Source organism: Cygnus olor, chromosome 13, assembly GCF_009769625.2.
Source record: "Cygnus olor isolate bCygOlo1 chromosome 13, bCygOlo1.pri.v2, whole genome shotgun sequence".
Taxonomy (NCBI): Eukaryota; Metazoa; Chordata; class Aves; order Anseriformes; family Anatidae; genus Cygnus; species Cygnus olor.
This window is the reverse complement of record NC_049181.1, coordinates 698,469-837,120: the sequence shown is the minus strand read 5'-3', so window position 1 is coordinate 837,120 and position 138,652 is coordinate 698,469. Positions and strand designations below refer to the sequence as shown.

Sequence of the window (138,652 nt, the reverse complement as noted above, 5' to 3'; positions counted from 1 at the left end):
GCGCACACGAGGCTCCTGCCCGGCTCGCTGGTGGCACCGGGCAGTGCTGGCACACAGGGCTCCAGGCACCGCGGCCCCACACCCACTGGTGTCCGTGCTGGTGTGGCCGTGGGCAGGGAGCTGCCCTCCCAGCCACCCTAACAGAAGGGAACCAAAGCCACCCCTTCACCCAGAAGCCCGTCAGGGTAAGGCGTCGCGCTCTTGCTCTTCTGCAGCGTGCCAGTCACCTCCGCAGTGCTGGAGAAGCCAGGACGGACTGGATGCAGCCTTTCTTCCCCAAGTCTATTTTTGTCTAAATACAGTATTTCATCAGAAGAGAACTCTTGTGGAGATGCATCGATTTCAATGCCATTTTCAGCAGGTTAGGTCAAGGACTCTGCGGTCACTTCAGCACGGAGAGAGAGGCAGATGCTCACAAATCAAAACCCCAATTCTTCTGATTTGGAAATGGATGTTTCAACACCATCCCATTTTGCAAGGCCTTACAGGAGGTCAGATTTTGTTCTCAGCAGAAAAACAATCAATTTCAAGCTCTTGAAATTGTTGAGCAGCAGAATTGCCATCGCCTGCCAGTTTGATCATAAGACAATAATTCCTTTCCACGTAGTTTTGGGGTTAGAGAGATGAAGTCTCTTCTGCTGCTGCTGCTGCTGCTGCTGCTGCTCTTTGAAATATTTCCATGGGGCAGCATCCCAGCTGGGCAGCGTGAAGCAGTTACTCAAGGAGCCCGAGGTTGCTGCAGAGGCCAGAAGCTGGGGAGCAGCAGTTCCCTCCTCCCTGAGCCACCAAGGTTCAGGTACCCCCACGAGACCACCGCAGGCTGGGAGCTCTCCTGGTGGAAGCCGGAGCAGTGTTCGGAGACCTGGGGGACTTCTCCTTCAAGCCACACTGTGTATATCTCTAGCAGGCCCAAAAGTAGGGCTTATCGAGATCAGCCCTACTACTGCCCTCTAAACACCTACCAAAGCAAGCAGCTGGTTTTCAAAAGTGCTCCCATTGTTTAGAGAGAGGTTTTTGTGTTTGTCTTTTTGGGATGTTTTTCTTTTTGCAAACAAGGTTGCTGAAATCCCCCTCCCTTCATTGCTGGGACTGCGCGGTGAGGTCTCCATGGAATTAGCAATAAATCACATCGAGCACTGACAAATGGATGTGCCAGCATGGAACGGGCCCGGGCTGGGACCTGCCAGCTGCCGGCACAGCGACCGCTCCCTAGCACAGGGCCAGCGGAGCCATGGGCGCCCCACAGACATTATTTGAGCTCTGCATTTGCAGGCCCAGCTGAGGGAGACCAGAAGAGGAGGAAGAAGTGCTTCCTCGCTTACGAGGTCCTCTGCAAACCTTCGGTGTGGCTGCTGCAGCCAGGCACGTGCACACTGAGCGCATGCGGCTGTCTTCAGCTGTGCAGCCACCAGCTCACCCACAGCCCATCCATCAGCTCACCCACAGCATCCTCCATCAGCTCACCCGCAGCTCATTCATCTTTTGAGGGGGTTAGGGAGAAGGAGGTCCCACTTCTGAGGAAATCGATGCCACGAGCACACTTTAAGCCACGTTTCCTGCAGACATTGCTCTGGGCTGGTGCCTGGGTGTTTCTGGGGGGCCCACAGACCTCAGCAACCCTCCCTGACCTGTGAGCTCTATGGGGATGAACTACATGGGGATGAACCCACGGGGTTTGCCTGCCCTCGCCTCCACGCTGCTCCGTGCCGCACTGCTTCCAGCTGCAGTCATGGGGACACCAGGGCTGGCACTTGGCTCAGCACAGATGGGCCCAAAGAGGCGTCTTGGTGGCTGCATCCAGAGAAACCTGGGGTCTCCAGGCATAGGGAAGGAAAACTCATCTGGAGGTGCTTTGCCACGCAGGGAGGAGCATGCGCCAGTGACACGGCACATGTGTCCCTGACATCCATCTCCCAGACCTCCAGTGCTCCACCAGACGGAGCGATGGCGTGTGTCTGACCCAGCTGTGCTTCCTCATGCACCACAACACACCCCACCCGCACGAGGCCCATCGTAGGCATCGATGACGAACAAAACTCTGCTTAGACTGTAATTCATCTCAGAACCTAAACCCTGTCCGTGCCTATTGCAGACTCTCTGCTGCTGAATCAGGCTGATTCCTGCGTCCTACAGGACTCCTGCTCAGGAGTGTGCCTCACTGCCCAGCCCGCGGAGCTGCAGTTCACAGCCGTGGAGGTGCAGTGGGGAGCCCTGCCCGCGCGGTGCGAGCAGCCCCGTCCCTGCCCAGCTGAGCACCAGCCATGACTCGCTCCTGGACTACATTCTCCAGACTTCTGAGCAGGAAGTTGGATTTTTTTTTCCAATCATTCATGCATGGTGAATTGTTCGCAGCAAACCTTAAATTCTCTGCCTTCCCTTACAATAGCTAAATAAATGCCACATGCAGGCAGTTCCCCACAGCTGGGCATTAAATGTGTATTTGTTATAGATTATCCAGTGCTTCGAAGTCACTGAAAGATGGGGAGAGTCGAGGAAACCGACGATGTTTCACCGAACGTGAGGAATTTGTTCTGTTACGTGAAAAGCAGAGCACTTTTCACGGAAAAGGCTTTCCATTTGGGGGAGCTGTGGCCGAGCGCTGCTGCAGGGGAAGTTTGCTGCTGCTCGCCCACGAGCCCCCTGTGCTCCCCAGATGCAGGGCTCCTCTCAGCTCCTCTTGCACCCCACGCTCTCTGCCTCGCAGGCTGTGCTGCCTTTCATCCCACGGACGATTTTCCAGGCTGAATTCCGCCCCCTGCACGCCTTCCCCTTCTCGGTGCACCCTGCACCCAGCCTGCGGGAGGCAGGATGGAAGGGGAGGTGGATGCACTGCTGGGAGCGGGGCTGCGGGCAGGGGGAACGGGCTGGGTGCTGGGGGACAGGGCAGCACGGCCCTGACACAGCCCAGCCCCACTGCTCCACTCCTCTCCATTCAAGCAGTTGTGCTCCCCCCAAGGCCCCCCATGGGACGCCCACCCTGGCGCCCAGCAGCCAGAGGGCAGTGGGGCACCAAACCCCTCTACACCATGCTGCCGCCTTCCTGCCTTTCCTCCACCGGCCTCCGTCCATCCCCAGCACCGTCAGCACCCCAAGCACTTAGTCACGCAATGCCAAAGCTTCCCCAGCAGCCAATACATCGCTGTCGCTGCTCTCCATGTGCTCCTTCCCCTCCCAGAGCCCATCGGCAGCACGGGGCTTTCACACCTGCACACCTAGCTTTCCCACCCAATGCCTCACTGCCTTGGCAGGCAAGGGAGCACTTAAGGGAAGCTGCAGGACCCATCCATGAAGCTTCACGCAGAAGCCACAGCCCACAGGATTTACCTGCCCAGCTCCCGGTCCCTCCCTGTGCCTTGGCTCAGCCCGGCCGGGCCACCACGGAGCCGCACGCGGGGCAGGGTCCCCGTCCCTGGCCAGCCCCGGTGCCACACGGGTGTGCAGAGCTGCCCCTTGCGACGCCCTGTCCTGCACCAGCTCCTGCCCTTCTCCCTCCGTAATTAACTCCACGTAACACACAACCTGCTCACTTACTCTTACATCCTTCACACTTACGTCTCCCTGCCTGAAAGGCTCGCTTAGCCGCGTGATTGACGTGTAACAAGACAACTGTGGAAACAAAGCCATCAATTGACACACACAGTTTTTAACTGCAGATTGGTATTTGCAGCACTAAAGTGACGTCTCATTACTTTGCTGTAGTGATATTGTTAAATGCCAATTTAAACCCTGATCGCAAAAGCGTGGAGCTCAAGATTCCAGCCCGAGGAGCAATATATTGCAGGAAAGAGAAATGTGAAGCCTGCCCTGTAGTTCCTCACTGCAATGCCACAGAGAGAAATGAAAAAGGCTTTTTTATCTTCTCCCCTATCCTCCGTGGACCAATACAGGCCTCTGCATTAACCCCCAGGGCTTCTCTCAGTCTAAATTTAAATGGCTCAGGGTTTCCATCGCTCCCTTAGGATACTGCTCTGCAGCCTGTGGAGCTGCTCTGCTCTGTGAAGTTTCCCTGGGAGTCAGCCTAAATACTTAATTTCTTCCCCCTTTGTCCTAATTAGAGCTAGCAAAATAAGGAGGAAATTATTTACAAGTTATTCAAAGCTAAGATTTGTGCACAAAATTCGTGTTTAGAGGGAGCACGTTTGTGGGGTGCACGTGCCTGCCATGCACAATGCTCACGGCACACATCTATGCCATCCTCAGCCGGCCCTGTTCAAGTTCTCTCCCCCAGAACCAGGGCAGAGACCGGGCTTCTTCCCCACGCACAGAGCAGAGGTTTTGTTCGGAGCCGGTCATTCTGCCTGGTGAGCGCATCATCTCCTGCCACCCCTCCGAGGGGCTGCAGGACATGGGGACATCCGAGGATGGCCAGTGCCTGGGGACAGGCTGCTGTGGGGCAGCACCCTCTCACCACCCACCCGTGTTCCCGTCCCCTTCTGCAGGGCCGGGGAGGTGGCAGGAGTGCGTCCCAAATACATAAAATGCCCTTCGGGCCAGGGCAGGGCTGAGCACCGCGCGGAGCAGCACGTGTCAGCAGCGGGGAGCCTGTCCCTGCCACAGGCAAATGCCTTCTGGAGAGCGCCGAGCAGGATATGAAGGCCCTGCAGTCCCCCTGCACATAGCAGCACCACGTGCTGCCCCTGAGTGGAGAGGGTCTGTGGAGACTTTTGTAAGCCCCCCTTTCAAAGGGTTTTATTGCATACTTAGTCATAAAACTTTGCCTGGGGCTGACTTGGCAAACGGGGCCTCGGCCCGGAAGCCAAACCCTTTTCATTTTTTAATAACATTTCATGAAAATCCATTTGGCCCTTTGTAACTCGGACAGGTGGGAAAACAATAGAGCTCTCTGTGCACAGCCCAGGCCGGCTGGGCAGGGGGCGCGGGGCACCTCTGGCGGCACGAGGGGCTCCCTCTGCCCCCCCACGGTCTGATGGCTGCGGGTGGTGGTCTGCCAGGCTGGTCCAAGGCCAGTGCCCCTTCGGCAAAGCCCCACGGCATTCAGTGTGTGAGAAGCGAGTGGGACACCCCAGCCCCCAGGGCAGCCTCAGTTTTTCCATCGCAGGACCTGACTGCAGGCACATTTCCCACCTGAGCCCTGTCCTACAAGCCGTGGGTCTGGAAATCTGTATTTGCTGGCATCCCAGTGTCACTGTCAGCACGGCCACGGCCTTGCTCCAGGGCTGGAGGGTGGCAGAGAGGTAGAAGGAAAGAGGTGAAGCCCAGCCCTCCCCAGAGCTGCCATCAGCCCCTGCCTACTGCACCGTCCCCTCCCCGGACAGGAGTCGCCATCTGCAATGGGGTCAGCGGCCAGGAATGTGCCACCATGCCGAGGGGCTCTCGTAGCATGGGGAAAGCCAAGCCGTTTGCTGGAGCATCCCTGTAGGCAGCTTTCTGGTTTCTCCCAGAGCTCTTCCTACCCCTCCCTGCACCCCAAGCCCCTCGGCAGCTCCGGGGCCTGGGCAGGGACTCCCGGGCTCTGCTCCCCTCCACCCTGCCCCTGCCTGGGGTGCTCTCCCTGTGCCACCTCGGAGGCTTAGCGGCTGGCTCCAAGTCCCAACACCCCCCACCTGCACACAGGGCCTCCCCCCAGCCCCAGCTCGGTCACCCGAGGATTAAACCGTCCCGGGGAGGCGATGGAGCGGAGTCCTGCAGCTGCCAGGAGGCGGACATAAAGTTCAAAGACGTGTTAGATGGGTCTCTTGGCATCAGGCTCTATTTTTACAGCTTGTACATTAATGCTACCAAAGTTTAAACAATTGCAAGGGACCAGAAGCTCCGAAGGGAAGGAACATGTCGGGTTTTGTGCCGCCAGCCTGCTGCAGCCCCGCTCCGGGCATCTCCCGAAAGCCCCAGCACACCCGGTCGTGGCAGGGCTTGGGGGCAGCTGGTGGGACCTTTGGGGTGCCCTGCACGGCACTGGGGACATTGCCTGCTCTGTGTGCCCCGGGGAAAAGAGATGCAGCAGGCGTGTGAGCGGGGCCACAAAGGTGCCACCGGGTGTCACCGGCTGCCACCCCGTCCTGCTCCTCCTGCCTTAGGGCTGGTGAAATGATGTCGCCTGAGCCCCGCTCCTCAGGGTGTGTTAGGAGCAGTTTAATAGCAGATCTGTGTTTGAAAGGTTGGAGTTATGAGCCTGTCAGCATTTCCATTATGGGGCCTGATTAATTTGGGGGGTACGGGGAAGGGTTAGGAGTTGTCATTCCAGATGTGAATTTTTGTTTTAATTCCTCTAAAAAAAAAGAAAAAGAGAGAGAGAGAGAGAAGATTTAAATCCTTTTACTTTGTGTTTTCCCTTTCAAAACAAAGAAAATATGTGCCGTCTGGGTCTGTTTTGTTTTCGCTGCAGAGCTCCAAATGCTGTTTGCCAGGTTCATGGCCAAAAGTGCTTTCGCTTGAACCGGGTCCGCTCTCTATCCTTGCACACGCTCACCCCACCTTCAGCCAGCGATCCCGACCGGCATACCTGAGGATCTGCCTGAAAATGCCCCGGGCTCCTGCAGAGGAGCTCCGTGAGGCCTCTGCTGCCGCCTGCAGCAGAGCCCGGCAGATCCCACGGCCACGCCGGGACCTCGCGGAGCGGCATCTCGCCCGGCTCTCACGGGGCTGCGGGGCTGCGCGGAGGGGCTGCGGCCACAGCAAAACTGAGGTTACACCTGTCATCGTTCCAAATGCTCCCCAGACGTCTCTCCCTTGCTTTTACATCACGAGAAAAGATAGGGACTGGCACACCTCATCTAAACATTTATATGCCCTAAGCCCCACGTGATGTGGCCGTCATGTCCCCTTCAGGGAGCACACCGCAGCGGTGTGCAGACAGCCATCGAGGAACGCGTCTTGTTAGGGAGAAACGAAGCTGGGGAGGGCAGCTCGGCTCACACCTGAGTGCATTTTACAGGGATAGGGGTGTTGCTCAAATATTCAATATCTTTGCATAGCGATGCTTGGCTTGCCCACAAACGGATGTACCTATGCTGACCATCCTGGCCCAGCTGAAGCAATACAAACCTGCACTGTGGGCACATTTAACAGCAGGTCCCACCCAGCGTGCCCTCAGAAGGGACACCAGTGTCTCCGTCCCTGCTGCACCAGGCCACCCCTCACTGGGACAAGGGGGCTGAACTGCAGCGGGGGAGCTTGCTGCTGAGCAGCTCCATCCCCTGCGGCTCCGTGCACGTCCGATCCCGCTTCCCGGCCACGTGCTGGAGCAAAACATGGAGAAAAGACCCCAGCTGCCACCCCTCCCCGCTGCTGGGGCGGTGAAAGATAATTAAGAGGTGATGGACTCAGGATACAAGAAACGGGCACAGAGCTCTGCAAAGATAAAAACAAAAGCACCAGGATTTGCTGCAGCTGCTTGGTGAGATTTGGAGGGGGCTGCGCAATGGCGAATTTCCTTTTATTGCCATCTTTTCACTTCAAAATCCGCCTGGCAGCTTTTCAGCTCGTTGCGGAGACTGTTGTTGTTGCTTCTGCTGCCGCCGGTGTTGTTGCCGGGAAAAGAGTTGCGAATAATCTCCCCCTCAGAGCTGACTTGGTATCAAACTTGGTATCAGCGCTTTTCAGCAGGGACTCGTGCGGGGGCTGGAGGACGGCGGCGTCAGGCATCGAGTGGCTGCATCTGTGCCTCGCAGGCTGGCACCGACGCCAGACACCAGCGTCCTTCAGTGCTCGCTTTCCTCCTTTCGTCCTCCTGCTGCTCGAGCCCTTCCCCAGGCCCTGGGAATGCAGATTTTCCCCTTCGGGGCAGAGCCAGGGAAGGGGTTGGGTGGCCCCTGCAGAAGATGCGAGCCCTGTGCAGCAGCCCCTTTGTGAGGACTGGGGGGCTGTTATTTTTCTGGGGATGTCTTAAGCAGAGGCTGAGCTCTGAGTGCTGTAGTCCCTGTGTCACTGAGCTCATTTTCTCAGATGGAGCTTTTTGTCCTCCATGGCCCTTGTGCCAGGGAGTGTGGTGGACAAGAGCTCGCCCCAGGTTTGGCTCTCTGGGCTTCACTGGATGAGTTCACCTCTCCGAGAGCTGTCACGATGGGCAGGGGATGTCCTTCCCTGTCTAGAGCTCTGCCAAGAAGCCAGAGCTTTGCCTCCTCTGCTGCGGGGTGGATGGAGGAGCCCATGGGCACCTAAAGAAGAAAATCAAGACCATGGAAATTTAGGGGCTGCAGAGCAAGAGTAGATCTGCAACAAAGCTGTGGCACTTAAAAGCCCTCAAAAGGAACAGAAAATGACAAGGAAAGATTGCTGTTCTCTTTGCTGCACTCTGATCTCCCTGACCTACAATGCCGTGCGGATTTTTTTGGTGCCTAAAACTGTTCTACCTACTGGGGGCCTGTTTAATAGACAGCTAAAATACATATTAACATAAGGGCACCAGTAGGTGTGCAGCTATTTGGATAGTTATCTCCATTCCTAAAAACCTGCTGCACGATACCAAGTCATAACCTGCACGGCTGCATCCATCCCACCGGCGGTTTCAGTGCTCGCAGGGATCCCAGGGGATGTTCCCTGCGTGCCCAGCCAGCCCCTCGCGTCCACGTGTGCCTCAGCCCCGTTAGCGTTGGACACAGCAGGCTGACCTGCTTCCCAGGGAAACGCTGGCTTCCTTATCAGAACTGCAGGAAAAATGCAGTTAAAAATCAAAGCGTAATCAAGGGGAAGGAAGCCGTTTCCAAACACAGGGTATCTTTGGCAGGGATCTGACACTGCCCCTCATCTTGAAGGCTGCGGCATCGCCTCTGTTTGCTGAAAGTCCCAGGAGATGCCGGCCTCGGGGCAGGCACTGTCCAGAAGCGAGGGGTGACGGATCTCTGGAGCAGCAGGGAGCAGGGAGAGGCCCCGCTCCTGCTCCCCAGCCCTGGCCCCCTTGCAGAGCTCTGCTCTGAGCCGCCCCCGTGCTCAATCCTGCTCTTTCCAAGTGCAAAAGGAATTCATGGGGTGATTTTCACAACTTTTTTAAAATTATTCTTGAGTCTCCTTTACATTACACAACCCAGGAGGCCAGCCCTGGGAGCGGCACAGCCCTTCCTGCTCCCAGCACGGACCCACGGGGGTTTCCAACCACAGTCTGGAAAACCCATGCGCCAGGCAGGGCAGAGAGGGCTCAAGCCCGTTCCCAGGCTGCGTTATGTTTTACGGCCCTTCTTTCCAGGAAAATGCCCTGGGGAACCGGAGGGACACCCCATGCATGAGCACAGCCCTGGGCGAGCAGCGGCAGAGCTGTGAAGGTGCAGATGAAGTCATCTGGGGAGGGAGGCACGGGCGGCAGGGACGGAGCACGCACCAGGTGCCCCCATCGGGCTCGGGGATGGCTCCGGCACGCCGGGCTGTTAATCCCGGCTTCGCAGAGGTGAGCCTGCACACCGAGGTGACAGACCCCTAGACAGAAAGTGAAATTTCCAATTCCTGCCACGCTTTTTTTTTTTTCCACAGCTTTTGTGTGTTTTCCCATCTCCCTTTTTTTTTTTTTTCAGATTTTCCCTGCTATTGGTGGCTCGGCGCAGAGTATGGGGAACAGATGTAGGTGGGGAGGGGGAGAGGGGAGGGGGCTTCTGTGTGCAGATGAAATCAGTCATGGAAACGCAGACAGCATGTGTGTTTGCACGTCAGGCTGAAACAAGCGTGCGTTTTTATGTTTCCCAAATGAGGTTGGGAAGTGGACAAATGATTGTTTCGACGCTTGGATGTAGTTAATTGATCTTTTTTTTTTCCTCTGGCAAATTCTTGCCGCACGGGAAGCGGGCGCAGCCAGGTGAGGGGAGACAGCGGAGCCCAGAGCGCAGCCACCATGGGGGAAACCCCACAGCCGCCAGCCAGCCCCTTCCTTCTGCCTGGGGGGAGTGGGCGCAGGCTGCGAGGGGGACACCCTGGGCCACGGTGTCCCCCGGGACATGGCCTTGGGAGCCCCATCGGCACCGGGAGCCCTCGCTGTCAGCGATGTCAGCTGCAGTGGCCGTGGGCAGCGTGGGGATGAGGAGGAGGGCACCCAGTGCGGGAGGGAAAGCGGGTCATTTTTCAAAGTGATGAATGGGAGGAAAAGAAAGTGGAAAGGCGGACAAGGGAAAGAGAAGGGAGCTGATTTCCAGATAAAGTTTTCAGGGCACTTAAATAAACATCTCAGCTCACGGAGTGATGGAGGGAGGGTTGTGTGTGATCCGGGCAATGCTGGGAGCGTTTCAACAGGACACTTCAAATAAACAGCATTTAAAAAAATGCGTGCCAGCCGCGCAGGGGTTTTTCCTCCAAGATTCCCCCTCTGCAGTTCCCACCGCGTGCGCAGCTGGGCCCAAACCTCGCACACATCGCCAGTCCTGCTTTGTCCAGGGGGTGCTCGCGGTGTCTCCCAGCAGGACAGGGGTGCTGGGTGCTCCTCCGGAGGGGTCCTGGGGCCCCGTCCCCACGGGAGGAGCGGGGGAGGCAGCCCCATCCCGCCCCGTCACACACCGGCGCATCCCGCGCCTCGTCTTCTCCCTTTTAAGAACAAAGGAGCAAAAGGGGGGAGCAGAAATTGCCGAGCCATTAAAAACAAAAATGAAAGCCCATCAATGAATTAATACAGCATTAAATGTTAATAATTAGGGGATTGTAAACATTTATGGGAACAGATTAAAGCCAAGTTCTGCTCCATTAAATTGCTCACGTGGCCTCCCCTTTACACCCACCTCTAGGGAGGGAGGAAGAAAACAGGAGAGGAGGTTTGTTCCCAAGGGGCTTCCGCTCCCCAGGCCACATCCCCGGCCCCCGCAGCAGGGACGGCCGTTCCCACCGTGTGCGGTGCTCGGCGGCGGTGCCCACTGTGCAAATGGGCAAAAAAAGAGAAAATGGTTCAAGATGCAGAAAACTAATCCCCGCTCACACGAGGCTTTCCGTGCTGCTGGTTTTATAAGCAGTGCGAGCAGCACTTTGCCGTTTGCAGGAAGCCTTTGGCAGAGGCCAGCCGCAGAGCTGGAGGCACGGAGGTGTGCATGGGGCACTGCAGGCGATGGAGGGCTGGTGGATGTGTCCCTTCCCCTGCAGGAGCGGGGCTCTGCTCAGCACCGTGCTGTGCCCCAGCTCAGGCAGGAGGAGCAGCCAGGAGCCGTGGCCCCGAGCCCTGCCTGACCCTTGCATTGTCATCCCTCTTCCTTCTGTCCACGGCAGGAGAAACACCAGAGAGCTGCCTCTCCTGCCATTAATCTCCGTGCTAGTTCACCCTCACTTCCCTCTCATTTGAAGAAATAAGCCGATTCTGGAGTTATTTGGTCATCACCAAGTGCTGCTGCAGTGCCCCGTGTCGAGCACGAGCCGTGGGCAGCGCGGTGTGTGCCAGCTCCACGGGGGGTTGTGCCCAGCCAGGGACATGTTGGGATGTGCCCGTCACCCCCCTCCGGGACAGCAGGGACAGCGCTGATGGGAAACGTCGTATTTCCAGCCTCTGAGCAGTGATAGTGCCACAATTCCTCACCCACGCGGAGCCTGGTGATCCTTTCTGTTTATTTGTGCTGTTTAGGAAGTACTTGAAGTCAGGCGGCCTGAGAGCATGGGTTTACGTGTGCCAGGAGCAGTCGGAGGATTTCCTGAGCATCTAAACTGTGTTTTTCATCTGTGCCCATCTATTGTTGCTCCGGGTCTGGGGTTAATCAGCTGGCCGGTAAAACTTTATTGGAAAGACACAGTGAACGCATTGTAAAAGGTTGCCCTGCGAGAACAGCACCTTGCTCTTCTGCGGCAATAGTCACAAAAGCCTCCTTTTTACATGAATTAAGCCTCTAGTGGGGCCAGGGGCGCTGAAGAACTTGACATTTCCAGAGGAAGAGAAGGCAACCTGTCTGGGGGGACCTTGCCCATGTTTTTTCCCTCCTGTTTTTGCAGCATCCTCATCCCCACTTTGCAGAAGGGGAGCCAGCACCGACATACACCCAGCATGATCCAAGGTGCTCATGTTTTTTGTGAGACACGGGAGGACGAGCGGGGACACCCCTCGCAGAGCCGCTGAGTGTCACCTGCTTGGCAGCTGGCCCCGCACGCCCCGGCACCTGCCGCGAGCAGCCAGGACGAGCTGCTGCATGGCGCACGTGGAAAGGACGGGGGTTAGTTGTTTCTGCTGCACAGAGAATAAAAATGTTTTGGTTTTGTCATTTACACCAATGTTTTTGGAAAAAAGTCTCTACGTTTTAAGTGGAATTTAATAAGTCTCTATATTTTAAGTGTTATATAAGTCTCTATATTTTCTATATTATATTTTATATTATATATATATATTTATTATATATTTATATATCTTATATAAGTCCCTATATTTTAAGTGGAGTTTACTATTTTAATTCAGAAACATATTTTTCCCTTACCAGAAAAGCTGTTTTTTTTCATGCCAAGCCTTTTCTCAAAATATGCTTTCCAAGCACTTTTCTTCATTTACCAAAAAACACTGAAATTTACGTAACAACAACAAAATCTCTTTTTTCCATAAATTACTTTGTGAATAAAGACATGTAGGTAGCCCTTAGGCCTCTGCCTGGGCTCTGCCCAGCCCTGAGCCTGCCTGCTCCAAGCAGCGCTGATTTCCGTCCTCGCTGCCCACCACTTCCACCAGGAGCAGAACCATTTCTCCCAAGCCTGCAATCAGGCCAGGGAGGAATGTGGGGCATGTGCCAGGGATCCACGCACTGCCCTGAGCACACCGGAACAATTCGTGCTGCCAGCCCAGGGCTGGGGAGCAGGGCAGCAGGGTTGCACCGGTGCCAGCACCCAAGCCCAGCAGCTGATCCACCGGCTGCGTGCACGTGGGCACTGCTCACACCCGCTTCTCCTCCTCTGGCAGGGAACAGAAATATGCTTGTGGTCATTACCTGTTTGTGTGCTCTGTGCATTAGTGCTGCTTTTCCTCGTCCCTTGCATTTCCCTACCCATTGCATTTCCCTGCCTATTGCATTTCCCTGCCTACTGCATTTCCCTGCCTACTGCATTTCTCTGCTACTGCATTTCCCTGCCCATTCCTCCAGCCTGATTTAAAGTTTCCCTCCCCTACAAACACAGCCTTTCTCCCACCACTGAAGAACATCCCCATTTCCACGCCGCGGCCACGCCGCAGACGAGCAGGGCTCATCTCGGGGCACCGACGGGAGCTGGCAGAGCCCCGCATGCCCTGGCGTTATCTGAGGGAAGCCCAACCTCGCCTGCATCTCGGGGAACAATGCGGCTCTGTGCGAGCCTCGGGGGGCAGCCCGCAGCCTCGCTCGCCGGCCGTGTTGTTCTTGGCCGCCCCGCTCGGCTCCGGCCGCGCTGCGCGCTGGGGCTCGGGGTCCTCGGCGGCGGGGGCCCTTCGCAATCGAAAGCTTCCTGCTGAGGACCGTTGAAGGGCAGCCCTTGTAGCAGATCTAATTATACAAACAATTTTGTTCTGCTTCTCCAAATAAACACAGCGAGGTCTGCGGGACACGGCACGATGGGAAATTAGAAACGAGAACGCTCGCTAATGGGCTCCTTAGCTGCAGGGGTAAACAGATTATTTGAAAAGGCCCCGGCCGCCCCTCCAAGGTACCCACCCGCTCCTCTCCCCTCTCTCCTCCCCACCTCCTTTCTCTCCCCCCTGTCGCACCAAATATTAACAAAGCTTGCAATTTAATCAAATCTCTGAACTGTGAAAGGAGACTTCTGTAGATTTGATTTCAAGGTTTCTCCCCGTTAAGATTTGCATTGAGAAATTAGATTAAAATCCTGCATGTAGAAGGAAGGGGTCAGTGGGGCACTGGCATGGAGGGGAACTGGGGGAGGAGGTGAGGGGCAGAGAGGAGCCTGATGTCAGGCTGTCGGTGGGATGAGTCAAGGGGGCCTGGCTGGGAGCGAGATGGGGACCCCGTCCTGCCACACTCCCAAAAGAGTGCTCACCTCTTGCAGACAAGGGGCTTATTTTAAGCTAGGGCTAGCTAACACCATGGCATCTGGTGCTTTGGGTTTAAGGAACTGGCCGAGCTTCCCTCTTGGAGAGGCAACCCAGTTACACGGGACCCTGGATTGCCCCCAGCTTGGGCAGGGCAGAGGGCTGGGGACGATCCCTCTGTTCTGGCCGGGCAGCCCACTCTGCAGCACCTGCAGCACACGTTTTGGGACAGCCGCTATTCCACGAAGCTCGGAGGCCGGGCAGGGCTCCGGACGGGAGCGGAGCTGGGCTGCTGGCGAGATGGGAGAACTTCCCCGGGCAGTGCCTGAGGGCGTCCCCAGGCAGCTGCTGCTGGTGGCAGCCGTGCTCCAGGCGATCTCTCTGGCACAAATTCACTCCCTGGGAATTGCCAGCGCTACTGAAAGCTCGTGCCTGGGATGTTGTGGCTGAGCTCAGAGACCCCGGCGCAATCCCACGCCCAGCCCCGCTCATGCACGTCGTGCGCAGCCCTCCCATCGCATACACATACAAATGGGGTCTATCAACACCCCGTCACAAAAGGAAATCTAATTCAAGGCAGAGTCCCTCGATGGTGGCTTGGCAGGAGCACACTGTTGGCCGGGGCTTTGTTTTCATTACTACTCCATATGATTTATAATTGTATCAAAACGAAGGCAGTAATTGCAGCGGCCGTCCCACCGCCCATCGCAGCCCATGCATGAGGGGCCAGCAGCGGCAGGGTGCTCAGGGCTCGTCCCGTGCCCAGGAGAGGAGTCTGAATCTGTGACTGCAAGACGGAGCAGCTCTGCTGGCTGCTGTGCCGGGATCTGGGGGTGGCAAGGATGGGGACAGCTAATCCTGCCTCTCAGCCCTGCTGGGACAGGGACAGGGACAGAGATGGGGTCACATCAGCATGCAAGTCCCAGCACACGTGGAGCTGCACAAGGATAAGGACAGAAATGTTAAGCTTGGTTACCTGTAATGGAGCGCTCATGCCCAGGTGTAAAGAATCACAGTAAGTAACCATTGGGGCAGTTACCTAACAGCTGGGAAGTTACTGGGGTTGTGGGAAGTTATTGGGGTTGTGGGAAGTTATTCGAATTGACTTGAACTTTTTCTCAGACAACTACACCAGGTCTGCACATTCTGCATTCATTTCCATCATACTGAGATCTTTAAATTAGATTTTCCTTTTCCTAGATTAAGAACCTCCCTCTGACATTTCAACAATGAAATGTGTTGATTTTTTCTGTTCAAAATCATTTGCTTTTAAAGCATCCTGCAATCCTACTTTTTAAAAACTAATGCTCCAGAACAAAACAAATATTTCGCTGCAAGTCAAATGTAACATTTCATTAAACCCAGATCAATTCCTTTTTACTTTTGGATTCCCTAAGACTGGGTCTCCTCCAGCTGTTGCTCTCACTGAGGCCCGTCCATCTGCCCCGAGGCATCGCAGCGTGGGGAGGCTCCAGGGAGCAAGAAGAATTTGGCCTCTCTGGAAATGTGGCTTCCCGTGTGAGAGCCTACAGCCACACTGGGAAGCCAAACCTCGAGGAGATGGGTTGGCCAGTTTAGGATGCAATTGCACGCTGAAATCACAGATTCGGTCTCATATCCCTGGAGCAGGACCCCAGCCCGGGGGCTCTGATGAGCCACCTGCGGTGGCAGCATCTCCACCAGGCGCTGTCCTGCTGCACGGCGATGGGACCCCAGGGTGGGCGCAGGTCTGGGGGGAGCTGGGAGGCGCATAGGCAGCCAGTGTTTAAAGTTTTAAATGTCTCGTCGCGTTACTTCACTTCTTGCCTCGCTTCTGTGCCTTTATTGCAGCTAATGCACCGTCTCTCATCAGTCCTGCAGAGCCCGGGCTGCTCTCGTGCCTGCTGGCTGCCGTGCCAGCCTTGTGCCCCATCAGCTCCCCGCCGACCTCGCCGCTGCCCGGCACGGCTGCTGCTGCCTCGGGCACCTCCAGAGCCTCCGGCCCACGGCCTCCCCAGTGGGAGCTGAGATGCTCCAGGGGGAAAGAGAGGTCAAAGGAATGACACCCCCAAAAACCTGCAAAGCAAACCACGACGGCAGCCAGGAGAAGGCTGAGGGTGGGCACCGCTCTCCCTTGGTGAGCTTGAGGTGTCACAGCGCAGGTCCCCACTCAAAGCAGCTGGGGGAGCGCGGGGCTTTCTGCACACACACGCCAGCAACATCCAGCACAGAAAAGAGGAAAAAAAAATACTGACAGAGGGAAAGAGCAGCTCTTAAAGGAAATCCAATCTGCCGATCGCGCTGCGCCGGGCGGCTGGACCCGTCTGTGTCTGGGGCTATTGAATCACAGAGCTAAGTGGTTTCCTCTCCACCTCACAGGGGAGCTGCTTTTATGTTCCACTGAAAAGGTATCTTGCTCAAACAAGCGGAGACATAATGGGGAGAGCATCCATTAAACAGAAGGAAACGAGGGCATGTTATACATGAAATATTCATGGGGGCTCTTGCCAGCTTGTTAATGCATTTGTGTTTGCAAAATACCTCTCACTCAAGAGGCAGGCACGGGAGGGGCGTGCGGCAGGTGGGGGGGTCCTGGCTGTGCTGTGGGGACCGGACCCTGCGGGAGGGAGGGACGGCACGGGAAAAGGTGGTTTTGGCCTGGTGTGGGGGTGATTTGCTCACGAGAGACCTGATTAATATTTCCGAGGTAAGTAAAGGCAGCTAGCGGCTTGTGCTCAGCCCCATCGGCAGGGTCCCTGGCACTGAGTGCCACGCTCCCAGCACACCTGGCTCCGGGAGGCTCGGGCTCTGCCCGCGTTTTAGCAGCATTTCAAAATCCTTGCCAGGAGAGCTGGATTTGCCCTGGAAGCACAGCTGGCTCCCACGACAGAGGGGAGCCCAGGGACCAGGCCAGGCAGGTGGCAGAGGACCCCAGCTCCTGGTGCCGTGGGATCCATCCTCACGCTGCGAAACAGCCGTTCTGGGCACCCGGAGCCATCACTGCTGCACACAGATGCAGCACCCCACGGAACCCCACCACCCTGGTACCCGGCATGGGAAGCACCAGCAGAGCCCCCTGCACCAGGGCCATCAGAGCACTGCGACTGCTTCCTATGGCAAAGACCTCGTTGAGTTTACAAAATGCACCACCATATATTTACTGAGACGTTACGAGATAGCATCAATAATTAAAAATAAACTACAATTGTCAAAACAGGTGAGCGAAGTGCATCTGGTGATGAATTACCCTGGCTATGCAAAATGGTATTTGCTCTGTCGTTTGCTAAGCCGGAGATTTCATTACCTCGCAATGGGTCTCCCAGTCATTTAGTGCAAATTAGGGAAGCACTCTTGTATTATTGTTGTTATTATTATTATTGTTTTGGAGCACAGTCTCACGGGTGTCTGTCACTAACAAGAGCTATGTTCATTCATCTCAAATTCAGAATTAGCCAGCCCAATGTGGCTGTTATGGTTGTGGCTGGGATGGAGTTAATTTTCTTCGTGGAGGCTCAGGAAGAGTTAGGCCTTTCCTAACTCTTCTTGGGACAGAGAGGAAGATGAAACAGTCTTTCCCAGGGTTTTTAAGAGAATTGATGAATTTTCTTCCACTTGAAATGGCAGTGCATTTTGCTCTGCCCCCCGTTTTATTTTTCCCTTCAAATTACAACAATAATACTAAAATTCATAGGGAACTTCCTGCTTGCTGCAGAAATGAAGTTCCACTTGTGCCCAGAAGAGGCAAGACACAAACCCCGACACAGACAGTACAGACACCCGCCCCTGCCCCTGCCGGCAGAGCAGGCTGGGGAGCTCCAGCAGCACCGAGGGGTCAGGGGAGCCGGTCACGGCGGGGTTTGAGCGGTCCCCTTCCTTCTTTTCCCTCTTTTTTCCCTTCCACTCGTATCAAGTCTAAAAATAGCCATGCTTCCCAGCTCCGCCGCTAATGTAAAACCAGGTTAACATCGCTGCACAGAGAGCGGCAGCCATCGCGTTTGCACTGAAATCAGATTTATTAAAGCGTTTCTCTCTCTCTCTCTTTCCCCCTCTCTCCCCATCACAGCAAACGCAGGTTTTCGTGCAGCCATCGCCGTGCGCTGCTGTGAGCAGGGGCAGGGAGCTGGCAGGACGGCCTGCTCTGCGTGGCGGCACATCCCCAAACGTGGCCGGCTGAAGCCACCTCCAGGGGTCCACGGGCAGGGACGGGGTGGGGAAGGGGGGTCTGAAGCCTTGGCGGCAGCAGCGCTCACTGCAGCGCAGCCAAGGCTCCTTGCTGGAAGGCCGGGTCAGCCCGGCTGTGCTAACCTGCAGCGTGGTGACAGGGACCCGCCTGTGGGGAGGGGAAAGGAGGAAATCGGTGGTTAGGGAGGCGAGAGACACGGTCAGGGCAAAGCCTAGTACATTATCGGGGCTTGCAGGGGGTGCTGGGAGCCTTGGCATGGATGCTGCAGGAGGGATTTCTTGGGAAAGTCGGGGAGCGCTGCGGAGAACACAGCTGGCAGCTCACATTTTGGCTCTAACTTTGAACTTGCTTTAAATTTAAAGTAGGGAGGAGAATGCAGAGCAATTTGCAGAAAGCTTGTGTTGGTTAACAGGTGAAAGAGGAAGAGAGGGGACTGTGTCTGCTGGTAGCAGGGGAAAGAGCCATAAAGGGAAAAACACCACCACCCCAGAGTGAGGATGCGCAGGCAGAAACGAGAGCAGAAATGCCCGGGAGAGCTCCCAGGGGAGCAGGCACCAAACCAGAGCCGGCACAGGGCTGGAGCCGTGCGGCTGCCAAGGATGTGCCTCGATGCCCAGGAGGGTAAGAGGACAAACTCCAGCCCCACGGCACACACGTTGCAGGGGAAGCTCTGGGGCAGGACTGACAGCGGGCAGGGGCAGCTCAGGCGGGCAGAGGAGGCTGCTTTGGAAACGCGCTGTGTGCTCCAACCGCGGGTCGTTACAGACCGGTGGGATCCTTTATAAATAATGAACCAGTATTGATTGCCTTTGCCAGTAAACACAGAGTGACCTTTATTAAAAATACACGAAAAACGCACTTAAGGAAACTTGCTGACTTCTAGCTGCAGACAGATTTATGCAAAAAGCTGATTTGTCCCGCGACAGCCCAAAAAGTGGAAAACGAGGCAGGTGGGAAGCAGGCACCGGCACAGCAGGTGCTGCACCCAACTGCCACATGCTCAGGGGCTGCTGCCACCCAGGGACCTTGTCACTGTCACATCAGCACCCCAGACCCCACAGGGAAGCGACAGGGCACCAGGTACCCGACCCCGTGCAGTTATGGGGACAGGAGAGACCTTAACGGAGGAGGAGAAAGAGGAGACACTAAGCTCCACTTCCAGCCTATTTCACAATAAGCTATTCAGGCACTTTTGATTTAGTGATTTGGAGCTCGCCCTTGGATTCTGCAATTTGCTTTAAATTGCCCATTCAGCACCCACCGTTGTGCTTACTGAACGCTGGGGGCTGGACACCTCTTCCTCTGCCCAGGGTGGTGGACGAGGCTCGAGGAGCCGCATAAATCTGGGAATTTGCCTCATCGCTGCCCTCCATTTGTCTGATCTCTTGGGAGTTTTGCAACAATTAATTATCTGCTATACAATAGAAAGATCATTCCTTCTGGCCAAGGTTAAACATCCCCGTGCTGCAAACTAGCACTCATGTTAGCTGAAAATAAATCTCACTTATTCCCTAGGCAATGCCTCTGCTTGTGATTTTTTGTCCGCATATTGGAGAAGTGGGCAACGGAGCGGCTCCAGAGCCTGCGAGGGAGAGGCAGAGCCCCTCACCCCCGGTCACCACTTGAGCTATGAGTTACTGCCGGGGCCCTTCCGGGCTGCAAACTGCTCACACCCCAAGGCAGGTTTGCAGCAGCACCCGGCTCGGTCTGTGCTGTGCGACAAATGCTGGGGCCGGGAAGCTTTGCTGCTGGTGGCCTGCTGGCAGCTGGTGTGGAGGGCAGGGCGGCCAGCCCGGGGAGCCGGGGGGTGCTGCAGACGCGTGCCCAGGTGGGCGCCGGCTGCAGGAAGGAGCTGGCAGAGCCCCGCGCCTCGCGGAGCAATGCTGGCACTGAGCTCAAATCGGTCTCTGAGGTCTAGAGGCTGCTCAAAGCAAAACAAGTACAAATGCCACGAGATGCTCCCAGCCCAGACTTGGAAGCAGCTGGTTCCCTTCCTGGAGTAGGGGGGTCAGGCGCGCACGCTGTCTCCTAGGCTGCACATCCAGCTTTCTCTCTCAGGCAGTAATTGCCTGCGCACGCAGAGCGACTGGGAGATATTTCACTCTGAGAGGCATTTACACACAGCACTTTCTCACACGGGAATGTGCCTGCGTGTGCACAAACACAGGCATTTCTATGAATAAAAGCGTTTTCCTGAACTCTGAGCAGAACGCCTTTCTCAAGGCATGCGTGTGGCAATCTGCACGAGGGCAGGGAAAGCAGTCCTGGGGCTGCAGCCCCGGGGTCCCACCGGCTGCAGCAGGGACACCGACCCTGCCCGGCCTGCCCCAGTGTGGCACCTGGGCACCGCAGCATCCACAGCCCCCAAGGACAAGAGCCTGGAGGGGTTCAGGGGATGCAGAAACACCCAGGGCTCTTCCCCCAGCTGGGGCACTGCATTAAACCCTCCAGGCTTGGCCAGGAGCCTGTCCGTGTGTTTTTCCCTGCAGGTCTGAGGGATGTGAGCAAGGCCCGTGAGGAGTGCAGGCCCACGGGTGGCTGGGGAGCAGCCCGGGCTGCCCCAGAGGATGCGTGATGCAGAAAAGCCAGCGTGGACCGGGGCCAAGTGAACAAAGGTTTTATTAATTGGAGTGCATGTGGGTAAGTAGCATTGATCACTGAAGTCAAGGGAAGTACATTACTTATGGCTTTTGTGCAAATGCTCCTGGAGCAAGTGTGTCTGGATGCTTAATTGATTTTGGATTTTTTTTTTTTTTACCTCCACTGTTTTTAGAGAGGCGTGGCTAGGTACTCAGCACCAGGCCCCTGCACCGTGCACCTCACAGGTATTTCAGCCTTCAAGTAGCTCTTCCTCTTAATCTCACCACCGAAAGGTGTATTAAAGGACAGTGTTGCCTCAAGCTCTAAGCCAGGTTTCTCTCTACACACATCCCCGCGGTGATGAAGGTAAGAAGCGGGCAGGTTTCCAACCAGCCGATGAGTGGTGCCTTGGGACAGCTTCCTCAGAGAGGCAGCGAGCGCAGAAAGTCCTCGAGTGGATCTAATATGAAATTTAATTGATTTTATAAATGGGAACGCATGACACAGCTGCCTGAGGTAGCTGAGGTCTGCAGCAGAGCGAGGCTCGTGGCTGGGAGATGCCAGTCCCCGCCAGGGACGGGACGGGGCTGCCAGGACCGGCCCCTCTGATGGGCCTGCAAGGCTCCCTCCTCTGTTGTTTATCTTTTAAATCTTTTCTAGACTCCAGAGAGAAGATGATTGTAAGGGCTTGTAGCTTGTTTTTATATATACAAATGCAAAATGAAAGGTAAACGGGCACAAGGCTTTAATGATCAATAATTCATTCAATTTGCATTTGTTTTTCTACCCAACACTCTTAGGAGAGATGATGTTAATAAATATGTAACAAAATGATAAGTCTGTTCTCAGAGCAGTTCAGGTGCTTGGGAACACTTGGCTACATGGGGTCATGTTTGCCTCCTCACCTCTGTGACCTGCACTGCATTGCTATTTAAACTAGGGATGCCAGACAGACGCTATTTGCATTTTGAGAAAATTTCCCAACTTCACAGATTTTCCTCACCTTCCTGCAGAAGTCTCTTTACAGAATGGCACTGATGGGAAAAAATAAATAAAAAGAAAAAAACAGGCAGCCTTTTTGTCTAGAACCCTTGAAGTATTCCATTTTGGAGCAGCCGAAGCACATTATGAAACGAACCCCTCTCCAATCACAGCTCAGGCAGGAAAGCTGGAAACAAACGGATGTGAGCATGAAATGTGATGTGCAATGAGATGAGATAAACTCCCTATCTTATTTTGGCCCATTATGGCAAATTATTCATCAAAACACTTTGTTGAAATCAGCTAGCTCCATTTTTTGTTAATTTTCTCTGTTTCAGAAAATCAGACTTTGGGGGAAAAGGTGCCAAAAATAGATGTTTCGCTAGCTCTAGCCAAATGGTCCTTGAGTTCAGCCTGTCATCTCGGTTATTGCTTCACTTGTATCCCCATGACAATTGGGGAACAGAGGGAAGGGGGAAGCACGCTGCCATGTTAAAGCACTGGGGATGTGTTCCTGGGTGGCGAGCAGCAGCCGGGGTTACGTGCTGGCCCTGCGGAGCAGCGCTCCGTGCCATGCCTGGGGTCCTGCTGCCACCCCCCCAGCTGCCAGAAAAGGGAGAAATAAACAACAGCAAATGGGCAAGCCTCGGTTCTCTGTGCATGCTGAGCTCCCAAAGCGCAGACTGGCTTTCAGGTGAAGGCTGCCGGCGGCCACGCGAGGTGAGGGGCGCGGGGACCCCGGCCCTGGAGCCCCCCCCGCCTGTCCCAGCAGTGCCCCCAGAGCCCCTCCAAAACCTTTCCATGAGCAATCAGGGGGCAGAGAAACGAGAGCTGTGTTTGAAGATGCCGTTGATTTTCAAGTATCAGTCTGAGGCTTGTTTTGTTTGACTAAGTTGGGTGCTCACTCTTGTTTCTTAGCAACCCTAATAGGCTAATGCTTTTCATTTCCCCGGGAATTGCACAAGACAAATTAAACCCGAGCATTTCTGTCTGACTGTCCTTTGCACATCTGTCTGGGTAGGCGAGGCGGCAGCAGCTCCTGCTCTGAATGGTGCTGGTGCCCTCCAGCACGGCACAGGACCCCCTGCTCCTCCCCAGCTGGCCCCGCAGTCCCGGAGCACAGCGAGGGCCCTGTGCTCCTCTGCAGCGGCTCGTGTGGTCCCACCCAGTCCATGCCTCCCACATCTCCTGCTTCATCCACGCCTGGCCTCCCGAGGGCAGGGACAAGCAGGCAGGCAGCTCTGTGGGGCAGGGAAGTGCTTGAATTCCACGCTGCAGGGAGCTCCTGGAAGGCTGCTCTCATTCTGCTTCCACACCTCCATCTGCACATCTGCCAGGTAGATGCTGGGGTTTTGCTCTTCTGCCCTTTAGCACAGTGACTCCAGCTGATGGTTTCGCACTCATTTTTATTATTTATGTTGTCCACTTCTTCCCTCTACTAAGGTCAGCCAAAGCTCTGCAAACGAGCACCAAGAGACACCTTTAGAGCAAGGGGACACTCGCTCTCCAGCAAAGAGTTGTGATGGAGAAGGGCTCACTGTCTGCCAGAGCTGGTGGACACTGCTGCCCCTGCCGCTAGGATTTGAGGAGATTTGGGGGAATGGGTCTGGGGTAGCACCGGGGAATACATGCTGATGATGTTGGCCCTTTTCTGTGATCCCCAGCCACTCCTGATTAAGAAACCACAGCTGTGAGCAGAGGCCGGACTCGCTGCAGGGGAACGAGGCTAAGCACATGCTGGCGTGCATGTGGCAGGTTCGGGCTGTGCTCTGTGCACGTTTGCACTTTCCTGGGTATCACCAGAGCAGAAGGAGATGCTGGCCCCATTCACTGCAAATAAAGCAGCTGGAGAGGTACAACAGGAAAAGACCAACTGGAATATCACAGGGAGAAGGACAAGCCAAAGGGTAAATTGTGGCAGGCAGGGCTATGGGGAAGCCATGCAGACGCTAAATCAGATCTTCCAGATCTTGGCAATGCCTCAATCCACCTTCTTTGAAAACATATGTGTACGTGTTGTGAGCATGGGCAACGCCACGGCGGGGGGATTCAGCCAGCCTGCGTCGTTTCTCTCATCTTCCTCTGCTCCCCGCGCAGCGCCGGGCCAGCTCCCGAGGGCCGCTGGACGTGCCGAATCAGCCCGAGCCCCGCGTGCGAGACCAGGCTGGCGATCTGGTTTCAATAAAATTAGGGAATAGTTTCATGGCTGGGTGGGAATGCTGCGAGGCTCCGGGATTTGCTCCTCCCGCAGCTGGATCGCGTTTGTCCACTGCCACCCCTGGGCTGCCGCTCGCCCACCTGTGCCCGTGCCCGCAGCCGAGAGCCGCGTGCCCCCCGCATGCACGCCGGGCGCTGGGCCTGAGACAAGCGCCGCTCAGAGCAGGTGCCCCAGGGTGCTTGGGGGTGCAGGAGCTGGGGAAATGGAGGCATCGCCTGGCTTTGACTCTGCGGAGCATTTGGTGCACAGCCGGGGTGGGGGGCTCAGCCTGCGCCCCTGCGCGCCCCTCGCCGGGTCGCTGCCTGGAGCCTGGAGCTGCTGGGCTGAGGTCTGCGCTCAGCCTGCCTCTGTACCTTTAAATCCTCAAAACGATGCAACTTCTCAGGAAAAAAGCAAACCTTTAAAGCAGTAAACAGCTGTTTTCCCTCTTTCTATATAAGAGCAATTTTAAAAAACACTAAAAAATTTAACAACCTTATTTTTTTCGAAGTTTTTTAGTGAAGCAGGACCATTTCAGGGGTCTGTCAAGCGTAGTTGGTAACAACGTGACATATCCAGTAACTACATCGCCAATAACCATCTTGGCCTTCCTCTCTGGCTTGGCTTTATTGCACTCCCTGAACTAGCCCAATAGGAATTTCTGCTCTGTATTTAAATGAACTCGTAGGCAGTAAAGGAGCATGTATAAAGAAAGGGGTGAGCATTATGTCAGTTTTGTGTATTGTAACCCTTTTACTTACAGCCCCTATATCTTCTATGTTCTGGCAGGGGCAAAAGCACTAACTTATTCACTCCCACTGTCTCCATCCCCTAAGTGTGCAGTTAATCCCAAATCCGAGGCTGCAATATCAGCTTTCTGTTCTAACCAGGACAGAAAAAAAACAGAGCAGGACAGACCAGCTGCATTTAGCGCCCCATCAGCTAAATTTCAATGAAATCATTTTGATGAATTGTTTAGGAAGGGAAAAAAGCCCCATTAACTGTACATTCACTGTTAATTAATAGTCTGCTTTTTTTCTCCTCTTTGGCGCAGCACTTCCGAGCTGTTACAGGCTCCTCAAGCTCATTCCCACAGCTCCTTGATCAGCACCAAGTGAAGGGAATGGGGCATCTGTATGGGCATGAGTCACAGAAAAGGAGAGGGCTGCACCGGTAAGATCCTGGAAACAACGGCTCCTACAAGCCACCAGAGCTGCCGTGAAGGAGCAGCTCCCTGCTCTGCTCCTGAAAGTAGCATGGAGCTGCTCCTGCCCCTGCCCCTGCCCCTGCCCCTGCCCCTGATCCTGATCCTAATCCTGATCCTGATGCAGATCCTGATCCTGATCCCAATCCTGATCCTGATCCTGATCCTCTCCAGGCCAGTGTTTGCCCACAAGCAGCGCCCGCAGGTGGCTGTGCAGCATCACGAGTGGCATTCCTCAGCTCCTCAGTTTTATTATTTTTAATAACTTCTCCTTCTTGTATTTGTTTTCTGTGCACTTCTTGTAAATATCCCTGGAATGCTGCTCCAGAGGAGTGCTGGCCAGCATCCCCCAGGAGCACAGCCGGTGCTCCCATCGCGCCCCGGCCGGAGGCGGCTGCTCCCCGGGCTGCCCTGCTCCTGCCAGCGCTGCCAAATACCCGCCCTGGGAGGCTGCCAGGAAGGGAAAGTTTTGGTAAATCATTTCCATTCCTAATTAGCACAGCAACGTGCCTGCAGGCCACATCAAGGCCCAGGACAGGGGCAAGAGGGAGCGGGTGCCCGGCAGTGCCCGGCTGTGCCAGTGGGGAGCGATGCCAGGGCTGCGCGCTTCACCAAGGGGAGCTCTGCTTTCCCCGTGGAGACCTGCCAGGAGAGGCAAGCCCCTTGTAGAAATATGTAAAACACACAGATGGTGCTGAGGCTGGCCATTCGGTCCTGCCCAGCCTGGGCAGCCCTGTCTGAAACTCCTCACATCATTCTTTCCTCTGCATTTATAGGTCAAGCACCAGGTAATTAATCCTGAAACCTTCGTTCAAGTTCAGTTTGAATTTAGGAGAAACCAAAGGCTGTAAACATGGCTTTTGTTTTGTTTTGTGTTATTTTGCAAACCCACCTGTACCACCTTAACTCTGCCATTTGAAAATGTCAGGAGCCTGGTTCATGCTTTACCTGCTTGTCAGAGCGAGCATTGCCAGCTCCAGCACCTACTGGGCTGGGCACCTAGTGACAGCAAAGGGACAGACACCAAATGTCACCGGCAGAAGGCCTGCTTGGTGTTGACCTACCTAGATACTGATGCACGAGACCTGAGGAAAGGCTCCTGCTCTTCCTTCCTCATGCCAAAAGCTGCCACCATGCTCCCCCTGCTTGGTGCCTGCACCCCGCCAGCCGCAGCCCCCTGGCTCTCGGTGCACCATCACTTCTCAGCCCTGCTCAGGGCTCACCCCAGCCCAGGACTGGGGGCTGCAGGGGGTTGCTGTGTGTGGGACATCGCAGGGGGGGCTCTGCCAAGCCAGAAAGACAGCCAGGATGGGGCTGGGGTCTGTGCCCCCCAGCAGGGCAGGCAGGAGTGCAGCCAGAGCTCTGCATCTCCCATCCTCCAGGTTCGGTGGAAGGGGGGGAGCAGAGGCAGGGGGATTGGATCAGTTTGCTCACCTTCCGCGGTGAATTTCCATTCTTTCAAGTGTTCGGGTTTCCTGCAAATAAGCTCTGATTTCCTAGGGCTTTTTTATTCTTCTCAAACTCCCGTGGCCTCCAGCTTGTGCTGGCAGATCCCTGTGCCTGCACAAAATACCACTGATGTCAGCCAGATCTCCAAGCCTGTGCAGGAATCATTACAGGCCTGGGTCTGAAAGCTTCCTGGGGGGATTTACTGCCCTTATTTGCCATGAGTACATCAGTCTGTGCTTCACCTTCGGGAATTGTTTTCTCTGGGTACCCGTCACACCAGTACGCCTTTGTGCTGGGGGCGAGAGGCCGGGCACCTCCCCGTCACGGGTGCCTGGGCCACAAGGTGCCAGGGCAATGGGCTGCTATAAAATCCAGGCTCTGTCCCTCGGAGTCACCACCTCAGCCCAGAGAAAGAAGCTCATCGGGGGCTCTGTGAGAAGAAGGAGCCACTCACTGCTGTGCCACATGCTTAATTATCCTGCCTAGAAAGAAGAGCCCCGGTAACATTTGGTCCAAATTAATGATGGTTTGTTTTGAAATGCAAATAGTTTTTAATCAGAGGGGGAAAGGTGGAAATAGACACTACCTAGGTTCTACATTTAAATATTTTTAATGAAGCCATGCATCTGTGTTTTTTTTTAATATATATTTCTTTTAATATGGAGAATAACTTTTGTGTGGGCTGAATTAGCTCTAAATGAAAGCAAACAAGGCATAATTAGAAACTGGTCTACTTTTTTCTTCCGTTTCTTCTCCTCCGTAAGGGCAGCATTATAATAAGGTGTGCATCTGGGAGGGGAGGGAGATTGCCCCAGCCGGGAGCGTGCGGGGCTGCCTGTGCGCGATGCTCCCGGAGGAGGGTGCAGAGGTGCTGCAGGGGCACAGGGGGGAGCAGGGCACAGCCAGGACATGTCCCAGCAGCCTGGAGGGGCCGGGGGCCGGGCACAGCCCCTCTCCCCACTGCATCGCTGCGTGCTGGCCCTGCAGAAGGAGAGGGTCTGGTTCACAGAGGCAGCTCCGCTTGTGAACCCGGGAAGCTCCCATTTCGAAACTGCAGGAGTTTCTCATTTAATATGGTGCCACGCTGCATTCCTTCTCTATAAAGAGACCTCATTTAACTTTAGGCGTGTTTATACATCTAATTAAAAATTGGTCATATTTAATTGATTGCACATATCACCGCTGCTGCCTCGTTGCGCAGGCGAGCACAGCAGAAGGGCCGCAGCTCGCCGTGATGGAGCGGCTCCCCAGGGCTGGGGCATGGGCACGGCGATGCCATCTCGCCCCTCTCCGCTCTGTCCTGGCCATGCCAGCAATGTCCAGGGGCCACCTGCTGTCACCTCCTTCCCTGCACTATGTGAAACACAACCCTGAGCCTTTGGGTCCCAAATCCCTTGAGGCTGAGGAGGAGAAAGCTCTTTTCAAGACAAAGCAGAAGCTGGTGAGCCCCATTCTGTGTCCCCACTGCTGGTGCTCCTTGCTTTGTGTGGAACAGGGCGCTGGGATGGGGACAGGGATGGGGACAGCAGTTGGGAACATTGCACGTGCAGAGCACCCCCTCGCCAGCCTGGCTGTCCCCTTTTCCCCCAGCTGCCCCAGCCCCCTGCCCCAGCCCCTTCGCCCTGCCCCATCGCCCTGCCCCAGCACAGGCAGCCCCACAGCCATGGGGTGCTCCCTCCTCCCCCTCCTCTTCCTCTGTGTCACACCTCTCCCAGGTAATTGAATCAGATTGTCAGCAAAGAGGGGATGATGATTCAGCTCCCACCAAAGGCTAGACTATTACCTAGAAGCTTAATAATGAAAACTGTCATCATTCCTGCAATAAGGAAAGATAAATAAGTTATTAAATGCAAGAGCCTGCCACCCTCCCCGGGCAGGGCACCACGCCAGAGGAATATTAACTCCTGGCCACAGCCTATCTGTTGGGGGTACGGAGAGGAGTACCCTGAGTGCTCAGAAAAAGAGCTCTTTCTCCTCCAGTCAGCTTTTAAAGGTCTTCTGCTCGCTGTGTGCTGCTGCTGCCTGCTTAGCCAGCAGAGCGCCGCCCTTCTGCTGTTTGTTCTCAGAGGGGCACGGGGCTGCTGCTCAACTTCAGTGCCTGTCGGAGTGCTATGAGGTGGAAGGCACTTCTGATGTGGAGAGAAAAAGGTGAGAAGCAGGGAAGAAAGGAGGGGAGGAGAAGTGACCTTTTCTGCCCAGCTGTATTTTGCTGGGAGGAAATCCACGAGCTGTTACGTGCCCCGCCAGGAGTTAGATGGAGAGCGCCCTGGTACTGCTCAGGCAGCAGCTGTGCGCTGCGGAGACCTGAAGGTGCTGTTCTGCACAGCCAGCCAGAATAAATGACCTTCGTAACACCTTCCCTCTAAAATCCCCTGACTTTCCCACCAATAAACAATCTGGTTGTCTAGGCAGTCCTATTGCTTCATCCAAAAACTGCTCCCTTCCTTCCCTGCCGAGCAGTCACAGCATCTTCCACTGAGCCTGCAGCTTCGAGCTCGCCTCCCCAGCCTTGTTCAGGAGGTCAGTTCCTCTCTGTGGCCTCCACCCTCTCCCACTTCCTGAGATCTGACCTTTTCCCCATTGCTGTTAGCTCCTCAGGGATTGAAAGGAAAATTATCTGCCGATGTGGGACCTCTCTCTCTCTCTCTGGCCTACCTCAGTGCCATTTTTAGCCTCGGCACAGCCCCTGGAACCATCTTTTTTAATCACCGTGTTTACACGCACCTTGCGGAGGCTGCTCAGGTGCCCCGACAAGCCTCTGAAATCAAAGGCTGGGAGCTGCCCCAGGGGCAGGGACCAAAGAGGAGCCCTTCCCCGAGCTGCTGGCGGCACGGCGGGGCAGGTCTGCAGGAACAGGCTCGTGCAGGCGGGTGGGCGCCGCTCCATGCGACCTGCAGCCCCCCCGCACCCCGCCACCCACCGCGCCGCAGGTCCCGGCACGCCGCGCTCCGCTCCCACCCCGGGGCCCAAGCCCCGAGACGCCATCGGAGACCACAAGCGAATTTCCATGCACGGCCATAAAAGAATCCCTAAAGCCAGTGAACATCTCAGAAATTAAACGTCTAATGAGCACCGTCCTGAAGCCAAGGGCTGGGTGCCAGTTTGGCACTGGCTCCGTACCCTGCCCTTCCCATAACGGTAGATGGGTCTGCTCGGCTTGTCTGCTGAATCCCACAAAACCCTCCCGGTTTCCTCACCGGGGCAGCGGGGCTGTGAGTGCTGAGCAGGCCCTGAGGCGCTGCCACCGGTCAGATGGAGAATGGAGGCCATGGAAATGAGGGAAAGAAAGGAAGGTGTGAGCTGCGTCCTTGTGCTCTGGGTCATCTCGGCAGAGACCTTTACTCGCTGCAGCCCAGGAACATTTTACTCCCAGAATATCCATTTTCAGACCTTGTGCTGATCAGTGGCTCCGTGTTCCTCCACCCCACCAGCTGCAGGAAGGGGCAGCTCTCTGGGTCTAAAATGAAGGATTCATCCACGTTGCAATACCTTCGTGCCAGGCACCACCGCTGCCGCGCAGAGCCAGCCGGCCCCTTGCAGAACCGCAGCACCGAGCCCTGCTGACAGCGAGGAGGGGAGCTGAAGGCCAGGCCGAAGGCGCTTTGTTAAAACACTTCGTACCTCCATGCTTTTCCTGCTATCAATGACGCAGCATCCAGCGAGTGGACAGAACAGGCCTGCTGTGCGCTCAGCATGGCAGCAGGAGGGGACAGTCCCATCCCAACCTGCCGTGCGGGGCTTGCCCTCACAGCCCAGTCCCAGCACCTCCCAGTCCCAGCACAGCCCCCCAGTACAGCCCAGTCCCAACCGATCCCAGTCCCAGCCCAGTCCATCCGTTCACAGCCCGCCTGCGCAGCTCCTCAGGAGGCCCCTGCCCTACGGCCCTCCTCCTGCTGGCCAGACCCCCGCCGCTCGCTGCCCTCTACTGCTCTCCTGGCTGCCATAAAAATATATAGAATATAGAACATTATTTTATGATGTACTATAAAAAAAAAAAAAAAAAAGTCCTGGAACTACAAGACACGTGCCAAACCTCAGCAGCACACGCAGGAATGCCTTTGTTCCAGCTGTTGCTGCATTGCCTGGGCTCTTCCCAGCACCGTTTGAAGGCTTTTAGGGACAGGAACCTTGTTTTCTTTATTTTATTTCTTTCTGGCACGGGGCAGCAGCATTGTTTTGGCTATACAGAGTGGGTCATACTGTCTGTCCTTTACTTGCAGGCCATCCATGACCCATCTCTGAGTTGTTGCCCAGGACTCCCCAGATCATCATTACAGGTAGAGTTTTGCTGTATACTGAGCTTGGAATTGTGAGCAGGGACATGGGTAAAGGGGCAGAGGTCTCCAGCTCTCACCGAGGATGCTCTGCCTGTGCTTTGCTCCTCAGCTCTTGTCCCCCTCCTGTTCAGCCCCCTCCCTTCTTGCCCAGCACCCCAAGCAGGCAGCACAGGCCTGGCGATCTCCTGTCTCCTCTGTCTCCACCCCGAGCACAGCCTCTTTTTACCCCTCAACAGGAAGTTTCTGTCCTAGTCCCGCAGCCCCAAATCCCGAGGTGCCAGCCGCTGGTCCTCCTTTCCCTTCCTCTCCTGGGCCGGTGAAACTTTCATATAAAACCTGCAAACCAAGCTCCATAAACCTCCCGATTCATTCTGCAGATATTTCCTGCGCTGGGGCTTTCAGCAGCATCTGCTGGTTTGAAGTAGGCTTTTTATTCGTCCTGGGGGCACCATTACTTTCAGCTTTAGCAGTTTTGCCTGCTCTGTAGTCCCTGCCAGGCTCCATCCACGGAAGAGAAAATTGGTGAAAGAATAATAATTATGATTGTTATAAATATATATTTCATTGTGGTGGCCCTCTGCGCATGTGTTCGTCGCTGATGAGGAGATCAGAGGAGCGGGCGGGTGCTGCGCAGCTCCTGGCAGCAGCGGCTGTGCCCCTGCCCTTCCTCGCCCAGACCAGAGGCTTTCTTCTCCTCCTCCTCCCAAGGTGCCTGCCAGGGCAGCCTGGCTTCCCATCCCAGAGGGTGTCTGGTGGGCACGGGGGGCCAGAAGAGCTGGGCATCCCTCCTGGGCTGGAGCCTCCTCCACCCATTTCTGCCCACGCCTGAGGGACCCCCGGTGTCCCCAGGGCAGCTGCAGCACGCACAAAGCAGATTCTCTTGGTTACAAGGAAATATTTTCCCCTCTTTCGCCAGCTGCGGGTGAGCACCTTCTCTTCATATCCTCAACAATGCAGCCCCTGCAGGCTGAGGATGCTCCCCGGGTGAGTGTCCCAGCCCCGCTCAGCCACTCAACCTTCTCCACTTTCATTTCCTGCTGTAGAAAGTTTCCGAGGCATTTCCTGTATCCACTTCAAAGGTCCATGGGGGTTTCTTCATTTCACCCTCGATGGGATGGCCTGAAAGCAGGACAGTAGGAGTCATGCAGGATGGGCTACAAGGGACGACTTTGCATTAATCAGCAGATCTTGGCTCATTTTTCCACTGACCTGTCCACCCCGCTAGCCCTCCCTCCTTGAAGCTCGGACTAGATAATTATATATGGTCCCTCCCGGCTTTGAAAATCAGTGTGTGCAATTCCATCCGTGAGTGAGTAATATTGCTGCCCTCAGATCTTCCCCACGTGCCGACCGCAGCTCCTGCCAGGCCGTCCACGCCGCGGCAGCTGCCACTGGGACTTCATCTGGACACGGGGAGGGAACGAGCCCGGGGTGCAGACTTTCAGCTAGGGATGAAAATTCATCTCTGAGGCACTTGCTCTGCAATCAACTCACTTGCCATAACTCCTCCAGAGGACCTGGAGCAGGTTGCTGGGGTTTGTCTTTGCTGCAAAGCAGAGAAGAGGTGGGAGGAAAATTCCTCTCGTGCATTTTACCCTGACTCGGCTCCCACCCCCCAGAGCCCACACTGCTCCCTGTCCCCCAGGCCCCATGCCAGAGCTGCGGGACAGCCAGCTCAATGCCACCGGCTGCGGCCATCTCAGCACCACGCCTGCCAAAACGGCCTCCCCAGCACCCCGATACCTATCTCCAAATGCAAACACACATTTCCACGGACAACCCGCAGCGCGAATCAAGCCGCGGGTGAGGGATGTTTGCTGAAAGCCTGGTGTCTGAGCCCAGGGGGGACCCGCGCGGCCCAAAGGGTCTCAGTTTTCCTTGTTTGCACACAAGGAAGCTATTTCTTATGGTAATTTGTGCTTCAATAAACATGAAATAAAATTCATTCTGCCCTTCCCCAGCTGGCGTCATCACCATTTCCCTCTGTTTATCGCTTCGTAAGCATCACCCCAGCAACCACAGCGTGGCCCAGGCGGGGATGCCGGCTGCAAGTGGGCACCGTGCCTCGGAAACAAAGATCCTGCTTCCACCCTGACATCTCCAGTGCCACTAACGGGAGAAGGGGACGTGGGGAAATGCAGGTGAGGAGGGAGCCAAGCCCCTTCTAAAGAGGATGCTCTGGCAGTGGCAGGCGCTTGAGCTTTCACAGCCCCTGTCTCTTGGAGGCGTTTCCCTGCCTGCCTGCGGACATGGGCAGCCCCACAGACAGCTCCAGCTCCGGGAAGGAACCGGGTAGAAAACCCTGCTCAGGACCGAGGGGCTGGGCGCAGCTCGGTGTGCTGGTCCTGGTGCTACCTCTGCACCCGCTTCTGCTGCCCTTTGGCTCTTCCCTTCGAAACTGCAGGCAGTAGTTCATTTTCAGTAGGTTTGATTGTTTGGTGGTGGGATTATTTTTTTTTCCCCTTTCCAAGCCCGTGTCGGTCTGATTTCAGAGCTCCCTTCACAAATGAGGCCATCGCGCTCCGGTGAGCCCCCCGAACGTCCCGCTGCGGAGCAGCGCAGCCTGCAGCTCGCTCTCCCCTTCAGCAGCGCGCCCCAGCCCCGGCAGCCCCCCCTTTCCCCCCGGGAGCCGCAGGGAGCCCCGGGCGCTGCGTGCCGCGGTGTCCGCCTGCCCCCCCGCGGCAGCGCCCGGCTCCGCGCCCGGGACCGCGGCTGGCGAGGGGAGGCGAGCACCCCGGGGGGCTGGGGCTTCGTGCTTCGGCTGCTTTCGGGGAAATAAGCCCTCTGCTTGCAGCCTGAGGCAGCCTCCCCAGCCATCCCCGGGGGCTTTCAGGTGCTAAAGGAGAGCTTAAAGCCGTGAGGTGGCCCGAAGTGGTGCCAGCCTCCCGCAGCGGTGGGCTCCGAGGGCAGGTAGGCACCGGGCAGCTTAGCGCCCGTCACTGGAAAAACACCGGGACGACTTCTCCAAACAGCTCCAAAACAGCTCCAAACAGCTTGTAAGCAGCGAGAGCAGCCAACGCGGGTTGCTCAGGAACAAGTCATGTCAGAGCAGCCTAGCATTGCTCTGATGACAGAGCAACGGCCTTCTGGATAGAGGGAGCAGTTGTTGTCCTATATTTTGTCTTTAGTGCCTTGTGATGTTGTCTCTCATGACACACTCATAAGCTAGCAGGAGAAAAATGGAAACGATTAGGAACTGGGTGCTCTTCCCTGCCTGAAACCTGCGCTAATGGCGAAGCCACCGGCGCTCGCTGCCAGGCTGCAGGCGCGCACGGAGCAGGATTTTGGGGGGCGGGCTCTGGGCTCATGCATTCATTAATGGCCTGGTTGATGGAATGAGAGCCTGCCTATTTATTTTGCATATATGATCGAGCAAGAAGGACACGGGAATAGGATTAGAATTTGAAATGATCTTGAGGAGTAGGAGAAATGGTCTTGGGGGAAAAGCGAAGCACAGTCCAACAGAAATAGATGCAATGTTCTGCCCTTAGGGATCATCAAGAGCACCAGAACAGGAGGGGGAAGGACTGGCAAGGCAAGGTGAGAGCATTGCAGTGGACTGCAGCATGAGACCACCAAGCCACCCTGAGACACAAAGTCAGATGTTGCCTGGGGTGCCTGAGCAGCAGCAGCGTCTTTCAGACACGTGGAGGATGGGCTCTGAAGCCCTGAAGGCGTCAGGAAGAGCAGTTTGGCGCACAGCAACTCAAGAAAGATACAGGTAAAGGCCAGAGAAAAATGGTGAGGAGGCTCAGAAGGAAATGCTGAACCACTGGAAGGCTTTTATTAAAGAGAAGAGGGACTGGAGAGGGAACACAGCCGCCTTCAAAGGCAAAAACTTTGGGGCTCATACCAGACTGACATCAGTTTGGCTCCTTTAACTTCTGCTCCTCATGCCAGTGTGGGTGAGATGGGTCCTACCTGCACTGAGAACAGGACCTGGAGGCCTCCAGAGCTGGCCCTGCAGACCGTTGTCGTCCCCTCTGCCCCACACTGAGAAGCCTGTGGGCACCAGAGCCCCACTGCCACGTCCCCAGGATAGCTGCAAACACTGGCCCAGCGGCCAAGGGTGAGGTCTGAATGCTGGGACCCCCAGGAGACTCTTGTGCAAGGCTCTCAGCTGGCACAGCCCGGGAATGAAGATTAAATAGCAGTGTAAAGTTGCCTTGCCTCTTATCAAAGAGCTGTTGCTCTCCCCTCTGCTTGCAATGACTCATGCTCTGCTCGAGCACTTTCCCCAGCCTCATCTGGGATGTATTACTGCCTTGGATCCCACTCTGTCTCCTTACAGATGTGGAGTCTCCTGGAATGTCTGCCTCCTCCTCCTCCTCCTCCTCTCTCCAGCATTTCTGCTTCTCAAGTGTCCCCCTCCCCAGCTAACGAAGTGCAGTCCCCGACCAGGCCCCCCCAGAAGCCCCCAGCTCCCAGGGACTCCTCTCTCCATGGGCGTCATCCTCTCCGGGCCGGTTTAATTCTGACCTACAGAGGGGAGGGAGGAAAACATTCAAATTCAGGGCAGTGAGCGAGGATCCATCGGATCTTCATTACCACCTGACAGCTGACATTCGGGGAGGGGTGGCCGCACACCCTTCTGCTTAGTGCCGTTTAATTTAAGCGTCTCGGAAGCCTATACATCCTTCAGTGCCCGGGACAGTGGTGACTCGAGGAGGCAGCAGAGCTAAATCAGATGCCAAATACTGATTCCTCTGCACATCCCCAGGGACTGACAAGTACGGTTACTCTCACCATCTGTCTTCCCACTTGCAGCCCCTGGAGAAGACGCACGTTCCTTCAGCTCACGGTGAAGACAGCAAAAGGACAAATGCTTTCATTTCCAAGCGTATGGATTTTCTGTTCAGGTATTTCTGGAATGCGTTCCGTTAGGGGAATGTGTTTTGTTGTCTCCGTAGCGGGACGTGGCTGCTGCACTCTGTTGCTGTAACAGGTGTTGCACGACGCCCGTGGCTTACTGCAGGTCACGGACGGACACGGACGGACAGACTGCTCCATGTTCCCTGCCCAGAGCATCTGTCAAGGAGCTGTGCTTGTGCTCGAGATCCTTGGAGGAGAAATGTGCAAAAGATTGTGTTTATTGTTCCTTGTGCTCTTGCACTTATGTTGGACAAGCTTAGACATGAACGGGCTGGCCAGAGACTTGGGACACATGATAAAAGCATTTTCCTTCTAGGTAGGATACATCTTCATGGGAATGAGTCCGGTACTAATAAACCATCAGCTAGCAGCCAAGTTTGTTGTGTTAACTCAAAAGCAATGAGATCGTGGTGAATCACTGGGAGTGTGGGACCCAGGGGTAGAAAACAGCTTGGAAAAATGCTAGATTAGACCAAAACCTGGAGTTGAACCCTTTTTTTTTTTTTTCCTTTATGGTTGAAACTATTTAACAGTTTATATTCTACACATTCGTTTTTCATTTCACACTTTCAAGGAAACAGGAGGGGAAACCCCGGTACCGCAGAAACCATCCTGGTGCCGCAGAAACCGTTGTGGCACTGCACCAACCACCCGGCGGTGGCCTGGGTGGGAGCCCCGGGACAGGGCTGGAGGTGCAGAGCTGGTGGGGGGGGGCTCGGCCGCAGCGGGTGGCACCGTCCCGTCCCTGCCGGGTGATGGCCAGGTCGGAGGAGTTCTCACGGAGGGGGCGGGCTGTGGTGGGAAACCGTTCTCCCCCGCTTTGCATATTCATTTATGATGATGAAGAAGCTAATCCAGTGCCCCTTCCTCCACTTTGACAACCTCAATACCCATCTGCGTTACCTTTTTTCCCTGATAAATCTGGCTCTCCAGACCACCCACAGTACTGCCCAGAACTGCCTCGCATCCCCCTGCTCCTCCTCTCCCCCTGCCCTCACCCATTAACCTGGGCCACCACATTCTGCTGGGGGCAAATCCCCAGCTCCAAACACTCCTGTGCTCTGGGGGACCCCATATCCGAAGGCAGGCAAGCTGGCCTGAGCATCTCCCTGCATTTTTGTCTCCACAAAGTTCTGCCCCTGCCTGCACCTTTCAGCTTTTCTTCCCAAGCTCCATCCCCGACTCACTTTCTGGCAGCTTGTCCCTGTCCAGCCACCCCGGGCGTCTCTTCCTCGGCACCCTCAGGTGTGCGAGAGCCTCCCCGCACACACTTGTGAGCATGGCCCCGGCTGACAGCCCCTGGCAGAACCCCACACCCGCAGGGGGCCAGGAGCACCCCGAGGGGCCGGGTGGAAGCTCAGGCTTCAGGAAGCCCCCGCCTGTGCTGCAGGGGTGCTTGCCGGGAGCTGGTAATTCCCAAGCAGCAGAGGGTAATCCATCTTCTTGTGGGTGAAAACCGAATCAGGAGAAGGAATGTATAAGCCCTTCCACACTGTGAGACAGCAAACCCACCGGATCAAGCCTCTGAGTGTCCCACTCTGAGCAGCAATGTTTTATTCAGCAGCCATTTGCAAGCCTTTGCATTCAGGATGATGCTGAAATTACTCCGCTTTCCAGCAATGACAAAACCAGGGTTTTCACAGACCTCAGGAAGCTCATCTGGTTCCCTGCCAGCTCGCTCCCGTGGCATTTCCCTAGCAGAGAACAATTCTGCAAGGATGAGCCAAGAAGCGACACACTCCCCTCCTTTGTTTTCACTTCCATGGGTTGAAACCTTCCTCTTCTCTAACTCCTGCGAGGCTCCCACTGTAATTAACATGGCAGGAACACGAGCGGCACGGCGCTGGGTGTTCCTCGGCAGCAGCAGCAGCCAAGCAGACGCACACACGGGGTGCTGAGGGTCTGGCAGCAGCCGTCCTGGTGGCCCTCACCTGCCTGGGGCCTCCCGGGGTGCTGCAGCTGCAAGGAGAGACGCTCTGCACAGCGCCGGGGCCTGGCAGCAGGATGCGGCCAGGGCCGGCGGGCAGAGGGCAGGGGCAGGCACGCGTGGCACCGAGGCACCCGGCAGCCCCGGGGACCGAAGGGTCGGGAGCCTCGGCTGTGCCCCTGCTCCTGCAGCTCCGCTCCCCCTGTCCTCCAGGGCACCGCACTTTGCAGGGCCGCTTCCTGCCGGGTTTGGTTAAATTAAACATATGATCCCCTATTAGCTGACCTAAGCTCCGAAATCTCCCAGGCATGAGTGAGCGCTGCTGTCTCAGCTTTTCATTTACATGTTTATTTACTGCCTTTCAGATCACCGGGTTTGCACTGTGCAGCCTCTGATGAATAAATAACCAATGCCCTTGTAGGCCAGATTGATTAAATGTATTTAATTAATGAGCTCAGCTCCCCCTGAGGACTCTCCCAACTAAAATACTGAAACCAGCCTTTTGTATATGACACCGCCAGGACCCATTGATTTGAAACAATATGAAAGAGGAATAATTCAGTAACTTCATCGACTCCGTAACGGGGATATCCCGGGAAGACGGGGACAGGCTGCAGTTGGGCTGGCTCACGGGCTGCCTACACGTGGCTTGCTCCCACTTATCCCGTGCCCCCGTGCACACACACTGGGGAGGAATACGTCCCCAAGGGGGAAAGCCCAGCCCGGTGCAGACCTACACCCTTCCCTGGTACCTGCCATCGGAGCTCAGAGGACGCCCACTTCCCAGGCACTGGATGATGCCCCAGATGTTGGATATGAGCAGAGCAGCTCGACCTACAGGGTGCCCAGACAGGGGACGAGCGTTTGGATGAAGACAGCAGGAGCTGAAGGACAGGGGGGTGCCGGGGCAGCCTGCGTGCCCAGACCCACGGGTGGGCAGGGGCAGGCTGCGGGGCAGCAGCAGGACGAGGCAGCGGGCGCAGGGAGCTCTCTGGCCCTGCACTTCCCTGCTGGCAGACGGCTGAGCCGCACGGCTCACGAGCAGCTTTTCCGAAAGCAGCCCCCAGCCTTCCACCCCAATTCTCCATCAGCAAACGCGGTGACGGGCAGATGTTAAGAGCTCCCCGTGGCCACTCCTTACCGTGCAGGTTGCTGAGCCATCGCAATCCAGGGCTCAAAACCTGCTCCGAGCAGCTCTGGGCACAGACCTGCAGGGGTTCGTACCCAGGCACGGGGCTCGCTCCCGTGGGAGGCTGCTCCCAGCTGGCGGGCGGGAGCCGCGCGGGGACGGTGGGCTTGTCCTGTGCCATGGTCAGCCCTGGGGGTCTGCAGGAGAGGGGAAGGAGCCCAGGAGCTCCTCATGGAGCTGGGAGGGAGCCCAGGGCCGGCCCGATGGCCTCGTGCTGAGGGCCAGGGAGCCGGAGGGGACAGCATGCTGCAGGTCATGGGCACGCAAGGGGGCTGCTCCTGCACCCCGTGCCCAGCTGTCCGCCTGGAAAGCAGCCGGCAGGGCCACCGGCGCCTTGCCCAGCCGCAGACCTCGTCCTGCCAGGCTGAGCACCGTCCTAGAGAAGTTGCCGTGCGGGTTTATTAATTAATCCATTAAATTATTGCTGAAGCTAATTGAGAGCCGCACGCCCCCCGCTCCAGCCCCCTCCCCACCGGCCGCGGCTCGGCGGAAGGCGCAGCCTTACGAAGGCTCCGAGGCGTGCAGCTCATTAGCGGCGTCGGGGCCGCGGGGAGCAGCCAGCGCCAGGCCTGCCGCGGGGCCCCGCGCACGCACGGGCGGCCGCCAGCCTCGTCCCGGTGACGAGCATCAGGTTTTAATTAGTCTCAGCCACGACTCCTGTCACAAACGCTCTGCTGGGGGTTGTTTGTTTTAATTTGATCAGGGACGGCCGAGGAGAGGGGGAAGAAGGAAGGTAATTAAATCCGACTGAAAATCCGGGAGTGCCACCGGAGCCCGTGCCCCACCTGCACCCCGCGCCCCGCGCGGCCGCCCCCGGCCCCTAGGTGGCGGTGCGCGCACGGGGAAGCGCCGCGGGGACGCGCGGGGCTGCTCGGGGACGTTCTCGGGAGGAGGCTGCCGGGGACGCCCGATCCAGGAGCTGGCAGCAGCTCCCAGCTCCCTGCGGCGGGCGCAGCAGCAGCAGCAGCAGCAGCAGCAGCAGCAGCAGCAGCAGCAGCAGCAGGACGAGGCGCGTCGCCTCCCCAGCCAGCCCCCTGCAGCTGGCTGCAAATCCAGGCCCCCAGCCCCGGGCAAGGCCGAGGCTCCTGGAGCTGGCTCCCCGTCCCCAGCACAAGGACGGCGGAGTAGCACGGTGGTACAGGATGTGCCCTCAGCCCTTCCTTTGCGCGGCCTGAAATCAGCCCTTTTGTCTCCCGGTGCTTCTGTTTCCCTGTTCGTGTTCGGCCGTTTAGCATGGAGAAAATACTGCTCCTAATTTCCCTGCTTGGCTGTCCATAAAGCAATTATCTGATAATTATTTCTGCTCATTGGCAAGTTAGTTCTAATGATGTTTGCTAAATATTTGATTACTATTGCAAACACTGCTCTTGGATTTGGACTCTGGGCTGCGATTGATAAAGGCAGTTTCTGGAACCTCTTTATAGAGATGTCACAGCGAGAGCTAGAATTTGCGATGCTCCTGGGCCTTTTGGCTGTAGAGATAAAGTAATGAAGGTGATAAGATTGCACCAGCTGATGACTGACGGAATCAGGCAGCAGAAATCCGGGCAGTTTGGGAAGAATGAGAAGGAGACAGGCGAGGGGGTGGCAGTGCTGGGGAAAGGGAGGCACCACAAGGCTGCTCTCTGCCTGGGGACACGCTGGCAGCCAAACAAAACCCTCATGCCTGCAGTCCCCCAGGCCCCCCAGCTCTGGAGCCCCCCAAGTCTGCCACCCCACAGAGCAAGCCCTGGCACAGGCAGAGGTGACAATGGCAATGCCCACGGGGGCGGCGGTGGCTGGGAGCCAGCTCATCGGGACTCTGGCTCACCCAGCCCTGGCACAAGGGTCTCAAAGGAAGCAGCTCTGAGCTGCCCCTGCTGCCTGCATCTGCAGTTTTGGACATTTCTTGGAACCGATTGATTCCCCTTGACCACAGAGATCCTTTTTCAAGCCCTGGTTTTGCCTGAAGAGCATCGTGCAGCACTTGAGAAATTCTGTTACAGGCCTTTCTGGATGATTTTCTGTAATCAGCGCCTTACACTAAGAGCCACGCGGCATCAGAGGAGAGGGATCATCCCTGTGCCACGCAGGGCTGTCCTCCAGGGGATTTGCCTGCTGCCAGCAGCTGTCAGAAGGAACATGAGCTTTTCTCACATCGCTCCTCTTACTGCAGCAGCCGTGGCGGCAAGAAGAGCCCAGGAGAAATAGCAGTGGTTAGAGTGCGAATCGTCCAGGCATTCACTGGGAACAACACAGAGAGAAGTGAAGAAATGCTTCATTTCAGCCTCTGTGTGGGCTCTAGGGGGGGAGAAAACACTGGATAGAGGCACGCAGCTACCAAACGGCACCGGCTCTTTGTGGCTGGGAGGCAGAGTCCGGCCCGGCATCGCTTGGCCTTGCACCTTCCCGAAAGCTGGCTGGGGATAAAGCCCTGGAATGATGAAAGCAGAGAAACAGTGCGGGCTGGAGCTCCCCACACACCTGGAAAGCCGGGGGTTATCGGTGCCGGATCAGGCCAGAGCAGAACAGGCTTCTGCTGAACAAATACACTGCAAAAGGGAAGGCCACGGAGACACGGGGAGGTTGAACTATCACAGGAGCAATGGAGGGGAGAACAGTGATATAGGCAATACGCAGGAGGCTTTTATCAGCAGGGGACAGCCTGGATGTGCCTGCACTGAGCGCAGAGGCTGCAGAGGGAAGCTCTGGCCGGGCATCACGGCAGCGCTTTGTGGCACATACAGGAGTGTAAGGAAGCTGAAATCAGCCCTGCTCTGAGCCGGCCTCCATGGGCAGCACACAAGGAGGAATGGCCTCTTCTAGTGGTGCTGTGGAAGCTGGGCCTCGTCCTCCAGCACGATAAAGCTGCCAGTGCCAGAGCTGGAAAAGCGGGCTCCTGCAGGCACACATGAGGAACTCCTCGCCTGGCAGTCTGCACAGCCGCACACCTCACCTTCACGGGGAGAGGCGGCCGTGTTCCTTTCTTTGAAATAATAATGGATTGCATTTATCACGGGCTTCAGCAAAAATGGCATGTCATAAAAATGAATTGCATTTGCGGGCAGGGCAGCATCTGTCAGGAGTGTCGGCGTGCCCGTGGCAGGCCCTCAGCAGTGTCCCGGCCGTGCCTGCAGCAGTCACACACTGAGGATGGCCCAGCCCAGGGGACCGGCAGAATGTGACCCGCTTCTGTGCCTTCCGCACAGACAGCACAAGATCTGCAGGATTTTGTCCTCCTGCTTCAAAAAACATGGCATTACTGGCACCTGGTCTGTCACTAAAAGGAGAGCTGGAACACCTCTGAGCACCTTTCCCCGGCTTTTGCTTTCTCTGCTGCCGTGTGGCTGAAGCATGAAATATTTGCCGAATGGCTGGAGAAAAGTTTGCTTCATCCAAAAGTGGTTGCAGATCCTCTTTCCCCTTTTCCCTCAATATTGAGCTTATATTTGGGATTGTTTAGCTTTTCTTGTGCATCTTGCAGCATCCTTTTGATCGCACAGGTATGAGGGCTCCACAGAGCCGTGTTCCCTGCCCTACTGCCGTGGCATTTCCCTATGGCGGGCCGATGTTCACATTTTATGATCTGTCCTTACGCATTCAAAGTTCAAGAGTCCCTGGGCATCTGAGGGCTGGAATGTCTTAATTCTAGTCCAGACCTGGTGGCTTTCAAAGAACAAAGTCTCCTAGACCCAAAAATCTGGATCTCTCTGCTGCTGTGGCTCCCAAACATCCTCCTGCAAGGTACTTAGCAGGCTGTGTCTTTCAAGAAGCGTAAAGAAATAGAGGGATTAAACCCTAAAAGGCAACACAGCTCAGTATTTGTGTCTAAAATTCAGCACCACAACATGGTGTTCTGATCAAACTTGTCTGCTCTAAGGCTGGCAATTTCACACGATTTCAGCATGACAGCTTGAAAGCAAAGACTTTGATGGCCCAAATATTTTCCTGTGATTTATTCTGCAAGGATCTGCAGAAGTAAGAAGCATGTAAGTTTGCAGAATCTGGAAGAAAGTGCAGAGTGTGCCAGCTGAGGCAGCTTTAGAGATTCGTTCCCCTTCCTCCCAGGCGTGGTGCAGCCCGAGGCGCTTCAGGCAGCTCCCCCGTCCCACTGCCCCCGGTGAAGCTCATGCAGACAGTTTGAGTCTTAAACGAGTGGGGTAATTGTTTCAGTATTTATTGCTTTGTTGCCTGCAGCCATATTTCTGCCCAGCTTTGAGAGCCGTGACAGCGGGGCTGGCGGTGGCTCTTTAGTGTGCCTCCTCCCCATCCCTCGAGGCCGAGCTCTGCTGGGTGGCGGCGCTGGGATGCTCAGGGCTCAGAGCTGCTCTGCAATGCAAATGCTAGCTCAAGTAAAGCTAATGTTTCTCTTTAGCTTCAACCACGCATTTCCCTTTATGAATTCTTATTTCTTTTGGGGAAGTGCTGCAGGACCCCTGTCCCTGTATGGGGAGCTGTGTGCTGGCACCACGAGCATGGGGGGGGGTCACCGAGGCTGGCCCTCATTGTCTGAATGTGCACACACTGGAAAAGACTAACCCTGTAGGTACACACACATCAGTCCTTCCTCTCTGTTAGACTGGAGGCTGTGCTTGTAGAGAGGCAGCCTTGCCTGGAACAGAAACCCTCATCAGGGATGTGTGAGCAGCGTGGTACAGAGAGGGGCTGCAGCAGGCGCATCCACAGCAGTGAAAAAATAATTGCAGAAAACACCTGCAATTTTTGCCCGGCTGTAGCACAGCAAACTTTCTTTGTACCTTAAACTACCACGATGCAGGATGGCGAGCCCAGAGCATCCCTCTGTTGCTGGGCTAAGCAGTGACACTATTTCTGAAGGCAGCTCTAGGGGGAGCTCAGGGAATCGTGCTGCCTTTCCTGCATTTGCAGGCAGTGGGAGCGGGCCCTTGTGCTCTGTTTCCAGGAGTTCAGGGGTGGCTGCTCCTCACCCTGCACCCATCCGCCCCTGCCCCTTGCCGCAGGCCCTACACAAGTGAGCCCAGTGGGGTCAGGCCGGTCCCTGACTGGCACCAGTGCAGCTGCTGGGAATGGGGACCCTCCCCGGAGGTTTTCGTTTTCTGGACTAGGCAAGGAGCTGGCAGATGCTGCCCAGCCCAGGGTGCCTGCTTGGTGTGCCAGCACTCTTTACCATGAGGCACAAGGCTCATCGGCTCAGCGCAGGGCCGCCACACGATAACATTTACCATGTTTCACAGAGCGTATGGAGAACGCAGCCCTCGTGCCCCAAGGAAATGCTCTGTGGTCCTGCTTTGTCCTGGCAATAGCTAAAACCCCCAACCCTGACGGCAATTTTCAACCTCAGGCTGCTCTGCAGCCCGGAGAAGGACAGCAGAGGCACGAGGCCACGGAGGGCAGGGGCATGGCTGAGGATGCGGAGGGAGCCGGGCGGGCAGAGCGCGCCTCCCAGCTGGAGCTGACACCACAGCTCGCCTCCTCACTCCTGCGAGGTTGGGGGGTTATTAAAAACCATGAGTCAGCCGAGCCCCGAGTCCGACTCCCGTTAAGCAGTACAGCATTAACGTGCCCGTGTTCCCAGGAAGGCAGCTTCCTCCCCCTTCCATTTCCCGGGTCCTTCCCCTTCCAGCAGGGACCTGTCTGACCTCGCTTACCGCCGGGTTTCCGGCAGAGTTGTGCCGTCCTTTTCTAGCAGGATAAAAAGCGATAATGTGCAGGAGAAGTGCAAAACAGTGCAAAACTCCGTGGGGATTTACACGTAGGGGCGACAGCTTCCTGCTGCATCCCCGGCCGTGCCGGGACCTGGCTCTGCTGCGGCAGCAGGGGAACATCAGCAAAGTGAGGTCCAGCTCCTGCTGTGGCTCCGGGCATGTGACTTCAGCACAGGTTAATTCTCTGCAAGCACCGGGGCTTTGGAACAGCCCTCGTGGTGTTATATGATGTCCCTTACCCACGAAAGAGGCTGGCAGGGAAAAGTGCTACGGCTGCAGAGCAGCTTCCCAGGGCGGAGCCCAGCCCGGCGCTGCCAGCGAGCAGTGCCCGAGGTCCGGGTGCTGTTCTCCTGCCCACTGGAGCTGTGCAGGTCGGGACCAGGCGCCCACCTCTGCAGCCATGGAGAGGAAACCCCACGGTCACACACTCATTGATTTCCCCCTACCAGTACAAAGTTGTTACCGGGAGCTGCCGACTGGTCCGTGTCAGGGAGGCGGACACGGCAACGGGAGCATTAGATGGACGGTCCAAGGAGAGGGCAAGCATGCAGATGTGTGTTTCATTAATTATTGCTGTGTTTTTCTTACAGCTCAGCAGGGAACGGCTTCTCCTGCCCATTCACTTGTTACTTGGCAGGCTCTCAAGCCTGTGACCTTCTCCCCTGTCCTCTCCTGCTACCTAATAAATGAATTTTCTGGAGGCAAGTGTTTTTAAGTTTACTGCTTCAGATTCCTTTTTGCTGCTAATACAGCTGATAATGGGATTCAACTTTGCACAGGTTTCTTCTTCACTTTTCAAACAACAGTTAAAATCGCCTTTTCCTCCTGTGTGCGCTCTTCTCCATCTCCTCTCTGGCTGCAGCGTTAGATCCGAAGGCACAAGAGGAGTGCTGTGGCTTTCCGGGGAGCTGCAGATGGAAAACCTGGGGCTGTAGCAGGGCCGATGCCCCAGGAGCTGTGGTGCCCGCTGGGAGCAGCCGCTGCCCCGGCAGGGCTGCAGGAAGCCCCTCTCCGAGCCGGGTGCAGGGTGCGCAGCCGGGGGCAGCGGGCACTGTCAAGGGGGCTGTGCCGCAGCGCTACCGGGGCAGGGAGCACTGCATGTGTCTGCAGAGCTTTCTCTGATACGTAAAGGAAAATGCTCGCCAAAAATTCCTACCAGCAGGGTCAGGCAGTAAAGATGCGTGCAATTTCTTCTTGCCCTTGAACTGGATGACTTCTGGTTCAGCAGGGATGCTGAAATCATCACGCCTGTTGACGTGAGTGCTGCGCTGCGCGATTTAATCAGGACTAAATGCATGCTTCTGTCGTCTCGCCTGACCACAGGTGTCATCCCAGCCTGCCATCCTTCACGCCTCGCCGGCAGTGCCCCGTTCTTGCAGGGCTTTGCTCCGTCCCAAGCCAGCTCCTCCTCTGCTTGTCCCTGGCTGGTGAAGGGTCGGTATGGGGGGGTGGGAGCGAGGTGCTGGGGGGCACTGGAGGCTCCGCGCCCACATTTACCACTGCACTAACTTAATTCATAACTCCCCCGTTACACCAGCAACGATGAGGCTGCAGAAGGTGAGCGGCTGCAGGAATCGGCCTTCCAGTGGGGGTCTGGCACTGCTGAAAGAGCTACGGTGCTGCGGGATGGGGCGGTCACTTCTCCTGAAAAGCCATGGGTTTGCTCACATGAGCTCCAGGGTCACGCCGGGGATGTTTCAAAGGGTCCAAAGCCATCGCAGAAGATTCAGAACTCGGCCTGGAAAGACCTGCGGCTCAGGCACAGAGCTGCTCTAGTGCCAGCAGATGGGTGGGAAGAGGCTGATGACTTACAGAAAGATGGATCAGCTTCGCATCTGCCTCCTCTGCCTTGCCCTGCCCTCCAGAGGCAGTTCCTCCAGCTGATGAGCATGTTTCCATACTACAGTATCGAGCTGTAGCTGCTCCACTGAGCTCAGCATCCCCTTTGCCAGGCCGGGAGAATGGCAGCAGGCTGTGCCCATTGTTAGATGGATGGAGAAACCCAGGAACGGCCCCAGACTGAGTCACACCCGAGGATCCAAGCCCTACAGCAGCCAGACCCACTGCCCTGGCGCTGCCCCAGCTGCCCCCTGTCCCCTGTCCCCGGGCTCAGGGGGCTGGGAAGGGGCTGGCAGGGACCCGCAGCAGCGGGGGGACCAGGCGAGCTCCTGCACTCAGTCTCTGCTCTCCTTCTGTGGCCAGGGACACTTCCAAGAACCCGTGATTTAGAGACTTTCCTCCTGGAGAAGGGAACTTGCCTCCACGCTGGGGGGATGACCGTGGGGCTGAGGGAGAGGGAGGCTTTGGGGATCCTGGGCACGGACGCACGTCGGGCGGTGCAGAAGGGCAGGCGGGCAGTGGTGGACGTGCAGCACAGCCCCTGCCAGCCCCAGCACCCTGCTGCCCGTGCTTCTGGCAGCTGGAAACCACCAGCGAGTGGTGGGAAGGTGGCGAGACCAGTGCAGCCGGTGGGATGAGAGCAGAAGCGGCAGGGCAGGCTTTCTGCTCGCCTTCCCTTGCCTTTAAACCACCCCGCACAAAAGGACAGAGAAAGGAGGACAAAAGCTGGGAGTGGGAAATCTGTCAATAAGAGATTAGCCAGCAGTGAAATTATAAGGAGTGAAAATGGCCCTCAGGAAAAGCGGCAGCTGTTTCCCTGCACCCCTCAAACATCCCTGCCTTGCAGCGCGGGCAGCAGGGACTTCTGACGTGTCTGTGCTGCAAGAGCCGCAGCGCCTGCAAGCTGTGCTGCGATTCCCCTTTATTACATACCATAAAACACTATTCCAAGAACAATGCCCCGTAGCAGCGCAGATATAAATAATAATCACTGCAATACAATCACGCCTTGTCCACAACCTCTGGCTGGGATGCTCGTAACCTCCCCGCAGGCGAAGCCAGCACAACCCCGGGGCGACGCTGCGGCTCCCGTCCTGCTGCAAGCTCCGTCCCGGGCCTGGGGGGCTCCTGGGGCCTTGTAAGGCACCACGAGAGAAAGGAGGGTGGAGAAGGGCTGAAAGAGGACAAGGAGCTGGGATTGCCTTCACCTGCCTGATGCCATTCCCCTGCCCTGGGAGCCTGCCCCGTGTGCCAAGCCAGGGCCAGCTTCGCTGCCTCTCAGCAGCCTCCGGGAGCAGCAGCCAGAAGCTCCCTGACCCCAGAGCTCACAGCTCTGTGCCGCCTGAAGAAAGGTGTTCCTGCTTGTCTTGGTCCACTGCTCCGTACCCCATAATATCTTTATTTTACTCACAAACTCTGAAAAAAAATCATTTATTTCCCCAACTGTTCTCCTTATTTGTCAGGCACATGGTTTTACATCTGCTCAGGGTCAGAGGAGTGGGGATTTGCATTAAGCCCAGGTTTTTGCCATGTCTCCTTGGCTGCCCCATTGCCCTGCTCCAACCCAGCCCCGCTCAGCTCTGCGGCCACTGCGTGCTGTGGGGCAGCAGGGCGCTGCTCCTCGTGCTCAGGGATTTAAAGCCGATGTGTTGTTGGGCTCCGGATGTCACTTTAAAATGAAGCGGGTGAAATTTGGGAGCCGAAGCCCCCAGCTGTGTCCCTTCAAGATCACATGGCCTTTAGGGGCTGTGGGAGTCCAGAGCAAGCTGCGGGATGCTCCTCCCGGTCCTTGGCTGCCCCGGGCCCACCTTTGACACGGAGCCCGTGTTTGCATTGCCACAATCCAGATCTTGGCAACGGACGGAGCGGTGACTCAGTTACCCAGCAATTTCAAACACAGGAACATCTGCTCCAGCACAGAATAATTAATGACTTTCTGGTTCATCCGCCGAGCAGAAACGCTTGGGCTTGCATCTCCAGTGTAGACTTACTTAAAACACTTCCCATCAGCAGCGTTTAGCTTCCCCTAATTGCCGTGTGACTGACGGGCGCGGTGGCGAGCAGGGAGCGCATCGCCCGTGCCAGAAGCGCCGCGCTCACACGGGCGGCAGCACGGCGAGAGCTGGCTGCTGCTGCTGGCTCAGGTCCTGCAGGGACCCCAAGGCAGAGCTTCATCTTCTGTGCGTGATTACCGAGCACGGAGGAATGCTGGGGTTTGGACAGCACGTCGGTAACGCAAGGGCTAACCGGGGGTGCGAGCGCAGCAGAGCGTGAAGGCTGCTGCTGGTCTGCGTGGGCATTCCCTGTGGGACCCATGGGATGCTGTCCTGGTGCTCCTGCTTGCCTAGGAGCGGCTGTGTGAAGGGACAGTGCCTCACCTCGTGCCCCACAGCGTCCCCAAACCTCCCCCTTACAGCAAAGTTAAGGCAGAGCGTTGGTTTGCCAAAATTACGCAGAAACACCCAGGGACGTCAGCCCAACCAGGCCCACGATCTCAGCTCTGTATCTCACTACTTCTGTATACAAAGCATGGCTGCAAGACGTACTCAGGTACGTTTGGAGGACAGAAGGAATGAAAACATTTCTTTAGGATGACATGGTAAAGTAAGGCCCACCAAGCCTGTCACTTGACCCCGTAACATTTGCAGAGGGCACCACAGCCCCTAAATCTCGCTGTCCCAGCAAGATGACGTGGGTGCAGAGCGTCTTTCCCTGGCTGAACCCCTCGGTAGCGTTTTGCTGTGTGAGACCACCGCTGCACACGGCCGTGTTCTCCTTCTGGGGGGGAGCCATCCGGCCCGAGGGAGAGCCGAGGGACGTGGCCTGGGAAGCTATCTCAGCAGAAAACCGAGTGGAAGGGAAGATCCGGCTCGGTTTGCTCCGATGTAACATTATACAGGGAGGCACAGAGAACTGACAGGATGAGCTCCTTGCGTGGCGGGGCTGGAGCGGGGCCGTGGCTCTGCGAGGAGGTCGCGCTCTGAAAGCCCCGGGACGTAAATCTGTGCCATGCGATTGCACAAGTGCTCTCCGGGCCACGCGGGTCTCCGTGCTGTAATGTATTGCTGGGCTCTGCAGCCGGAGATTTAATGCATGTGCTGAAGCCTCCAGTGCCCATACATCACTCAGCGGTTACTTGGAGGCACGTCCCCGAGAGCTGGACAAGGATTGCTGCCAAAGGGTGTGAGGCAAAATTTTTTGGCCCATTAGCAAAGCTCAGGCTAAGAAATACAGACTTGGTGGGAAGATGCTGACAGCCTGGAGGACCACGGGAGAAGACGACTGGAATTGTTTGCCATCATTTTTGCAGATGAGGCCTCTCCCGTCTTTGCCCAGCCTCTCCGGTTGCTCTCTCAGGGTTTCTGTGTGCTGTGAGGCTCAGGAATTCCTCGCTTTGGGACTGCCTCCCATGCGACCGGGGCAGCCTTTGCCACTGCCACAGCTAAGCGAAAGCACAGGGGAATTTTGTCAGGCCCTGAAACATGTTTTCATTTGCAAGCTTTGACTTTTCCCCTGGCTGCAGGTGTGTGGCTTTTGCAGTCACCGCCATCTGGCGCCCTGGTACCCAGCAGCAAATGCCCCCGTTTGGACATCAGGGCAGAAAAGTGCCTTTGGTTCCATCACCAAGCCCCCAGCCAGCCCTTGGGACCAAAGTCAGGGCTTCAGACTTCAGCAGCATTGCAGACCTCTGCAGGCAGCCTAGGACTGGCATGCACAGAACTGTTTTCCAAGCAGCTCCTTTCTTTCTCTGGAAAAAAGAGAGAGAAAAAAGAAATATTTTGCTTCTCTTTGATTCCTTTTCCCCCACCAGCCCCACTCTCTCTGGCTATCGGCCTCAAAGTGCCCTTAGGTCTGTAAGTTAGCACCACGGAAGGGGCCAAATCCCTGCGGGGGCAAGGGGCAGGGGGCAGCGGGTTTCGGGGTCCCTTCCTCAAGCTCTGCTGCTGGTGACACAGGAATGGGGCACATCTCCTGGGGGACGTGTCCCGGCCGGGTCAGGGAGCGTGTAGCTCGGTGTCCTGGTGTCAGAACAATGTCACCTGGTGGCCATGTCCCTTCCGAGCTGGTCCCAGCGGGGGGGCCCTGCAGGTCCCCCGGGGCCCTGGGGCCTTCCTCCTCCTCAGTGCATCAGTTAGTCCCACACTGATGGCGTGGGGACGAGCAGGTGGGAGAGCAGGTCCTGTGTCCTGACTAAAAATTCACTTTCCAGCAGCAGGGGTTAATTTTTACAGATTTTTCTGGACCCATAACAAGCAGTTGGAAGTGCTGGGAAAAGGAGGCTGGAAGGAGAGCTGTATTCACAGTGCAGATGGTTTGGGGAACTTAGCATGGAGATCAAAGCCGTGGTAGGAGTCTGCTCTCTAATCAGGACCACCTCGCTCCCCCCCCCTCCCGCTGCCCCAGCTGTGAAATCCCAATTACGCCCCCCTCTTCCCAAAGGTCTCACTGAATTTGGGCTATCAAAGCTGCCTTGTCTGTGGGGCTGTCCTCCTGCGGCTCCCACTGCTGCTCCCTGGGGCCTCCCAGCCCTCAACAACGGGCTGAGGAAGGGGCAGCAGTGACCCCGATGCAGCGAGGTCTGGTGCCAGGTGGGGTCCCCGATGGACGCCCTTCCCACCTCCCAGGCAGTGCCGTGGGGCACGGGGCTGTCCTGCCCCCACCGGAGCACCCATCCTGCCACCGGACAGGGCTGGGCACCAGCACGGGCTGCAAACCCAGCAGGGGACCCCGTCGGGGAGGGAGCAGCCCCCTCAGCCCCCTCAGCGTCCTCCTCTCTCCCCAGGCTGGCCCCGGGCTGCCTTGGGGCGCGCACCCCGTGTTGGGTGCCCCAGGCGGGGGCACAGCTCGGCTCCAGGCTGCCCCAGGGCCGGGGAGCACGGGCCGAGGGCTGCGGCCCCCCCGGCAAGGACCGTGTCCGTTCCTCTCGCTGCTTCCCTCCTCATGAGCGTCCTCTCGCTGCCTTCTGTTGGCCAGAGAACGGCGTCAGGCTGCAAAGAGCTGCAGATGCGCTCGGGCTGCTCCTGCACCCTGCCTCCCCCTGCACCCTGCGCCCTGCACCCTGCGCCCTGCGCCCTGCACCCTGCGCCCTGCACCCAGCCTCCCGGGACGCGGGGGTCAGCACACCTGACGCCTTGCCAGCAGTGAGGACGTGCAGCGTCCCCAGTGCCGGCGCCCACGAGCCTGGGAGCCGTGGGTGCTGCTGTGCGCTCGCAGGAGAGGATCGAGGATCGGCAGCGTCCCCGTCCCCTCGCCTCCTCCTCCCTGCCTCCGGCAGCCCAGCAGCGCTCAACCTGCCGCCCGCAGCACCGGGACAAGCTGGGATGAAGCTGCTCCTGCTCGTCCTGCCGCCACTCTTCTGTGCTGTTACGAGTAAGTGGGTGTCCCCGCAGGTCAGTCAGAGCTGGGGGGGTGGTGGCAGGCCGCCCGGCTGAGCTCTTGGCGAGGGGTTCACAGGGAATTTTGTGCTGGGATTTGATACATGTCCTGGCACACGGCGCAGTGGTGCTCGCTGCCCCGGAACACCGTGCTGCTTGGAGAAAAATTGCTGGTGCCCGAGGAGAGCTTTCTGCAGACCTGCTAACGCTGCTCTCCGGACTTTGCTGCTGCCTCCGAGCCCACTGATAATCACGGGTCGTGGCTCTGCCTTTTAGTCAGGGGCAGGGAAAGGCAGCACCAGAGCGGCGTGGGAGCAGATGCAGCACCAGGGCTGTGGTCTGAAAGGGGAGGGGGGGTGGCAAACCAGATGCAAATTAAAAACTTTGTGCTGGAAGCTGGGAGGTGTATGACAAAAAGCCAGGAGTTCTGAGGTGCTTCTGTTTGAGTCTGATTTGCTGTGCTTTGCTTTTGCCAGTGTCAATGCAAGCTGCTCCTTCCCTGCTGGCCCCGGGGGGGTGCTAAGCCCCTCTCCCCAGCCAAGCAGGTAATTATTGGCATCGCCCCTAAGGTCCTCTGCTTCGGGTGCAGCACAAGCTGGGTGTGCTCCTGCTGGGTGCAGGGAGGGGTCTGCAGCCCTGGGCAGACCCTGCGGCACGGACAGAGAGTTGGGGCACTAAAAGGGAGTGGGATGGGAGGTGTGCTGCCCTCAGGCCATGTCCTAAACTCTGCTGGCAGAAATTGGCTGGCAAAAACTATGTGTGGGTTTATTTGCAGGCAGAGGTAATGCGGACACAAGGCATGCTCTGCTGCGTGTGTTGGTTTCTGGAGAGTTCACTTTCTGGAGATGCGTTTGTTGAACTGGCTGGGGAAATGGAGCCCGTGTGCAGGGGAAGCAGATCTGCTTCGGTCTGCTCTGATCTGGGTTTGAAAGGAGATGGCTCTCCGGTGGAAAGCCTCCAACAGACCAGACCTCGCTACTCTCATTTCATGCCGCCCTCACACTCCCTCTGAAGCCCAGCAAAAGCTGCGAGAAGGTGCCCGTGATGCGGCCGCAGGCTTAGGACAGGGCCTTGGGGTCTGCGGGGGGGACTGAGCCCGGGGCCAGGTTTGGGGCCGGGGCCAGGTCCCCCGGCAGCAGCGCTCCCTGCTCCCCAGCTCCGCGTTTATTTCGGTCACGGCTATTTTATGGGCGATGCGTGGGCTTCGTTTACAATCCTGGGTGGCCCTCACGAAAACTCAGCAGATGCCAGACTTAATCCCAGCTAAATCTGGCCACTTCCTCTCGCTGCTGGCTGCTTCCCAGCCGGGCAGAGCCAGGCAGGCGGGGGGCACGGGCTGTGCTGCAGGGCTCAGAGGGGTTGGTTTGTGCTGCGGGATGCGCAGCCCCCCAACGGCCTCAGCATTCTGCCTTACCTGAGGACCTACTTTTCCTCTGGTTTCTATTTATTTATATATTTATTTCACTTTCTTTCCCACCCCGCATTGTTTCCCCGCCGGCTGCCCCCAGCCCCAGGGGGGTTGATGCAGAACCAGGTCCTGGGGCTGGGGGCTTGGCTGGGACCCTGCGACTTGGGCTCATTTCCAAAGAAATTGCATCTGCCTCTGCTTATGTATATAAATATATATATGTATAAACTCTCCCCTCTCGGTATTTACATAGCTCCATATGCAGACAGGCTCTCTGCAATGGGGACCTTGAGGCCCTGGAAAGGTTCCCATTACCTTCTGCGGGTCCTACATAAATTCAGACCAAGAAAACAGCCAGAAACTTGCGTGATGGAGCAGCAAGCAGCAGAGGACCTCCCTGGATGTCCAGAAATGGAACCAAGACAGGAAAACATCCATCAGTAGGGCCTTGAGCTCAGGGCTCAGGAGTCAGATCGGTTTCCATCTGCAGAGCCTGGCAAGGATAAGGGAGATGCTTTCCCCTGCGGGGCTGCAGCAGAACAAGAATCAGGGCTCTTGCACCGTCCCTCTCCCTCCTGCTTTGCATTTTTCTTACTCTTTCATCACCCCAAATGCTCTCCTAAGGAGACAAGTTTTCCTTACAAGTTTATGAGGAAGCATCAGGCCGGTTAGGGGGGAGGTGAAATGCTCACCTCTCCGTGGGGATGGTCATCCTTGTCCCTTCGTCTGCCACTTGCCCTCTCTCTACAGGAGGAGATTGTATTTGTCTTCATCTTCACCTGCATAAGGCACCTATCACTGTGCGGATAAGCACCCTCTGGAGCCACTCGGATGGCAGGGTGGCCATCGCACCAAGCACAACATTTTGCCCGTGCTTTCCACGTGCAGGACACTGCAAGGAGACATGGCTGCGGCACTGCTGGGGTGCTGCGAGAAAAAGTAACAGCCCTCCCGGTCTGTCGTTTTGACACAACTGCCATTTTGGTTAGCTTTTCGTGCATACTTTTATCATTGGGTGTGATCTGCCAGCATGGGGTAAATAAATAAAACTCTTTTATTGAAGCAATAACATTCGACAGATCCGCTAGAAACAAACTTGGGGTCGTGGGTGCAGACTGGGAAGGGAAGGGCTGCGGCCCTCCCCCAGCTCTGCTGATCTTTTTGCCACAGTTTCATCTTGCTTGTGCTGTGTTATCAGCAGAAAATAGATGGGTTTGCTCCCAGCTACAGGAACAGATGATCACGCATAAACAAATTTTCAGTGATAACATTTTTGCAACATTTAATACAAGATGCGTTTTTTAAAGTTTCAGGCAGACGGTGATTCCATCTGACATTCGTTATGCGTTGCAACGCTCTGCAGTAGAACCGTGGGTTTAGACGTGCCTAACACAGAAGTATAGCCACAAGCATTTATAAAAACCTAAAATTACTTCTCAGTTTGCAAAAAGACTAGTCAAAGGAGGCACTTCCAAAACAGCAGTCTCCAGTGTACTCTACAAAAAAAAAAAAAAAAAAAAAAAGAGAGAGAGAGAGAGAGAGAGAATGAAGGAATTTCGGCAAAAGATGCTGAATTTTAGAAAATGCTGGATGAATTTACATAGACTGCTCTGCCCATTAGGGATGCCTGGTGGCAATCTCAGCAAAGGCAGAGGCACGGCACCGCTGTGCCCAGCCCCGCTCAGAGCCGCACAGCGCACGGCCCGTGGCGAGACCGGCCCCAGCGGCTCTCTGTGCCTTCTCCAGATTTCTCCGTCTCTCAGATCCATTCCCCGTCACTCTGCATTGCTCTCCGGCCGCAGCCCAGGCCTCCTTTGTCTCGTATGGCAGACATTTGGGAAGAGACAGGCAGCCGGCAGGGGTGCTTTCAGCCACTTCCAGTCTGCTTTCAATTGCTGTGCCACACGCAGGCATTTCTGGGCAGGAAGGACTCCGTGTCTCCGAGAAAAGAAACGGTTTGCAACGTGCAATCAGATCAGCACAGCCAGCAATGCAAATCGACATGCAGAAGCTGGGGGAGAAAGGGAGAGGAGGTGCCCTGGGGCCGGTGCTGAGCTGTCTGCCTGCTGCACGGCTGCAGCTGGGACGCGGCTGTCCCCATCTCCTGCTTGGCTCCAGGTGTAAATGGGGCTGGTGAGGGGTGCCAAGATGTGTGCTCAGAGCAGAAGTTCAGCCTGGGGAGTCCAAAGGCATCGCTGGCACCGCCTGCTCAGCCACAGGCTGCTTCCACCACAGCTGCCGGTGCCGTGCCCGTGCCAACCTCGGCCCTGCCCGCCCCGGTGCCGTGCCGGGGCACCAGCCCCAAAACCACCTGTCTGCCACGGGCAGGCACGTGGATGTGTGATGCTCTGAGTCACATCCACCTCCACGTCACACCACAGTGCTGCTGATGGGATGGCTAATGAGGTGTGTGTGCGAGAGAGGAAAGTGCTTTTAATTCCAGCACGCCCCATTAGCCAGTAATAGGCTGGCAGCTGAAGAAAATCTTGAGCGACAAGCCGGGCCCCTCCACGCAGCCCTAGTCCCTCCTGGTGCTGACTGCTGCCACTTCCCCAGGCCTGATCAAAGCGGCGTGTGGAAACATTTAGCTGGATCTGAGGCATGCCTCTGCCACGGATAATCGCAGGGTATTAATGAACGGGGCCCTGAGCTGGGGATCGGGATGGCTCTGACGGAAAGGGCCGGGCAGAAGGGGAGCCCGAGCTGCCAGGACAGCCTCACACCCTGCGATGGAGCTGGGATGGGGCAGCTGGGCTTTAACCTGTTATGAGAATATCTGCCTGCGTCTGCTGTGGGTGTTGGGGGATGCCCCACAGAGGCCAGAGCCCTTTGTGGGGTGCTGGTGGTGGAGGGCTCACGGGTGGCAGGGGACAGCATGGGCACAAAGCAGGACATGGCCCCAGGAACTCAGGTGCTGCCCGAGGGGAGCGCTGAGCACCTCCTCTTCCTTTGGCAGAACCTCTTGTGACGCACCCCAGGGACAGGCATGCATGTCCCCTGGGGCAGTTTCCCTGCGGCAACCTCTCCGTGTGCCTGCCCCAGGCCCTGCACTGCAACGGGGTGGACGACTGCGACAACGGAGCCGACGAGGAGAACTGCGGTAATTAGCGAGTCCCTAGGAAGGGGGGGATGCCCTCGGTGGGAATAACCCCCTGGACCTGGGAATGCCAGGATCCAGGACCCTGAGGGCATTAGGGCACAGCTGGGTCCATCCCCGGGAGCAGCGGCAGTGGGGGGAGCCCTGGGCCTGCTTCTTTATCCAGCTGCTTCCTGGCTCTGGCACGCGTAATCCACCCAGGCACCGTGGCCACGCGTGCCCCATGTAGAAGATCATCCGGGTCCTGGTTTCATCCGTCCCCGCACCCTGTCCCGATGTCGCCGGCTTTTTGCTCTGCCCAGATGCCAGCTCAGGCACCAGGAAGGCCGCTCAGGCCGGGCATCCCGAGCTGCCGGGTGGAGGGGATGGTGCCGGGCCCCTTCCCCGTGCCCTAACGGCGGTCCCCACCCGCAGTGGACAACACCGGCTGGCTGTGGGTCCTGGGCGACAAGCTGGCCACGCACAGCAGCGGCACGGCAGTGGAAGATGAGGCAGACCCCTGCTGTAAGCCACCTGTTTGAGGTCCGGGCATCCGCCCCTTGCTGTGTGGCCGCTTTGCCCCCTCAGCACACCCCCCTCTGCTTGCCCGCAGCGCTGGAGCTGTTCCCGGAGCGGTGCCGGTGCTGGGGCCAGGCAGTAGACTGCACTGCGCAGGACCTCAGCGCTGTGCCCTGGGTCTCCCCCAACGTGACGAGGCTGTGAGTAGCGGTGGGACATGTTCTTCCCCTTTCCCCCAAGGGAACCCGTGGCCCCCCAGGGCCAGCAGCCCCCTGTCACAGGGATTTGTCTGCCTGCAGCACCCCCAGACCGCAAGGAGCTGGGAGAGGCGGCTGCTGGCTGCTCTGTTCTGCTGCTAGGCTGGAGGTTGGCAAGCCCCAGCTGCTTGTCACACACACAAAGTAAGGGCTAGGAGGGGAAGGAGAGCCTGAAAAAACTCATCCATGGCAAATAATTCTTGCAGATTGGGAGAGCAATTAGCGGTGTTGTGTTAACGAACAGCAGCTGCCTTGCATCTCATTTGTATTGCACAGGAGAAGGAGGGCCTCGACTACCCCATCCTCCTGTGATAAAGGTTCTCTGGCCTCAGAATTTGGTTTCTTTATTTATTTTCCTCCCTCCCTCCTTCCCTCTTCCTGTTTTCCTGTTAGGGACCTGAAGAAAAATAAAATCCACTCTCTGCTCGACAATCAGTTCACCAGGTACAGGAGGCTGAAGAAGCTGTGAGTATCACCCCTCCGTACCCTGCTGTGCCAAACGGGGCGAGCAGCGGCCGTGCGGGTCGGCAGCAGCAGGGGCAGCACAGGGAACAGGAGCGTGCACGTGTCAGGGTGGCTTTGCTCAGGGCTGTGCTGTGGCTCCGTGTTAGCCCAGGCACTTCTCAGCCTTTCTTCGTCTCCACCACTTGGTCTCTGTGCTCGAGGCTGCCCAGCCCTGGAGCTGGAGGAGTAATGACGGCGTCGGTCCCTCCGGGCAAGCCCTGTAATGCTTTTCCAGGCTGAGACCCCTAGAAAGTGTTTCTTTTCCAATCTGTTTCTCTGTTCCATTTTTTAATAGATTTTTGCAAAACAACAAGATCTGTATGATCTCACCCAAAGCGTTCGCTGGACTTTCTCAGCTCAAAATGTTGTAAGTAAGAGTTTCTGCGTTATGAGGCCCTGGGGAGGAAATCCGTGGGACGGAGGCTGGCCTCTGCTCCGCTTGGCACGCGAGGCTCGCAGCACAGCCGGCTCCAGTCCGGCTCTTGGAGTACTTGCTCCTGCAAGAATCAGTACCAAGCCTGCTTTAAACTGGAGTAGGTGGGTAAATGCGGGGCAGGGCAGAGGCACCAGCACATCCCACACATCACTCTCTTCCCCTCCCCGTGTTTGCCTGCCTGATCCAGGGCCCCTAATCAGAGATGCGAAGGGAGAGGAGCCGTGGGTGCTGACAGTGGGGGGCACACAGGCTCCTTGGGAGGAGCAGCTTTAGCAAAACCTGGGTGAATTAGCAGCGGTACCAGAAGGAAAATGATCTTCTCTGTTTATCTGTAGGTTCCTCAGCCACAACAAGATCTCCCAGCTGAAGCCCCGGGTTTTTGAGGACCTGCAGCACCTCGAGTGGCTGTGAGTGCCCCCTCTGGTTCTGACCCCGATGCGTGATCCTGGTGCGTCGTGACACCAGTTCCTTGTGGGGCGGTTAATGAGGCCGGGTCTCGTCCACGATCTCATTACGGGTGTCAGATGGAGCGGGGATGGTGGCCTCACGGCTCCGTGGTGGGATGCAATCGCTTGCTGGAGGCTCACAGGGGGCCGCAGGGCGCAGAGCGAGGCCGGTTGCGGGGGCACCCGCAGCACCTGGGCCAGCTCCAGAGCAATGCACGAGAGCCTCCCAGTGCGCTAGTGAACATGGAGGTTTGCAGCCCCAGCCCCTCAAAAAGCGTGCCCAAACCAAAAGTGCAGCTAATGTCCGCCCCTCCTGCTTATTCTTGAAGGCCCTGTTTGACCATGTGCTTTTACACATCTTTTTACATAGAAAAATCCCTAAAGGCTGCTCTACAAGGTGATTCCCCTCCCGAGTGCGCAGGGACGGCCCAGCCACCAGGGCAGGCCTGCTCCCCGTCAGGTTTCCCCTTATTTGCCATGGGACCAGCTCAGTTATTCCTTAAATCAAAGAGGGAAAACAGAATGATGAACGACTCACGGAGGGTGGTCTGTGGCGCAAACAAGCCAAAGGACTTCTGAGAAGCCAAGCACGGCCCTGAATTCCCTGGATGGCTTTTAATTTATCGTTACTTCACAGCAGAGGAGAGGAAAAATCCAACAGACCCTGACTGTGAAGGATTCCAGACTCTGCAGCTGGATCCGATGCTTCAGCCGGGGCAGGATTCACAGGGGAGCAGGATGGGATGCGGGGGGCTGCCCCCACCCAGGGGTGGCACCCAGGGGACCTGCAGGGCAGAAGGGACAGAGCCAGCTCCCCGGGCACGGCGTGGTGCTCGGCGTGCTCCTGGTGCCGGCAGCCTCCCGCTGCCTTCCTCGCCATCGGTGGGTGCCCCATCTCACTCCTCCTCCTCCTCCCGCAGGATGCTGGACAACAACAGGATCGCCAGGATTGCCCCCGCCGCTTTTGTGGGGCTGAAGTCCCTGTACTTTCTGTAAGTCCTCCTGCTCCCTTTCTCCAGGCTCTGCTTCTGAGCCCCTTCCTTGGGGCTAAGTCAAGGGTGCTGTGGCTTCCTCACCTTCCCCAGGGTGCGAGGGATAACTCTGCAGGGCACATGCCTGCCCTGCTGCAATTTCCAGCAGCTGGCTGAGGACACCACGTTCAGCAGGGTATTGTGCTGCCCTGAAGTATTGCCCCTTGTGCTAGCTGTTTGAGCACCAGGTTGAGATAAGGGCTGTTCGTTAGGTCCAGCCGCTTCCAACAGGGAAGTACAGGATAACTGACTGGCTTTGGCCACCATAAGAGTAATTTTGCAATCACTCTAACGTGATTTTAATACCTTCTCCACCTCCACAGTCCACAGTGCAGATCAGAAACTCTGGCAGCAGCTTGGAGTCAGAGTAAGGGGAGAAGTTTTGGCTGTTAGACTGGAAAAAACACGTGTGTGAGCACACACACGTATATACACTCACATATATCTGACCATGCTTCAAGCTGTATTCCCTGAGCTTGCACCTGCAAGGGCAGAGCTGCAGCCGCAGCTGCTGGTGTGGGCTCGCACCATCGCTGCTGGCGTTGGTTGCAAAAGCCTCAAAATTGGGTGCGCGGTACTGAAGTAACTTGCGGGGCTGGGGCTGGGGAGCCACCGGGGCTGGTGGGGGCCCTGGTTGGGGATTTGGGGCCGTGAGGTGGCTGGAGGACGGACAGCGAGTGCCGAGGGAGGTGAGGATGAACAGAGATATGGGGCCGTGAAGGAGCTGGTGCGGGGACCCCGGTGTTGTGCTGCTCGGGGGGCACCCAGCATCCAGGCGCCCGTCCCTGCTGTCCCCAGAGAGGGCCGTGGGGCAGTGCCCCCCCCCCGGGCTGTGTTCCCACGTTGCGGGCAGGGGAGCCGCCCTCCTCGGTGACGTAGCTTGTTTATCCTGCTGCTTTTTTTAACAAATCGAGCTAATAAACTGCGGTCACAAGAAGCGCACTAAGGAGCGCTGCGCACGCAGGCATGTGTAAAAGTGGCTGAGAAAAATGCCAGAGGGAATTCGTGCTATAAATCTGCCTTCGCTGCCTGTCACTCCCGGGTCACTCTGGTTCCATGCACCGTTCTCCTTGGGCCATGCCCCTCAGCTCCCTGGCAAGGCTGTCCCACAGCCGCTAAGTACGACCCATATCATTACTGTCATATCCCAAAGAAGGCGAGTGAAGCTCTGCACCACGGGTAAGGTGCGTGCACCAGCCCTTTGCCCCGGGCAGTGGTGGCTGACCCACTGCTGGCCCTGCAGCCGGGGTGTGGGGAGCTGGTGCAGCCAGCGGGGTGCTGGAGGTGCCGCCAGCCCTGAGCTCGCCCCGGGTACTGCTGTGAGCAGCAGCCCTGTGGGGAGGCCGGGCACGAGCAGAAAGCCCTCGGGGTGCATCCCGTGCAGGGGTCCGGCGCTGTGACCCTGTTTGTCTCTGTTCCCTCCCCGCAGGTACATGCTGAACAACTCCCTGGCTAAAATACCCAACACCTCCCTGTGTGCGGAGATGCCGAAGCTGAGCTGGCTGTGAGTACCTGGCCTTGGGCAGCCGGGTCCGGGGCAGGCACTGCTCCCTGGGGGCATCCCAATGGGGAGGAAGCCACACAATCGCCCTTCCTGCAGGGATCTGGAAGGGAACAGGATCCGGGCGGTGCATGGGGCCGTGTTCCAGGAGTGCCGCGAGCTCACCGTGCTGTGAGTACCCCACGGCCCTGCCGGCTCGGGGATGCCCCTTGGTGGGGTGGGGGCAGGTGGGGCTCGGCTCGGACCCCTTTTCCCTCTGCTCTGGGCTAGGCAAGGGGCTGCGTTTCACGTGAACGGTTTCGCTCCGTATCTGTATTGCTGTCGGCTTCATGAATTTTATATCTGCTCTGTAGGGACTTGATGGGGCACCCCAGGGCCTTGTCCAGCTTTGGGTCCGGAGGGTAGTTCCCCCGTCAGCAGCAGCCTGGGGCTGCCGGAACCGAGCAGGGTCAGAGGCAGGGCACAGCACAGAAAAAGCTTCCCATGGTGTGCAAGCAACGAGGCTCACGGCCAGCCCAAAGCCTTCCGCTGGCATCCAAATCCCCTAAAAATATCTCTGAGGAGCGCCATAAACTTTGTGAGCTGGCTCTGTGTGTCAAACCCTGAGCGGCTCTGCTTACCGCCCCCCTGCCTGGGGCCTGTTCCAGCGCCGCTGCACGGCTGGGGCTGGGCTGTGCTCCAGGCCCTCATGCAGGTGCCTTCCTGGGGCTGACAGGGGAAAAGAATTCACCTTGGTAATGCCCAGGCCTCTCCCAGGGGTGTTGCCGTGTGTGATGGCCGTATGTCTCCCAGAGAGATAGATACGGCCCCTGGAGAGCTGAGCTCAGGCCAGGGAAGTTTAGCACTGCGCACACCCATGGGCCGCCCGATGGCCGTGGGTGGTGGCGGCAGCAGGAGCGAGATGGGCGCCCCGGCGTCCTGCCAGGGGATCACCAGCAGTCATCGGAGCCACCCCACATCACTTCTCCCGTGGGAGCTGCCAGCAGCCCCAGCGAGGTGGGTGAGCTGCTGCCCCACGGCTCCCTCCGTCCTCCCAAAACCAACCCCCTTCGGCTTTGATCAGCCGCGTGTTTCCCAGGGCTGTTGTGGCACTGCCATGGAAACCCAAGTGAGGGCAAAGACAGACGGTGTAAACACACCCTGCCGGCGACACCGGCCCCAGAGACAGCTCGGCGAGGAGGGGCCGCAGACGCAGAGGGGCTCGTGCTGGGCTCTGCAGGACAAGCCGTCCCGGCCGGACTCCCCCATGTCTGTGCTGTGCGCTGTGGTGCTCCCGGCCACCGCGGTGCAGACGCACGCCTTGCTCCATGTTCGATCCCACGGACAATGTGGCAGCAGAGCCAAAGTGAGAGCAGCCAGAAACTGGACTGAGGGGCTGTGCCCTGGAGCAAGCGATTTAATTTTTTATCCTCTGGAAGGACGAGGGCCTTTGTCTGCAGACGTTTCCCAACGCTGCAGCGCAGTGGGCTGCCTCAGTTGGTGGCAGGGCTCAGCAGAGCCCAGCTGTGCTTCCATCTTAGCGCACCACTCCAGGCTTTCACTTCTCGTCCTCAGTTTTTAATTCTGAGCCCTTCAGCCAGCTCTGGTCACCTTCTGTTTTTCTGGTGGGCCCTTCTCTAAGGACTTGGGTGAGGTGGGGCCTTGCCCCAGAGAGCTGGGCTCTGGCCCAGGCCCTGCCCCACAGCAGCGGAGCGCTGGGTGAGCACGGGCTGGAGGTGGCGGCTGGGGCAGGGGGCGCCGGGGAGGGACTCCATGGAGCCAGGGGCACCCCACGGATGTGCCCCAAGCAGAGCACCCTGAGTGCTTGCAGCCAGCCCAGAGGCTGGGTGATGCCCGCAGAGGGTGCACGAGGCTCCGTTGCATCCACGCTCTCCTCTTCCTCCTCGCTCAGGGTCCTGCGCAGGAACAAGATCAGGTGGATCCAAGGCGGGACGTTTTCCAGGCTGAACAGGCTGGTGGAGCTGTAAGTGTCCGTCCATCGTGTTCCCTGAGCCTGCTGCTGCGGGCTGGGGGCCCCTTGCTCAGGACCCGCCGTGTGGGGACTGCGTGTGCCCCCTGCCCACTCTGTGCGGCTCGGTGGTGCTGGCACAGCGGGCACAGAGCCTGCGGGCAGGTGGCCTCACGCCTTCTCAAACACCGATCTGCTCTGCCAGAGACCTGTCCCGCAACGGGCTAGATGAGCTCTCGGCATCGCTGTTCAACGGCCTGGCCGACCTGCAGCAGCTGTGAGTACCGGAGCACCCTGCCACCGCGGGGAGGGGGCAGCCAGCACCCGGCCCCTGCAAGGCACTGTGCAATTCTGCTCTGCATCTGTGTGCCCATCCTGGGGATGGGGAGTGCTGGGGAGAAGCCAGAAAAGCCCCCCCCTCTGTCCTGACTTACAGCTCCTGTGATAGCTTCCAGGTAGGAAAACTATCAAAGCTTTCCTTCTTTTCAGGAATATTTCCTACAACCCCTTGAACGAGATCTTTCCCGGGCGGTTTGAGAGCCTGCCCCAGCTGCAGTCCCTGTGAGTCCCACAGCATCCCCAGCCCCGCAGCAGCACCGAGGCCAGCCCAGCAGCTCCCAGCCTCCCCTGCCCTGCTTTCGTCTTGCAGGAGCTTGGAAGGGCTGGAGATCCCCAACATCCACAACCTGACCTTCCGCAGGCTGGCCAACCTCTCCCACATGTGAGTGGAGGGGACGACACCAGCTCACTCCTTGCACTGAGCAGGCGGCTTCAGCCCCCGCAAGCTCCCGCGCACGCTGTGCCTGCACCTCCCCGTGCAGGACCCCCTGCCGGAGCAGTGGGGGCATTTATCCCACACCAAATTGCGGAGGTGCCCCCCAGTGCACGTGCATCAAGGAACGATGCACGCTTCTGAGCGTGCGTTGCACGGGTGGTGCGGGAGGGGTGGGCTCTGTCGGGTGAGGTGTGAACGGGCCCTGCGCCGGGTGCCCGAGTGCCCCCTTAGAGGTGCTTTGCCTGGGCCCAAGGTAACGGCCTAAGGACTGCAGAGACGTGCAGGAAGGCTGGGCAGGCACCGCACACGTGGTGGAAATACAGCCGAGGAGCCAGCTGTGAGTGCTGGGGCTGTGCTTTGGAAGGATAAAAAAAAAAAAATAATTATCTCCAGATGCACATTTTAGAGTACCTGTAATGAAAGACAACTGTACATCTTCTTTTCTGTAATTGGTCTGTTTGGCCTGTAAATACGGTACATTTTCTACCTGACTTGCTAATAAGCAATCATTTTCTCCCCTTTTATCTATAATTAAGCAGAAACGAGCCTTGCATTGCAGTTTTGTAGTCATTTTCTAATGTGGAGTTTTACTAAGCTTGTATGGGATTGCTTTTATAAGGCTTGAAAAGATTAATCTGAAATAATATGCAGGGGAAAAATCTGAATCCCTGTTAATGGAAGTTGAGAGACTTGAACAAGGGAATGATTTCTAAATGTTTGTGAGAACCGGGGCTCGGAGGAAAACACTCCGCTCTCTATTTATTAGCTGACGGTGACAGATATAAGCGCGGCTGTGTGGCACTCGATCCAGGAAAGCATTGGGGTGCCTCCTGCCTGTTTTGCAAAGGATTTGGGCTGTTGCTTATTCGGTGTCCAAAACAAACTGCAGGCACTGTGCAAACCGCACCCCCCCGTTCAGCTCTATTCCTCTCTGCATGTTCTTCCCCTGTCCCGGGTGCTGCTGCAGAGGGCTGCGTGCCAGCCTCCCGGGTCCTCCTGTCCTGTTGTCCTCCTGTCCCTGGTCAGTGACAGCTCCAAGGCTCGCGGCTAGTGATTTGAGGGTCTGGCTGGCCCTGCTCCATGCAGACAGGGAAAAGCACCACGGGGGGCTGGAGGAGGTGGATGTTGCAGCAGCAGGGCCGTGCACGCCGGCCCGGTGGCAGCCAGCCCCTTCCTCCCAGCAGCTACTTCAAGAAGTTCCAGTACTGCAGCTCCGCGCCCCACGTGCGCAGCTGCAAGCCCAACACCGACGGCATCTCCTCCTTCGAGCACCTCCTGGCCAACATCATCCTGCGCGTCTTCGTCTGGGTCGTCGCCTGCGTCACCTGTCTCGGCAACCTCTTCGTCATCTGCATGCGCTCCCTCATCGCCACAGAGAACAGCCAGCACGCCATGGCCATCAAGTCCCTGTGCTGTGAGCTGGGAGCGGTGGGGAGGGCACGGGGGGGCCTCTCCAGCTCACACCACCCCAAACCAGCACGGCCGGGGCCCATTGCTGCCCGCCTTTCTTTTCATGCCGATGTCAGGAGTGCTCCTGGCATGTCTCGGCTCCTGCCCATGCTTATAGGTACCGCGGCACCGTCTGGCAGCTCTTCTAACACATGCAGACGCAACAGCTCTGCGGTGGCTTCATGGCCCCGGTGTCACTGCAGGGGGCTACAGCTGCCCGCTGGAGCTTTTCTCTCACCGTGCCTTGCCTCCGCCCCAGGTGCAGACGGCCTGATGGGCATCTACCTCTTCGTCATCGGCGCCTTCGACCTCAAGTACTCGGGCGAATACAACAAGCACGCGCAGGGCTGGATGGCCAGCCTGCAGTGCCAGCTGGTGGGCAGCCTGGCCATGCTGTCCTCCGAGGTGTCCGTCCTGCTGCTGACCTACATGACCCTGGAGAAGTACTTCTCCATCGTTTTCCCCTTCAGCCACCGCAGAGCCGGCAGGAAGCAGACCGTCTCGGTGCTGGCCGTCATCTGGCTCCTGGGCTTCTCCCTCAGCCTTGTCCCCCTGTGGTGTAAGGAGTCCTTCGGCAACTACTACGGCAGGAACGGGGTTTGCTTCCCGCTGCAGTCCGACCTGGGCGAGCGGCCCAGCGCCAGGGGCTACTCCACCACCATCTACCTGGGTGAGGCCACCGGGATGGGGACGGGGACGGAGCGGGGCAGGACGGGCTTCCAGCGGCAGCGGGGTGGCTCAGCGCGCCCCGGTTTGGGGCGAGCCGAGGCTGCGGAGCTGCCTCTGCCCCCTCTAGTGGGGAAGTGGGAACAGTCCTGCTGCGCCACAGACCCCGCCGAGGTGCTCGGAGAGAAACCTCTTCCTCTCCAGGCTTGAACCTTGCGGCTTTCATCACCATCGTCTTCGCTTACACCGGCATGTTCTACTCCATCCACATCACTGCGTCCAGGACAGCCGAGAGGAGCGTCTGCTCCCGGGAAGTCGCCATCGCAAAGCGCTTCTTCTTCATCGTCATCACCGATGCTCTCTGCTGGATACCCATCTTCCTCCTCAAGCTGCTCTCCCTGCTGCAGGTGGAAATACCAGGTGAAGGACCTGGCCGGGCCCACCGCCGTCGGCCCAGGGCCCCTGGGTGGGGGCTCCTCGGTGTGGGTGCTGCCAAGGTTGGGTGTCTGAGTGCAGGGGGCGAGTGTCGCCCATCCCGAGGTGGACCCTGGCCCCCTGCAGCTCCCCACAGAGCTGCAGTTGTGAGCCCCCCCACGGCCATGAGCCTGGAAACGGGCTTGCCCCACTTTGTGGCATGGGTGGGTTCCCCCAGGCAGGGCCCTGGCCGCCTAACGCCATGTCCTCGTCGGTGGAACGCAGGCACCATCACCTCCTGGGTGGTCATCTTCATCCTGCCCATCAACAGCGCCCTCAACCCCATCCTCTACACCATCACCACCGCCCCCTTCCAGGAGCAGCTGAAGGGCTGTCTGCAGGCCAAGCGGTCGGAGCTGCACGAGTCCCAGAGGAGCTCCGTGCTGGCAGCGCCGCAGGCCAGCACCGTCTGACGCTGCCTGGCGGCACGAGGATGCCCCAAGAGTGGCGCATCTCCCCTACCAGATCTTCCCCTGCGGCAGGCGGGGGCCGTGCCACGAAGGGCACAAGCGCCTCGAGTTCAGCCGCTTGCTGCCACCGCGGTGCTCAGGTGGGTCTGGGGGCTTGGGGGGCAGTGGGTGCCCCCAGGCAGCCCCTGCTGCCCAACCCCAGGGGGGGGCTCAGCTCCTGCCGCCCGATTCACAGCTGCTCTCGGGTTACTTTTTTGGCCTGATTCTGCCAAAATGTTGGATGTGCGGCCTGATGGCTCCAGCCACCACACAAAAGCATTGTCCAGCCCCACGATGTCGCTGGGCTGGGGAATCGGCCAGCAGCACCCTCCCACCGCCAGGGGTTCTCCACCAGCCAGCAGGTATCGTTAGTACTTTATTAATTACACGGATGGGAAGAGCAGCCCCGATCCAAGTCAAACAGTCTGTTGCAGTTGCATATGATACAAAACAAGGAATAGTCCCTTAAATACAAAATACATGTCTTTTAAGTGAACATCACCTGGCGCTGAGCTCTACCGCCTGAGTTATATATTAATATTCCAACTGTACAAGTATTTATAGGTAGAAAAAAAAAAAGAAACATTTAAAAAAATATTAGGAGAAAAATCACTCCCTCAGAAAAGTTAGTTATATTTTTTATATATATATAAAATATATATATATATATATATATAAAAACACAGAATACAGGCTGGGTTGTTTTTTTTCACCAAGAGACAAACACCATTTGTTACGGCAAAACTGGCATGGGGAATTGCTCCCACACGTGGGTCGTGTTGCCTTCCAGTTGGAACGACGTCGAGTAACTTGGGTCCCTGCCTACAAGGAGAAACCAGGTCAGTTCCGAGTGCTGGCAGCAACGTCGGACGGCTTCTCAGGGTGGAGGAAAGGAAGGGTGCGAGGTGGGAGCTGAGGGAGTGCTGGGGACAGGGGACGGAGGCAGCTCCGCACCCGGCAGGGGCACCGGCTCTGCTCCTGTGGTTGCCCAAAGCCAGGGTAAGTCTCAGCCCCACCAGGCCCGGGCACGTCCCTTGTCCCCACCGTGCCTCCTCGGAGCACTCCCCCCGTCACCAGCTTCTTGGTGGCTGCTCTGGGTTCCCAGCCCTGTCCTGCCCCCTCCGGCTGAGCGGTACAACAGGTCCGAGGGACGGGGCTTGGCTTGGAACCGCGTCCATCCAGCCCCTACTGAAACCTAGCGCACGGGGGCGTCTCTTAGCTGAGCAAGGCAGCTAACAAGGCGCTGGACTGGAGAGCTTTCTCCTTCATCTCCTATGAAATTGAGCAGCAGAGGTGATAGCAATGGATTCCTTCTGCCACTCAGCGATGGCCGTCACTAACTGGCTCGATAGATATCCCCACACGGTTCCCTCCTCCGATAACAGCACCCTTCAGCTGACTCCCACCCTGCCCCCCTGCCTGTTCCCCCGCCGGGTGCCAACCCACGCACGCTCCCCCCTCGCCGCCCCCCCGTCACTTCCCGACACAGCGCCGTGACCTACGGACGCGGCCCCGTCCTCCCTGCTCTCGTCTCCCCCTCCTGCCTCCTGCTTCGCCCCACACCTCCACCACCGTGCCCGGCCTGGGGGAGCTGAGCTCCACGGGGCTCACACGGGGGGCCCAGCTCACCCTGGGCCTGCTGCCTTCCTAGTGGGGGTCACCCCCAGGCCCCCTCTCCTTCCCGTGAATGAGCAGCACCTTGCTCGCCCATCCCACCCGCAGACAACCTGTGGGGCAGGGCTTCGCCTCTCCGCGCTGGGGAAAGGGCGGCAGGGGTGGAGGCAAAGAGCCCCGCAGCCGGAGGAGAGAAGGCGCCGTGCACAGCTGCGGCGGCCCGTGGCTCTCCAGAGGGGGGGCCTGGCCCAGGTTAAAAGGAAGCTTATAAATATGTGCCTGAGGGTGCCCCCGTGCAGCTGGATGCCAGCTCCGCGCTCCCCTCCGCCTGCCCCAGCCCAAGTGACTGGCGAGTCCGCGGTCCGACAGGACAGAGCAGCTTCCCGGCTCCTCAGATCTTGGTCTCGGGGCCGTTGGGGCTCAGCGCTGGGAAGGAATCTCGGATCCTCGCCAGCTCCATGGCGCAGAGGTGCCCGAAGACCTTGTTGTACCACTCCGGAGACCGGCCCCTGGGAAGGGAGCAAGGCAGAGCGAGGGGTGAGCGGCAGGGCAGGCCCCCGGCCCGCACCAGCGAGCAGCACCTCCCTTCTTGCTCAGCACAGCTCCAGCTGCCATGGGTTAGGAGATGAGGAACAAGCACTACGCAGCAGCAACAGGCACGTGCCCCCCCCCCGCCCCTCACTGCAGTGCACAGCAAAACGCAGGAGCAGCTCGCCGAGGTACCAGGGGTGTCCCATACCTGAGGTCAGCCCTGCAGATGTGCGTCACCTTGGAGCGGCCCATGCCGCTGGGCTCGATGAGGTACTGGGACGTCAGCACCACGGCTTTGACGCCGCCTTCCGCCTGCAGCTTGTCGTGTTCCACCGAGATGGAGATGAGCAGGCAGGCTCCCCGCGGCAGGTCCGTGCGCCAGCGCCTGCCGACAGAGCGCCCGCTCAGCTGGGGGAGCCCGGGGCCAGAACAAATCCCTCGGGCTCGGGTCCCCCCTGCCCTCACCTGAGCACCACGGAGTCCCTGCGCGGGTGGGGTGCCATGCTGTCCGTCACGTAGTGATAAACCTCCATGTCCTTGTCCAGGGCCTCCACCACTTTGCTCTGCAGCAGGTCCTCGTCCCAGAGGTGACGCTCCCGGAGCACCCGGTGCAGCACCATCGAGGGAGGGGCCTCAACATCCGTGGAGACCTTCCACAAGCGCAGAGGGTGCCCGTCCCCAACCTGCCAGGGCCGAGCAGAAGGGTCAGGAGGCTGTCCTGGGAGCCCTGAGAGGCTTTACTGAGGGGTCTCACCCCCTTGGAGCAGCACTATCACAGCTGCTGGCTAGGGGGAGCATGGGATGGGATGGGATGGCACGGGATGGGATGGCAGAGCTCCTCTGGCTGGTGGAGAGGGGCTAACGATGATGCAGTGGGCTCTGGCCAAGAACTGTCCCCCTCTCCAGACGGGGCAGGCAGTGCTGATTGCCTCCTTGCAGAAGGGAAGGAGTGCCAAGGGCTGGGCAGGTGCCTGTAGGACCCATGGCTCACAGCTGTCACTCCGCACCCATTTTCCCACATGACCCCAGACACCGCGAGTGCGGTGGCACTTACCTTTTTGCAGGAGAGCTCCGTGTTCAGGGGTCCTGGGGTGCTCAGCCACCCCTTGAATTTCTCCGATGACTCTTTGAGCAGGTTCTGGACACTCTGCTCAAAGTAGGAGTGTAAATCCTTGCTTTCCCCTTGGCACACAAAGTCAGCCAGGGGATGGGGGTAAGCATCTGCTGCCATGTAGGAGCTGCTCAGCTGGAGCAGAATGTCGTGGGAGACCTAAAAGCAAGAGCACACAGGTCTTCAGAGTCCCGGCAGCAACTCCTCATTGAACAAAGGAGGGGGGAAGGATGGACACAGCCTCCTTGGGCAGACATCCTGCAGCCTGTGAGCCGTCCAACCACGAGCAGGGCTTCGCTGGCCCCTCCGAGAGGCTGGGGCTGCCCGAGTGGTGCCACTGCCCCGCCGGAGGCCGGGTGCCCTCCGCGAGCCCCCAGGGGGCAGCGCCAGGCCGGACACACTGCAGCCACCCACCTGGAAGAGCTTCTTGCAGTCGGTGATCATGTGGGAGAGCCCCTGCGTCGCGGCCATGTTCTCGTTCAGGTCCTTCTGGTCGGGCTTCCCCACGGTGCCCCTCCTGTGCATGGCCCTGCGGGACGGCACGCGGCGCTGGGAGCGGTGCTGACGCCTGGCGCCCGCCCCCCGGCCCCGGCCCCACACCGCACAGCAGGGCAGCGGGAGCGGCGCCCTCACCTCGGCGAGGTGCTCTCCTTCTTGGACACGTTGAGGTGGAAGATGGAGGGGGCCAGGCACACGGCCAGGTTTCCGGCGGTCATCTGGTTCTCCTCGGCGGAGGCGATGTCGCTCAGGAAGTAGAGCAGGGTCTGCAGCACCTCGCGGTTCTCATCCGGCATCAGGATGATGGCAGCCTGCACCGCCTGCAGCCGCTGCTCCTTCGACACGACTGGGGGCAACGCCTGCGGTCAGCGTCTGTCCCCGAGGGCCACCCCAGCCCTGCGCTGACAGCCCCAAGGCCAGGGCCCCCCGCCCGCGCCCTCCTTACACTGGTAGATCTGCAGGAAGGTGTCGGTCAGCTTGCTGGTGAAGATGGGCTCCGGCAGGTCCCGGAAATATTGCTTCAGCAGGTCGGCCACGTCGTACGCCGACTGCCCCTTGTAGTTGACGTTGTCGGGGCTGGTCTCGTTCATGTGCCGGAGCGCCTGGATGCGGGACTTCACCCCCGATTTCCGGAAAATGCCGACCTGAGGGGAAGAGGGAGCCACGCTGGGACGCGAGGCAAGGCTGGCCCTGCCCCGTGCCTGGCCGCCCCGCAACCAGAGGCGAGCCCGGCTGACGGACAGCCGAGGAGACACCGACAGATGTGAAGTTCCCGCAGACCACCTCGCCCTCCCCCTTTGTCACGGCCAAGCGCTGCACGAGGTGACCCCTCGAAGCTGGCTTTTCCCCCAACCACAGCGCTACAAAAACTACAGCCCAGCAGCACCCCGAGGCGCGGGGCCAGCGGCGTCACCTGGTCCAGGCACTGGCTGCGGAGGTAGCGCATCGCCTGCTGGATGCTCTGCGGCAGCGGCTGCCCCGTCCTCTGCACATTGATGATGGGCGGCACCCCGAACACTGCCTTGTCCCTGTAGTCGGGGACTTTACTCCGCTTCATGAACTTGGGCACAGTCCTGCAGGGTGGGACAGACAGGCGGTCAGGGCAGCGACCAGCTGCCTCGGCAGCGCAGGGGGCAGTGGGACACCGGGTGAGACGCACCCAGGGCCGCAGGGATGCTTCTGCCGTGCTCTGAATATAGGCAAGGAAGTTCTGAACAGGAGCCACAACATCTTTTATTAAGCCAACATGATTTAATATTTGGCTTAGACAGAAAACCATCGTCTCACTCTTACACGGCCGTAATGTTTTCCGTGCTCCCCAGGTGCCTGCAGCCCTCCTCCACGCAGGCAGTGCCGGCAGCCCCGGCCGCAGCCCCCCAGTCCTGCTTGCCAGCATGCCCAGAGCCACGCAGAGCAGTAAGAGCTTGGCTGCAGTTTTTCCCCTCCCTCTCCATCACCTTCACACACAGAGCCCGCCACCCCACTGCACCGCCCCTGGGGCCCCCATCCCGGCCCCCTCCCCGCCAGCTCACCACGTCCAGGCTTGCTTGTGGGGCACGGAGTACTTCTCCATGATGGCCGTGAGCCGGAGCAGGGAGCACTTCTGGAGCAGGTTGAGCTGGGCAGAGGACTGGCGGTTGATCTCCAGCGAGGCAGAGTTCAGGCTGGGCCGGTGGGAGTTCTGGAAGCTGTGCCAGCGCAGCTTTCTGCAGGGAAGGAGGGCGTTGCAGAGCCTTTCTGTGGCACCCGCTGCTTTGGGGACGGTGTGGGCGCACCAGTGACCAGGCTAAGCCAAACACCAGCCCCGGGGCCACAGGTGCTGCTTCCTACCCCTCGCAAACCCAGCATGAGAAGGTGCCAGAGCACAGAGACACAAAGAGAGAGAAACTTTCTGTTGCCTTAGAGTACTGCTCGTGCTGCCAGGCAGCCTTGCCCCAGCCAGCATCCTCCCCTCTGCACCCCAGCAGAGCCGTGGGGCTGTGCAGGCTCAGCCTGTGCCCACACCCAAGGGCCGTGCTGGGCTGCGGCCCCTCTGGGAGGCTGCAGGGAGGGCAGGGGCTCAGGGACACACAGGACCACCACGCAGAGCAATGCCTCGGCCAAGCGGACACCTCCAACACCCACTTTCTAAACAGCCAAAGACACTGCAACAAGGCAGTGCCCAAAACTAACACCTTTCTCTAGCCTGTGCTGCTCTGGGAAGGCTCCTGCCCGGCGTCTCCGGTGCATCCCTGAGCCCAGCAGGGCAGGAGGGACAATTCCAGCCGGTGGAAGTACCCACGCCCCCGTACCCATCCATGCCCTGCCCACAGGCACACCCCCCTCCAGCACCGGCCTAGCGGGGCTGAAAATCCACAGAACTCCACAACGGTTGGAGTTCCCTTCGGGAAAGCACAAGGCAGCACCAGCGCAGTGACAGCAAGCGCCTCCTTCCTTTAGAGCCGTTATCAGCAAAGCAAACAAAAAATCATCCCATCCCATCCCATCCCACCCCACCCCACCCCACCCCACCCCATCCCATCCCATCCCATCCCATCCCATCCCACCCCACCCCACCCCACCCCATCCCATCCCATCCCATCCCACCCCCGTGCAGCCACCAGAGTGCAGCAGTGCACCACGCCCGGCCCTGCACGGCCCCCCGCAGCCTCTGTATCCCTGCCTGGGGGCTGGTGACACGCGTGGGCTGCCCCCCCGGGCCCCCCCCGGTACCTGCAGGGCCTGGTGAGCGAGGCTCCCACGCCCGAGTCGCGGCGCTCCCGCATCTCCAGCTCCTCGGCCTCGTTGAGGGAGTTGCCCGTGCTGTCGAAGTCGCTGGCAGAGGTGCCGACGTCCGACATGGACCGCTCCTCAAAGTGCAGGTTGGAGGGGAAGGTGGGCTCCCCGCCCGAGTCCGTCTCCTCTTCCTCCTCCTCCTCCTCCTCGCCCCCGTCCTCCCCGGCCAGGCCGGGGGAGATGGCCTTGTACCAGAGCTCCACTTTCTGCTGCAGCCCCCACATGTGCTGCAGGATGTCGTCCAGGTTCTGGTAGGTCACCTCCCCGTCCGCCTTGGAGAACTCGTCGCCGCTGCCGAACTCGGGCACGTTGTCGTACACGCTCGCCCGGCTGCCCAGGGAGCTGCAGGAGCCCCGGCGGCGGTGGCAGGCGAAGCCCCGCGGGGAGGCCGAGCCCTCCACGCTGCTGCTGCTGCCCCCTCCGCCTCCCGCCAGCCCCACGGGCTTGTCCCCCGCCTTCCAGCTGGTCAGGGAGCTGCTGCCCAGGGGGCACAGGCTCTCGATGGAGAGGGATTTGGGGAAGGTGCCCGGCTTGTGGTCCCTGGGAACGTAGACCAGGCAATCTCCCCGGCACGCCGGCCGGTGCTGGCGCTCCCCAGCAGCCCAGGTGCCGCCGGCGGTCACGGCCGTCTCGTAGTCCTCCAGGTAGACCCCGGTGCGCTTCGCCTCTGAGCTCCCCTTGCCCCTGCCTGAGCCTAGCAGGCGGTTAGTCCTGTACGACACCGAGAAGAAGTGTTTTTTGCCGTGGAAGGAGGCAGATGCTCCTCTTTTAGGGGAGCTGCCCTTGGTGGCTGTGAGGTCCCCGTTACTCTTGGTGGAGTCCCACCCCGGTTTGGCCATGACGCCGCTGTTCGGGACACCCTTCTCGTCCGGGCCAGCTTTCTCTTTGTCCTTCCTTCGCAGGGACTCGATCCTCTTCAGGAAGCTGCGAGACCTTCGCTTCTTCAGCTTCTCCTTGGGGCCCTCGCGGCCGGAGGGCGGCTCCGCCAAGGAGCGGGTGCTGGAGCTGCGGCCGGGCTGGGCGACGGCGGCAGCGTCGCGGGCAGGAGACGGCTCGGGCGGCGTGACCACGATGCCGGGCGTGCCGCTCGTGCTGCCCGTGCTGACGCTGCTGTGCAGGGACACGGCCTCCAGGTTGGTGCTGAGGTCGGTGAGGACGCTCTCGCGGCTGGACGCCTGCCGCATGGTGCAGTTGGGCACCTCGGAGGCCTGGGAGAGGACGTCGACAGAGCCCACCCGGGACCACCTCTTGCTTTCCTGCTGGAAAGCCCACCGGTTGCTGATGGCACACAGGTCCTCTTCCTCGGAGTCTTCATTCTGTGGGCAGTAGAGAAGAGGGGACGATCAGACCGCGGGGTCCCTCAGCACCGGTACACCCACAGCCAACCCGCTCCATCCCCTTCTGCCACGAGGCTCACGCTGAACGAGGAATTGCCGTGCCCAGGCTCGAGAGCTACATGGCGAGGGGAAGGTGCTATTTCTGTGCTACCTCCGAGCAGCTCCCAGGCACTAGCCCTGTATTTACAGCGGCATTACACGTCCGCTGGTGTACCCCGACGGGTGGCACGGTGCCCACGTACCCAGCAGAAACGCTCGGGCCGCGTGAGCCAGCCCAGACCAAAACGTGCTGTGCTGTCAGAGGGACGGGCGCAGTGAGAAGAGGAGGGGACGCAGTCACTTCTCACACGTCTGCTCACAACAGAAATGTCCCAACTGGGGCTCAGGCCTGCAGCCCCTAGCACCAAGGGGAGCCCCCAGAACCCTTCTAGGGTCAAAGCCTGACCCCGAGCTTTTACAGCTACTGCGGGAACAAGCAAGGAGGGGACAGAGCTCAGCAGGCAGCCAGGTCCTTCCTGAGACAATGCTCTTTGTGCACAGAGAAGAAAGAAAGGCGCTCGAGGCCGGGAGGCTGCCCGCAGCCACCCCGCAGGGCTGCGCACACCGGGACCCGGGCACCGCCACCAGCCCAAGCCCCGGCGTGGGCAGGGGGAACAAGCAGGGCTACGCCCCCGCGGTGGCTTCCAGGCACCGAGCATCAAACTAGCGCGCGTTTGAAATGTACAGTTCATCAGGGGAAACACAAAAGGCTTTGTAATTAATACGCCGACACGTTTGTAGGCCAGAAGGGAAACCATCGGCTTCCTACTAAGGAATCTCCATTAACTGTTTGCTTCTTCAGGAAAGCAGCACGATCGTGAGGGGGTATCCAAAATGCCAGGCTGCGTGCTTCGGCCAGCCTCAATGTCACGTCCCTTTATCTGGTGTCTCTGGACATAGGAGGTAAGGCCTGCGAGAGCAGAACAACTGCAGGAGCTGACCCCGGCTGGAGGGCAGGGAGAAAGAAGAGGAAAACGCGGGGACCAAAATCAAACCACAAACGCGCTTCCCCCTCCACAGCCACGGTTTCCTGAGAACAGCGATGGAAACAAATGAAGGAAAGCGCGAGCAGTGGTGACCAAGTAGCGTTACCTGTGCAGAAAGGCACGGGCTGGAGCTAGAAGCCTCGAGGCCTTCCGAAAAAGAAACGAGGGGTAACAAACTGCTGCTGAAATCAACGGCTTTGGGTTTGAGCTCATTGCCCGCTGGCCGCAGGGCAGTGCTAGGTTCTCATCTGCTAACTGTGACCTGCAAATTGGGTGAGCGCCCTGCCCAGCCCTGGGAGCTGGAGGGGCTCGGCCCACCCAGCACCCCCAGCACCCCCACGCCAAGCCCCGCCGCCTCGCTGCTGCTGCAACAGCTGCGACAGCCCCGGCCCCGCACATCCCGGCCCCTTCCCCCTCCGCTTCTTTGTGCTCCGGAGAAGGGGGCCCGGACGCGGGAACAATGCCCCGCGCTGCGGCCTTCCTGCCATTCTGCCGGGCAGCTGGGGGCCTGGGCGCGGGCCCGCCGACATAACGAAGGCGATGATGAAGGAGGAGCGAGGAGTGGAGATGTGCTGCAGCGGGGTCTCATCCGGCCCCAGCTCAGCACAGCCCCCAGGGCTGGCGCTGTCGGTGCAGCACGGTACGGTATGGCATGGCACGGTATGGCACGGCACGGCGCGGCGCGGCACACACCGCGCTGCCCCAGCCCGGCATCCCCCTGCAGGGCAGGGCAGGGCAGGGCAGGGAGCACTCAGCACTGCTCAGCACCAGCCCCGGGGCAGTCCTGGATCACTCCGGAGTTATTAAGGAATAATAAGCTGCCCCGCCAGCTGCGCACGTTCCCCTCGAGCCCAGGACTCACCTGTTTACGCTGAAAGTGGACTTCCAGCTTCATGGAGGCACACGTGTTCAGGGTCATCAGCCTCCTGCAAGGAAACGAGAGAGCTTTACCCGGCTGTGGCTTCCTGCTCTGCCTGCAACGCTTTCCTTCTTTTCCTATTTTTTTTCTATTTTTTGTCTCTGAGCTCCTGCTGTGCCCGGTCACCTGTCACCCAGCAGCTGCGGCTCCAGGGGTCGGACACGCGGAGCCTGGAGGAGCTCCAAGCCCGCTCCCAGCGGAGCGCAGGGTCCCCAGGCGGGCTCCCGAAGCTGCACCCTCCTCCTGCAGAGGAGGTCTGGGGGCACTGCACCTCCTTCACCCCAGCGCAGGAACCGAGTCACATGAGCCCTTGGCACGGCAGCCGAGGGGTTTAAACCACTCCAGCACGCCGGTGGCACAAGCGCTTGGTCGCAGGCCAGCAGGGATTTTGCAAGCGCAGACATCAGAGCGGCACCCTGCCGCCCGCGCACAGGCACCGGGACGTCCCGGCCGTGCCCCAGCACCCGCAGCCACTCCGGCCCCCGTGTGTGCTCTCCCACGGCAGCAGCCCCGGCATCAAAGGACGCCTGGCTCCCCCTGCTCGCAGCACCCCTGGGCGCTGCCGGGGCCCCTCGGCGGCCGTCCCACCCCATCGCTGCGCGCCCCGGCTTCCGCAGCTCTCCGGGGGCTTGTCCTGGGCTGTGAGCTGGCCCCACTGGTGGCTGCAGGGGGTGGTGGCACCCCTGCAGCTCCAGTGGTACCGCAAACGGCACCGCAAGCACAACGGAACTTTTGTTCCAGCACGCAAACACCATTTCTGCACAGCTGATAAAAAACTCTTAGGCACAATTTACCAAAAAAGTGGCTCATGTCCCTTTCACGATCCTGCCGAAAACTCCCGAACAAGAGCGTGGCCCCGCAGCGTGCACAAGAGCGGGCGGCAGCGTCCTCACACGGCTGCTCATCGCGTCTGCCTGGCTCCGGGACAGCGCTCGGAGAGGCTGCAGTGAGCGATTGTGCGGGGGAAGAAAGTAACTTGGCAAAGCAACGGCGACCGCAAAGCAAACCGCGATGGGTCGTGTTCTGAATCCAGCCCGTGCTCAGCTCAGGGTGAGGGTGACCTGGGTGCGCCTGACGGCCACCCGAGAAGGGTCACCACGCACACAAGCCCTGCAGCTTTGGAGGCAACGTTTCCCTTATCCACTAGGGCAGGAGCCAGGGCTGGGACTGGGCTGGCCCCGCTGCCACCCCTCTGCCCTCCTGGCTGGGGGGGAGCAGCAGCAGCGGGGGGACCGGGCTGGGGAAGCGCAGCAGCGGGAGCCTGGTGGCAACACGCGTGTGCTTGTGGGGAGGAGAAGGCGCGCAGGAGAACTTTCCTTGGATGAGCCGCAGTTTTCAGCGCCCTCCTCGGCTCTCAGCGAGGTATTGCTGCAGGCCCCATGTCCCCAGGCCCCCCCGGCGGCTCCGTCCCAGCGGCGCCGGCTCTGCGCAGGCTGCCGGGAGCTGCGGGATGGGGATGACCTGCTGCAGGCTAGCAGGGCACAACGACCTCCAGAACGCCTCCAGCCAGCCAGGCGAAGACAAAAGGATGTGAAAGCCCGGGGACAGGTGCACCCCCCAGCACTCGCAGCCCCCCCAGCACCTCGCAGCCCCCCCAGCCTGCCCGCCCCGTGCTGAGCGCGGCCGGGGTCCCTGCGCCGAGCGGAGCAGCCCGTGCTGGGACAGCAGGCAGCCAGCAGCCCAGCCCCGTCCTGCCCCCCGGCCTCTCCGCTCCCCACAGCGCGTGTGGGAGGGAAGCGAGAGGCAGCAGAACTGCCAAGCACCGCCGGGTTCCTCAGCGCGGGGGCACGGCCGCGGGGATGTGGCCCGAAAGCAGACGCGGGGCTGAGTCGCCCCCAGGCAGGCTGACACGCGGCCTGTCCGGACAGACAGACAGACCGGGGGTCCCTCCTGCCGGCTGCTCGCTCTTGGTCACGGCGGTAGCATTTAGAGCTCATCTCTGAAATACCGCACTGCTTCCCCTGCCAGAAAAACGCGCGGAGGCATCTCCCGGAGCTATTTTCAGCCCTGCTGCTGCGAGGAGTAGCGCGTCCGGGTGGAAAACGCTCGGCGCGGCTCTGGTTGCCTGGCGCTGGGATAACTCACGCCGCACAGCCCCGCCAGCAGGGCAATCCTCCCTCGGAGCAACCAACAGCGTGTTTATTCCGGGAACGAGAGCGGGTCGGCCAGCACAAAGTATGCCAGCAGTGCAAACCCGCTCCCGATGCAGCGCTGCTGAGCACCCGCAGCCCCTAAGGAGCTGCACAAAAGGTTAGCTGGCGGTGTGACCTTTCCACGGAGCAGCTCTCGTTGCACAAATGCTCAGCAAAGCCCTTGTTGCGTGCTTGCTCCCTGTCGCAGGAGGCATGTGCCTGATGCAAATCTGTCCCCAGCCACCGTCTCACCCACGGGCACTTTGACCCGAAGCCAGCTCACACCAACAGCCACGCAAGATCCCTTCGCTGCGACCCAGAGGTGTGGTGTCCAGCCTCCACTTCACTCTCGGAGACGTTATTTAGCACCTTGCAAAATAAAGCAACATGCAATGTACCCTGGGGAAGCCTGGCTCTCTCCCGATGACCACACACGTGAGGCATCGCCCAGAGCAGCCAGCGGGGAGAGGAGCACAGGCAGCTGGTGCAGCAAACCCGGGGCCCTTTGCACCACCGCTCGGTTTTACAGCCCACCCCTCCCTGATCCATGTTCAGCAGAGCTCCACAGGCTGGAGTTACCCACACACGAAATTACAACACGGCCCGAAAGTTAAACGAAGAGGAGAACTCCTGGCTAACGTCTGTTCTCCAGCCGCTCTGCATGCTCAGAACACAAAGCGCTGTAGTTCCCCTAGCACCAGTCTGTCCGACTCGACAGCCACGTGGCAGCACAACGCATCCACGGCCACCGCCGCAGGGACGGGCAGGCAGCGCCTGCGGGCTGGGCGCAGGCACGGCACAGCACCTGGGCAGTGGTGCTGAGCCCCTGCCTCACGCAGCTCTCTGCAGCGAGAGCCGGCTGGGAGGGGGCTTTACCTGCAGAGGGATTTGAGGGAGTCCTGGTCCAGGAAACTGTGGTCTTTCTTCACAGCGCCGATGTCAAGTGGGAACAGCGAGTCTGGGGAGGAAGGCGAGAGGAGGATCGGTGAGGCAGGGAGCCCCTGCAGCTCCGCGGGGACCGCCTGCTTCTGACACCGGCTCTCGGAGAGCAGCCGCCAGCACCCCACCAGCCACACCAGGACCTCACCTCGCCTCCCCAAAGGCACGACCTCAATAATGTGCTGCCCAAAGCCCCGTGCTGCGCCCGGCAGCAGCGGGCACAAAGTCTGGACCCCGCATCCGGGTCCACAAAGCAGAGAGAAGAGGGACCTCAGTGGAGATGTTGGTGCTGGTGTGGAAAAGAAAGACCTGTGGCCTCAGCCCAGGGTGGTTTTTGGAGAGCAGCCACATTCCAAACACTACTCGAGGGAGATCTTGGCGCCCGTAAAACAACACGCCACATGTATACTGACCCCTTCCTCCCTCAGACTCCCTTTGTCCACTAATCCACCAGGGTCAGGAAAGCCCCTGGGGACAGCTGAGAGCTGCTAAGAGGTCCCCCAGCGTCGAGAAAGCCGCACCAGCAGGGTGCTGCCGTAGTTCCAGCATCTCCTTCAGTCCCTCAAAGGCCACGGCTGGGGCTCCGAGGGCAGGCACACCTGCAGGGCCCTGGGCAGCAGCTGGAGGACCAAGGAAAGGCTCTACATGCTCAGAGCCCCTGGGCAGTGCACTTTTTGGTAAGCTAGAGGAGGGTGGCGAGGTGCCTGAGGTCCTCCATGCAGTTCCCTGCTCCTCTCCGCGCAGACCCAGAAAGCTCTGCTGGGACCAGCTGCGCTGGGCCTGGACAATTAACGGCGAGTCTACGTCTGGTTGTTAATGAAGCTATTGAGCGTAATTACCAAGGGGATGCTGAGCCCTGCCGGCTGGGGAGAAGAACAGAATGAAACGGTCATAGGGTGTGGAAAGTTTTGCTCAGGGAGGCTGGAGCGAGGCTGGTTTAGTCATCGCTGCAGCAGCCGCCCTGGCCGCCCAGCGCTGCTCGGGGCCGGCAGCGGGGCCGGGGCTCACCTGCAGGACCCGGGCAGCCCGTGCACGTGGCTCTGCGGGGAGCTGCCCCGGAACAGACACCAGGCCCGAGCGGGCAGCCGGTAAAGCCATCACCCGGGAGGCCGGAGCGTGGCTCTGCTGGAAGGGGTGGGGGCGCTGGAAGCGGGCGAACAATGGCTGGCGGCGCTCCCCCGCGGCCGGGCTTCCGGCTATTGTTCTGCCGGGGGGGCCGGGCTGCAGGCGCTGCTTCGGCCCCGTCCCAGCAGGGACCCGCATGCCCACCGGGTGTTCGGAGCAAACACGGCTGATCGGAGGAGTTATTGCAAAGCGCCTGCGTGGGGGCGGAGGTGGGACCCGGCCCCTCCAAGCGCCGTCCCGCTGGGAACCGCGGGGCACAGGCGTGGCGTGTGTGCTGCGTGCGCAGGGAGCGCGGACCTCGCTGCCAGGGGACGGCAGGGCTGGGCTGGGCAGCAGCCTCAGGGATGTGTCAGGAGGGACGGAGGAAGGAAACGTCCCTTCCCCGCATTACCCACACCGCCTGCCTGCGCTGCGCGCTCGCACCCGCTGCCCGCGTCCCTAAGCCGCTCGGGCACGGTCGGCAACCCAGCGCCTGCCCTGCCCTGCCCTGCCCGGGCGCCTGGGAACTTCCTCGCAGCCCTGCCCGAAGGGGAGAAGTTCAGGAATGCAGGGAAGTTAGCAGCACGGCTGGTTCTCCACGCCACAACCCAGTCTGAAAGCTTAACGTTTTAACATATAATCATGTAATTAGTAGGCAATCCCCGTCGTCCTGCCCTCTCCCCAGCGCCCTGTGACCTCTCCCTGCAGCCGCCCTTGGTACTTAGTTGATACACAAATAAGACCACGTACAGGCTAGGGACTTTCTGCTCATCCCCGCTGCGGGTAACGGACAGCCGTGATGTGCCGGGCAGCCTGGGGTCCCCGGAAGACATCCCCAGGCCAGGTGCGGCTGCCCAGACCTGCCTGTTCGGATCTATGCCGGCTATGGCCCCGCCGCAGGTGCTGGCCGCCCACCGGCTCCACTTGCCTGCTGCAGGGCTCCCCAGCGAGGAGCAGGGCTGCTGGGCTGCTCACCCACCCCCTCCCGCTCAGGAGCGCCGCCCCCAGCCCACACCCCCACATCCCCAAGCTCTGCGCCCCTGCCCAGGTCGGATCCAAGCCCCCGGGCGGCAGCAAGGCCATGGAGGAGCCGCCCCTCGCCACGTGCTGCTGCACGTCCAGCCTCCGGACACCGCACCACAAACGCGGCTGGCCCGTCCCCAAACCCAAGAGAGGAGGAAGCGGCTCTCACCTTCATAAAGCTGGGCATACTGCGGGAATCCTGCCGCCCGCAGCCAGTCGCAAGCTTTCTTGGCTTCGATTTCTGAAACAAAGCAGAGAGACGGTCTGAGCATCGCGCCGGCCAAAGGGATGCTGCACCGAGAGGCAGCTCTCCGCATCGGGAGCACTCCAGCATCACCTGCGCCTGTCTTTCATGCGCACAAACCAGAAGAAATGACCGACTGCGAAACAGCGAGGCCGGGAAGCAGCACGTGCCTGGGGGTGGCACCACGCTGGGCACGGGGCAGGCTCGCACTGCAGGAACTGCCCAGCTCTGGACGCCCCGCTAGCGCAGGACAAAGAGGACGTGGCACAAGAGTGACAGGCCCACAAGACAGTTGTAACCTCCTGATAATGGGATCACAGAATCACAGAACGGTTGGGGTTGGAAGGGACCTTGAAGACTACGTAATCCCACCCCCTGCCACGGGCAGGGCCCCCTGCCCCCAGCCCGGGCTGCCCAAATCCCATCCCAGCACCGCCAGGGGTGGGGCACCCACAGCTCCTCTGGGCAGCCTGGGCCAGGACCTCAGTGCCCCCAGAGCGAAGAATTTCTTCCTTATATCTAATCGAAATCTACCCGTTCTTACTCTTTGTCCTACCGATGTCCTACCACCGCTCCTTGAAGCGTTTTGTTCCTATACCCACCAAACCAAATGAAGTGCTCTGTCAGGCAAGAGAGGAACGTCTTTATCGCTAACAATTAATTCAGAGCCCATCGAAGCTCAGGGCTGTTCACTTCACGCGTCTTTTGCAAACTTCCTCCAGAAAAGCCTGCCAAAGGAACCTTTCATTTTCCCTCCCACTTCCCCCATCCCGACCACCCCCTTCTTTTCTTCCAAGCCCGCCTTCCTCCCGGCACGCAGGGCGCCCTGCTCGGGGCACAGACCTCTCCCACGCAGGGGGGAATTACAGCGGCGCTGGGCCCAGCCGCAGCTGCGCCCGGCCGGGGGACGCGAGGGGCCGGTGGCCCAGCCACCAGAGCCCCGACGGCTTTCTGCTGCCCCCTGCCCGGCCCGGTCCTGTTCAGCCATTCCCAGGGAGAGCCCATCCAGCTGCCAGCACCACGTTCTGGGAGATTGCTCAGATTTACAGGACCTGAGGGAAAACAGCCCGAAGGCAAAGCAGCCGGAGAAAGCTGCTGTCCGGTGCCAGCGGTCCGTCCGTCTGCTGAGACCTACAGTTCTGACGGTGACGGGCGTTTGACCTCGAATGTAGAAAATGCGACTGCAGCTTCAGATCCCCGCCCATCCCTCCCAGACGCTAAACCCAGTACAGACTGGGATCGAGCCTGATTCACCAGGAGTTATGGTGGTGAAACTCCCCAGCTTCATCACCCCCCGGCAGCCTCAGGTGAGAGCTCCGCTCCCGTTTACAGTCACAAAGCTGCGCGCACAGAAAGGGTGAAGCCGAGCAGTTCGGTTAAGGACAGGACCCAGCCAAAACCCGCGACCCAAATACTTGGGACGTTCTGGGGAGGAGGTTCGGAACGAGCATCTGAACGCGGGTCCAAGCTGCGCAGCTGCCCTCAGCCGCGTCCTGAGCCCTGGGGGAAGGGCAGGGCTCAGAGCCAGGAGCCCTCGGCAGCCCCCCCACCGCGGCACGGCGAGCCCAGCGCTCGCAGCCCTCACACCACGGTGCCTGGGGGGGACATGGGGTGGGTGACACCGAGCTCCTCACGCTGCCACCCCACGCTCACAGCCACACAGCCTCGCCCGGACCCTCCAGCACCCTGCCCCTGCCCCTTCCCCTCCTTTGCTCAGGGCTGGGCCGTTGGCCGTGGGGCCACCACGGCCAGAGGTTCAGGTGCCCCCAGCCAGGACGAGGAACGCAATCCTCCCAACCCGCTGCTGCCCCACAGAGTCCGAATCCCCCCCACCCGCAGGAAGGGATGGGTCTGGCACTTCCACCCCCCAAAAGGGACAGCAGAGGGAAGGGAAGGGCAGCCGGGAGCAGAGCCGTGCACCCTCCCGGCGTGCCCTGGTGCCCCGCTTACCCCTTACGGCAGCGGGACCGAGCCGGTAGAAGAGCACGCCTGAGGTGCCGGACGGGTCTGCGCAGGGACGTGCGGGAGCCACGGGACACCCAGCGCAGCCACGGGCAGCCTGCGCCCGCCGGAGCCCCCGCACATCGCCCCGTGGACGCGGGGAGGCAGAGCGAGACGTTTTGGTCCCCCCGCAGGCTGCCGGGGCCACGCTACCTGTCCTCGCCCCGCTCTGGAGCCGGGCACCCCGCTTCGCCTGCTGCCAGCGCCGTCCCCAAAGCCCCGCGTGGAGCCCCGGCGCCCGCCCTGCCCCAGCAGCCGCAGGAGCCTCCCCGCGCTGGCACAGAGAAGGCTTCCAAGTGTCCCCGTCCCGGACGGAGCCGGCCGCCGGCTTCCTCCTCCCACCGCCCTTTCCACAGAAGTACTTTCCCAAGGAAGCACAGGAAAGGATCTTTCCGAGTCTCGATGAGAACGGGCAGAAAAACACTCGTGCGAATGACACAGGCGGCTTGTGAACGGCCTGCGGGGGACTCGGCGGCGGCAGGACCGTGGCCGGATGCCGTGACGGGGTCACCCATCACGAGCCGCGCCTGCGGTGCCATCGGGGCACGGCGCCCCGAGGTGCGTGACCGTCACCACCCCGCGGCTCTGGCACCGCAAGCGCACCGCAGATAACGGCGGGGTCTGTAAAGCCCGGAGCGCTGCCATCGTGGATGTCACAGACGTCGGGGGGGGGGGAAGAAGGGCCGGCCAGTTCCTGCTATTTTTAGATGGGTTTCCTAAGAGGACGTACGCAACCCTTCCCTCTCCCTGTGTTTGCATTACTCCAGCTGTCGGTACCAGCAGCAGCACTCCGACCTGCTGGCCAGCTCACCCAGATTTGGCAGAGGAGTAAAGACACAGACGCAGAGCTGCCGGCGCCTTCCATGAACGCAGCTGGCAGGTAGATGGGCAACCCGGTCACAGCTCCCGCATCAGAGAGAGCTCTCCGTGTGAGCTGAGCTCTCGGCAAGCAGCCGGACATCCCCACGAGGGAAAGCCAGCACCAACACTCCCGCTGGAAAAAGCTCCTGCTGGTGCACAGCCCCTGCAAGCCACCAGAGAGTCCCCCAGGCAAAGCTTCTGCCCTCTTCCAGCAGCCGCTGGGTGGCACGGCCCAAGGAAGAGGCACCACAGGCACCCTCCCCATCCCAACGCTCCCGCCCCCAACAACAGGGACAGGCGCTGCCCCACACAGGTCCCCAGGGACGAGGCCCGGCAGCACGGGGGCTGCGCCCACTGCTGGGACGGGGCAGGGGAACGAAGGGATTCGGGAAGGAGATGGCAACTGGGGCCGACCGCACGTCCCAGCACCCCGCAGTGGGGATCGGAAAGTGAAAATGAGGTAAGAGGCTCTCATTTTGCTAGTCAAAGTGGAAGAAAAGGACAAACGCTCCTCTCGCACCCACCCCGCAGCACAGTCCCTGCACCACGGCACTGCACACAGCTGCGGGACGGCGCGGGGGCGGGAGGGGATGTTCGGAGGCTGGCGCTCCTCCCTCGAGTCCGCCGGGGACACAGCTTCCCCACGCCATCGCTGCGAGCTCCGGGAGTGGGCGTGGGTGGGCAGACGCCCAGGAGATGCAATACAAGGTCAGACAGGTCTAAAACGAGCAAGCTGAATCACTGGAAGCAAACGTAATTACTGATAGGAAAAGCACTTCCCAGAACCCCGGCTCGGCACTTTCGCTTTAAAATAAATGACAAAAAACGGAGAAGCAACACCCCGGGACCGAGCCTCTCCGAGCAAGTTTCCAAATTCCCCGTAAAAAGCCCCCCACACCCAATTAGTGAGGGAAAAGAAAACCACACCATCACATCGCCCCTGCATTACATCATGGAAAGCCAGGAAATCGGACGCCGGGCAGATGCAAGCGGGAGCAGCCTCCGGCTGCCGTGCGCCAGCGCGGGAACCTCGCTGTGTGCGTGCGTGTTTTCTTTCCATCACACTTCAAAACAAACTGTTGCCTACAACGCTGGATATGCAGAAGCTCAGCTCCTCTTCCTGGCTTGTACGCAGAAGTCCTCGCCTATTTTTACAGAAAGAACAGAAAATCCCGGTACGCTTCCTAAACCAGGGGTCGGTGCCGTGGCCGCTTAAGCTAGCGAGGATCCGAAATACCCATCTCACACGGGAAACCCGCTGCCCACGCCTGCCAGCGGTTCTGGGGCCAGCAGCAGTGCCGGTGCCACCCAAGTCAGAGGATTCAGTCCTGCCTGCGGCGCCCAGCTCTGTGCTCAGAGCGACCAGCGCCGGGTTTGGCATCACTCAGACACTCCAGAGGGCCAGGTGCGGACCCCTCGGTCCCGAACGCCCGCATCCCTCCCCCTCGGCGGGCCCAGCTGAGGACACAGCCCCAGGGCCGCACACCCTGCTCACCCCGAAACAGCGCGAAGGAAACAAAACGACGGGGATCCCCCCATGCCCTTCCCCAGAGGCTTCACAGCAGGGGAGGGACAACGGCTGCAGCTGCTGGCGCCCGAGCCCTCGCGCCAGGAGCAAGCCCCGCGCTGCCGCCCACGCCTGCCCAGCTCCGTGTACCACGTCCCGCGGAGCGGGCTCTCCCCGCGCCAGCCGGGTGCCTGGAGCCGGGAGAGGGCACCGAGCCGCGGGCATCCCCCGTCCGCGCGCGGGCTGGCACGCTGCGCTGAGAACTGCGGACCGTCTGCTGCCTGCCCGCTGGCTCCCAGCGCGACCCAGCAAACCGCAGGGATTTCAAAGCTGCAAGTGCGGAGAGGGCACGGAGGCAGGAATGAGAAGCTCGCTGGACGCCGTCCCAGACGCGGTGGGTTTCCATAATTAACCTTAGCACCGCGAAGAGGTCTCTCCGGTTTTGGGAACTGCTGCTTGCTCTGTCAGCAGCGGGGAATTGTCCGGATGCCTCCACCGGGCTCCGAGGAGCACCGTGGCACCGTGCGGCCGAGCTGCAGCAGGGAGGTGACGGTGTGGTGGCACCGCCAGCCCCAGATGGCACCGGAGCCGGTCACTGCCCTGCTCACGCTCTAGATGTGCGGCGCGTGGTGCAGGATGAACCAGGGAACACCGGGGGGAACTGGCTGCCAGAGGCGACGCGGAGGCGCCGTGCCCACGTGGCTGCGCCACCGTTGCCTCGCGCCTGTGAGGACAGAGGCAGGGCTGCCCGCAGTGCTCAGTGCCCAGCGGGGTCGGGCCTGGGGAGGGAGAGGCCGGCCCAAAACCACCCACGCAGCACCACAGCTGCACGTAACTCCAGCTACTAGCTGAGCAGGACGGCTCGTGTGTCCTTTCCTGTAAACAGGCCCACCGCTAGTCTGGGTTCTGCTCCCTTCCACTCTCATGAAAGTTAAAGCGAGACGCAACCAGGTTTGTTTCCTTCTGTACTTTAAAGAGGAGAAAACTCCTCCCCTTTCACTGCGGGCGCTGGGGCGATACAGCCCCGCATCACCTCCGGGGAAGGCAGCGCTCATCTCCTGCGGCAGCGCAGGCTCCCCTCCCGTCCCGGGGCACCACTGCAGGCCCCGCGAGGGAAGGCTGAGCCAGCAGGAGCCGTGCGCGGCGCCCTAGGGTGCACAAGCTGCAGGAGGGGGCGCAGGACGCGGGACACGGCGGGCGGCACGGCCAGAGCGAGCCCGGCCCGCCCGGCACCGCCGCGGCTCCCAGCCACCCCCGGCTCCTCGCTGCGGGCAGGGGCCGGGGCCGGGAGCCGGCGGCCGCTTCTCGCTCGGTTTGAGGCTGAGCCCGGCGGCGGGCTGCACAAAGGCCGGTCTGTGTGCGAGCGAGCTGAGGCGCTCGGTACGGGGGCTGGAAGCGAACGCGGTCACTTCCTCCCCGAGGCGTAATTATAGACACGCGCTCCCCACAAGCATTTCCACTCCTCGGTGGCTTCTCGCACCTCTGGCCACCCCAGGATTCCTCCTCGTGGCCCTCGGCTGCAGGCTGCACCCAGCAGCCCTCAGAGCACTGGCGCGGCCGGGGTTAGATGTGCAGAGGCTGCGGGCTGCTGCTGCAGAGCAGGTGTCTGGTGGGGACATGGGAAGGGACGGGGCGCCCACGGGAAAAGAAACAAAGGGCCAGGAAGGGCCAAGACCCTCATCCGTCCTCCTCGCTCCCCACCTGTGCTCCTCCAGCTGCTCCGAGCCCAGCAGTGCACGGGCAGGGCAGGAGCCCCCACCCCGGGCAGTTGGAGCCCCCGCTGCAGGAGGACAGCCAGCGGGACCCCCCTGCCACGGCCGGAGATGGCAACGAGCACCGTGGGTCCCCGGCTCCAGCCCGCGCCGTGCTCTGCCCCAAGAAGACGGGGCGGCGCTGGCACGGCCGACAGATTGCGTCTGACCTGGTCTGGACTCAGGGTTGAGCGGGCAGTGTCTTCTCTTTGGCACTGGTCATGTTATTCCCTTCCCGGGTTTACAGATGACATTTGCCCTCATTTGCTGCCTGTACCTACACAAATGCACACATACGTACAGGGGACAGAGAAGACAGTTACGAAGACGGTGCTGGTGTGGCTGAAGCATCCAGCAGGGCTGCAAGTGATGCCTGTAGCGGTGACCGCACTGCACCAGCAGGAGCTATATGCTTGCACTTCGCCACCCTTTGACAAGCTAAGAACAGCGAGCCACTCCTGCGCAACTCAAAGGAGAGAGCCGAAGGAAAAACACGGCACCCAGATGGGTAGAATAAAAAAGCAGCAGCTCTGCAGCAGCCCTGCAGCAGCTCTCCACATTTCCCTCTTTCACACACACACGCAAACAATCCTGGGCCTGCAGTCGGCGAGCAAACCAACCACGGGGACAAACAGCAGCCTGCAGGTGTGCAAACGCAATTACTGCGCTCCCGAGGGGCCCGGCGAGGCTCATTCGGCCCTCCCAAGGTGTACGGCTGTATCAGCCGCGGGGGTTCTGCTCCAAAACGCACATAAGCGCACAAGCATTTTCTGCAGCCTGTGCACCGTGCCAAGAGAGCAGACTCGTCCCTCCTCCTAATTCAGGCCCCTGACAATCCAACCACTGATTTATTGAACATATGTTCTCTTCCACATGCGTGTTTCCACTCCTCAGGTGGCCGTGGTGGCTGGGTGCTCTAATTCCTGATACTGGAAACCCAGAGGAGAAGCAAGATGAAAACAGCTACTCGGACGTTCAGCAAAACTAATGCTCCTTGCCCATCCTGTATCCCACCCTTTCTAAAACTGCACTGTTGTTTTCCTGTTGGTCATCCCACGGATCTCACGCGCGCTTTGTTTGGACTAGCGGACGCCTTCCCCGCGGCCGGGCTCTGCCAGAGACCCCCCCTGACGGCGCTGGGGCACGGCGCCCGCCGAGGAGGAACCCCATGATGCGTGTCTTTACCTTGACAAAAATAAGATTCCATTTTTCCACTGCTTGGAAGCGTTTCAGAGCCAGCCCCGCCAGCGAGATGCGCTTGCAGCCCAGTGCCACCTCTGGCACGCCGTCAGGCTGCGCCCAGGGAGCTGCGCCACGGCGCTGCTCTCGCCACGGCACCGGCACTGCATCAGAGACCCGACACGAGCTACCACTGAAGGCCAGCGGTCAGGGCACAGGAAAACTACAGGCGTTGTGCTCTAAAGCCAGGAACTGGTAGCAGCTCAGCTCTCATCTTTGCAGAGAGCTCTCAGCCCGGTAACGTACGCAGCCGATGCAGGTTTGTATCCCCGGGCGGCGCAACCTGCGGAAACCTCTCCTGCACTGCATGCCTGGCAGCTCTCCTCAGCTCCCTCCGCTTCTAAGGCCAGGTATCACGAAGCACTGATTTGCTCGAGACATGAAGGAGTTTCCCCGTTTTTGTGCATTCAGTTAGAAGAAACACCTGTCTCTGTTACCAGGGGAACCCCACACGGGCTCCCTGCTGCCTTTTGGTGCTGCCCAGAAGCAGAACCCAGCGTCACGCAGCCGAGGCGCCGGGAGCCCCGCGCGGCCCCTGGGGACCGAGAGCCCGGAGCCAGGGCTGGGCAGGCGCTGCCACAGCCCCGGCACAGGAACGCTCCCCTGCAGGAGGAAACAGGCACCGAGTTCTCGGCAGAGGCACGGGGCTTACTTCAGGGCTCTTCTCTTTTTAAACGCCACCATACAAAGGTAAGCCAGAATCAAGTGTTTCTCCAGCTGTGCGCAATAACCTGCCCACCTTTTCTGCCTGACCACTCCCCGCGTTTCGGACGCTGAAACAGGACCCCGAGGCCGTCCCCCCGCCTGCGTGCGGCGTGCCACGGACTGCCACGGACTGCCGTTCGCCTTGGCCAAGCCCCGTCTGTCAGCCGGTCCCTGCATCTCCGTACTGCATCTGCTCACCGGGGAGCTGTGCCGGCGGAGGTGCCCAGCGACTCCGCACAGGTGCCCGCGCGTGCTCCTCGGTAACTTGTGCGCGATCCCACCACGCTGCCGGCTCCAGGCTTTTAACAGCACGCAACCCAGCACGCGCAGATAGGTGATGGCCATACCACCCCTTAGCCTGCCCCCAGCACGCTGAGCATTTCAATAACAAAACACGGAGCGTTTTCCCCACTCCACAGCCTCGCTTTGTGCGAAGCCCACTGGGACGGGCACGGCAAAGCCCGCGTGGCTGCGCCCCGCTCCCCCTCCGCAGCGCCTGCTGGCGCGCAGCTCCCAGGCCTCCTACAGCTCTTCCAGAGAAAACCGCAAATCAAGGCGTAAAAACAAAACATAGGAACACAGCTTCAAAACGCAGCCAAATAACGTTTCTCATGCAAATGCAGGCTGCATAAGCTGGGGCAGGACTTTCACTCCGCCCATAGGATCTCTCCCACCTGGAGCATTAAGGGATTAACAACAAGTTACAGATCCCTCTTGCTGTCCAAAGCACACAAGCGCTCCGCTGAGACCCTACCGGCATTGCTGGTGCGTTGGTCACCGGCACAGCTGCGCGGCAGTTCCCGGGCAGGAATTTCCATTTGCTGCGAGCGCGCACCCGTCCCCTCCCCGCCCCGCAGCTCGCCCTTCACCGCGGCGAGGCTCTTTCCCTCTCCTCCCCCCTCCTTCCTGTCCTCCTGTCCTCCATCTGAAAACTGCCTTTCAACGAGCAGGCGGCGGTGGGCCACCGAACGTCCCCGTGGCAGGGCTGGCACGTCAGCGTGCCCCGGCGCTCCCGGCCAAAGCGGGCTCCCGACCCCGGGCGCTCTCGCTGCCTGGCCGGGGCTGGGGGCAGCGCGCACAGAAGGGCGTTTTGGCACGGCCTCAGGAAACAATCAAAGGTTCCTAAGAGCTGGCATGCCACGGAGTCACAGCGCTTTCACCAGCTTGGCTGACTCGGTGAGAAATAAGCCCAAATATTAAAGAGGCTCCAGATCTACTGTGTCTGCAGCATCTTAAGCAGGGAGCGGAGGGGTTGAAATGAAAGCCGCACACCACGTAACTGAAACCAGTCTGCACTTTGTCGCATCCATTTCCCCTCTCCTTCCTATCGAGCACAACCACACCCTAAATATTAGTGCCTTCATCTTATCAGGGGCTTGGGGCTCGCATCTGGGCAAGCAACCGTGGCAGTGACTGCAGCCCCTCGCCCTGCGGGAGGCTTGCGCCAACACAGAAGCCACAGACCAGTTCAAGGAAAAAAAATAAGAAAAGAAAAAAAGGTAAAGGAAGATCTGTTCTGTTTTTCAAAACAGAAAGCTTAACAACAAAACAAATCGCACCTCCTAACCCTTCCCTCACCCTGCAGTGTAAAAGCCAAAGCAAACTAACTAACTGCAAAGGAAATGCTGTTTTCAAGAAATCTCTGACAAGGAAAAAGGTCATCCCACAGACTTTTCCATCTCCCCCTTTAAAGCACGTTTGTTGGCTGAAAGCTTCTACGGGATGAAAATACAGAGCTGGGGTACGAGCAGACTCACCATGGCAGAAGCTGTTAATCCTGGCTTTGTTCATTGGAGACTGTGACTTAAATGCAGAAAGGAATATCAGCATGACCACTGCCCTCCTGGCCCCGCTTCAGCCACGCTGGGCACCATCCACGGGCAGCGAGAGGGCTCCTGGCCAAAGACCTTCCCGGCGGCAGGCAGCTGGAGAGCTCCGATTTTTTCCATGCGGGCCTAGCGTACCGAGCTTCTAAAACCTGCCCTTACTGACCTGGCACGTACAGAAAGCCGTCTAATTTCTCTTCAGAAACAAACAGGATATCTACGCCTGTGCAAAAGGCTGAACTGTTTAAATAGCAGGGGTGGGAGTAGGAGGGGGAGAGCGCACGAGAAAGCTAAAGCGATAGCGCATATGCATGCATGTACGCTGCTTAACTATTTCGAGCTCTCTGGAAGGGCTGCCGCAGGCCCGACAGACTGACTTCCCTCCCACGGTGACTCACGGACAGCAGCCGCCCTGCAGCACAGGGGCGTTCCTGTCCCCTGCAGACAGTGGGCGTGAGGTGCCTGGAGCCAGCACCGCGGCCGGCAGGCACTGGACGCCCGCCCCAGCCAGGCAGGCTGCAGCATTCAGTTGCGATTAGAAAGCCGAGGTACTTCGGGTCTCCCTGGGGTGCCCACGTCGCTTCCGGCAGAGCCTCATTTCGCCGGTGCAGGCTCTGCAGTGGGACTGCACAAAGCCGGCGGGGAGGCGCGGTGCCGCCCAAACCCCATCAGACGCCGGCTGCGCACGTCGCGGGGCTCCAGTCGCACTGAGCGGCTTCTGGTGGCCAATTGCTGGCAAACCGCAGAGAGCTGCGAACCGCTCCCAGCCAGGCAGGAGCGCGGGTGGATCCAGCCTTTTCCTACGGGAACCACGTCCTCTGGGAGAGCTGGCAGAACGGAAAGCAGGGACCGATGCCATCATAAACTTCCCAGTTCCTCAGGATATCAAAGGGGACCAAAAGCTTTGAAGAAATGGTTATTCGGGGAGAAGAATGGGAGTACCTGCTATCCGAGACATATGGACTTGATTGCCAAATTTGCCATATATTCATGGTTTGTGCTCAACCCACCGGTGCTTCGCTTTGCCGCAGGAGCACGCCTTCCCTTCACGCAGGCAGGACTCGCGCACTGTCAGGCAGGCTGCAGCTAAGGGGAGCAACATGCTCCGAATAAGAAGCTTTGGATGACATGGGATTAGCCCCCATAATGAAAAGCACATTCTCTGTAACTGCACTCTCCTCATCCAGCGTTTTTGGCACGAACCGTTTTACAGAACGAGCTGCGAGATCCCCTCGTTGGAGCGGGACCTGGCAGGGGAGCCCTCGGTCCGAATTGCAGAAGGGGACAGTTGATGGAGGGGGCTGGTAGATCCGTCCGAGAGCAGCCCTTGGCAGGGAGTGGGACGCAAACGCCCGCACGTGTGGCAGCGAGGGTGTCCCGCTGACACCAGGGAGTCGCCAGCAGATGCGGAGGCGTCTCCGTGGCCATCCAAGTTACCAATGACCATGTGCAAAATTTCCACCACCACGGGAGGAGCCCGAAGCTGCTTCCAAACGTGATCTCATGTCCTAGCGATGCAAGGAAGCACCGGGCCTCAGCGGCAGCGACGCCACGACCCTTCAGTGTGCTGTCAGGGAAGGTGTCGCGGCTGCTACCGGGCCCAGCCCACAACACGTACTGCAATAACGATGCTCAAGGATCCCACGAAGCTGTTTCGATGGAGCAGGTTAACGAGATCTCTGAACCGAGCACTCCTGATCCTCCTGGGGCTGAAAGCACCGCCAGACACGAGCCAGCAGCAGACACAGCCAGCCAATGCTAAGTAACAGCCACGCTTCGCAGCGAGGAAGGCCTTCTGGGCACAGGCCGCAGCAGGCACGCACTGCACACCAGGGTGATGACCACGGCGGGCTCTCTGAGAGGACAGGCGGCTCCGGACCGGCCCCCAGGTGCCACAGGCACATCCTGCCCGCTGCCACAGCCTCCCCTCGGCACGGGGACAGTGCTCCAGGTCTCCTCAGGAAGAGCCTCTTCCATCACGGCCCTGGCCGGACCTTCCTGTCATTAACGCTCCTGTGGCGCCACAGAAGGAAACCAGACCATAATTTCCAGTTGCAGCAAAAGGGCAGTGGCTGCCTCCTGGGTTTCCAGTCAGCCAACATTTTTAGGTGGGAGAGGAGGGAGGAGAGAGCCTGTTCTGGCTCCAAAGAGCTGGAGGAGACAGCCGGTCCAGTCCCCGTGCCTGGAGCGGACTGAAATGCTGCCCAGGAGAGGAGGCTGAGGGCGTCCCAGCACGAGTAGCTCCTTCCCGGGCACGCAGAAGGGCCCCGTGGCCCCGTCCCCTCGACGAGTGAGGAAGGCGGAGCTGGCAGAGCCCCTTCGGGGGGCTCCCTGGGGAGCTGCTGCCCTGCAGAAACACGGGAACGGGGCCCCAGCACCGGGACAAGACACGACACAGAGGCCTGTGGGTTGTGTTCTTGGTTCGTGCTTCTCCTTCTCAAACCAGTCTTTTCCTGGTCACTCTGAAGTACAGCTGCGGTGGTACCGACAGTTTTACCAGATATACCCCAGTTCAGCTGACAACAAGCTGTATGGCTTCAAGACCAACTCTCCAGCAGGTCATACTGCTGCCTTTAACACCAGGTTATTTATTTCCCACCCTGTTTCTGACACCTGGTGCAAAACACAATAGGACTCTCATCCGCAATGGATACAGCACTGCAAACCATCCCAGTCTCCCCTCAGCTTTCTTCTTTACACCCTGGTAGGTAAGGCAGACGGCAGTGCTGTAGGCAGGATGCCGACCCCAGGACCACAAAGTTCTCCTCCAAAACCAGAAACCTCCAGACCACGCTGTTGAAATGGGCTACAGCGGTGACACAAGCACGGCTCTGAGCACATAATCACCATGAACATGTGATGAGCAAGAGTGGAACCAGGTAACATGCAGCCGAGGTGTATGGAACCGACCTGAGCCCCACAAGCCTTTCTCTTCCCTGCTTCCACTCTTTCCCCATTGGAAGGAGACGGTGGTGGGGCTGGGCTCCAAGCTCAAGGCTTCCTTTTCTTTATGAAGCTAACGGGAGCTGCTGCAGAGAGCAAGCCAACAGACTTCTTCAGAAGTAGTTTTAAAGGATGTCACAGTTTTGCGAAGAGACAAAGGAATATTTTTTAAAAATACAGAAGTCTCCTTGCCAGGAATGTGGGGAATGTCAGGGAATATTACAAAACAGGATGCAAAAGCTGGCCTCGAGCGATGTTATAGACTCATATGCTGACCTGACAGTCAAGATGCTGAATCCCAATGGAAGAAGAACCATGCATCTACACTGGGAATTACGGACCCGGCTCACCTGGCCTGGTCCCGTCTGTCTGCATCCCACCAGAGAAGCCACCTCTGCCCGGGTCAGCTCTGCTCCCCTCCGCCCCAGACACCCTACCTACAGCCAACACGCAGCGTAACCCCAGGCCCTTAGTGCCCAACGTGGCATTTTCCGAGGAGCAGAAGCAAGCGAAGCCCGGTGGGACACGGCAAGGAGACTGCGCCCGTTGTGGCAGGGGGATCTGAGGATCCACGGAGGGAAGCGCACTTACCTGTAGCTGAAGGACCAGTCTTAAACCCCACACATCTCCTGTAAGCAATGGGAAGTGCTTCTCAGAGATGGTTAAAATGACTCTCTCTCTCCTTCAGTTTTGCTAATTAACCAGGCACTTCCCAGCCTTCTCAGGGTTTTACACGCAGACACACGCCCGCCCTCCTCACACAGCTACCCAGGCTCAAGGGAAGTTATGACGCCAAATGCATTAGACTGACTCCTGTGGCTGCAGACGGCAAGGTCAGAAATACAGGAAGACCTCCCTAGGGTCACGCCAAGGAGAAGCCCATGAGTTAGAAGACAGCAGGAAGCCCTAATTCAACACACCGACCATTCACGGTAGCAGCATTAGAAAACAGAGGCCAGTTACTTGCAAACGAGCTCCTTTTGGCAGGAACAGACATGCTTTTCCCAGCTTCCCTTCCATGTGAAAGTCCCTGTTTAAGCAGAAGGAGATTTGTCACAGCAAGACCTACTCGGGGCTTTTTTGCCTGGCTGAGTATTGACCCGAGAGCACAATGGCCCCACTTGTGCTTGTAGCCCGAGGGGCAACAACAAAGTGAGGAGGAGTCTGCAGCTCATGGGAGACAAATTCCCCTCCTGATGAAGGGCTTACTCATGGGGACTGGAGAAAGTGACTCCAGCCCACGTTCGATGCTCCTCGGGGGGGTTATATTAGCAAAGCTTTGAAATAAAATAGTCATATCAGGATCTTCACCTACAGCGAGCCCTCCAGCAAAGCCTCCACTGCAGCAGCCAGGTGGGCACCGTCCCGCAGCACAGCCGCTGGGCAGGAATACAGAGGGAAAGGCTTTCGGAGCTGCTCAGGGCTCCTTGGCCAGCGGGCAGCCGGCCGGGAAGGGCACTCGGGCAGGGCTCAAAGTCCCCCTGAGCGCCCGAGCGTTGCGGAGCGAGGACCTTGGCAGCAATATCCACCTTTCCTGAGCCTCGGGGCAGCTCCCAAACCGTGGAGCCTCCCATTGCCACCTCAACCCCACTCATGGATGGCTCGCATGGAAGCATTTCACTCACCTAAGCTTCCACAGCATTCATCCTCATGTCTTTCAGAACAATGCTTTAAAATATTGACACCTTCTCAAGCCATGCTCACTGGCATGCGGTCGTTCTTCTGTTGATGTTTCTCAGGAAACCTTTCCCTGAGAAAACTTCTACCTCAGAGCCGCAGGCTAACGTCACTTGTGGTAAATCAATCAGCTCGCTACTTTCTAGGACTCATCCGTGTCTATTTTTATGAGTCACTAATTTTTGACTCGCACGCATTTTCTGAAGGGACTCAGAGCCCTTAATGCACACTGGGTTTTCACAAGTGGTTAGAAAACCGAGTGCTGAGCTGCCTTGAAACGTCTGCTGCACAAGTCTCTGCTCCTGTTCCTTTGCAAAAAGCCAGCCCCTGTGCTCCAGCAGGGCTCGCTCAGCCTCGATGGCACCAGCACGCCGACCGCAGCACCCGTACCTCGCTTCTGTCCGGAACAGCGCACGATGCAGCACGGGCACGCGCTGTGCTGAGCGCCCCGCTCCACCTGCCCCGGGGGCACAGCCAGGCAGCCCCACGGGAGCAGCAGTGCCCTGTCCCCCCACACTGACGTGCTCCACCAGCACCACCGGGTCTGGCAGAGCTTGCCCGCGCTCCTTTTTCCTTATTTGCTCTCCTTCTTTACGAGCCCTGCCTGCTGTTACTACTTTCCCCGTCCGGATAAGGAGCCGTTACTGGATAAATTACATGTGCCAGCCCGCTGGGCCGGAGAGATAAGGCAGCAGGAAGCGGGGTACCCGCAGCTGGCACCACGTCCCCCCAGCCACCCCCGGCCCCAGCAGCTCCGTGACAGAGGCGGACTTTGGCGCCCAGCGAGCACCCAGGCTCAGCGCCCTGGTCCAGTGCAGCAGGAGCCTCCTCTCCGCCGCCCTGCCCCAGGCACGCTGAAGGGGACAACAGGGGCATGACTTGCAGCAGGGAACTGGAGAAAAAGCGTCCAAGCCCCTGTCGTACCATCCGACACCCCAGCCGGCTCAGGAGCCTGGCAAGGTGACAAAAGTGCCTCGATAATGCACACAGAATTGCACAACATCTAGTTATATTTATCCATGCTGCCAGGAGACGTTTACGAGCACAGCCCCTGTTGGAGGAGGGGCACGCACGGCCAGAGAGCAGGAGATTTCGCCAAGGGAAGCAGCTGGGCAGGTGAGTGACTCTGCCAGCGCAGAGAGAAGCCCAAGGACATCTGAGATCACCACCTTCATGTTTAATGAGGAGATTGGGATCACAGAGGCTTCAGGTCTCATGAGGCAGGACTCCAGCCTGACCCAGAGCCAGGCAGAGCTCTCCCTGCCAAGGCAGATGTTCTTAATTCACCGTGCTTTCCTCTTCCCTATGGAGACGGAAGATGAAATGTCAGCGAACCTTATCAAACACAAATAATTTCAACTTCTGACCTTTTATTCTCTACCTTCCCTGACGGGCTGTGGCCAGAGAACAGGGATGTGAGCGGTGAACTCCCTCCCCGTGACCCTGCGTGGTGGACCCCAGCCCACCGCAGCATGGGAGGCGCCAGCCCAAAGCACCGCTCTGGCGGAGCGGGGAAGGGGCAGGGACCGTTGCACAAGCGGACAGCTAGCTCAGGGCTTGCTTAGCCGACAAGGGAGCAGGAAGGAAAAACATCAAACCGCAGACCTCTGCCGAGTGATTGGCGCTGCTTCCGGCAGCAGTTCTGCAGAGCTTAATTAATGAGCAAACATCTGCAGCTTCACATCCCGTAAAGAACATTCACAAAAGCACACTCCATTCATGCGAAGAAAAAAATAATAAAAAAAAATCATGGCTTTTTCAGCAGGTGGGAAAGCTGGAGGACACGAGAGGAGAGGCAGGGCAGCGCTGCCGTGCTCGTGCCCCGGGGACGGCGTGCTCCCCGCTGCGGCTTCCTGCGCAGCCCGGTGCCGAAGGAAGAGCTCTGCGGCACACCCAGCTCCTCTCGAAGCAACTGGCACAGGCTCTGCTGTCAGCGAAATGCAATCCACCCAAAATTCACCTCCTCGGGCAGCCTCAACCAGGTCCCAACCTGCCTCCAGCTCCCCGCTGCCCAGAAGCCCTCAGCCACTTGCCGGTCACCAACTGCGTGCCGCGCGCCCGAGCACACGGTCACAGCCAGCAGCAGCCCCGCGCCCCGGCCACGCAGCACCAGGCAGGAAAGCTTTGACTTACCGGCAGGCTCTGACGCTCCTCCTCCTCACCCACAGCTTTAATCCCACGCCAGCCACCACAGAGCTCCCTCCCAGTGTCTGGGGACTGGTCAGGGAGGACGGGACTGGGAATGGTGGGGGCACCCCACGTGCCCCTTTCAGCCTGCATGCTAGAGCAGGAGCGCGCCTCGCATCGGGCGCGAACAGACCCTCACCCAACGCCCCGGCTGCCAGAGGCCCCCAGGGACCCCCCAGCTCCATCTCACCGCGCCGCCCGGAGCCAGGCGGTCTGAAACAGGAAGGATGCGGCGGCACACCTCGGCCACAGCAGGTGTCCCCGCGCATTTCACTTTTTCTCTAAAAAGCAGAATTAAAAGCGTACTTCGAAGAATTAATAAAACCAACAGCGCCATCCTGTTCTCACGACGCCAGGGAACGAGGCCACCAAAACCCACGCGCAGCCCTGCCGCCCCGGCCGCCCCGAGCTGCCAGCAGCACGGCTCTCCCAGGAGCTGCCCGAGGAGAAGAGGAGAAGAGGTGAGGCCCCCCTGGCAGCCGCCGCGCTCCCACCGCCTGCGCACGCCCTCGGCAGGGCCCCCACTTGCCTTCCAGGGTGCTGGCAAACGCTTGCTTTCCTCCTCCAAAACGCCGGGGTTCAAAGTCGCTGTGCTGAAGGACCCCTCAGAGGTCAGCTACCGGACTCCCACAGCTTTGTCTGCAGGTTGGTTGCTCCCCGCTGACAAGAAAAGCGGAATTTCCAGCCTTTTACCACCAAAACAGACTTCACCCACCGCCCCTTCTAGCAGGCTGCGAAGAGACCAGCCTCCTGTTCCACAGACAAACACACTTGTCATATTCGTAGCAGCTGTTCAAGGAGCATATCACTATTTTCTTCATTTCCTATTTAACCGTCCTACTGGAAAAGCAGTTCAGACTTTTTTGATTTCTGGATCAAATGCTCCTAATCAGGGACAACAGCCAGACGGCGTTTTTGCAGTTACCTGCCAGAGGCAGTCATGGTGTGAATGCTCACACGGTTACAAGTCTGAGAGCAGTCTGCAAATTTTTTTAGTCGGGGAAACTTAAGGGACGCAAAACACAAAGGTGAGGAGTAAGACAGGGCACAAACACAGCCGAAGCCAAGTGATTTTGACTCTGAAACGGGCAGGGCCAAGGCATTCCTCGTTCTGCTGCGGATGGATCGGCTCCGCGGGACGAGTGGCACGCGCTGAGCACGCAGGTGCTGCAGCCTCCTCTGGAGCCTCGTCCTCCTCCCCACCCTTGTACCACAGGTAATGCTGAGGTAGGGCTCAGGGGCTTGCCACAAACACAGCCTCGGGTTTCTGAGGGATAGCAGAGCTGCTCAGAGCCCTCAGCAGCCTCGCTCCCTCCAAAGGCTCAGCGGGACGGCGCAGCCCTGCAGGCATCGGGACCCCCGGGAGCACAGAGCAGCCCTGACCCCGTCCCTGTCCCACGGGCACGCTGAGCAGCGGGATCGTCACCTGCTCCCACCCCGCACCAACCCCTCAAGGAAAGCGTACTCGGAAGAAGCCTTGCCCCAAGATAGCCCCCATTTCTACACGGAGCCAGTTCTCTCCCAGAAAGGGAAGGAACCATAAAACAGCTTTGAACAGAATCGTGTTCAGGCCCTTAAACATCACGCGTGGCAGGATTACCCTGAAGCAGGGCAGGAAGCCCCCCCGGCTGCCGCTCCAAGCCCCGGAGCACGCGGCGGTGGCAGCGGGAGGACCGGCTTCCCCAGCACGCCCCCAGGGAGCTTCTTCACACCCGCTTCTTCTGCGGTACCTGGGAAAGACCCGAGAAGGACGCGGCTGCCTTCGGGCTGGGAATAATCCTTGTCACACCGACCAGCATCACCTGACGGTATGTACCCGCTCCTCCAGTTCCTTCCTCTTTGACAATTCGAGGGCAAACCGCTAGGTCAGCAGCTGTCCTTGCACGTGGCCCAGCACAAGACAATCCTGGTGTGCAGCCGAAAAGGCCGGGGAGAACAATGCAGTATTCTGTAACCGCTCTGCGCTGCTTCTTGTCTCCATCTCAGCAGCTGGCATCTGGTCACGGGCCCCAAGGCCTGATCCCCTTCGGACACGGGGGATCCCACAAGCAGCACGGTATGTGCAAGGCACGTGGGGCGTTTTGACTCGGCGTGTCTTTGAGCAGAAATGGCACCACGAAACATCCCCAGACGGGCGCTACGGGAAAACCGAGCATCTCCTGCTGAAGCGGCAGCCAAACCAAGGCAGCACCTGCCAGCCCCAAAGCAGGCACCTGCCTTTCTAACCCAAACAGAGGCAACCTCCAGCAAGCCTCCCAAACGTTTTCAGAGGCTATCTACAAAACACCAGTGCTCCCAGTTCAGCCTTGTCACACCGCCTCATGGCCACTGGTATTTCATGGCTGGGACTGCCACTGCTCAGGCCGCCAGCGCTGAGCGACGCCACCAGCGGCCCCAACAGATATAGGGCCAGGAGCCAAGGCGAAACAATGAAAACCATTTACAGGGCAGGAAGCCGCATCTGCTGGATGAAACGCTATCTTCAAACAAGACGTGTTTGGATAACTCCAGTTTCATAACTCGCCTCTTCCGATGTTAGGAAATCACAGTAATAAAAAGAAAACAAAATGGGGGAGAAGAAACTTGGCATGGGGAACAATGGGAGAATTGCTTGAGACACGGAGGTTAACCCAACCTGCTGCGTCTTATCCCAGGGGCAGCTGGGGCTCCTGCAGCAAGCCCCAAGGGTTTTGCACAAGAATAAATGTCTGATCAAATATCAACGGGAAAAGAGTTAAATCTGCTCAAGATCTGCTCAAGAGCACAATACGCTTTGATGATCTTATATATTCCTTGCTTGCTTTTTTGTTTTTAACAGAAATCAGCGTTATCTTGGGGGATAGGGAGAGCAAAATTAGACAGAGATGGTGAACAACGGGCCCCAGAATTTGGGTTCTGGCAGGCCTCATCTTCGTCACCTTAAAGGCTTTAGAGGGCGGAAAGGGATGACAGCCACCTCTTTCTGGCACTGACCGCTCCTGGGGCAAGACAAGGCAGCTGCTTCTGGTGTTAGCCGTGGTGAAGGATGGTGAGGATAAACCCGCCTGCTCCATAAATGCCAAACGCTAACCTAAAAGCCTGCCTGGCTGTTGTAGAGAAGGGCGTTTAATGGTGCCTTAGCAGGTCACTACTTCGCAGGGAGGACAAGGAGGACAGAACACAGCAGCTCCTCACCTCCAAGCGCAGGGCAGCTGCTCTCTGTAGGCCCTGCCCCACGTGTCACGAATTCCCACCAAGGTTGCTGCAGCAGCACTGAGACCAACTGGAATCGAGCCCCCTTGCTGGCGCCAGCTTCGTTTTCCAGAGCCCACCGTCCCTCTCCGATGCCTTCTGCAGCCAGAGCCGTGCCCGCTGGGCGCTGCCGGGGCGCGCGGAGCACCACCGGGGTGTGCGGAGCACCGCTGGGTGCTGGTCCGGGTCCCCAGCTCCCGATGGGGCACGGCAGCAGCAAGAGCGAGGAGGGAGCTTAAAGCAAGGGGGGTGCTGTGATGACACAGCTCAGTAAGGGGATTTTGTTCCTGTCTGAACACGGAGGGTTTGACACAGATGAGGTTTTGCTCCCCCCCGGCCAGCGTTGCTCCATCCTGCTCGGCGTGACCCCCCCGTGTGCTCCGGGTTTCTGGCATCCCGGTGAGGGCCTGCTCGCCCCGCTCGGCCCCCACCCTGCTCCTTCCCCGCCCCGCGGCCGCCGCCTCGAACAATTTGGGAGAAGGAGCCAAAAGCTGAGGTCACTCGACCGGGGCACCGGCCCCCTCCCCACCGACCTCCGCCCCCCGCCCCCTCCCCAGTCCAAATATAAACTTGCTTACAGGAAATGCCTTAAAGAAAAGGCACCTCCCTGAGTCCCGAAGAATGCCCAGAAAATAAACTGTCTCTGGACATGAAGGAAATGGCTTTTTTTTCTTTTTTTTTAAACACACGGCAAAGCATGTTTAACCCTTTCAGTCCCCGCTGCATGCTCCGACACCCACAATTAAGTTTCCAGGTGCCTTTGTTCTGGGTTGGCAACAGGAGAGCATCCTCTTGCTAGCGGTGCCCATGTCCTTGCACCACCACCACGTCTTGAGCGAAACCGGTCCCAAATCCATAACCCAGGTGCAAACTCCCTGATGAGGAAAGCCCAGACCCTCAAAACAGGCTTTACTTTCAGACAAACACAGGCTCCACTCCCAAGCAGAGGACAAGCTCGCACAGTTGTTCGCATCACTCCAGGTCCTGCATCGCCAGGGAGCAGCTGGGGAAGCAGAGGGGCAGCACCTGCGCCTTCCTCCTCCCTGCCCTTGTCGGGGAGCAGCCCGTCCAGCCCGTCCAGCCCCACACGTGCGCCTGCACCCAGGAGCCCTTCCCCGGCCACCTGCAGCACGGCGGGGCACAGCTGTGAGCCCAATGTCCCCGCCACAGCCAGCCCCAGGGACTCACAGCCCGCAACAAACTACCCCGACCTCCGCCTGACGAGCTCCGACCCCGACGTCCCTGCCGGCAGAGCCCCCCTACAGAGTGCCGTGCCATTTCCCAGCTCCGAATCCCATCCGCGAGGTTTCTGCAGCCGGCAGGGACGGGGTTCCCACGTGGAAATGGGAATTGAAAAGCCAGGATAAGGAAGGTAAAAGGGCGCACGCAGGGTCAGATTACACAGCGCTGGCAATGCCCAGCATCCAAAGCCAGCAGATCCTACCTCGTGCAGGCTCCACAGCGCTGCGTTTACTCTAGCGAGGCTGGGGAGCGAAGCAACACGTGGAGGCTTAGGAAGTACAAGCGCTGTTTTCATACCAACATCCCTACACAAAATAAAAGAAAGGAGGAAGAGGAGGAGAAGAAATGCAGGAAATCCCGTACGCAGAGGTGCTGACCGTAGGCTCACAAAGGATTCACAGAGTGCAATTCTGCTGCCCCTCTTCAACGCCTCCCTGAACGCGCCCCTTCAAAAGTGTACGCTCAGGGCTTTAAGTCTCAGATGCACGAAGTAGTTTGATACAATTCAGCTGCTGCTGCAGAATGCCTAAAATATTTGTTGTTTTTCTGAGCAGCAGCAGCAGCGCTGGGAGCGTTGTGCTGCGGAGGTGTGTGCAGGCGCGGGCTGTGGGGAAGGAAGGCAGCGGGGTCAGCTTCCACTTGGCTGGAAAGCGAAGTGCCCATCCAGAGCCCGAGTCAAAGGCTGGCAGGAGATCGTGCCTGTCCTCGCAGAGGAGCCCCAGCTCCTGCTCGGTCCTGGCTTTCGGCCTTGTCTGTGGAGGTGCTGAGGGCGAGCAGCCCCGATCCCTGCGGGACAGCCTGCGCGAGCCGGCAGCACCAAGTGCTGTGGGGAGCTCTGGACGAGGAGGACGATGCTTCTACAGCAGCCGAGCGGGGCCCAAGGGAGCAGGCCCGTTCCTCTGGCTCTGACGGACGAGCTGGGCAAGGAGATGCAGCCCCCGAGGGGGCAGCCCGGTACCTGCAGCCCGCGGGATGCCCAGGGCCCCGGCCCGCAGCCAGCCGACGTCCCCAGCAGCAGCGCGGTGCGTGCGGGGACACGTGCTGGCAGCCGGACCCCAGCTTCGTTTGGGCAGCCCGCGCGTCACCCCAGCAGCCGTGGGACAGGATGGCCACAAGGCAGAACTCGTCCGCCTTCGTACGGGGTGAGACCTGGGGAGAGGAGCAGCGGGCACACGGGCACCGCTCCCTGCGCCCAGCACGCAGCTGTCCGGCAAGAAACGCTCCCTGCCCCAACTCAGCAGCAAAGGATGGGAATCAGGAGTACCTGTAACTGAAGATACAGGGATTCGGCGCTGGGTGCAAGAGTGCCGAATGAAACAAGGACAAGATAAAGCGCTGTGAAGGGCACGCCGGGTTTACAGCAGCCCATAAATCCAGCGCTGTCCTGCATCTGCTGGGGAAAGGCTCTCTGGGCCGGAGAGGGAAGGGGAGGGAGCAGGGGACCAGGGCAGGGCGCTGAAGGAAGCCCCGGCACGCGGCAGTCACTCACCCATTTTCTCTTACACACCATCTCAGGCGCGATTAAGTTCTCCAAACCCTTTTTCAGAAGCCTGTTATTTGCAGCTGGGGGAAAAGGACTGCCCCGAGTGCCCGCGAGGCGCTGCCATACCCGCAGAGCCTCACTCCAGAAGGGCCGCAGGAAGCCCGTGCACAGCCCCAGGCGCGGGGCCGGCGGCACGGCCGCGCTGCCAGGCTCCGAGCGGCGGGCACGGCGCTGAGGGCTGGGCTGCCAGGGCACCGCGCGGCTCTGCGGAGCTGGGGCCGGCTGTGGGAGCAGGCGGGGGCCCGGCAGCGAGGTGCGGTGGGCAGTTTGTTATCTGTCCGGGAAAATGAGGCCGAAACTGCCCAGAGGTTCTGCTCTTACCCAACGAGCCTGACGAAACGAGGTCAAGTGAGCTTTGAGTCACCTCTGAGCGTCTCTGTCCCAGCAGTCTTGCGACACGTCCGGCTGCCGCCGCCTCTGCCCGCTTGCAGTTCTGCTGGGGGTGACAGAGACCCTGCCCCGGCCGCCCCCTCGCCGGCATCCTCCGACCCCCGGCACCGCTCCCTCTTCCCCCCCAGCCCGGCTCACAGCTCCCCGGCCACAGCCTCGTCCCAGCTCCTGCAGCGCAGCCCGACCCCCTTCAGTCCTCTTCTCCTCCCTTTTTTTTCAGTGCTCGCTTCCCTGCCCTCTCTGCCTTTGCTTCCCCTCCCACCCAGGACGGAGCCGGAGCCACGGGGCGCTGCGGGACGCCAGCCACGCACCCTGCAGGCACCGACCCCGCGGGGACCGAGAGGGGGGCAGACGGGGCCGGTCCCGCAGCCCTCTGCTCCCTCCCCTCCCAGCCTGCGCCGCAGCAGAGGCTGAGGACCCTCCGTGCAGGCAGACACTGCCCGGCCGCACCAGCTCCCACCTCGCCGCCTGCCGCGGGGCCCGGCACAGCGCCTGGAGCACCGCCGCCGCTGGCAGGGGCGCGGGGAAACGTTTTGGTGCCTTTCCTAGAAGGCACGGCGGGAGAGCGTGACGCCTCTGTGCTGCGTAAGACAAAGGGGCATTCAGAAGCTGAACTTGTGCCCTTGACAGCAGTGAAAATATTCTTGTGAAATTCATGGGGAGGAAAAAAAAAAGACCGGGGGGATGGGGAGAGAACAGAAACCCCGCCATGCACCTTTGCACGCCACTTACACTCGGGCAGTTACAACCTGCAGGTCAGAAGCCCCCTGTCCTGCTGTAACCCCGTCGCGTTTGCACGAGCAGCGCTGGAAGCAGAGCACACGCACGCTCCTGGGAGCGCAGGCACTTTCCCTAGGCAGTGACGTTACACACTTACGCCCTAGCGAGCTCTGAACATGAGCGTCAAAGCCAGCTCCAGCAGGGCGCCGCACGCTTGCCATTAAATCGGCGCGAGCGGGCTCCCTGCAGACCCCGCGCACGTTGCACTCAGACGCTCTTCCCTCCCCAGATAAAGGGCAGCAAATCCCCAGCGCAGCCGGGCCGAGCGTGCCGGGCCCCCTGGCCTCAGCGGCGTGCCGTCCCCGGAGGAGCGCCGCGCTCCTGCTGCCGGTCAGTCACCGGGAGGCCCAGGCGTGCGCCGCAGGCTCTGCGGAAATCCAGCCCCAGGTGCTCGCCCCGGGACGCGGGGAGGACGTGGGGACGCAGCTGCTCCAGGCGCCGCGCTGCCCTCCAGCCCCGCCGCGGCACGTTCGGGTGGGTGGGGGAAGAAGCGGCAGAGAGGGACACGTCCCCTCCTGCGGCACCGTACCCAGCAATAAGAGGCTCTCCTTGGGCACCTGCCTGCCGCCCAGCTGCCGCACCCCTGTACCCGAGCGGTGGCCCCAACGCCCGTCCTGAGCAGCAGCAGGGGTCTGTGACACAGAGCAGGCTGTCTCGGTGGGATCCGCGGGTGGACGCTGAGGAAGCAGCGGCAGGGGGCCGCCAGCACGGGCAGCTGCAGGACAGCACAGGCACCTCCAGCTGGCGACGTGCCGTTGTGCGATACGAGGGACACGAGGTGGGCAAGCCCCCCCGGCATTTTCCAGGGGAGGAAGGTCCCCCGAGCCGCTGTGTTTGCCAGGGCCGGTTCCCTGAGCCAGCCGTTAACGTTTACGCAGCCTGTGACTGGCACTGGGTGACAAGTGCCCTTTTCTGATAAGGAATCCTTCAAGGGACTCAGCAAACAGCTCCGCCGCTGCGTGCTGGGCAAATGCGGCGGGGCCACGTGGCGCGGGCAACCCGTCAATGATTAACTGGGACCAGTCGGGCAGCGCCTGGAGACAGCGGGGGCAGGCAGAGCGGGCTGGCGAGGGCTGTGCCAGCCCAGAGGGCAGCTGGGCGCCCGGGGCTGCACTGGGAGCTGCGTCCCACCGCCTCGGTCACCCCGCTGACTCCCCTGGGTGATCCCGGGCCCTGACGCAGTCCCGATTAGCAAAGGCGGCCAGCCTGTGTCAGAGACGCTCGTTCCTGTACCAAAACGAGCGTGGGGCTCCAAGGAGCGAGGTATTGGCAGCTTTGTGCCGCTGCCAGGCCGGGCGGTGGGAGCCCCAGGACGAGGGGAGCAGGATGAGGCCAGCGCCGCCCCGCACCGCTGCCAACCCCGCGTGCGCAGCCAGGCAGGTAACGCGCCTCGTCCCTCAGAGAGAAAACAGGGACGAGAAAAGGCAGCCGGCCGTCACCTCCTGCACATCAACAAACATTTCTAGCTGGAAATAGAGAAAGAGACCCTGGTTCTTTCCACTTCTGCGGCAGCCCCGACAGCTTGGGAGCATTAATGTAATTACCTGGAGGTGACTTTCAGAGAGGCTCGCACAAGGAGGGTTACGGCGGCTCAATCATTAACCGGGCGGGAGACCCCCGGCTCCGCTGGAATGCGGCCGCGCCGCCACCGGCCCTGCCCAGAGCGCGCCGCAGGCGGCACAAAGGGTAACGCAGCCCCCGACCGCGGAGAGGCTCCGGCCGCTCGGCATCACGTCCCTGCCAGCGGCACCACGTCCCTGCCGGCGGCACCACGTCCCACCAAACGCCGCCTCCTGCTTCCCGGTGGGGCCGGGAGGAAGAACTGAGGGGCGAGGAGAGGCTCTGCCCGCCGGGCCGCAGACGTCCCCGCTGCCACGCGTGCCTCCCCGCGTAGCGCCGCTCGCCTGGCACAGCGCCGCGTGGCGCTGCTCCGGCCGGCTGCGCTCACACGGAGCCACGACCAGCGAGTGCTGCTCCTGCAGACGAGACAAAGCCACCCCCAAGACACCGAGCCTTCGCCCAGCACCGCAGCCTCCCTGAGAGCACCCCGAGCCTCAGCACCGGAGCAGAGCGCTGCCGGCAGCCTCCCTGCGCTGCCCCCTGCCCAAACGGGTCCGGCACCCCCGCTCAGGTTCAGCACGCTCCCTTCCTGTCAGGGTCTCTTCTCCCACTGCTTCCATCAGAGCGGAGATGCTGCAGGCTGAATTTTGTGTTCGCTCTTCCACATCCTTTGCACAAAGCCTCAGAGTGCCACTGCTGCCGCAGGACCTGCACACACACACACTGTGGCACGGGAGGTTCCGGCAGGGGCACAGCATCTCCCCTCAGCCTTTGGGGCCTGCACGCTACCACAAAATGCCTTTCACACCCAGAATGACCACGTTCCCCGATGCGCCCATGAGACAAGCCCCAGGTGAGCGCGCCCACCTCGCCGTCGTGGAGGAGCCGCCCCGAGCCCCGCACGGAGCGCACCGAGGCCGGACCCCTGCGCCAGGAGGCGTTCGCTCCCCGCGGCGGCAGCCCCGCGGCCGACCCGCTGCCTGTATTTGGAGGGTTCTGCTCCCACAGACGTCTGAATGCAACAGCCCGTCCGCGGCCGCGCAAAGTGCACGTGCCGGCCTGCAAACCTCTGCTCCGGGCGAATTGTTACCAGGTCTTCAAGGAATACACAGCTTAAGGAGGGAGATCCTGCTCTCCTCTCCCCGGGAGGTGATTTGCACGTCACGCAGCGACCCCGGTACACCCCCAGGCAAAGGGCAGCCTTCTTTTCCCCTGCTCGACTCAAACTGACTTTGAGAACTTTCAAATCTTTTTGAAATTAGTACAGAAATCAAGGGGAAGTACTGAAGTGCCCTTAGGCACAACCATATTTTGTTCTCTTACGAAACTAAGTTGCTGGCAGCCCGCCCCACGCATACGCTTCGCGTTGGACATTTGAGGCAATGCAGACAAGGAATGCTCGACAGAAGCACGATCAGATTTATTCAGTTGGGCTTTTATTAGAAAAGCATTTCTCAAAGGAAGTGCACGTACATGAAGTGAGCGTGTGCACCTTCTCAGAAGCTACACTTTACACCTGCTTTGCTCTGGGATTTGATGTTGCGTCACATTAGGAAACTAGTGACGAACTTTTGGTACAAGGATCTGATCTATTTTTTCCCTACGCAAATGGAGGAGGACAGAGGGGTTTTGAAAGAAGCCCTTGCTCCTTGCGCAGCTCACCGCGCAAGAGGCAGACCCAAACGTAAAGCTGCGCAGAGCAGCGAGGAGCTGCTGCGCCTGCTCCAGCAACACTTTCTTAACACGTTTCTTAACTGCATTGCAGTTAAAATGTAAACAGAAGAAAGCGCATTCATTGACAACAATTCAAGCGTGTGCACGGCAAAGAACGCAACCTGCTGCCAACAACATCACAATATGTTCGCTGACAGCCCGCGACCGCACGGGACCTCCAAAGGCAAAGGTCTCTCCCCACTCCCGCCCTGCGCACCGAGGAGCCGTTCTAAAACACAAATCACAAAATCAAACAGAAGCCGGCGTTTGCTTTGGCCGCAAACGAATAACCTCTGAAAAACCAGCCCGACGCCTCGGCAGAGAGCTCTGACGGATCGGCGTCAGCTCACGACCCGGTAAGCTACGCACGGCAAGCCGATCCGTGCCCAGCCGCCGCAACGACCTCCAGGACGAAGAACCGGCTGCGAAGCCGCGCCCGCGGCTCTGGGAGCCCGAGCCGGGCGCTGACTCCCGCTGCGTTAGGGAGCGGGGGCCCGACCCCGACGTCGGCGCGGAGCTTCCGCGAGCTCCCCGGCTCCGCAGATCGCACCGCGCCGCGGGGCTCTTCGGCGGCCGGCCCGATGTAACCTGCGCTGGTCCCCGCTGCGGGGGAGGAGGGACCCCGCGGACACCGCCCGGTGCCCGGCAGGGCCCGGTGCCACCCGCGGCTCCCCCCCCCGGCCGCCGCGAAGCGCCGCCGGGACCGCGCCTGGGGCAGCTCCGCGCCGCGGGGCCGCGCACAGCCCCCGGGGCGCGCTCTCGGGGCGCCCCTCGCTCCGACCCCCCTCCCCCCCGCGGGAGCGCGCACCGCCGGGTCCCCCGTTTACCTCCGGGCTCCGCTGCGCCCCCGTCGAAGCGCGGCGTCCTAGGGACGGACGGAGGGACGGAGGGACAGAGGGACGGAGGGACGGAGGGACGGAGGGACGGAGGGACGGAGGGAGGGACGGAGGGACAGAGGGAGGGACGGAGGGACGGAGGGACGGAGGGACGGAGGGACGGAGGGACGGAGGGACGGAGGGAGGGACGGAGGGACAGAGGGACGGAGGGACGGAGGGACAGAGGGAGGGAGGGACGGAGGGACAGAGGGACGGAGGGACGGAGGGACAGAGGGACGGAGGGACGGAGGGACAGAGGGACGGAGGGACGGAGGGACAGAGGGACGGAGGGACGGAGGGACAGAGGGACGGAGGGACGGAGGGACGGAGGGACGGAGGGACGGAGGGACGGAGGGACGGAGGGACGGAGGGACAGAGGGACGGAGGGACGGAGGGACGGAGGGACGGAGGGACGGACGGAGGGACGGAGGGACGGAGGGACGGAGGGACGGAGGGACGGAGGGACGGAGGGACGGAGGGACAGAGGGAGGGACGGAGGGACGGAGGGACGGAGGGACAGAGGGACGGAGGGACGGAGGGACGGAGGGACGGAGGGACGGAGGGACGGAGGGACGGACGGAGGGACGGAGGGACGGAGGGACGGAGGGACGGAGGGACAGACGGAGGGACAGACGGAGGGACAGACGGAGGGACGGAGGGACGGAGGGACGGAGGGACAGACGGAGGGACAGACGGAGGGACGGAGGGACGGAGGGACGGAGGGACGGAGGGACGGAGGGACGGAGGGACGGACGGAGGGACGGAGGGACGGAGGGACGGAGGGACGGAGGGACGGAGGGACGGAGGGACGGACGGAGGGACAGAGGGACGGAGGGACGGAGGGACAGAGGGAGGGAGGGACGGAGGGACAGAGGGACGGAGGGACGGAGGGACAGAGGGAGGGAGGGACGGAGGGACAGAGGGACGGAGGGACGGAGGGACAGAGGGACGGAGGGACGGAGGGACAGAGGGACGGAGGGACGGAGGGACGGAGGGACGGAGGGACGGAGGGACGGAGGGACGGAGGGACGGAGGGACAGAGGGACGGAGGGACGGAGGGACGGAGGGACGGAGGGACGGACGGAGGGACGGAGGGACGGAGGGACGGAGGGACGGAGGGACGGAGGGACGGAGGGACGGAGGGACGGAGGGACGGAGGGACAGAGGGAGGGACGGAGGGACGGAGGGACGGAGGGACAGAGGGACGGAGGGACGGAGGGACGGAGGGACGGAGGGACGGAGGGACGGAGGGAGGGACGGAGGGACGGAGGGACGGAGGGACGGAGGGACGGACGGAGGGACGGAGGGACGGAGGGACGGAGGGACGGAGGGACGGAGGGACAGACGGAGGGACGGACGGAGGGACAGACGGAGGGACGGAGGGACGGAGGGACGGAGGGACAGACGGAGGGACAGACGGAGGGACGGAGGGAGGGACGGGCGGGCAGGGGGAGCGGCAGCGGGTCCCGGCCCGGCCCCGCTCCGGGCGGGCTGATGCGAGCCGGGGCCGTGGCTCCGGCCCTCGTCGGGGCGAGCGGCCGCGGGCAGCGCCGGCTGCGGGCCAGGAGCGCGGAGCCCCGGCCCCCGGCAGCCGGGGCCAATCGCCACGGGGGGGCGGCCCCGGGCCCCCCTCCGCTCCCCTCCCCTCCCCTCTCCTCCCCTCCCCTCCCCTCCCGGCCCGCGGGGTCCCCTCCCCAGACGCGTCCCCTGCACAGGGCCTGGCTGGGCGCCAACCCGCGCCCGGCCCCCCCCCGCCCATCAAACCCAACGGGAGGCAAAACGGGGGGGCACGAGCCGCAGCGAGATGCTGAGGAGCAGGGAAGCCGCTCTCGTGGGACCCGCGTCCCCCAAAGCCCCCCCACATCGCACGGGTCCTCCTTGCTCGGTGCTCGCCGCTCTGGCAGGCCGGGGCGAGGCTCGGCGGCCCTGCGAAGACGCTGCCGCACGTCTCGGCCTGCCTTCGGCTCCCAGAGCCACGGCCTGTGGGATGGGACCAGCTGAAAACCATTCGCGAGAGGGTGGAGAATAAAACGGGGGAGAGAGTCTGGAATACAGGGGCCAAGAGGAAAAAGTACATATATATTTAAGGTAGACCTGAAGGATACATTTGTTTGCGGGAAACGTAAGGCAAGAGGGCAGGAGGCACCTCGCTACGGAGGGGCAGGGGGTGGCTCGGGGTGCCAGGAACCCAGCCGAGCCCCGAGCCCCGCCGCAGCCCCCCCGGGCAGCTCTCTGCTTACTGTCTCCATCAGCAGAGCCCTGCTCCCCCGGCTCCCGGGCAGGGCCATGTGAAGGGGACAGCGGTGGGCAGCCAGCGCTGCTCGGGCTCCGGCTGTCCCAGAGGCTGCCTCTGCCCCGGGGGGCTGCAGAGGGTGAGCAGAACTCCTGGAGCACCGCGCGGCACAGCCCCGGGGGCAGACGGCGGAGCCAGCATCCCAGGGGACAGGCGGGGCGGCTGGCTTGTTCGCCCACCGAGCTGGGGAGGCTGCGGAGGCCGGAACGGGGCACGGCCGGGCGAGGGGAGGGCTCACAGCACCTTACGTGGGTTGAAGCCGGGCACCAGCACCGGGGCGGCCCCAGGGGGAAACACGGGCAGGCAGTGGAAAAAGTGGCTCAGAGGAGGATTTCAAGCATTCTCCACTCGTTTCCTCACGCAAACCGGGAAGGGGGAGAGGCGTGGGGGCAGCGAGGCAGGAAGGCTCCCAGAGGCGATGAGCTATAAACGGGCAGTGACGGGGACAGCACCCAGCCGGCGACGGGGACAGCACCCAGCCGGCGACCACGGACCCCGCAGGCACACACTCGCCCCGCACGCACCGGGGCCGGCCGACGGCCGCGCGACCCGGGCGAAGGCTGGGAGGAGCAGAAAACGTGCACGCTGCAGGCTCCCCCCCGCGCCGGCCGATGAATGGGCCGCATTCACGCCCGGCGATATTAATAGTTCCCAGCCTACGGCCGAGGAATGGCAGGGAGCCCACGGGCTCGCCTCCGGGCCGCCCCGCCGCCTGCACAAGGCGCCCAGTATGCACGTGTGCTCGCGGGGTGCCCAGCACAGGGGTGAGCGCTGCCTGCGGCCGGCACGCAGCCCTGCAGGGAGAGGGGGAGCAGCGCGCAGCCCTCCTGGGCAGGGCCGGGAGGAACGCGGGGAGAGCAGGGATCACACCGAGCGGGATCCGGAAGGACAAGGGGAGAGGAGCTTAGGGTGGTCCAAAGGGCGTCACTGAGAAGGGACAGGAAAAGATCCAACAACAGCCCTTTGAAGCTGGCTGAATAGAGGAAAAGCCGTCCGGGAGGGTCAGCGGGCTGCGGGGCTGTGCCCTCCTCCCAGCAGAGGCCGGGAGCCCGGTGCGCGGGACACCCGAACCGGGAAAAGCTCCGGTAAGAGGCTCGAAGCAATAACCTCTGCCCCGCCCTCACAGGGGACCTGAAACGGGACCTGAGGAGCGCTGTGATCTCCCCCAGCACAACCCCACGCACCAGTAAGCTGCTGGGACTGGGAGCAGGGCTCGGCGGCTGAGCGAAGCCCTCCTGGCCTGCACACACGCAGTGAAAGCCGGGTTAAATCCTGTGGGCAGCAGCAGGCACGTGCAGCCCAGCCCAGCCCAGCCCCAGACCTGAGGTGAGGGCATTTTCGGGTAACCAGCTGATGCTGCCCGCGCTGCAGCCTGGCTTCTGATGGCCGTGCTGCCTCCCCTCCTGGCAGAGCTCAAAGTCCTCCCCTGCTCTGGGCTGGGTCCAGCAGGAGAATTGGCCGGGCCACGCCGCAGCTGAAGCTAGGTCGTTCTGAAGGACGGGTTACACTGAGATGCTCACTGAACACCTAGATGGCACTGAGGCGTTTTCAAATCCCCTAAAAAAGACCAATTATTTGGCATTTGTCCCTTGGGTCTGCATCTGCACATGCCCAGGTTCCAACAGAGCACGTCTGGCTGCGAGCAGCGCACGGACACCCGCAGCCCAGCGCGCCCAGACGGGCTCCAGCCACCTCTGGGACTTCTTCACAGTCCCACCGGAGGCCCAGGAACAGCCGACGTGAGCTTATGAAAGCAAAGGCATCCTCAGCGCCCTCGTTCCTGTACTACAGCACCTGATCACATCACGTCGGACCTGCAAACCTTTGCATTATCAGGCAATTTCTGTTTTCCTTGCTGCCCCACAGAGGGTTAGAGACAGAACCAGGTGTTTGCCGACAGTAGGTAGAACATCTTCCCCAAGGGATCGCGAAGCATCCTCAAAGACTAACAGCGCACACGGCTCCCCCCTGCCCCCGGACACAGACCTCTGCCGTGCCCCCGGCAGCACCCGGAGCCCCCGTCCCACACCCGCCAGCCCCCTCGGTGCTCCCCCCCGGGCAGGCAGCCCAGCAAAGGGCACCCTCTCCCGGGCAAGGCGCACAACGGCCCGACCAGATGAAAACACCCTGGAAAAATCGAAACAAAGGCGGTAAATAAATAAATAAATAGACAGACAGATCGAATCCATGGGAAATGCATCTCCGCCCTGCGTGGCCACCCACCACGAGCAGAAAACCCACGCACCCACAACAAGCACATCCTGGCCAGCCCCGAGCCGTCATTGTCTGGTTCTCTTTTTCCGACGACCAAAGTAAACAGGGGGGCGGGGAGAGAAGTAAAAATTCTCTTTCAGGTGTATAAATAAAAAACGGCCACAGAAATGAGCAAACCAGGAGTGAGTGTCCTGGGGTAAACTTATTCACAAGCATGTGCTCGGGGGACTCTTGCTCTGCTAACGCAACTATTATTCATGTTTCATAATTTTCCACCACCGCGGATGGAAAACAGGAGAACCCTGTGACATTTTCGCGTGAGCTAGCTTCATCTGGGCTGAAATACGTGTCAGTGCCGGGCCCAGCCTGCACTTGCCACCCGCTCTCGCTCCCGCCCAGCAGAGCCCTATTTATTTCTGTCTGGCCACCCGGCCGCACAACAGTTGCTCGCTTTTTTTAATCCACGGCTGTCAAAGCCGTCATCTCCACCGCTGCCGTTGCAGCCCGTCGCATTTCGGTGTGTCCCCAGCAAATCTGGGCCCCAGACGCCACACGAGGACCCCTGGGCACGGCTGCAGGTGGCAAAGCCGCACGTGGCCCCGCGCTGGGAACGTTACCGGGGCAGAACAGATGGGTTTGTTTCCTCAGAGAGCACGCAGATAGCGGCGGGTAGCCATCATGCAGGTTACCGAGGTGTTACTCGCAAAGAAAGGGCAACGGGCCGATCTGGCAGCAGGCACCCTGCTCGGGAACGAAGCTAACGGCGGACACAAAATGGCAGCTGGAGTCGGTGCCGCCAGCTGCACGGGCACAGCAGGCAGCGCCCCGCCAGGGCCGAATTCCCCGGCTTCCAGGGGAGGAGGGCGAGAGGGAGAAAGAGAGAAACTCAGAGACATAAGCACAACAGCATCATTCATAGGCGCTGATTTCATAAAACAAGGATCCTGTGTCTGGCCCAGAGCTCAAGGCAATTAAAACAGCAGCCACAGATCTCAAAGAAACAGCAGGAATTTATCTGAGGAATCCGGATTATGTGGCCACTGCCGGAGCAGAGCAGAAAGCCCCCAGCTCCGGGAAGGTAAACAAGCTAGCGAGGAGAAGCGGCAACCAGCTCAATCACCCCGACTGTTCCCGCCTCGCCCACCGTGCCAGGGCCTCCTCCCCGGAACGAGGGGGGGCTGCAGCTGCGGTTAGCAGGGGCTGGTCCTTGCTACGTGCACACGGGACCACCGAGGGGTGGGAAGAACCTGGGCCTCCCGGTCCCCACACAGCCGCCGGAGGAGGCAGGGACTGGTTTGCAGCCAGGTGCCACCACAGATGCTAACCACTGCGGCTTCGGCACAGGGCTGGGGGAAGAATGCCCAGAATGGTTTATTGTTCCAGAGATAACGATGGCGGTTTGCAAGTCTAAGAAAGTGGTTTTCCATTCCAGCCCAGCCTCGGGAAGCACACGCTGGGCTTACCAAGACACTGAAAGCAGCCAAGGTGCTGATTAAACTCACCCAAGTCTTACTGGCCCCGGGAGCAACGGGGCTGGGGGCAGCACTTCCAGGCTGTGCTCGCAGCTCTCCTGCAGGTCCCCAGAGAGGCTCCCGCACCCCCTGCTCCCCGGCCCGCCGGGCTGACACCCCTGGCTGCAGCACCACGCCAGGAGCCACGGCACAGCCGACTGCACCAGCGGGACCTGAATGGGGCCGCGGGGTGCCCGTGTCCCTGGCAGGGAGGTGGCCACGGTGGGCTGGCAGCTCGTGGCCCTCGTACCTCTCCCTCTGAGACAGCCACGGCACTGGAAACAGCTGAAATGAAGGGCGCTTTTGCCAGAATACACTGGATCTTATCAACCAATGTTCTCACCAAGCATTAATGAACTCTCCTCCACTAGGTTCGTAACAGCTTAACTCTTCGGAAAACTCCATTTCCTCCCTCACCTGTGACGATCTAAGCTGACCTTACCGCCTCTGAGGAATTACTCCCGTCCATCAGCAGTACTTTGGACCATTCCCAAAGAGACCATTTAGCAGCAGAAGGCACGAGTCTCTGGCACAAGTTGGCAGGTTCAAGATCTGGTTCTTCACTGAGCATTGGAGCAGACTGAGAAACTAAATCACAGTTCCTCTTTCACATAACTCAAAATAAATTGCTTTCAAGATTGTTATCCGCAGGCTGTTATCACAATCATCTTTAAAAGCCACATCAGACCAGTCTCAGCACTGAAGTTTGAAAAGAAGAAGAATTCCTCAAACATTTTTAACAGTCTCAATACAAAGGCCGATAAAAGTATCATTACAAGGCTATCGAATACAAAACAATCCCCCTTTTTTATGAAAAGTACGGGGTTCCTTCTTTTGGAGGGTCGGTGGGAGGGAGGGGATTTTAAAACCATTTTTTTTCACGAAGAACTTCTATATGTGACGAGCTATGTTTTCCCCCAAGCATCACGTTTCAAACTGGTAATGCCCTTGGGGCCGGGGAGGGAAAGGCCTCGCTTCTGGTCCCTGCTGCAGGGATGCAGCCTGCAGGCCACCAGTCCGTCCCACAGCACGGGCCAGAACCACACGCCAGCAGCGCCAGGACCGCAGCCGGGCGCACAGACCCGCTCGGAGTGACACGGGCACCGACCACCCGAGTGACACGGGTGCTGACCACCAAGCACCGCGCGCTTTGCACTGAGCAGGGCACACGGACGGTGCTGCCCCCACACGGTGTCGGACCTGTCCTCAGGCACAGCACCGGCCACCCGATGAGGTACCATCAGCACAGAAACGCGCTCCCCCCACGCCGAAGCAGGAGGGTGGCCCCCACCGGGCGAGCACCCTGCACCAGGCAGCACGAGCCCGGCGCGGGGAGCCCTGGGCCGGCGCTTACAGCGGCGGAGAATCAGCACCGCAGACTGGGCATCAGGTGAAGCGTTCGGGAAGGAGCAGTGGGTACAGAGAAGGAGCAGGATCATTTTCCACGGGATGCAGAGCAACTGCCGGGGCAGGGCTTTCACAGGGCTCATAAAGACCTGACGGGGAGGGGTCCGGGGGGGGCACAAGCCCACAGGCCCCGGACTCGAGCCACAGCACTGCAGCAGTTTGCCACCAACCAGGGCGATCTGTGCTGCTCTCGGCTGCCCCTCGGGAGGGACGCTCACCCTTACAGTTGGGCTGGAGACACCAGCTGGGGACCCCCGGCTCCTCACCCACCACGTGGCAGGCGGGCTCGGAGTGCAGCCACCCGCACACCCACACACCTCCACCACCCGCACACCTCCGTTCCCAGCATTTCTGTTCCCCTCCGGTGCTTTCAGTACCAGAGTGACTGGGGCTGCAGCAGCGTTCAGACATCCCCCTCTCGTGCTCCGAGCACACAGAAGCAGCCCCTACCACCCACAGCGGGGCTGGCTACGAAAGCAGCGTTAGCACTTGCAACGTACGCAGCGAGGCCGAAGGCTCCGCCTTACACAAACACCCTCACAAGTCATCACAAACACCTCAAGCCCCACCAGCACTGCCGTTTCCCTGCAGACATCAGCAGCCGTGACCTGTCGCGCTTGCACAGCCCTCAGCCTGCTCAGGCGCAGCAACGAGCAGAGACCCCGGGCCAGGACGTCACCAAGTTCACACTATCTTAGACCAAAAGCGCGGCAAGGCCCCAGGACCCCTCAGCACGTGCTTCCAGGCCACGCTCTGCCCTTCGCCCCCCACCCACGACTCTCAGCCCCCACCTCCCCCCGGGACACCCCCACCGACCGGGGGCCCTGCCCGGTGCCCGGTGCCGGGGGGAGCACCGAGCACTCGCCTCCCGCCCCCAGGCCGGTCCCTCCTTCCCGGCACCGCGACGGGAAGGGAGGGAGGGGAGCGCCGGGGGAGCACCGGGGAAGCCGCAGCGGTGCTGGGGGGACCCGCCCGTGCCCCTCGCCCCCCGGCCCGGCCCGGCCCGGCCCGGCCCTCACCTGCTGGCCGCAGCCCGGAGCCCGACGGCTGCGCCCCGCTCCCGGCCCCGCTCCGGGTCCCGGTCCCGGCCCCGCGGCTGCCCCCGGGCGGAACGGGCGGGCGGCGGCTCCTCCCCCGCCGGGGATGCCCGGGGCCGGGCGGGGCCACGCACGATCGCAGCCGCCCCCGGGCCGGCCGGGGCCCTGCACCCGGCCCCCGGCACCAGGCCCCGGCCCCGGGGCTGCCCCCGCCCGCAGGCGTCGCCCGTTCCCCGCCCGCCTGGGGCCGCAGCGCCCACCGGGGTGCCTGGGGACGCCCTAACGCGCTCCCTGCCTCCTCTCCCCCGAGGGCAGAGCGCTGAGGACGTCTCAGGCGGGACCCCGATCCTCTTCATTGAGAAGGGCTTACCGCGAGCAGACCGGCCTGCAAACACCTCACACCTCCTTTTTGCATCTGACCTGTCACGCTTTGAAAAGCGTGAACCACGCGAACGTTACAAAGCACCCACAAAGGTCCCGTTTGCACGGCCCAGGGCCTCCTTCACTCACAGCAAAGCTCTCTCCAGAAGTGCTAACGGACTGTTCCAGGCACGGGAAACCTTCCCTTTCTTTGCATTTTTGGGTGGCTTAGGTGTAAAGCTCTTACCAGAGAAAAAACACCGCACAGCCAAACCTTTCTTCCAGTTTCCAATGTACGTTCCCATTTTAATTTCAGGGAAGTAACCACGCACAAAACTTCCCTCTCGATCCTTTTGGTCTCATGCAGACTACTCAGATGCTGCAGACACGAATGTACTTTCTTGCCTGCAATTTCTTTCCAGCATGTCTCAATCGCTCCTTGCTGCCCCTGGAGGAACTTGACCACGCTGGGCCCAAGGCAGCCTCGCCTCCGCAGCCAGGGCCCTTCCCCAGCTCGCTCCCCGTGCCCTGACCGCTCCCTGCCTTCCCAGCACAGGAGCAGTCCTCCCTCTAGCAGCTCTTCCCTTCTGCCCTTCAGAGAAAATCACCCAGTTCTTGATAGGATCCTGCTGCTCAGAGGGGGGAATCTGCATTTTGTTAGCTACAGGAAACGGAAAAACTTCCAGACCCTGAAATGGAAGCCCCCGAAGGACCGAGGGATGCGATGGGGGATGGGAGTCTCAGCTTACTGCAGCAGTCGCTGCTTTTTGGAGTTTCAGAGCATTTTATAGGCAGAAGGGGAACAAGGGCAAGAAATGGCTTGATCTCACAGGCCGGAGGTGCCTCTCGCTTCTGACAAATAGTTTCCTCGTGATCATTTATTGGAAAAAGTGAACTGTGGCCAAGTTGATTTTGATTTTCTTTTAAAGCGCTTTTTCTCACTTTCTGTCTCACACTGTTTCTCAGGAACAGTCCCTGCGGCACGTGGCGTCAGCGGGCTGCCCTTCAGCCTGGAAAGGAGAGGGTGGGTCGGAAAGGCAACGGTTTATTCAGCAGTGTTTGCTTTTTAGCCTAGAGAGCAAAAAGGTGACAGGAGAACAAACTGAGAGCGTTTCACATTGCTGTAGGTCAAGATAAAAACACGAGCCCTTTGCACGCCCGTATCAGCTCCGTGGTGGCTGCTGTTGGTTTACCAGGGCTGTAGGTGCACGCACGTCGCCAGCAGCCCACGGGAGCTGCCTCTCGCACGGCCAGCGCTGCGCGGGACGGCTCCTGCAGGGGAGCAGCAGCAGGAGGCCACTGCTCCTGGGGAGCCGCTTGGTGGGGCAGGGGCACCGAGGGGCAGTGCCTAGGACAGCACTGAAACACGAGTCATTGAGACAGCATAAATTGGCACCTACCGGTAAATATACAGGTATCGATCCCCAGCGGACAGTCAGCAGGACACGACAGAGGTTGCGAACCTCAGCTGTGCCCAGAGGCCTAATTACAAAGGCTGCAGCACCAACCCACCTTCTCGGAGAAATTAAAGCAATATGGACAAACATATCAGAGAGCTCAGCGGTGCAAAAATAACCTCGAGTTCACAAGGAGGCCAAAGAGGAAATGCTGGAGATTGCATCTCCAGCCAGAGCTCGAGAAAAGAGCTGATGGAAAGAAGCATAAACTATTCGTTTTCGCTCACACTGCCCTGGCAGGGTGATTTTTGGTGTATACATTCCCATTTAGGAAGTAGCTCTCTACTTTCCAAGATATTAGAACAGATCACAAAGCATCTCATGCTACCAAGGGGAGGACTGACCCTGGCAAGAGGAGAGCGCCCAGGAGCGAGGCCACGGAGGCTGCAGGGGACGGAGCACAAGAAGGGCGAGGAGCAGCCCCCTTCCCCACCAAGATGACCAAACATCCCCAGCGCAGCCGTCAGAGCGCTGAGCCAGGCAGCACCGCGAGGGCTGGCAGGATGCGGCCCCGTGCAGGCTCCCTGGGGCGGGTTGGAAGCTGCTTTCTGAGCGGGGCCAGCGCTTCAGTGCGGCTCCACAGCCCAGCCCAGGGCTGACCCTGCGGGCAGGCAGGGACGGGAAGGGGAAACGAAGACTGCCTCTCATCACATGGCATGCCAAATCCTCCAGTAATCACATTCAGTTCAGTTTTTCTACTTCCTACCTCTTCATTTGTAACCCAGACTCAGTGCCACATCTCCCACCACGGAGCAGGCGGCGATTTCTAAGAGTTTCACAAGTTCCTGGAACGGGTCGCCGCGGCCAGCCCGGGCGTCCTGTCCCACCCTGGCGCTGCTCCGCGCACTCGCCGCAGCTGCCACCCTCCTGTCACGCAGGCGTCCCTCTCCTCCCGCCTGCCGACTGCAGCGATGGCAAAAAGCCAGGTCCCAGCCTCCCCCTCCGCCCCCAAAATCCAGCACCGCTGGGGACAGGGCACAAGGTGACCTGCGCGCAGGAGGGACGCGCACCCCAGGCACCAGAGCTGCAGACTGGAGCGAGGAGGAGGAGGAGGAGGAGGAGGAGGAGGAGGAGGGGGAGGGCGATGCTGCCCCGTGCCCCCACCACATGTGGGCACCAGTCGGGTGAGAAACGACAGCCTCACACCTGAAGCTACAAATCAGCAGAACCCGCTCAAGATTTTTTGTGTAAAGCAAGCTTGGGTAGAAAAAGAATAACTCAGCTGTGACAACACATCAACAACAGCTAAATTTAGCAGCGTATTTTTGGAGATCCAGATGCTGTGCAAATACAACCTTATTATTTCACAAAGGGGCAAAAGTTCAGCAGAATCCCTAGTGCTTCTTTTCCCTGTTATTTCACAATGCCCAGTGGAAGAAGCCCTCTTTGGAAATATTGTAACATCATCATTGCCTGATACAATTCTTAAAGGTATTTAAGGAAGCTGCCAGCTCAGCCCTCTTCTCCCAGCAGTCAGATTGAGGCCACTGCTTAATGACATCTGCAGAGCGTGCTCCCAGACCTGCTTGTGGGGACGTCTGACGCTGCTATCAACAGGAATTTATTCAGAAGACACAATTTTAGCGTGCATGGCTCGTGCGCAAGCCTTTCCTTTCTGCTTCGTGCAGAACAATGCGTGGAAAGTTTAGCTAAATGTCAGAAAGGAAGCGGGGAGCTAGGACAGCAAGGAAAAGCCGGGCCCTGAATGGGACTTGTGCGACGGGACGGGCTCGGTGCCGAGCAGCAGCGTGGTGCCTCGCAGCGGGGCAGACCCCCTGTGGCAGAGCACCCTGCAGGCACACCCAGCCAGGGCAGCGAGCGCCGCCGCAGCCTGCACCGGCTCCTCGGGCCGGGCCGGGGGCGCAGGGCTGGGGGCGTTGTGAAACTCAAGGCAGCGCGTAGCTGAGTCTTACCAGGAAAGACTTGGATTTCATAGGTCGTTTTAGCCAAGGGAAAAAATACATCCTCCAAACATCCTTCCCAAATGAGTCTTAGCCACGATGTGACCTGGCGGAGTCTTCCCTGCCCCTTCCCTCGCACGGGGCTCTCTAACCCCGTTAACAAGCTCCTGACATTCACGCTGCTAATCTCTCCCCTGAAGGGGAAGGGAGACCACCCAGGCTCACCTCCGGAGCTCCTTCACAAAGCACCTTTTGTTGCCCAGGGCTTTCCTGTGCGCCGGGGCTCTTGCAGGAGCCGGGCGCAGAGCTCACCTAACCCTTCGGCGGACGCAAAGCCGGGGCCGGGTCACTGCCCCCTGGTTCGGAGAAGCACCGCGGGGATCCCCCGGCGCATTCTGCGGGCGCCGCATTTCCCGTTGTGTGCTGGCACGGCTCGGCTCAGCAGCACAGCCTGCGCCGCTCCTCCCCTGCCCCGGCTGCCGGTCACTGCTGGCACCCACCGCCCGAGGCACCCACCGCCCGCGGGACCTGACGGGAGCCCCGTGCACGCACGAGAGGAGCCGATGTGCCCGGCATGCTCCAGGGTGCTTCTATTTGCAGAGCTGCTGGAAGCTAGCGACCACAAGCTGACTGTACAACGACCACAAGCTGACCGTAGGGCCCGGCCAGGCTCAGGTCTCGAGCTGTCTCTGAGCAAAGAGCCTCTTTGTGACCAGGTCCCGAAGCTGTGAAGCCCAGCACCTCTGCCTATCTCGCCTGCTCACCCCAGAGCTGGGACTCAGTTGACAAGGGGCTGCTTGTGCAGGGCTAACCAGGGGACACGGTGAGGCCCGGGGCAGCCCCTCAGGCCCCGCAGGGCAGTGGCACTTCGCAGGCAGCACCAGCACCGTGGTCACCAGCAGCTCTAGCCTGGCGCTTTTCTGCGAGCAAGCAGCCTGGGACCCCCAAAGCCCTGCCCAGCACACGGCAGCTCCAACCCTGCAGGGCTCCTAATGAGCGTATCTGCAGAGCAAGGAGCTGTTCACAACAAGGAGAAGAGGAACCGAAAAGGACACAGCCAGGAGCAGCTCTGCCAGCAGCTCACCGTGGCGGCACAGCTGCTCGGGGCGCGAACGCGGGCAAGGACTGACTCGGCCCCGCAGAGCTTCTCCCCCGCACAAAGGCAGGGATTTCACACCGCTGCTGGTGGTTATTGCAACTCCACGGCCAAACCACGTCTCCAGCCTGGGGAGAGTGGTGGAGTGGGGCAGAGGAGGGACTGGGCACGTCCCGGCGCAGTGGGGCTCCCGCGTGCACGGCTCAGGGCTTGGTGGGCACCCAGGCTGGCGCTGCCTCACACTGGTTGCCTGTGCTGCTCGCATGAAACATAACGGTTTGGGGGAAAATCACACTGCTGGCAGAAGGAACCAGGAGCCCCAGCAGAGGCTGGTCCTTTCTTTTCTTCTCATGACCCCTGCCCAACCCACAAGGAGAGCATTCCTGCCCAGAAAAATATTGTCTCAGCTTACCTGCATCTTTCTTATCTTCTAGCAGCGTGAAACACTGTGAAAAGAAAGAAAAAAACATAAATCACTTTGTTATCTTTGTAACTCTCATATTTTTAGATTCCTACAGTTTGTGTTCTTCGTGCAGTCCAGCTCGGTCCCCAGCAAGATTGCCAGGGATGGGGCAGGTGGACAGCCGAGGGCCATCAGATCCGCGTCAAGGGATCAAAACGGGGATTAGGAGGACACCGGCTGTCCCCACGCGTGCAGACCACGGTGCTCTGTGCCACAGTGCTGCAGGCGGTGCCCCCGAGCTGCCCGCACAGCACACACCACACACTGAGCATCGCGCCCGGCTCTGCTGCTGCTCTGCCCCCACAGCCCCTGCACAGCCCTCTGGCCACAGGGCTCTGCTCCTCCTCCTCCTCCTCCTCCTCCCTGGGGGTTCGAGGCCCGGAGGCTGGAGCAGGCAGAGCTGAAGGACGTGTTCTCTGCAGGCAGTCCCCTTCGGCCACCCCTCGCTACGTGTCCCAGCCCTTCCTCTCTCCAGCTCGGGCTCTGGTTGCTCACACCGGCGGCCCTCATGTGTGGACACACATCCTAAGGGCTTTGGGTGAAAAGGATCACCACGGTGCACGCAGCACGAGTGCTTCTCCAAGACAAATTTCAGAAGAATGCCAGCCTCACCCACGAGGGCTCAGCGAGCAGCTGTTGCAGGAATCGGCTGCGTTAGGGTCTTTCTCCAGAAGCAGAACGGAGTGGGAAGGGACCGCCATCCCACGGGAGGAGCCTGCAGCAGCTCCGCTGAAGAACAGCTCTGGTAGAGGCATGAGAAACAGCTGCAGCAGAGGAAGAGAGATCCCAGGACATCTGGCCCCTGCCCCAGGGTGAATTCATGCAGGAGCCTTTTTCCCTTTAAGCCACCACATGGGAATTTCGGCAGAGATTGCAGCCCAGCAAACCCTAACCCTGGAGTCCGAGGCCCTGAACGAGAGCACTCGCTCTCTCTCAGGGGCCCTTCTCCTTCCCACATCCAACCTTACTTTCACCATGTGTCCTGCATTTTCCACACTGAAGGAAAAAGCCATTGCAAGTCAGTGGGACTTGAGCAGCCTGTGAAGTAAGCTGCTGGGCCTCAGCCCCCGTGCCGGTGGGTCTTTGGGCACTGGACAGAAAAAGCAGCACAGGGTCGATGCCTGCACTGGAGCTGGGGCAGGCTCTGGGAAAGCCCCAGCAGGGCAGCCCCGGGCTCCGGCAGAGGAGGCACTGGGTGTGGGTCCCCCAAATGCGCCCCAAATGTGCCCTCGGTACCCTCGTGGCTGTGTGACTGGGAGGGGAGATGCCCACGCTTTAATTGCATTAGGAGGCTCTGGGCACAGAGTACAACAGTGTCTGCAGGCATGGGAAGCCAACAACAAAGAAAAAAACAGCTAAAAGCAGGGGTCTCCGCACTGCCCACAAGGGAGCACGAAGCACAGGGCCCCCTCCCCCGGTCGGGTGAGCCCAGGAACGCGGCGCTGTGCTGAGCCGCGCTTTCCCACAGCCCCCCCGGGACCCCGCTTCCTGCCGGGGCTGGGGGCAATGCGGGGCGATGCTTAACCCCAGCTGGTGCAGGGGCTGGAGCTGGGGTACCGCTGCTGGCCTGCAGAGCTTGTGTCCGCAGGAGGGGTCCCCTTGGCATTTCCGAACCTCCTTCCCCAGGGAGAAACCCGGGCACGCGGCTGCTGGCTCAGCGCTGTCCCCTCCACGGACGTCCTGTGCAGGAGCCTTGGTGCCACGTGCGGCACACGGGGAGCTGGAGAGCATCAGCGCTGGAGGAGCGTGGATGGCGAGATGATCACAGAACCACAGAATCGTCTAGGTTGGAAGAGACCTCCAGGATCACCCAGTCCAACCTCTGCCCTAACACTAACAAGTCCTTCACTAAACCATATCACTGAGCTCTACATCTAAACGTCCTTTAAAGACCTCCAGGTCTTTAATCACCTTTAATCTCTGATCACCAGGGCCTCTCTCATATCCACCATCGCCAGCTCCCCAGACATCAGCCCTGCAGCCCCCCGGGGAGGCAGACACCCACGGAGGTGGGGCGAGGTCTGACACGCGGTAAGGTGCCGGTCGGACAAGCCAAAGGAGGGAAGAGAGAAAAGGCCTCATCTGAAGGTAACTCTGAGGAGCTTCCTCCCCTTCCCCAGTGTCCCGCCCTTAACACCTTCTGCTTCCCACGAAATCTTCCACCCGGCCACGGCTCCACCTCATTTAACCCGGGAAGCTTTAATCCCACTGACAGAGCCCTGCGCGTTTCTCTGCCTTCAGGAAATTCTTCTGCCTCCCATAGCGAGTAGCTGAGCAACACAGGCACAGGGAGGGAAAAGAGGAGGAAAGAAAGGCCGAAGCAGAGCCCTCATCCGTGACATCCCCGTTGCGTTTGGAACAAGGAGCAGCCACGTCCTCCGGCCCCTGCGGGCACCGAGCACCCCGGGCAGCTCTCGCCCCAGCCGAGAACAGAAACGTCGCTGCCGGGCTGCGAGCTCCGTGTGCCCCCCGCCTCTGTGCTCCCGGGGAGCTCCTGCCCCGGCACCGCTCACCGCCAGGGCAGCCCCGCGCTGCTTTGCACCTCTCCGTGCGGATTTTCCTTTCCCCGCAGCAGGTAGCTGGGGGCAGTGAGGGGCGGGAACCTCAGCCTTGTTCTCCAGCACTTGTCCCCCTGGGACAGCCCCTCTGTGCCAGCTCAAAGCCCAGCCACCCCACGGCAAACGTCTCTGGCGGCCTCGGGGTGCCTGCACTCCCCTTACACGCAGGCACCTGGCAGTGAGGTTCACACGGGAAATACACAGCCGGGGGACTGGGGACAGCGAGGACAGGAGTTGTCCCTCAGCTACCCGCAGCCGCCCACCGCAGCCGGGCGATGGGAGCCTTCATCGGGCACGAGGCCGCAGGCGGGCACTGGCTGCTCTCAGCATCAAGAGGGATGGAGCCGGGGACAGGCCCTGGTCCCTGCCACAGCATCTCCACCAGCGAGAAGACGGTGACAACAGCTTGCAGGGACAAGGAGGGTTAATGAGGACTTGCTAAGCTCTCTGGAGACAGCAGGGACAAGACAGCTATTAATATTATTAATGAATTTCACAAATGTTATTTTTAGACTTAACTATTCTGAGCTTTGTATTGAAACCCCCAGGGAAGAGCCTGCATTCCACAGGCGCTTCACCACTGCAGACCCACTCGCTTGATGCAGTGATTCTTGTGCTTTTTCCAACCCGGTGCTCCTGAGACCCATGCTAACAATACCCCCAAAACCTACCCCCCACACCTCGCACAGGCTGTGGCACAACAAAAGTAACACAACAAGCAGGGATGGGCTAACAGAGGGTTGTGCTTTAAGCCCAGATGAAAAATGCCAGATGCCACAGAATGACTGCTGCAGGAAATTAAAAACCCGGGGCCTCCGGCCTCCATCCTTGCTCCGCCATCCCGCTCTCAGCCACCCTGCATTCAGGCTGGCATGGCCACAGGCAAAAACAGACCCGTGCACGGCCCCGCTGGCACAACCCAGGCTTCCAGGTGAGCTCCATGCGTGCAGTGGGACAGTCCGTGGCTGGGGACTGCAGGCATGGACCGTGGCTCCCCATGGAAGTGGGGCCGGTGCCACACGCGTGTGCAAGAGGTGCGCACTGCCCTCCTCCAGCCACGACCCCATGGACGGGCAGGACCTGACCCAGGCAGAGGAAAGGTTTCTGGCCGTGAGTGCTCAAGTTAAGGAGAGGGAAGAGATTTGTTCTACTTATCAATAGTAACTCAGAAGCAGCTGTCTACCGAAAACAAAGGGGGGGGAGGAATGCCTCCTCGGGATAACAGCAGAGAAGGACTGCTTGTTATTACCAGCAATTCACAATGAGCCTGGGCATGGGGGGAACGGAGGGAGAGGAACCCGAGCCCTCTGCTGCCACGTCCCGCAGACCCACAGCAGGCAGGGAAACCACCCGAGCCCAGCAGCACGCACACACACGTACACGCAGCACCCAGCGGCACCGCCGAGCCGGTCCCCGTGGGGACCCGCACGCGGCACGTCCCAGACCCTCCTCACGCCGGGTGTCACGGGCACGACGTCGCCCCACGGCACGCGCCGGGCACCTCGCCAGCCCCAGCACCGCGCGTGCCACCTCCCCGCTCCGTCCTGTCCCTCGGGCGGCTCTCGCTGGGAACCAGCGGGGTGTCCGAGCCCCGGCGCTGCTTAAAGGGCGGCTTCTTACCTTGGCTCTTTTGAAGCAAGCCCAGAAAAAATCCAGCAAGGGCATGATGGGCCGGGTGGCCGGGGCAGGCGCGGTGCTCGCCGGGTGCTAGAGCGCGGGGCGACCCCCGGCCCCGGGGCGAGCGCGGCGCTGCGCACCCATGGGTGCTGGTGCGGCAGAGCCCCGGGCAGGCAGCGGCTGCGGGCAGGGCTCGGCGCAGGCAGCGGCGAGGGAGGGCCGGGCAGGGAGCCCTGCCCGCGGGGGCGGGACGCCGATTCAAACCCTGCACCGTTATTCAGTTGGTCGCGGACGGGCCTGGATTGCAGTGAAATTCCCTGAAGACTGCGAGTTTTAAAAAGCTGCAGGCTTTCCTTCCTGCCTCCCTCGCGCACCACGCGGCGTTCCCGTTCCCAGGCAGCCGGAGAGAGAAGGAAAAGAAACGGCCGCGGAGCAAACGCAGTGGGAGCCTCGCTGTCAAAGGCACATGGAGGACGTTGGAAACCCAAGCCCAGCTGGTTTAGATTTTCACTCCGGCCCTGGCTCCAGCTCATTAGGAGCAGTCACGGAGGCGCTCGCAGAGGGCTCCCAACAGCTCCACTCTCCCAGGGACAAGCCGTCCCCAGCGCCCTCGTGGGTTTGCCCCGGGTCCCCTGCTAGACCCACGCGCCCCTGCAAGAGCGGCCCCGTGGTGAGCTTGTGGCAGTGACCCCAGCTGGGAGAAAACTGGGGGGGAAAGAAAAATACAGTCACCGAATATGGCCCGGCCATTCATTTTGACTCTATTCACAGCTCCTTATCTTCCTCCTGCAAACATTTGTGTAAGCTTAGCATTTGTTTGCAAGAAAGACCATAATAAAAGGAAGTGCCACAAAGTTCTGTGCAAGCAGTCGGGTGTTGGGTACACAGCCTCCAGGCTGGAATAAGCCTTCGTGTACGCACATCAGGAAAAACACACCAGTTTGTGATTTATGAGATTATTTCAGGACAAGCAACGCCAGGCTGACAGCAGGGCTAAGCCACCCGGATCTCACCGCGGAGCCGGCAGCACCGGGCAGGCTGGCAGCTCCTGCATGACAGCGGGGGGACCCAGCCCCCGCGTGACAAGCCACCATTTTCAGCACACCCCCGGCAGGTGCTGCGTGAGGCAGCTGAGCCCCCTGCCAAACGCCAGCCCAGGTCATGGCGTGACCACGGGTTCCCCCAGCAGACCGGCACCTGGGCTGGAGAACAGCACCCGCCCCAGGCAGCGCCACCCCGCAGCCCCAGCCCCTGGGAGGGCCGGGTGCTGAGCCCCAGCCCCAGCCCCTGCCTCCCACCTGCCCCTCGCTGGCTCCTCAGAGCGCCCGGAGCAGCTTCCCAGTGCTTCCCGTGGGTTTCCCCACAGGAGCAGGGGATCCTGCAGGGCCGGGCTGTCGGAGCAGGGCTGGGTGCCTGCACAGCGTGCTGCTGGGCCAGGGGGTGGGCAGGGGCACGAACGCGGGGGTAGCCGGCTCCCCGGCCCGTCTGCACGGTTTTGGTGCAGACACATCCATCGCTTCCTTCTCAGCCCGTGCTGGGCGTGAGGCCAGTTCTCACAGGAAGGATGCCTCGAGAAGAGCAGAGCTCTTTGGGCTCCCTTCCGTCTGGTTTCCTCTCGGGCCCGTCACTCTTTCCAGCAGGGCTCGCGAGCCAGGGGCTGCACCATGTGCCAGGACCAGTGCCTGCACGGCCCCGTTCTGCGCACACAGCACATCAGGTGGCAAACAGACCGCTGGAGGTTACTCGCAAGAGAGCAATGGAGGTACCCTCAAAAATAACAAAAAACAGAAAAAATCCTTCCAGAAAGTGTGACGGCCACGCAGCTTTGAGCTCTGTGCTGCCAGAGAAATGGCACAGCCAGCAGCTCGCTTCACACTTGCTCTGTGGCGTGAAGTCCTCTTCCCACTTCCTCCGGAAAAAAATAGAAGTGAGTGCAAATACGAGAAAGTTGTCTCCTTCCCAGGGCCCGGAGACAAACCACAGAGTCTTCTGCATACTTGTGTAGCTTCTTTTGACCCAGTCATCCCAAAAGCATCCAAGCAATTTTAAATCTAGGACCCTTCTCCAACATACCAGGGGTATCATCCTTGGTCAGAATAAGTACTGAGCACTGGATCCACTGTGAAGTGCCTGAAAACAGCACACACCACTTCCCAAAGCGGGTGTTTCTGCTGAGTGGCACAGGACAGACTCCACTGGTGCATTTGTCTCTTCCCAACATTTCTGCTGTACCTGCTCCATAGGTCCCTACATGTTCAGCAGGAAGAGCAAAAGCAATTTCTGTTAATTCCACCTCTATACACACACGTACTTAACACTGTCACCGCTAGACTCACACGAGAGCCCTTTTTAATCTGGAGCTCAGCTTTTAAAGCACCTGGCTCAAGAGGCAATTGGGCTCTGTCCCTGTGCAGCAGATCTGCAGCGGGCAGAGGCCAGCCCTGATGGTGCTGTGCAGGGCTGGGCTCCGCAGGATGCTCACCGCCAGCCCCAGATCTGCACGGAGGCAGCTCGCCTGCGCTGGGACACAACAGCGCTGTCCCCTGGGAGGACACGTGTGGCACTGCCACACACCAGCACATCACCCGGCAGGTCCCATGTCACCTCCGAGCAGACCTGCGGCCAGAGCTGTTCTCACCCCACTGACGAGCCATTATTGCCATCGCTTTGCTCAGGAGCACCCAGGCACAGTGTTAACAACACATAGAGGCTGGTGGCCTCCCAGACAGCGTCCTGGCCAGCAGGAGAAGCCACTGGTGCTGCTGGTTCTGCTCCGGGGCTTGCCCCATGCCTGCCGGTAAGCGTGGGCCATCTGAAGAGGTGTGAGCACGAGGCAAGCCACTCCTCGCAAGCGAGCAGCTCCAGCAAGTCATTACCATGCAGTGTTTTTCCACTTTCTGCTGTGTACAGGCATTTCCCAGAGGTCAGGAGGAGAGCAGCTACTTGCAGAGCAGGCATTTGCCCTGCTGGCATAGCGGGAACAGTAACCCTTTTATTTTCATAATGCTGAATTGATAGGCGGGTGCTGGACGGCCGCGGTGCTGGAAGCACGGCACAGGAGGCTCGCTGGTGCCTGCCCCCGGAGCTCAGCGCTGCCCCAGGAGCAGCACCAGGCCCCGCCTGAACGCACAGCAGCAGCACCAGCTTTCACGTGGCCCCTGCCCCAAAGCAGCCGTCACCGGGGCCACCAGCGGGCTGAGCTGTTCTCACCATCTTGCTCTCCCCCAGAGTGCAGACACAGTTTGGGGGATGAAGGCACAGAGGACGTGACCGAGCTGCCCTTGCTCTACATCCAGTTTGCCCACCTGATTTTCCACTTTGCTTTCCATGGCTTTTCTCTTAAAAAGCGCCTCATTAAGAACAACCCCAAGATGCGAGCTGCAGTCTCCAACAGTGCATTTCAGGAACATGAGTAAGTCACCAAGTTCTGAAGACTTTTTTTCTAGCATGTGAGAGTGTTACTGCTTGGTTTTCATTACACAATGAATTCACACGGAAGCGTCACATCCTGGAACAGGTACCCGGCTTTGTCCATCATATTGGGGCTTCGTGCCGCTGCTGCCCCTCGGAGGCTGCCCGTGCCCCGCAGCCCAGGCAGGCTGCCCCCTGCACAGCACCTCCCTGAACCCCTGAACGAGAGCGCCCAGCACCCAAAGCAGAACTGTACAATGCCAATCGACAGAGGAACGGTTTTGGCAAATCCAGCCTTGGTTATACATTACCACCCGACACAATTAGCCCTGACACAGAGGCACACAAACAAAAAGGCCGTTTGACAACAAAGGAGAGTTATTTCCAGGGGCAGTTGCTGCTTCTACTTTGAGGAACGCTGGGCAAGCTATTAATATAGCAAATGAACTCATGCTGTGACCAAAACAGAGGGAAAACGCCCTGCCCTTTGCCTCCAGGGCACCCTGAATTTACCCACAAACAGGCTGGCTCGTGGCAGCGCGGCTCCCGCAGGCGTAGCAGGGCCAGGGGGCACCAGCGGTGGCAGGGGCACGGCCAGGGGCTCCCCGACAGCCAGGAGAGAGTGGGTGCGAGCACCCGGCCACCTCCGTGTCCGTGCTGGTGCCACAGGGATGGCTTTGCCAGGGACAGGCACTGTGCCAAGCAAGTTGACAGCCCCTGGGCTCCCCGAGGGTGTGAGAGGAGACCCCCAGCCCCCAGCAGCGTGTATTCTGTACATTTCCATGCAAAGGGGGTGTTGGTGTTTGCAACTACCAGCAAAGCTATTTAACAAACACTGGGTTATTTAGTACATACACAAAAGCCAAATAGACTTCTCAGATGACTAGTCCTCAAAGAGACTCCAAAAGCCCCCAGCTTTGCTAAATCAGAGATAACATCACTAAAAAATTTAGCCAAGGATGCTTTTGTGGAAGTTAGGATGTACAAGCAGGGATGTGCTCTCGCTCCATTTCACTGGGACTCTGTGAATACAAGCTGGCAGTGATTAGCCAGAAAACTCGTAGACTTTGACAAGAGGAGTTTTGTATCAGTAAATCCCATTAAAGTCGGAGTTTCAGCCTCACTAAGGAGCCCGTCCTGGCTTCCCCCCGGACGGCGTGCCTCCCCCCATGCCTGCGGCTGTCCGGCCTTCTGCCTCGCCTGGGGCTTCCCACCCCTGCCCTCGCTGTGCGCATAGGAGGGGAGTGACACCAGTGGCAAAAATAGCTTCACCCATCCCCTCGGGTGAAGCAAAAAATAACCCCTCCCTCCCACTCTTTAAGGCAATTAAAATACACTTGATCCAAAAGCGGTGCTGTGCTGCGCAGACGAGGCTTGTTTGGGAAGCACGAGGTGCAGGAAAGGAGCCTTTCAGGCGAAAAGCCTGGGTTTGGAGGTTTGGAGCAGCCAGACAAACCAAGCCACCATCAAACCACCTCCTTTGCCGAGAGTGAGCAGGAACAGCACCTCCCGTGCACTTGGCCACAACCTCACCAGAAGCAGCAATGGGAGAAAGCCGCCCAGCCACCCGTCCGTCCTCCCTCCCTGCCCTCCAGAAGCACGCCTGCTGCTGTGGGGACGGGTGCATTGGATGCTCAGCACCAGCAGCTGTCGTCCCCTTACACCCTGCCCCCTGGGCCCTGCTGGAAGCACAACCATGGCTGAAGCATCCCAAAGCACACGAGCTCGGGCATCCACCCACCTTCATAGCCGCCCGTTTGGCCATCGCTGAGGGGGGCTGGTTTGAGTTTGTGGTCCTGCAGTACCCCGAGGCTTTGATTAGGATGGGGCTTGGGGGAAGGCTGTTATTTAAGTGCATTTAAAAGAGTAACTGATATGGTAACTTTAACTTGTTTGATGCCTTGACAGAGGCCTTGCAAACAGACCCAAGTGATACAGACAGAAGAACTAAGTGACTTTTATTAGGACTACCACTAGGCACATAAGCCTAACTGGTCTCAACTCTGCGTAAATCCAGACACTGAGGAGCAGGAGTGTGAGGAGAGCCCACAGTGATTCCCACACACGAGGGCCTCCAGCAGCAGCCTGCTGAAGGCATCCCGAGGATGAAAACAAGCACCAGAGACGTACACATTTTACACAAAAAAAGGGGCACCAGCAGAATGCTCACAGGCATTTTCCCCTCCTCACAGGAATATCACCAAGCTGCCAGACCATGGCTGGAACATTAATCTTCCTCCCCAGCAGAGAGGCGCCAGACCAGCACGAGGAATTACTAGCATCTCGTATTATTAGCAAGAGCAGGAGGGCTCGTATGGCAAATGTATAGCGACAACAAGGGGCTGTGCTATGCGCAGGCAGACGGAGCGGACCCAGGGCACGGCCCTCACCGCGGCCTACACGAGGCCACCCCACACCCAGGCATGAGGGGCCCTGCGGTCCCTCCCTCAGCCAGGCTGCTGAAAGCGGAGCAGAATGAGGCAGAAAAAGCAGATAAACCTGCATGCTGCAGAAGTGAAAAACAACCGTGTGGTCAGGGAAAGGAAAGGGCTGAGGTGGCACGAGGGGTTCGGACCTGGCCTCCAGCCGGCCGGGTGCAGGAGGGACACGTGCCCGCTGGTGCCTGCCTACGTGTCTCCAACACCAAAACACCCGTCGGCAAAAAGAGAACATCACAGGCAACAGGGACTCATTTGTCTTGCAGGCTTTCATGATTAAATGCCATTTGGTGAATTAGGTTTGACCGACTCATATTTTAGCACATAGCTCCAGGGACAGCTGTTGTCTCGGGAAGGCCCCAGCCACATTTCTGGCCAAGTTTGGGATTAATTAAGATGACCGAGGAATCTGTCAGGTGCAGCCCTGCTCCCTGTAAAGCAGGGCAGCCTCTGCAAGTTTAACCCCCGCACGCTGAGGCTGCATCCAGCCTCCCCTCGCTCTCAGAGAGGGCACACCGACACGACCCCATGGGCACAGCTGCTCATGGAGCACAGCACCACGCACGTCATTCCCTGGAGGCAGCACCGCGGCTTTCACAGGGCCTGGAGCCAGGTGAAAGATTCCCCCAGGGCTGGGCACCAGCACACACGGGGGCACAGGGACGACAGGACCCAAGGGCCGTGCCTGGCTCCCCATCTGCCCCAGCACGCTTCCTCGCCAGCACGCTGAGGATCAGGTGCGGTGGCTGGGAAACGGTCCGGGCTCACCTCAGGCCCTTTCTTTAGGCCAGGAGTGGCACCGACAGGGGCAGGCGCTTCTCACTCAGGGAAATGAGCAGCACAGCAAGGGCCCGGCCCGTGCCCACCAGCCGCAGCCCCGAGAGGCATTTCCAGGCTGGACAGGAGCCACACACACTGCTGCTAACCTTTGGGGATGCCAGAAAAACTCAAAGGACACTTCAGAACACACTTCAGGCAAACACTTACGCACAAAAGCTTTATTATTTAACAGCAAATTCTTTTCTTCCCCCGGCCCCCTGTGGCCGCTGGGAACGTCCTGCCCTTGGACCCACGCTGCCAGCAGCGGGGCAGCTCCCCAGCACCACGCCAAGGGCTGGGCTGTGCTCTGCTGCCCTGGTCCACAGCAGGCCGAGAGCCAGAGGAGGAAAAGCAAAGGGGGGAGATGTAAGAGCAGAATTTCTGTCCTAACGGCTTTCAGACTGACACAGCAGCGCTGCTTTGACTCAGGGAAATGCCGGCCCGCAGCTCCGTGCGTGCTGTTCAGCCCCGGTGTGGTGAGGGACGGGGCTCCAGCAGCACTTCCAGCGAGAGCGACACAGACTTGTTTCTCTGACCCACACGCTTGGAAACATCCAAACTTTCACAGTCGGGTTACGAGGCTCTTAGCAAAACATAACATCAAAACAAAGGCACCTTTCCTTCCCAAATTATAAAGATGCCTTGGGGCTGCTGCACGTAAACCGTGTGCCAGGAGTGGGCCGGCTGCGGCCCCGTCTCGGCACTGGCGCCTGGTTCCCATCGCTGCTGCAGCGCTCGCAGCCCCGGGAAGCGTCCCGGCGCAGGGCAGGCAGCCAGACCACACTGCTCACAGCGCGGGGTGCGAGCCTGCATTGTCTGGGGCTGCTGTCGCCGTTCCCGAAGAATTCAGAAGCCCTGAGAAAGAAAGAGGCAGCAACCACATCCCAGTTCTCAGATGCATTTGTTTGTTTCTTTAAAGGAGGACTGAATTATGGGGAGAGAGAGGTTTTAAATAAGTGTATGGTATAAATAATTGCACCAGCTGTTTATGATCCTGAGACAGCAACACAAAACACCAGAATAAGATTTGAAAAGAACCAGAAAGCACCATTCAAGTGAAATCCAGCCGTTCTTGCTGAGCTCTGAAATTTAGCCTGCCTTTTTCTGGTAGGACCGATGAGCTCACCACAGATCCCTGCCTCGCTCGGGGCGACAGCAGAATTGCAGAAGCACGGAGGGACCAGCAGCAACTCCTCTCCGCCCTTTCCACTGGGAGGAAGCGCAGCAGGCACAGACACCTCGGGGCACTCAGTTCTCGGTGGGAAGTCAAAGATAGGGCAGAACATCAAGGAAAGGGCTTCACACCCCTGGGGCTGTGTTAGAAACGCGAGCATCCCCACCACGTCCCTCGGGACAGACCAGCACAGCAGCAGGGGGACGGTAGCACCTCTGTGCCCATCCCCAGCCCCACCGCTCCCACACACCCATCGGCGCTGCTCGTGCCCCACGGCAGCAGCACGCCCTCACCAACGCTCCCGTGACCTTGCTCAGCCCTGGCCCAGCACCCCCCACTGCACAGGCTCCACCATCCTCAAGCAGGCACTGTGCTGCCAGATTTTGCCCAGGGCAGCAGGACACCACCCGAAATCCTTCCCTCAGGGCAGGTCAGGTCAGCATCAACAACCACAGGAAAAGGCATTGGATCCAAGGCTAACAAGAGGACACTTGTTTAGCCAGCCCCAGCCTTCTCATTCCCCACTCCCAAAGGTGCAAGGAGCTTCAAAGAGCCGCCGGCCGTGGGAGGGGCAGGCACGGTGCAGGTGGATGGGATCAAGGGGATCCGGGATCCTTATCAGCCCGTTGCAGCCACGCTGCCCCTGCCCGGGATGTGGCTGTGTCACGGTGCCAGGCACGGGCAGGTCCCAGCCCACATCTGGCCCCAGCTGCCAACAGCCGTGACAGTGCGAGCACATGGCTTGGAGCCACGGCTCCAGGACACGCTCAGGGGAAGGCAGGAGGCATGCTCAGCTCGGTCAAAGTGTGGGGTTTGTAGGGAGAGGGCAGGAGGTTTCTGTGCAACCTGGGTGCACCAGAGCCTCGTGGAACCAAGCGCGATCTGGCCAGAGCACTGGTGACACCTCAAGGATCATCCTGAGCACAACATGCCTGCCTTGAGCACAGGCTGCAAGCTCTGAGCCAGGACGTGCAGTCAGAAAGGCAACAGCAATGGCTGTAGTTTAAGCTTCAGCCTGAGATGGGGTGGGGGGCCTTAAAATGACTTGCAGGGACCCCAGGAATTACTCAGCAGTGAGAGGGACAGTGCTGGTGCCCGCTGGCAGCTGCAGAAGGGGTGCTGTGCAGGACTAGCACAAGCCCGCAGCAGGACACCTCTGAGCTCTCCTGCCCGTGTGGACACCGGCGCTGGCCTGCGGCAGCCTGTCTCGGAGCTGTGCGGCACCTTCCCACAGGGGATCGCAGAGCACTTCTCAAGTCTCATTAAATCTGCCAGCAGACAGCTATTATTCTGTTTTTGCAGAGCAAAATTAAAGTTAAAACCCTGACAATGGAATTGTTCAGGGCAAGAAAAAGAAACAGAGGCAACTCTGGGTAGGGATCTCTTATTTTTAAGCCTCATTACCCTGCAGATTTTTCTTTGCAGCACCTGTCTTGATTGAACAAAGAACAAAGCAGAGCATATATGCACGAATATACTTATTTTAACAGCAGGAGGACATGCCAGGTGCTAGAGAGGCTCAGTCTGGTTTTGGAAATTACTTTTCAGAAGATTTCTTGGTCACTCCAAGGGTGGCTCATAGGAGCCCAATGCGTCTGTGCAAACACAATGGTCACGAGCCACAAGAGTGCAGGCGATGGGAGGCAGGTGACAGCACCCGCAGCCATCACCTCTCTGAAGTGTCCGAGTTCTGACCGTGAAGGCACCTAAAAGACAGACAAACTTACCAGCCAGCCGGGCCACGTCGCCGTTTGCCCAGGAGAAGGAGGGAAGACATCAGCCTCATCTTCCTCCCCGTCCAGGATGCCCTGCTCACTCCTCAGCGCTGCCCAGAGCGACTCGAGCTGCCACGCAGCATCCATTTCACTCTCATCGAGCACACACCTGTATTTTGCCTGAGAACGTGCATTAAAGGTCAGCACTTCATCACTCCTGGGCGATTCGTTCCCATTTATACTGTCCCCTCTGTGCCACGCATGACCCGCTGTGAGGCTGACACCACTCAGCGGGCGCCCGCAGGCTGTCCCGGGGACAGGATCACCTGCGCAAGGTGAGGAGTCCTCCCCTGTGGACACATAGTTGGGTTCCTCCCCGGGATTGTGCTGGCCGCTCCATGGACAGAAGAAGCTGTAGACACCTTCATCCTCCTCGTGAAGAGGAGAGGGCAAGGCCAGGAACTCCTGCTGCTGGCCTGGAGCAAAAGGTGGCTTCGCTCCGTGTTCCGCGCTCTCCGTCTCCATTGTCCATGGACAGAAATCTCCATCTGATGAAGGGCAACTGGCGATGCAGAAACGGCTTCACTTTGTTCTTCCCTAGTGAGAGCCACTTAGTAGAAGACAGTTACTTTGCTCGTCTTATTTTTCCGCAATCCCCATTTCCATTCCATCCAGTTAGATAGGGGTGTAACAGTACCTTCTCCAGACACGTTCATACTTTACTCAGTTTGGATATTAAGAAAAATTTCTTCTCAGAAAGAGCGGTAAGGCACTTGAAAAGGTTGCCCAGGGAAGTGGTGGAGTCACCACCCCAGGAGGTGTTTTAGGAAAGGGCAGACGTCCCATGTGCTTAGGGATGTGGTTTAGTGGGCAATATTGGTGGCAGGCAGACAGTTGGACCAGATAATCTTAGAGGTCATAGAATCATAGAATATCCCGAGTTGGAAGGGACCCATAAGGATCATCAAGTCCAACTCCTGGCACGCACAGGTCTGCCCAAAAGCTTAGACCATGTGACTAAGTGCACAGTCCAATCTCTTCTTAAATTCAGACAGGCTTGGTGCAGTGACTGCTTCACTGGGGAGCCTGTTCCAGTGGGCGACCACCCTCTCGGTGAAGAACCTCTTCCTGATGTCCAGCCTAAACTTCCCCCGCCTCAGCTTCACAACGGGGTCCTGTCGGGTGTTCCCACGGGTCCTGTCACTGGTGATAACAGAGAATAGGTCACCTGCCTCTCCACTCCCTCTCGCGAGGAAGTTGTAGACTGCGATGACGTCCCCCCTCAGCCTCCTCTTCTCCAGGCTGAACAGGCCCAGTGACCTCAGCCGCTCCTCCTACGTCTTACCCTCTAGGCCTCTCACCATCTTCATCGCCCTCCTCTGGACACGCTCCACTCCA

At 59.5% G+C, this 138,652-nt stretch overlaps 2 protein-coding genes and 1 long non-coding RNA gene across 9 annotated transcripts; 1 reads left to right on the top strand and 2 right to left on the bottom strand.

The window, feature by feature from the left end:
• The first annotated feature begins 51,065 nt into the window (after positions 1–51,065).
• Positions 51,066–67,165, top strand: LOC121077183 (relaxin receptor 1-like). 3 transcript variants are annotated; one of them, XM_040572153.1, is made up of 18 exons: positions 51,066–51,556; positions 55,926–56,069; positions 56,481–56,570; positions 56,659–56,764; positions 57,215–57,286; positions 57,621–57,692; positions 58,097–58,168; positions 59,128–59,199; positions 60,668–60,742; positions 60,839–60,910; positions 62,631–62,702; positions 62,893–62,964; positions 63,177–63,248; positions 63,337–63,408; positions 64,644–64,876; positions 65,171–65,581; positions 65,782–65,997; positions 66,277–67,165. In XM_040572153.1, exons 1-18 carry the CDS (start codon positions 51,508–51,510, stop codon positions 66,462–66,464), a joined length of 2,160 nt encoding a protein of 719 aa, XP_040428087.1. In that variant the 5' UTR covers positions 51,066–51,507; the 3' UTR covers positions 66,465–67,165. The 3 variants fall into 3 exon arrangements, with proteins under 3 accessions (XP_040428087.1, XP_040428090.1, XP_040428088.1); XM_040572154.1 differs by having other exon boundaries at positions 51,069–51,556; positions 64,647–64,876; XM_040572156.1 differs by lacking the exon at positions 56,481–56,570.
• On the bottom strand, positions 66,866–128,012 carry STARD8 (StAR related lipid transfer domain containing 8). 5 transcript variants are annotated; one of them, XM_040572148.1, is made up of 15 exons: positions 127,701–128,012; positions 123,472–123,505; positions 81,678–81,749; positions 79,319–79,400; positions 76,254–76,317; positions 72,967–74,345; positions 71,787–71,960; positions 71,168–71,327; positions 70,700–70,898; positions 70,390–70,600; positions 70,171–70,285; positions 69,700–69,915; positions 69,111–69,328; positions 68,854–69,030; positions 66,866–68,623 (listed from the first exon to the last, which is right to left on the bottom strand). In XM_040572148.1, exons 1-15 carry the CDS (start codon positions 127,743–127,745, stop codon positions 68,506–68,508), a joined length of 3,264 nt encoding a protein of 1,087 aa, XP_040428082.1. In that variant the 5' UTR covers positions 127,746–128,012; the 3' UTR covers positions 66,866–68,505. The 5 variants fall into 5 exon arrangements, with proteins under 5 accessions (XP_040428082.1, XP_040428086.1, XP_040428085.1 ...); XM_040572152.1 differs by lacking the exons at positions 123,472–123,505; positions 127,701–128,012 and adding an exon at positions 118,228–118,295; XM_040572151.1 differs by lacking the exons at positions 123,472–123,505; positions 127,701–128,012 and adding an exon at positions 109,736–109,849.
• On the bottom strand, positions 102,363–106,618 carry LOC121077184. The gene is made up of 2 exons (XR_005823936.1): positions 104,787–106,618; positions 102,363–104,192 (listed from the first exon to the last, which is right to left on the bottom strand). It is a non-coding gene; the product is annotated as an uncharacterized LOC121077184 (long non-coding RNA).
• Positions 128,013–138,652: the final 10,640 nt, after the last annotated feature.

What these genes read in the sequence shown, in the direction of transcription:
- LOC121077183 (XM_040572153.1), top strand. Translation starts at nt 51,508, where the DNA reads ATGAAGCTGCTCCTGCTCGTCCTGCCGCCACTCTTCTGTGCTGTTACG. An exon ending in TCCCCCAACGTGACGAGGCT is followed by an intron (nt 56,765 to 57,214) that starts GTGAGTAGCGGT and finishes TTTTCCTGTTAG; the next exon opens with GGACCTGAAGAAAAATAAAA. An exon ending in CTGAAGTCCCTGTACTTTCT is followed by an intron (nt 59,200 to 60,667) that starts GTAAGTCCTCCT and finishes CCCTCCCCGCAG; the next exon opens with GTACATGCTGAACAACTCCC.
- STARD8 (XM_040572148.1), bottom strand. Translation starts at nt 127,745, where the DNA reads ATGCCCTTGCTGGATTTTTTCTGGGCTTGCTTCAAAAGAGCCAAG. An exon ending in CTTGCTTCAAAAGAGCCAAG is followed by an intron (nt 123,506 to 127,700) that starts GTAAGAAGCCGC and finishes TTCTTTTCACAG; the next exon opens with TGTTTCACGCTGCTAGAAGA. An exon ending in CACAAGCAAGCCTGGACGTG is followed by an intron (nt 71,328 to 71,786) that starts GTGAGCTGGCGG and finishes CCCACCCTGCAG; the next exon opens with GACTGTGCCCAAGTTCATGA.